At 34.9% G+C, this 144,179-nt stretch overlaps 3 protein-coding genes across 3 annotated transcripts in view; 2 read left to right on the top strand and 1 right to left on the bottom strand.

The window, feature by feature from the left end:
- The window catches only part of LOC132549212 (transcription factor 15-like), a 16,097-nt gene extending 11,407 nt beyond the window's left edge, over positions 1-4,690 (bottom strand). Inside the window, exon 1 of the mRNA XM_060213128.1 lies at positions 4,163-4,690. Within this exon, the coding sequence (XP_060069111.1) occupies positions 4,163-4,690 (528 nt within the window). The remainder of the gene's footprint in view (positions 1-4,162) is intronic.
- A 25,181-nt stretch (positions 4,691-29,871) lies between these two features.
- On the top strand, positions 29,872-46,036 carry LOC132549204 (ATP-dependent translocase ABCB1-like). The gene is made up of 24 exons (XM_060213121.1): positions 29,872-30,120; positions 30,620-30,768; positions 31,596-31,892; positions 32,298-32,469; positions 32,903-33,027; positions 33,410-33,587; positions 33,725-33,949; positions 34,134-34,259; positions 34,543-34,746; positions 35,765-36,097; positions 36,384-36,411; positions 37,245-37,405; positions 38,235-38,405; positions 39,060-39,164; positions 39,435-39,512; positions 39,778-39,861; positions 40,471-40,674; positions 42,041-42,141; positions 42,563-42,703; positions 43,125-43,281; positions 43,831-44,028; positions 44,359-44,565; positions 45,566-45,712; positions 45,830-46,036. The coding sequence occupies exons 1-24, from the start codon at positions 29,872-29,874 to the stop codon at positions 46,034-46,036; spliced, it is 4,047 nt and encodes a 1,348-aa protein (XP_060069104.1).
- A 33,127-nt stretch (positions 46,037-79,163) lies between these two features.
- On the top strand, positions 79,164-136,981 carry LOC132549203 (parathyroid hormone 2 receptor-like). Its single transcript, XM_060213120.1, has 14 exons — positions 79,164-79,190; positions 80,292-81,323; positions 125,640-125,739; positions 126,247-126,357; positions 127,555-127,673; positions 127,807-127,901; positions 128,392-128,560; positions 128,961-129,117; positions 129,968-130,028; positions 131,089-131,158; positions 132,400-132,491; positions 135,602-135,740; positions 136,283-136,324; positions 136,619-136,981. The coding sequence occupies exons 1-14, from the start codon at positions 79,164-79,166 to the stop codon at positions 136,979-136,981; spliced, it is 2,577 nt and encodes an 858-aa protein (XP_060069103.1).
- Positions 136,982-144,179: the final 7,198 nt, after the last annotated feature.

Raw genomic sequence — 144,179 nt, 5'->3', positions numbered from 1 at the left:
GGTTCAGCCGTCATATTCATCAACTTTAGCCCTCGTCCGGAACTAAATAAACACCACAGTTGATGTCCAGTTTCTCTTAATGACCATTGATGTATTTAGGGTCATGACCCCTTGATGGTCAGTGAAAATGACCTTAGAGTTTTTTTTTCTTTCTGACTAGATGACCCAGCAACAAAGTTGTGATTATTAACTGTGGCGAAAGGTTATTGTTGAGACACGTGACGTCGTACATTTTTTTTAAATACTACAGTGTATTCTGTGTATTTATAGCTATTTTATACGAATATTGTCTTGAACAAAAAAGCCCGCGAGACCATGCAAAATAATTAATTCTTTATCAATATTGGAATTATTTTGGAGAAAAAACCCCGGATCTATGTTGGACAGCACTAATATAACAAAGGCTGTTTATTCATATAATTTAGTACACACATGGTGCAGTGATTGAGCAGAGTGTAGGAACTGCATTTGTTGCCGTGTAATCAATGTTTGGTAAATAAACAACAGACTCCCGAGATGGATTTAAAGACAAAGAGCCAGTTGAACAAAATGTTACATTTGTACATGATTACCAAATTATTTCGAAACCACTTAAAATAGTGAAACTACATTGCAGAAGCGATTTTTCATAGGTAAACATTTAGTTGATCCAAGTTTTTATATATATATATATATATATATATATATATATATATACAGGTGTATAAGCTGTCTTATAAATGTTTCCTTTTAACATAATCCTTCAATATTCTACTGAAATTAAAAAAAATAATCGGACAAATTTTCACTTTTGTAATTACTGTTATAAATGGTAATTAACACAGAATAGGATGTTATAATATACATATATGTACAGTTGTGTAAACGACATGTACTGTACACCGAACAAAGTGTGTTGTTTTGATATAATTAGCGTTCCCGTTTAACAGAAAACTATCGTCGTCTTGGATAAATATTTAACAAGAGATTCCCTGTCCATGACTTAAACATTTATCACAGGCAGACTTACTTAGGTGATTCATATTTTACAATCAAATAAGTCTGATGATTTGGGTTTTTGCATAGTAATGTAACAATTTCTAGAAATTTGTCACTTATGTACACAATGTGGCTGGCGAGCTGGATAATCACACTTATATATATACATGTGTGATTTAAGATATTACTTCAGACATCAACTATTCATCTTTTATTGAATATAGTATTTCAAACATACATTATTCACCTCTGTGGACTACAGTACTTTATCGATATTTTCATCGTTGTTGAATATAGTATTTAAACATTGATTATTCATATTTGTTCGGTATTGTATTTAAACATAGATTTGTTTGGCTATTTTCTTGTACAAGTAATAACATACTATGAAGATTAATTCCTCATTTTTTTAAAATTGATCATTAAATGAAATACGCTCTACATCAGATATTGTAATCTTACGACTAAGTTTATCTATTTATTTATTTATTTCTTTATTTATTTATTTATTTATATATTGGTATTTACCTGGTGGAATTGACGTTAACTATTGCGATCTTTCGGCCCTTCAGCTGACGGTTAAAAATGGTGTAAATTTTGAAAAAAACTGCCTTCAATACAACATCAAATAACAAGGAAACTGATGATTTGTAAACAAGCCAAATGATATTATTAACATGACATTTCTATGTTTTTGTTGTAGTCAGGGGAAACATCTAGTATGTGAATTTGTAAGCCGAGTAACATTTTAAACGGAAATTGATAGTGTGTGTTGTCACAATCTATATCGTCAACAGCTGTGACAATCCTGTTTCAACACTAACACCAATATAGAACGTTATATCTTCCACTGGAGGTGTAAGTTTCTCTATCTGTCTGTCTGCCTGTCTGTCTGTCTCTCTCTCTCTCTGTCTGTCTGTCTGTCTCTCTCTCTCTCTCTCATTTTCATAATTTTTATTTATTTTTGTCTTAGTAGTTTTTTCACAGATATAAGACAAATTTGATTGAAAAGTAGTTGTAAATCTCCCGTATATCGCCATTATTGAATTGTTGCTACCGATTGACTCTGCTGGGTTAATTTATCACTGAAAGATTTTCATATTAAGTAAATAGCTGTATTTTTGTTATATTATTCCTTAACAGATATGACCTAGATATGGTTCAGCTGTGAAGGTCTATATCATCATTAATATCTATATATAAATACCGATATCAGATCAATAATACAATTTAATTATCCACTTTCTTACCTTACACCATTTAATGACCCCCGTCCAATGCTATTTAAACAAATATCCAGCAAATTTATCCCCTGCTTTTCTACTGACCCCTCATCAGACCAGTATAATTAGCAAGTGAGAAATTAAACGAATTCCTGTGGGACATCTCGGATGTTTACGATGTGGGTCAATAAAAAATCCCGAGGGACAGTGAACGGACTTGAAAGTTGCAGCTGCAGACACTGACATTTAGAGAAAATGGATTTTAGACGCTTGGCTGGTTTACGGCCGAAGTAATTATCTACAAATATTCTCATGAAATGAATCTCCCGTATGATCATCAGATGGAACAGAATACTTCACAAGTGCTAGTCACACGTTCAAAACAGCATCCCGTTGTGAAAATAAAACAATTCTATGTGAGATTTAGAGCAAGTGCTTTTAAACGTATAAATAGATTTAATAACGTTATGAAAAATGATTTGGTATTTGTCAAAGACAAACCGATATCTGTGTTACAGTAATTCACAATTTAACGTTGATTATGATATAATAAAAAAAATGTTATCTGATGTACACGGAAGACAACGCATAGCTTTGAAGCGTTTGGAAGATAAAACAAATGCAAATGTTTAATATGATTATCAATCGGGGCACCATTGATTTTTTTTTCTTGATTCTTGTATGAAAGATAAATCGTCTGTTATTATGGAAGTATATGTCCTTAATTCTCTAACTGGAAATGGATTTATATAAGTTGTAAAACTTGTTTTCATTTCCAATTTGAATTACGTGTTTGATGTAACTACTAATGCTATGTAAAAAGAAATAAAATAAAAGTTTATAATAAAGATTAAAACAAATTTGTGTCGATTCTTTTACGTCAGGATCTCCTATCAATACCTAACACGAGAAACGTGGAATTGCGTAGAGACAATAACATATATTTATATAACTATCTAAAATCATTTACTAATCTGGTGTATGGAATTATAATAAACATTCCTAAAGATTCATAACCGATAGATCGAGACACTACCTGACTATTGTTGTACTTTCGAGCAAAATCCAGTGTCTTCACATAAAATGATTTGAAATTATCACAGGTTAGGGGATGGAGCTGTTATTTGCCCTATGGTATCATTAACATTTTTAAATTCAAGTTTTATGTTAAGGATATAAAAGACATTATATATGAAACGAGATGTCTACATTCAGTAAAAATATATTTAAGTTCTTTAAATGTTTATCTTTGAAAGACAATAAAACATATTTCATTGGAAAGGAAAGAATAGCGCCAAGAAGTTAAAGATTGTCATTCCGGCTTATGTAATATTCTGATTCCTTTAGGTTGTTATACGTACACTGTGATTTAAGCAGAACATATCATTGTGGCAATCCGCATCTCAATACACACACAAATCACAAAACTTGATATATTAAGATTGCTAAAAATTTAAAAAAAAATGTTTAAGATATGTGTGTAAATTTTGTAAACCTTCAGAAAATATTGTCTTCATCAAATTAGTGAGTATTTGGTATATACACTGTAATTAATGATTGTTTGAAATATGAATTGATTACTACCCTCCATTTGAAAACACAATGCTTTATATATATATATATTTTTTTTTTTCGAAAATTTACGAAATTGAATACTGCGAATGTTTTAATAGAAAATTGATTAAATGCGTGTGATGTAGAGTATAAAATAGTGTAGGAAGAATAATTGTAATAAACAAGGTATTTCTTACTACGCTGAAAACGTATTCTTCGTTTGCGCAATTAATTTATTTTCCTTTTTCTTATCAACTTCTGAAAGAATGCGTCAGATTGTATAACACCGGTAGATTTCTAATTAAAACAACTTAACTGGTTTCTCAATTCTAAAGTGTTTCCCGGAATTTAATCAGTTTTATATCAAATAATCATTCACATATCAGTGTCCTGTTTAGAAAACTTACCGTTCGGGTCCTGGACGCGCTAAGACAAAAGGTACACACAGGTTTCGGTACATTGTCCAGTCCGCCTCGTAACATCGCCTGGTGTTTTACACAGGGCTGGTCAATACACTCCGACCCCACCATCAATACAGTGTTCAGGTGAGCGATATAACTCGTCGCTAATCGCAAAGTTTCGATTTTAGACAACTTCCGGTCAGCTGGTTCTGTCGGGATCAAAGTCCGAAGCGTCACGAAAGCCGTGTTGACGCTATGGGTTCGATCCCGTTCCCGTGCATTGGCCGCCAGCCTTTGTCTCGGTTGGGATTCGAATAAAAAATCAGGTTGATTTAGATCCACCTCCCCGTCCTCCGGAGTTACGACCCGACACTTTTTATTAGTAGTCTTCTTGTTCCCTTTTCCGGTTGTAATACACTCCTCTGTTGAACCGATACTGTCACTGCCGTCTGAGTAATGAAGGTTGTCTTCGTTTTCACTTTTTTGCTTATTGCTACTACAATACTGACTGGGTACTTTCATAGCCTTTCTCATTTATAAAACTTCTGTTGTGTTCTTTCTCGACACAATATTATGAAATTTACGATTTTCGAATATGGAAAAGAAATTGAGGAAAACTTCTCAAATCAGTGAGCGTCCCTCATAAAGAGTCTTGTGTGAAGACCCCCTAAATCACAATTCCATCTGTCCACCTCTTATGCTTGAGTACAACAGGTTAGTCTTCTGTGTCAGAAGCTGAACCTGGAAACGATTCCCCCTCATCAACCCTCCCACTCAACAACAGTAACGGACGGGGTAATCTACGGCACAATTGCGACTGTATATTTACAATGTGTCCAACAGTCACTCCGGAACAATGCAAAATTACAGCTTGTTACAGTAACTATTTCCTGACAACATCTCCACCGCTTGTACATTTGACATTACATTTTCGTAAAGCCCCTTTGATAATTGTCTGTAATGAAACTGACGGGTCGAACATGCTCTGGTAACTCGGTGATGGAGATTCAGCGATGAAAGGGGGCGTGGCTGCCAGGGTAATTTGTCATTGGGCTGTCAAATTTGTCTGCTTCCTCATGCCCCGGTATGTTTACATCCACCATCAAGCGTCAAAGCGATATGGACAATTTACTGTTTCACTTGTTATCTTACGGAAATAGCTGTCTTGCTTTAGAAAAGACGAATTTTTGTAAATCTGGGTGAAAACTATGGAATACTATAACATTGCACGTGACTTTGAAAATAAGTCTCTTCACGTGGAAATGCTGTTTAAGAATTATGTTTTCAAACTTGTTACTTTCAAGGTATTCTTATTTTCGCTGTTCTTTGGTATGAATAAATTCGAGAAAAATATTAACACTATACAGAGATCTATAGTCCGTTTCGTGATATTCTAGAAAAATAAAATTATTTTTGAATTTTAATAAATCCGCGAAGAATTTAACCATAGACGGAAAAAAATCCCCATGGAAATAAAATGACACAGTGATTAAAATGATCTGGATAAAGTATGGTGTTATGTAACTTTTGTCCTGTACACCGCCACATTTCAAAGGACATGTAATTAACGATGGTATCGTTGTGTACCATGTTCTCTTTTAAGAACATGACATTACTTACTTGGATTGACCAAGATTTCCATGACAGTTGTCGTCGTTGAAGTAAAGGTGTTTTACCTTCCCGGAAAAGCTGTTCGTAATCTCCTTGTACTTTTTCAGGAGGATCCGTGTAAATCTTTCGTTTGTTTAAATCGTATTTTACCATTTTGGCGATGTCGACATACTGTGGTGTTTTATTTATGTTTTCTTTTTGTGTTTTTGTGTTTTTTCTTTTTTGTTTTATCTTTTATGACAAAGGTAAGTATTGGCAAATGCCATTGATTTCTAGCCAATGGAATCATGAAGATCAGGGAATTCGTAAAAATACCAATTGATTTTACATAGACATCAGTGTTACTGTTCTGGGGTATATCAATAGAACTGTTGAATTAAATTTGGCTGTTCTGATATTATGATATAAAGCCGGTTCTTTCAGTTGATTGGTTTCTTATATTGATCCATAATCATTTATGTGTCTATTATCAGCGATATAAGGAATACGTTATATCAATTTTTGTTTATACACATACTCTCTTTTATATCAAATGGTATATTTTCAAGAAAACAAAAATAAAATAGTATTTAAGTATTAATAATGCATATGCTTTCTCCAAAAGGAGTTACTTGTAAATATTTTCAACATGTGATTTTTTTTCCGCCGGGGGAGATACCTCCGATAATCGAAAAGGGGCATTTGATTGACATCGGAAGGTACCTCTCTGTCGTGTCTCGATTTGCATAGAATATTTCAGAAACTTTAATAAGATATCCTATTCAATAAGATCACAGTACTTGATAATAACCAAAATAAATGATGGATACGAAGGGGAGTGGCTATGTTTTAATTCTATTTTAATGGAACGATTCTCAACACTCTGAGGATATCTCCTAGCACGTGCATGAGTGCCATTACGAATTACTAATTTTAAAAATGATTTAAAATGAAATCTTTACCCAAACCGCTATGTTACTTTTTAAAAATTTGAACGTAATTAATTCATAGTACGGAAATCAATATTGCGTACGTAAACTCAAAATATAAATGTAACAAAGAAATGTTAACAGAATTATATTTCAAAAACATATGAAAACTAGGGCAAAATACAAATAACAGAAAGATTTATAAAGAAGACTGCTGAGATAAAGTACAGAGTGAATAAGACCAGCTGTTCCGGAGGAGTAAGCGTCTTCTGCTTCATCAATGACACCCGCCACGTGAATCAAACAAGGTAAGAACAAGGTATACATCGACAGAATCAACGGAAAAACTTGTTAGCATATACACGCCCGCTTAATGCCGCTCAAGGACATATATTTATCGATGAGATCACTTCAACGATACTAAGATTTCCCCATAATTTTCATCAACCTGCAACTCTCAAAACCCCATGTTGTAATTTTAGATATATATATATATATATATATATATATATGGGTGTGCTTTATTTATTTTACAACAATTGCGAAGCAAGTTTTTCCAACTTGTTGGCTCGGATGGAAGCGCGCGAGAGGTCTTATTGTGGGAGAACAACAGAGTACCCCGGGAAAACCTACGTGGTCGAGCAGGTGACCCCTAACCTTTTCGCGTTCGTTCCGGTAATCGAACCCCGGACGCCGAGGTGAAAGACTCTTGTTTATCAAATCAACTGCGACATGTAAACAACATAGATTGGGGATTCAAGGTTATTGCCATTAAGAAATTAAAATCTCACATTAGGGAAACTTGTTGTAGTATGTATGTTGTGTCCTTGATTTCCAATTCTGGTTGGTATATACGATAGACTTGGTAAATTAATTTCTTGTTACTTAAAGACGAGCCGTCATCAATATGTATTAGAGCGAAACTGATGGATTTTGTAAAGCGATTCTGACCTGTTTTGTTAATTTCTTAAAATTCAGCCTTGTATGAAACAAAACACAACTCAGCAAAGAGAAGGCAACAGTTTGTATCAAAGAAATGTCTTACCACACAACTTGACCTTAATATTGTCAACCAGGAGTTTGATAATTTTTATGATTTCATTTTAACTTTGCTATTGGAATTCCTTAGATTTATAAAAGAAATGTTTGAAGAACTGTTTAATGTTTGATAAATTATTCTAATTTGACCCTGTTAGGAAATATCTTATGATGATGGGGTCGCTGTATAAATTTCAAAATGATGACATTGAGGGATAGCGAATACAAATCCTGCTGTTTTCTCATTGTTTAAATATACACACGGTATATCTTCCTTGTCAGAGCAAGTAACCCTGTGGATATCGCAAAAGCTTTAAGAAGTTTACCGTTTGAAAATGGACCAAGCTTAAGACTTCTCTTAGCAAATTACTTATACGCAATGCTAACTCATTATGGGGACAACATGTCAATGATATTTTGAAGCCCGGCAATTGGTGTATTATGAATTTATGTGCATTATATATAAATTACAGATAATGTTGTAAATAAATAATACTTAATTAAGTCCTGAACCTCAGCGGTTTTCATATTTTATGTTTATTGTAAATATTTAAAATCCCAAAACTGAATTTAACACCAGAAACATGAATATAAATTTACATTGAAACTCCATCTAAAATTAATAAAATCTGGCGTATTGTGACTTAATTCGTCTGCCGAAAGACCGAAAAGTCAATAAATATATTTGAATAGTACGGTGACGTACATAAGACATGAATCCTAATGTTTTTCTCTATCAGTTTTCTCGACTTTTGACTTAATTTCTCGAGCGCTAGACCTTCTCATAAAATGTATATAGCTTATCGAACGCTCGACATATAGGTTGTCACCGTCTTCTAAAAATAAACTAGACGAACGCTAAAATTTTACATATAAATAGGCATTAATTCCAGATGTCCATTACTGTTTTCTGTGTCCAGCTTGACCAAGAGAATACTCTCCTAAAATTAGCACAATTGTAATCTTTATTTAAAACAGTGATAATGATTATCCAAAATGATTAATAATGAATTAATCTATATTGTTATATATTCTGTTTCCACCGGTGACGTCATAGGTTTAAATACGCACATGTGATTTGTTGGCAACTGCCATGATATTTATCAATCCCTACAACAAGTCTAAAACAATGCCAGGTTGCTGTAAGCTTTGATCCTTTGTAGTGACACCAGTGACGTCACAACACCGTATTATCACTTACACTGAGGAATCGGGACATTGTATCATCAAAATATCATTTTAAAACTTTATCCAAAAATTGATATTTTGTCAGGTACATAACTTTTTGTAAAATAATGACGTTTTGTCAAGCGTATAACTTTTTTCTAAAAAAATATTTTTTCAAGTATATAACAATTACAAAAAATGATATTTTGAATAAGTTTTTTATGATATTTTTTATATAAAAAACAATGATGTTGTGTCACGTATATAACATTTTCAAAAAAAATATTTTTTCAAGTGTATAACATTTTTTTTTTGCAAATTTTTTTAAATGTTATTTTTCCAATTATATAACTTTTACAAAAATTGATATTTTTTCAAGTATTCAACATTTTCAAAAGCTGATACTTTTTTAAGTATATAACTTTTTATTGTGAAATAGAAAATTGTACAAAAGACACCCAAGCGACTACCACTTTATGCTAGAAATTTACAATGAGATACCGTAAACCCAAGCAATGAATTAAACATGGATCCTACACCTTCTTCATCCTTTTAAGACTCGTTAGTGAAATTGTTGAAACTTAGCAAGAGACTGAGGAAAACCTTACTTCATTAAACAGTTTTAAAAGAAAAACAAATGGAGACGTGCAGTCCGCAATATTAAATGATATCAAAATAACGACTAAAAGACTTATATATCTATGTCTTCTGTTTTTCTATGTTTGTGCAAAACGGGTGTAAGTATAGTGAGATTTACTTAAGAAAATCACACAATATTGTATGTCGGGAGACAGAAATCCTTGTTTCAAAAAACATATGTAGTTCTTCTGCACGTCTGCTATATTGATGCCAAGTATTTGTAACCGTATTGTACATTATAAAACAGATCTCACTATCAACGATTATCGCAAAAGACCAAAGACTTCCAATAACGAATTTTCGACTTTGACATTTTCGTTATATTATCCTGGTGGAACAGTTGATTAATCGCGTGAAACATTACATCAGAATATATGTGAGGTTCCCGACGTAAGTGATGACGTTGGACGCCAGGAAAATTTGAAGTTCATAAAGTTTTGCGACAGCCTTTTCTGTAGTAAAACACGAAGTCCAAATGTATCATTAAGCTTTCATAGATTCCTGTCGTATGTCCCTAATGATAAATGTAACGCTTCGGGCATGGTTTCTAGACAAAGTTTCTGCATTTTATAACTTCAATTAAAGTTGTGAATTGATTCCCGACCTAACGATTGGTCGTTCCATATCGTTACGTTGACAACTGTTTATAAATTGATAGTCATTGTATGCATCAAGAACAACATTTACAGAATCGAAACGTATTGTCTTGTTTTAACAGATTTATCAGATGTTTTCCTTAAGTGCATGAAATCACATTATTTCGCTTTAGAAATAAAAAAAAAATATGCATTTCATTGCTTTTAGCATACATACATGCGTTGAAACTTAAATTAATTTTGTCCCAGTTGATAGACAGTACTTAAAGCCTCTTTTGGATAGAATGCATACTACTTTAGATACTGTACTGTGGATTTCATCAATCTCAGCTACATGTATAATCATTAGTGGTATTTACAGCTACCTATCAAAAAAATAGAAATTTTGCACTGTATCGGGACAAACAGCCATGATGATAACCTGAATCAGTTTGTGAGGTCCTGTCCCCAGGGGCCGGGTTCAGGGGAGGCCGAATCTTCGGTACGATGAAACGAAGACTTCCTACACAAATAGAAAATTGCATATACAGATGCTTCCATACAGCGTTAAATCGCTTTGCCAAGTCTCAGAAAAGCTGCCTCACACAGCCCAATTCAGGCCAGCACAGTCAACTTAGTCTGAAAATAACTATACTAAATCATTATCTATTACTGTTTCAGAAATATCTAATTTCATAAATATGAAAAATATTCCGAGTCTGATAACGTAGCAAAATTATCAATAATTCACGATAGTGCTATTTATAGAATCCAAAAGCATACTTATGCTTACGTGAACAAGCGCACGATACTCATTCTAAGAAGACGATAATGCAATTTTTTTCTTTGGCTACAAACTTGCTGTTTTTACTAATTAGTTCCAGTACTGCAATGTATCAACCTTTTTGGGAGCTCATAATCTTTCCCAGTTTTTTCGCATATTATCAAGTTTCCAAAATATTCATAATCTCAGATATGCTTTTTCGTTCGTTTTGGATGTGGTAAAAGTCGAGCTGGCTGGCCTCAGACAGAGATGAAAGTCAGGAAATAAGAGTCATTTACGGCGCTTTTAACGAATAACATTTTTACTGATTCTCGTAGGATATTTTCTTTGATTTCCATGTAAACATTTTTTTTTTTTGGCCATACGTTATTCTGATCAATTTAAAGAGTTTGTGTTTGAATCAAGGTTCTGTTGACATTTCGGCATTTCTCTTTCTAAAGAGTTTTTTAAGAAATGATCACTCATAGCTCTCACATTGTTTGTTGTTGCCGAAGAGTTGTGTCAACAAGTGATCATCCGGATAGTCATAATTCCCTTCTCAGGTCAATCTATATATAACATATCTATAAAGAATGAATAGTCAGTGACTTAAAATAGGAGTTGTATTATGGAGAGAGTGAAGAAGACAGATGTAACGAGGAATCGGCGAGCTACTTTTGTCTTTCTGTCCCCAGTCAAAAGGCAGCTTATACGTGTATCTTAAAACACTAATCTTGTGTTCTGTTTATCCCGCAACGTTGAGAGTAAATTCAGAATTTTGAAATTTCAACACCGTGTTCAAATTTTGTCTACTAGATAATGGCGTTAGGCTGATTTATGCCTTATAACTTAAGCAAAATATTGCACATGCTCAGAGCGGGCGTAAACAATATTGTTCCAAACTTCAAAGTACCAAAAATAATTTTATCAATTTTTACAGGCAAATCTGTTTGTGATAACAAATAAAAACAACTATTGATACTTTTAAATGTTATATTGTGTTTTTTCTGTAGAATTAATGGTTTCCGTTAATGCCGAATACAGGAAAAAACATGGTAAATGTGTTCCGAAAATCTCAATCTTCTGTATTTTACCATCAACCTGTAGTAAATTTCACAGTAGATTTTGTAATTGTTTTTTTTTATTCAAGTTTGTCTACATAATCACATACAACTATACAATCTCACCTCACAATGATCCAAATTTGTGTACACACATAAATTTTAATAGCATACTGCACTGTACAACTTACACTTAATGATATAAATCTGTATACACACATACTTTGTAATAGTATACTGTACTATACAACTTACACACAGTGATACAAATTTTTATACACATATACTTTGTAATAGTATACTGTACTATACAACTTACACACAATGATATAAATTTGTATACACGCATACTTTTAAATAGTATACTGTACTATACAACTTACACATAATGATATAAATTTGTATATAGAGGTACGTTAGAGGTACACATATGTATATTGAACTTACATCTTACACATAATGATATAAATTTGTATACACATGTACTTAATAATACACTATATTTTCACAAGTTGGTAACTTAAAGTATAGTTGTATAATTTTTATTTTAATCAGCAGATTATCTTAACTTAATAACTGATTGATAAAAATCCATTTGTTTTTTATCTTTTCTTGTTTTTTTATATGTATATGCATATATTCCCATATTTTCTATTTCATTATAATAGTTAATGTATTTTTTCCCTTCAGAAATTGTAGGTACTGTATTTTTCAACATACAATAGTAAATAAAGTATCTCATGAGAATTAGTAAAAAATTAATTTCATATCGGTGATTCTGTAATTGTTATCACACACAGCTCGACGTCATCAGGACCGTTTTACTGATAAGTGATAGTATGAATGGTATGATATTCTATGAATCATAACTTTCTATAAATGTGAATAAAGGGTAAAAAATAATGACGAAAATATGAAACGCTAACTTGTTTTCAAATCCATACTAAGTTTTTGCTGTACTCATAAAAAAACAAGAGAATACCAACATGTCAATATAACCATTATCCACACTCAGATTCAGTAAAACTAGGGCAAACTATGGACGAAATAACGATATAAATGGACAATCCTGAAAAGTACATGGAGAATATGACCAGCTGTTCAGAAAGAGTAAGCGTCGTCTGCTTCATCGACGACACCCGCCATCAAATAGAAATATTATCTGGAGCTGATTTATGATTGAATACATGAGCTATATATCTCTAGGTAAAATTTGATTTCTTTCATGTCTCACAAATTTATGTTAACAAATTTCATATTAATGCGACGGTTGGTTACGTAAGTAGAAAGACTAATGTGTATTTTACCATCAAAACTCAACATGATTAAGTTTTTGAAGAAACTTTGTGTAAAATTTTACATTCATGAAATAATAGTTATTGCTAACGTATACATGTTAGCTATTTCAATCAGTTTTCAGTTTTGATATCCACAATGTACATTTCTGTATAACAGTATCTGATGTAAGACTAGGCCTGAATTTACAACATGCCTTTATCATCTATATTTTGTTTTCATTCCAATAATAGTTCACAGATGACAACGTGAGCACATGCGTGAACGGAACAGCTGAGTGAATGTTTCCTTCTGTATGAACCAAACCAATTATTCATTGCCCTCTGATCTTGGTTTGTAGAATGTCACGCAAAATTTCACTCATCAAAATATTTCATATTGGTATAATCAGTTGGTCTTAGCCGTCGAAATATTCCTTGAGCACATGCATCATACAAAACACTTGATATATAGGTAATAGATCAAAATAATTTGTTAAAGTCCAAAATACAGCATAAATATACACGAGGACGACATGTCAAGATGATCCGTTCAGATGTGTCTTATTGGCGGTTTTGTAACCTCCACTTAGACAGATTCCGAGCATAACGCATAGCAGAAACTCATGGGTTTGTAAGATCGAAACTCCTGTACATTTTTCTCTGTAGTAATATTACTTTTGTTTACGAGTCATAAATTTATTTTACAAAAGAAATTAAACGGTCACCATTAAGGTGATCGTTTCCATTTATAATTGTGGTTTGAGTCACCTTGCTCTGATATTCTGAGTATATATGCATAGACATATTGATGTTTCAAAGCCAACGTTGGCGTAATTTGATGTATTATTCTACTTGCATGTAAAATCGTTGTCATTTTCCATATATCATACACATAAAATCTGACAGAGGTTTCGAGTAGACATTTGTCATGTTTTACCGGATTAAATCTGTACAGCCGAGTATCCTTATAGACAATCAACTGTATAATATAGATAATGGGTAATGTGGTGCTTTTATTTGAAATCATGTTTTCTAACGAATGGGTGTATAGATAAGCTATTTCCGAAATCAACGTCACTAAATTGTACGATATACCATTCCAGTGTTTGTGTAACTAATCATTATCTCCCTGTCATCGTTATAAAAAGGAAAATCTTACATACATGTAAAGCAGTTATCTATGTACACACTAGTAATGTGATATGAATAACTATAAAGATAAACAACACAATTATTTACTTTACTGGTACAACACAATTAATAATTACACTGGTACAACACAATCAATAATTACACTGGTACAACACAATCAATAATTACACTGGTACAACACAATCAATAATTACACTGGTACAACACAATCAATAATTACACTGGTACAACACAATCAATAATTACACTGGTACAACACCATCAATAATTACACTGGTACAACACAATTAATAATTACACTGGTACAACACAATTAATAATTACACTGGTACAACACAATCAATAATTACACTGGTACAACACAATTAATAATTACACTGGTACAACACAATTAATAATTACACTGGTACAACACAATTAATAATTACACTGGTACAACACAATTAATAATTACATTGGTACAACAAAATAAATATCGACAAGTTTACAATAAAATGATCAGACAGCGCTAAGTCTTCTGGGTCTGTACACGTTGTCATAAGCAGTTCGTTATACAAAGGAACTGCACATACAGATATATTTACAACAGGAAACTTAATATGATCGTTGTACTCTGAAGTTGTCTCTTGTTTTGTATACAAGTGACTGTTTACAAGCTGCAGTTTAATAATTATCCTTTATAATTACGTGCATGGTGAATCTGGTACAACACAATCAATAATTACACTGTATAACAAAGTAATATCTTAATCTTCAGTAGTAATAGTTAAAGAAACAAAAGGAGTGTCGGTATTTAAACAATTTGTAAGATTAGTAACAGACAGATCGTATTATTTTCCATCAACACCAAGGATATTGAATCTCCGACCTGCTGATATATCAAGCATTACCTTACAACAATATAAGGATATACTCCTTTGATGGTTTCATCAGATGTAAGACAGTTCGATATATAAAGAATGCCAACATAATATATTGGACTTTTGTTTATTTATATCTATAGTTGTACTTATAAGTTATGAAGAAATTTCGCTCATGAATTACACATTTTGACGGCATAGTTGACGGCGTGATTCGGTTAATAACGTTTTAATCATATAAAGTATTATCTAAAAGTTATTTCTAAAAATGTTGCTGCAAAAATAACACAGAATGTCTGTTACTCAGAAAAATAAGAACAATTTGTGAAAATGATTTATTTCCCGTTATACATATACTGATGTCTGTATCGGAAAAAATACTGCAGAAACGTATTAAATTTTGACTTTGAATCTACTTTCTAAAATCACACCTTTCGAAAAAATCATCAGCAAAAAATGTTTAATACTGGAATGTTTTTCTAAAATGAACACAATACTGACAGAAATAATTAAATCAACTGTAAATGATCTGACAGACATCAGCAATACACTTAAGTATAAAGGATCAAGAAAATATGATATGTTACACAGCTAGTTTAGAAGTAATGCTAGTAACTTAAATTCTGATCTATCTACCAATTCTGACTGGACATGGATAACATTATGTACTATCTGCTATTTTATAGTTATATGTATGTATCATTATCGTGTTATAACTTATGTTTAGAGGACAACACTCCAATGTAGATCAAAATGATACATCTCCAAAAACTAAATCATATTCTACCATATTGGGAAATACAAATTTGTTGACAAATTATCCAGTTGGTGAAAGGTCGAGGTGTGTAAATACCGGGATATTAAGACCTGTATCCAAAGATTTATGTATGATGAATTATCAATAAATTCGTATCATTTGCATAATTATAATAGAATGTTTAAAGCATACTTCAACTATATCAATTTGCTAAGTACTTTAAATTCCGCACCAAGTTTGAGTTACCTCCCCTTACTTACTATAACTGTTGGATCAACATAATGTACTGCAGAATTTGTATTAATGTACTGAATTACTGAAGTACATACATAAGCATTGCTTCTTGTCAGATACTATTAATATATGAAACGTGTTTAAAATTTGTTGAAATTGACAAGTTGTTATTTTTGTAATCGGGAAGTGCGTTTCACAGCTCTATGGAAGGGATAGGTAGGGATCTATATACAGATTAGTTCGTTGGCTTATTTGACAGAAATTGCTGGCTGTTCTGGTGGTAGGATGCCGAGCAGGCAGTAAGTTATTTAAGTAAGAAGTATACTGTCCATGAACAATATATAATTCCATATGTTTTCCTTCGGACACAAAGGGGCCCCCAACCTGATTCAAAGTATAATCTGTCGTAAGTGGGGAGTTTAGTTGCCCCAATGATAATTCTGGCTGCTTCGAGCTCTGAAATAAAGATACATTTATATGTTGTCCCTTACAATATCACCGAATTCTAACAGGGGACTTATAAATGTAAAATATATTGTCAGATGGGACTGTCAGTAATGCATTTAACAGTACAAAGAGTCTACGTTGTTAGGATGCTTTCCTTATGATATATTGGCGTTGGTCAGTCCAACTTTCTTTAGCTGAGAAATTTATACCGAGGAGCTTATGTTTTCCATTATCGAAATGTTGTTCGTGGACAAAGATGGGGGATTGCTTTGTCGATTTTTATTTTTACGGTGATTGTTACAGTTCTGTTAGTGTTAAATTTAACATGTTTTAACAATCGTGAGGTTTTGTTAGATTATCTACAACAGGATGGCGCTTAATCCGGCGGTTCCACTACGGCGTATAGAGATGTGTCAGCAACAAGTAATGTTATATTACAATTGATGTCTTCAAAAAAAGTAATTATATAAAAGATTAGAAGAAATTTGATCAGTGGAATACTCCTGTTGTGATATAGGCTAAATAAGATTGTTAACGATTAGTTACAACACGTTCAGATCGAATATGCAAGCGGTCCAAGAACAAGATAAAAACATTTCTTTCCTGTAATACTACAATATCTTATTTTAGAAAGAAGGTCTCCATGTCCAACTCCGTCAAGCGCTTTGCTGATGTCACAGAAATAGATGTGACTTAAAATGGAAACAGCGGATCTGAAACCTGACGGAAAAAAGGTTAGTAGAAATGTATATTTATTGGAAAAATTGGATAATTGTAAACATATTTATACATGTACACACAGCTTTCAGTCATTTCTCCTATAGAGATATAGGACGATGGTTACATGATAAGGATGAATCTTCCTTTTTTTAAAGGTTTGGATGACATTAGCACTCTTCCAAGATGAACAAGATGACGGAAAAGTAAGTATAGTAAGCGACATATTAAAAAGGATTTGTAGTGGATAGCTTAAATATCGGTAGTTGTATTAATTAATCGAGAACTTATCAGATTAGGACCTGCGACTTTCCTTGGTGTCGAGGGAACGTACTGCGTCGAAAACGTGTTATTGCGATATAACGAAATCAGAAAAGATATGAGCTTGTGACTTTTTCATTTCTGTGTTATTGTCATCAATAGGAGACTGTGAGAAGAAAAAAAGTGTTGAAGACATTGCCTTTATGGACAATGGCATGTAAAATTTCGTTCTTGACCTAAATAGGAGGAATGCCTCTTTTTCTTGTTGAGTTTGAAATAAAACTGTTTATAATTTCCCATAATTCCTTAGCACTTTTATTACAAATTTAGTTAAGTGTTTCACGGGGTTTGTTTAAATTCGTTTGCATTCACGAATAGCGTTGTCGGATGTACTTCTGTATCTATTTATCTGTATCGTCTTTTTACCGCATTGCTAAGCTTAATTATTTTAATATTGCATCTTATGTATCATCGAGACTGTCCTGAAGAATGTCACATTTTTGTAGAGTTTGACATAAAGATGTTTATGATTTTCAACCAATCCTTAGCACTCTTATGATTACTATACTTAAGTGTCGCACAAAGTTTATCTAAATAATCCCGTTTGGATTACGAATAGTGTTTATATATGCATTTCTGTATTTTTCTTTTCGTTACATTGCTGTACAACCACGGAGGAGAGTGATTACTGCAGTGTTACAAAATAAACATTCTCAGACAGCCTTAACTATGATGTAAGTAACTAGGTCGTGTTTTTGTCTATGTCATTACTGTCTAAAGTGCAATCCCATTTGATTTTAGAATGTCTGTCTCTGTTATTGTCATAGTAACCAAGGTCTTAAGTTTGAAACATGATTAAATAGGTTTTGCTATGTTACGACTATCCTACACAGGACGTTCATATATAAAAGGCTAATCTAGAAAGCTTTCTCCGATATGACATGTGTCAGTTAAGGATGGATCACGTACACAAACGATGTCAGGATGGGAGGAAGAGGATTCAGTATAGAAAGTAGGTGTGGCGACGTTCTATACTTAATACGTTACCAATGTGAAGACCATGGTTATTATTATCTAATAGGTTTCCATTGTAATCACCAGGTATAATTATATTAGGTATCCGAGTGTAAAAGTATGTTCGACTGAATGAGGTATGTGATCCCAAGAAGAAACAGATTCATTAGGGGGCCTATAGAACGTCCCATGTAAAATCATTTTTCCAGATATGTTGAGTTAGAATCATGCGCATTCAACTAAGGGCAGTTCTAGATCTAATCAATGTTTGGTTGTTAGAGTATTACTCACATATACAAATACACCTCCTTCTTGTCTATCTGGTCTACAATAATAGTAAGGGGAGAGAATCCCCGGAAGGTCAGAATCTGAATTTATATCCTCAGGCTAGGACAGATTTAGGAAAAAAGTTAGGATATTAAGCTAGAATGTTTTTGTTTTATGCTTTGTAAGTTAAAGTGAACAAATATTTCGAACACGAGGAAGTTGTTGCTAAATCCTCTCCTGCTAATCTCAACTAATCTCCTGCTAATCTCAACTCATCTCCCGCTATGCTAAGTTCATCTGTTGATCGCAACTGATCTCCTACTTTACACACTCATGCTTATCTCAACTCCTCTCCAGTTAACCTCAATTTATCTGCTTATCTCAGTCATCTGCTAATTGCAACTCATCTGATGCTAATTTCAACACATCCGCTTATTTCAACTCATTTGTTGCTAATCTCAGTTCATCTCCTGCTAATCGCAGTTAATCAGCTAACCTCAACACCCTCTAATCTCAACTCATCTGCTGCTACACCTAACTAATTTCTTTCTAATATCAACTCATTTCATGCTAACCTCATCTTATCTTATACAACCGACTCTTGCCAATCTCAACTTATCTCCTGCTAATTTCAACATAATCTTCTAATTATCTGTTCTATTCTCCTACAATATCTCTAGGTTGCATTCTCAAGGTGACAATTCAGGTTTTTTCATTAAACTAAAATATAGACCATAAGCAAAAGAATCTAGAAAATGGGATTACATGTAGATCGGTAGGAAATATTTAAAATGGATTTTTAGGAGAAAATGCATGTAGATATAGCATACTAATTTGTATATATGGCGCCATATTAGAAATAATACTATACAGTACCGGCGCAATGCTGTGCAATAGGTTCTCACATTTTGTGCAGTTTGGTGAAAAATGGTTACGGATTGGAAATTAATTTTAAAAAATCACATGTAGTTATTACTAAATAGTGATCACAATAAAATTGATCGGTGATGATAAGCGTCATTTCCAGTTTTCGAAATAACACTGGACCTTACATTATTTTGTCTTATCGAATATCGTGTGAGAGAGATACTCGTTTTGATATTACCTGTTTCTCAGTGTGAGAGAGATACTCGTTTTGATATTACCTGTTTCTCAGTGTGAGAGAGATACTCGTTTTGATATTAGCTGTGTCTCTGTGTGAGAGAGATACTCGTTTTGATATTACCTGTGTCTCTATGTGAGAGGGGTTCTCGTTTTGATATTAGCTGTGTCTCTGTGTGAGAGAGATACTCGTTTTGATATTAGCTGTGTCTCTGTGTGAGAGAGATACTAGGATATTACGTGTCTTGATATAGATCTGTTTCTCATATTACCTGTGTGAGAGAGATACCTTTTGATATTACCTGTGTCTCTGTGTGAGAGAGATACTCGTTTTGATATTACCTGTGTCTCTGTGTGAGAGAGATACTCGTTTTGATATTTGCTGTGTCTCTGTGTGAGAGAGATACTCGTTTTGATATTAGCTGTGTCTCTGTGTGAGAGAGATACTCGTTTTGATATTAGCTGTGTCTCTGTGTGAGAGAGATACTAGTTTTGATATTACATGTGTCTCTGTTTGATGTGGTTTGATTGTTGTGAAGTAAATGTACAGTACATTAATGAATACACTTTTAGAACTGAAATACATGGATGTATTATCAATATGTTGTTTCCAGTGTCATTTCACAACAACAAAAGTCTAAATATCACTCCGATTACCCTTACAATTATCTATCATTGATGAGGTATATTTCCCTGTTGACGAGTAATCTCCTAGTTATTTACAATCGTAGTAGGCCTACTGATTGTGAATTATATTATTACACTACAGTACTTGCTATTATTCAGCCGGACTTAGTAATGAAATAGATATTTTTATTGATACACAGCTGCCTATCCCACAAAAGTGTGCCGGTCCCAGGTATCAAAATCCAGACCGTTCCAGCGGGTCAGCTGAGAAGCCTTGTGACGTACTCATTTTGATATTACCTGTGTCTCTGTGTGAGAGGGTTACCCTTTTTGATATTACCTGTGTCTCTGTGTGAGAGGGGTACCCTTTTTGATATTACCTGTGACTCTGTGTGAGAGGGGTTCTAGTTTTTCTATAACCTGTGTCTCTGTGTGAGAGGGATACTCGTTCTGATATTAACTGTGTCTCTGTGTGAGAGGGATACTCGTTTTGATATTACCTGTGTCTCTGTGTGAGAGAGATACTCGTTTTGATATTAGCTGTGTCTCTGTGTGAGAGAGATACTCGTTTTGATATTACCTGTGTCCCTATGTGAGAGAGATACTCGTTTTGATATTAACTGTGTCTCTGTGTGAGAGAGATACTCGTTTTGATATTAGCTGTGTCTCTGTGTGAGAGAGATACTCGTTTTGATATTAGCTGTGTCTCTGTGTGAGAGAGATACTAGTTTTGATATTAGCTGTGTCTCTGTGTGAGAGAGATACTCGTTTTGATATTTGCTGTGTCTCTGTGTGAGAGAGATACTAGTTTTGATATTACCTGTGTCTCTATGTGAGAGAGATACTAGTTTTGATATTACCTGTGTCCCTATGTGAGAGAGATACTCGTTTTGATATTAGCTGTGTCTCTGTGTGAGAGAGATACTCGTTTTGATATTACCTGTGTCTCTGTGTGAGAGAGATACTCGTTTTGATATTTGCTGTGTCTCTGTGTGAGAGAGATACTCGTTTTGATATTAGCTGTGTCTCTGTGTGAGAGAGATACTCGTTTTGATATTAGCTGTGTCTCTGTGTGAGAGAGATACTAGTTTTGATATTACGTGTATCTCTGTTTGATGTGGTTTGATTGTTGTGAAGTAAATGTACAATACAGATATGAATACACTTTTAGAACTGAAATACATGGACGTATTATCAATATGTTGTTTCCAGTGTCATTTCACAACAACAAAAGTCTAAATATCACTCCGATTACCCTTACAATTATCTATCATTGATGAGGTATATTTCCCTGTTGACGAGTAATCTCCTAGTTATTTACAACCGTAGTACTGATTGTGAATTATATTATTACACTACAGTACTTGCTATTATTCAGCCGGACTTAGTAATGAAATAGATATTTTTTATTGATACACAGCTGCCTATCCCACAAAAGTGTGCCGGTCCCAGGTATCAAAATCCAGACCGTTCCAGCGGGTCAGCTGAGAAGCCATGTGACGTACTCATTTTGATATTACCTGTGTCTCTGTGTGAGAGGGGTACCCTTTTTTTATATTACCTGTGTCTCTGTGTGAGAGGGGTACCCTTTTTGATATTACCTGTGACTCTGTGTGAGAGGGGTTCTAGTTTTTCTATAACCTGTGTCTCTGTGTGAGAGGGATACTCGTTCTGATATTAACTGTGTCTCTGTGTGAGAGGGATACTCGTTCTGATATTAACTGTGACTCTGTGTGAGAGTTGTACCCGTTTTGATATTAGCTGTGTCTCTGTGTGATAGGGGTACCCGTTTTGATATTACCTGTTTCTCAGTGTGAGAGAGGGACTCGTTTTGATATTGCCTGTGTCTCTGTGTTAGAGGGAGTCTCGTTTTGATATTACCTGTATCTATGTGTTAGAGGGATACTCGTTTTGATATTACCTGTGTCTCTGTGTGAGAGGGGTTCTCGTTTTTCTATAACCTGTGTATCTGTGTGAGAGGGATACTCGTTTTGATATTAACTGTGTCTGTGTGTGAGAGGGGTACACGTTTTGATATAATCTGTGTCTCTGTGTGATAGGGGTACCCGTTTTGATATTACCTGTTTCTCAGTGTGAGAGAGACTCCTTTTGATATTACCTGTGTCTCTGTGTGAGAGGGAGTCTCGTTTTGATATTACCTGTATCTCTGTGTTAGAGGAATACTCGTTTTGATATTACCTGTGTCTGTGTGTGTGAGGAATACTCATTCTGATATTACCTGTGTCTCTGTGCGAGAGGGGTACCCGTTTTGATATTATCTGTGTCTCTGTATGAGAGAAGTACCCGTTTTGATATTACGTGTGTCTCTGTTTGATGTGGTTTGATTGTTGTGAAGTAAATGTACAGTACATTAACGAATACACTTTTAGAACTGAAATACATGGACGTATTATCAATATGTTGTTTCCCGTGTCATTTCACAACAACAGAAGTCTAAATATCACTCTGATTACCCTTACAATTATCTCTCATTGATGAGGTATATTTCCCTGTTGACGAGTTATCTCCTAGTTTGTTTACAACCGTAGTACTGATTGTGAATTATATTACTACACTACAGTACTTGCTATAACTTAAGCCGGGCTTAGTAATGAAATAGATATTCTTATCTGCCTATCCTTGAAAGTGTGCCAGTTCCAGATATCAAAATCCAGACCGTTCCAGCGGGTCAGCTGAGAAGCCTTGTGACGTTTTGTTCTTTATTGTTTTTTTATCCCTGTACGTGACTGTATTTTCATATTGTGTCGTGTTACTTATGGTAAGTTTTTGTTGTATGAGCGTGAGTCATTCAACCGTATTTAAATATTTACGTAAATAAAGTTGATCGCTCCACCAAATCTGTTGCAATATCAAACATGTTCTGTAACAAATGTAAATTACATATATAGTAAAATGTTGTAAATAGTTGTACTAATATATCACGTTGTTTACCTTGTAATCCATACTTTATATAAGTAACAACAGGGCTTTATTATACATATTCTATTTATTCTCCATACTTTTTTTATTGTGAATAAATTCTGAAATTCCAGATGTTCGCCCCAAAACATATCGATTTTGACTAGCCTACAAGCTCGTTACTGTTCGGCACTTCACGGTGGTTACTCGACAATTTCCGCCATCAAACAATAGCACACGGGGGCATAGTTTCATTGTCCTATTTTTAGAAGGTCAATATATGGGACAATGACTTGCAATCCGACAAACGAAGAATAACGTTGTTCTACTGAATTGATGTTGTTATAATTTTGATAGCGTTAAAATTGAATATGACAGTTGTGGCACATTGAGATGAAACAAATCTAGGCCACCACCGGTTTAGTTGATTTATGGGCCTAACCCAGTGGCCAGATTTAATATTGACAAGGACTTGACACACAGATTACGTATAAAACGATACCTCTTTGCTGAACATGAAAAGGAAATGAAAAGGATAAATTAATTAATAGTTAAAAAAGATGAAACAAAAAGTATCTCAAGGTACATATAGAAAGAACAAAGCGGCGAGCAGTTACAATATAACTATATTTTATTATATAACTATCATTTTCATGTTTATTCAACCAGCCATTAGTCTATAACTTGTTTCACGAATTCATCTCCTGTTATTAGCATTGTGATGAAGATATTAGTGATATTAAACGGGCGTGAGTCGATGGTTTTTGCCTGTATTCATCCCCTATACTACAGACAGATTTGACGTTAGTTAAATTTCTACATTTTGTAAAGATAGCAAATCACAGTTATGGGATCGCACAAAGTTGTAACGATGTGAATATAAATGTTGTATTTGTTACTCGGGAAGCCAAGCCGGTGCGGACCTGGACCTGTAACGTAACACTCCATAAAGTTATTTTTGTTGCCAGGGAGACACTATCCGCCAATCTCTGAGGTGTGAAATTATACATAAGGGACTAATTAACATAAGGACCGGTTAGATTTCGATAAATGTCAAATTAACAATGACTTTTCTATTCACCGATCAACATTTTAGGCACACATGGTCGCTATTTAGTCCTCACAGACTGAGTTTTCCATTTCCGATTTATTTTCAATCCGTAATTTTAATAATCTATTTTTACGAAATCGCACAAAATATGTGATACTATAGCACAGTGTGTGTACAGACGACATATACATGCTGTGTGTACAGAATGTTTGTGACTGCGATATCACAGCGGTATAATATTGGTCTCTTGAGTTGTACCCTGCATATCCGTTGACACAACGTTCTAGATACTGACATATGAATTCCTCAAAAGCTAAATACTCATTATGATAAGAGCTGCTGCATCAATGTATCACTTACCCAGTTTATGAACTTACACTACACGTGTGTATATTAGCCGAATTTCTTATCTCGGTGTACCGAGTTTTTAACCTGTCCTTTAAATAACTAAATATATTGCTGTGACCTAGTTCTTTACAAACGTTTCACTACGGGTACACTGGTATATAATTTATACAACACTGTAGGTTAACTTACTTTACTGTTTCTCGTCATATGGGATACAACCTGCCAAATGGTAAGAGTTACTGCGAATAGCGAGTCACTAGCCACAACGAGTTACATGTTTGACCAATAAGCGATACCGGTGAGCTACGTGAACTGATGAGTTTATGAAGAGTTATCGATCTTTTGTAAGTTGTAAATATTCATAGGTAACTGGATTTTATCAGTAGGTTTTCACCCGAGTGTTACCTGCCCTGAAATGCACCTGGCACTATAGTGTTTTGTTATGGTGATGCATTACTGACAGAGATAACATTTCTATGACATCCGGTAGGACGACAGCAAAATCGCAAACGAAGAAGGACTGGTTATAGCAGAGTATCTAATTTTGGCAAGTAATCAGCCTCACAGATTTACTTGTCTTGTGCAAAATCTGGTTGAGATGCCGGGACTATTGAGTTATTTATCCGAATGAGTTAATGGTCGTGGCGAGCTATAGTCTCGGATGAGTTACCAGTTCTGGTGAGTAATATACCCGTATAAGTTACCATCTTTAGTGAGTTTTATACTCAGATGAGTTACCGATCCAGGTTTTTTTTTCATATACCCAAATGAGTTACTGGTCTTGGTGAGTTACATATATACCAGAAGGGTTTCTGGTTCTGATTAAATACTAAATCTGACAACAGAAGTATCTTAATAGCTTACAGTCCTCAATGAGTCTGACGTGCAAAATCGTGTCTGCAGAAATAATTTTACTTGCTTCTGTCGGCAAACCAGGAGAAATCGTTTGAAATGTTAAAAACGGATGTGATGAATGTGATGTATACCTACACAGTCAGGAAAATGGTATATGGTGGTTTTTTTTATGTAATCAAACAGCACTAATACTATTTAATATTTCCCCACATCAGTTTTACCAGATAGCTTGGCCATGTTGTGGCACGTGTTCCAGGACAACCTAGATCATGACCTTTAACCTTTTTTTTACGGTTTTACATGCACATAATGAATTAGATATCTTAAGTAAGTACATTTAAAAGGAAAACCTTGCGTGTCGTACTACTTCGGTATGTTGCAGCATCTGCTCGACACCCGGTCTGGCTGCTGCAAAAACGTTTAACCATGTAAAACAATCAAATTGAATACTTTTAAAAACGCCCATATGTATAAATTTATATTTCATTCATTTTTCATTTCTTCATTTTATATAACTAAAATAATATAAGCTACTGGGTAACTGATACATTGGTGCAGCAGTTCTTATCAGTTTTAATGTGAATCTAGCATTCGTGGAATTCACATGTCATTATCTAGAAGTTTGTCGCTGTCAACGGATATGCGGGGTACATTTAATATGATATGTATTTTATAATTAGAGTGCTATATTGAAGAAATATATTATCGATACTTTCTTAACAAAAACGTAGCTGTCTGTCAAATATATACTTCATTATTCTTATATACCCAAATTCGACGCGACAATCTCTTCTATATCAGCCGTTTATCTCGATCTTTTCCCATAAAAACTATTAAAACTAAAATTATAAAACTACAAAGACAGTTTTCTACCAAATTGTATAATATATGTGATTTTTTCAGTTTCCTATAACAAACGTTCCACTTCTGGAAAGCAACATCCTATACTTCTGGCATTTGTGTATGTCGCTGTTCAATATCAAAGGACTTGTTTCCAGTATCACGGTTACTGAAACAGACAAACTCACAACACATGGCTATGAGATATGTAGATTACTGAAGATAACGAGGAAGTTTTATGGTTGCCATATTGATTTTATCGAGATATATTCTGTTTACGAATATACAACATGATGATGGACGTGTAGGATGCTTTTTAGCATACCTGTTGGTTACGTTGTTGTATACGTTTTACTCATTTGAGAACGTGACATTACTAAATGATTTGACCAAGGTTTATATGGCGGATGTGGTCGATGAAGCAAAAGACGCTTACTCTTCCAGAACACATGGTCTTATTCTCCTTGTCCTTTTTTTCGGGCGTCTTCGAGTAAATCTTTCTTCTGTTCATATTTTGCAATAGTTAAAACGAGCTTGTATTTGAAGTATCATTTTGTTAACATTTCAGTATTTTCAGTACTGAGATGTTTACGTACTTCATAACCAATACAGTAGTGTTCTGAGCTGATTACGTACTTCATTACCAATATAGTGGTACTGAGCTGATTACGTACTTCATTAACAATATAGTGGTACTGAGCTGATTACGTACTTCATTACCAATATAGTGGTACTGAGCTGATTACGTACTTCATTACCAATATAGTGGTACTGAGCTGTTTACGTGCTTCATTACCAATATAGTGGTACTGAGCTGTTTACGTACTTCATTACCAATATAGTGGTACTGAGCTGATTACGTACTTCATTACCAATATAGTGGTACTGAGCTGATTACGTACTTCATTAACAATATAGTGGTACTGAGCTGATTACGTACTTCATTACCAATATAGTGGTACTGAGCTGATTACGTACTTCATTACCAATATAGTGGTACTGAGCTGATTACGTACTTCATTACCAATATAGTGGTACTGAGCTGATTACGTGCTTCATTACCAATATAGTGGTACTGAGCTGATTACGTGCTTCATTAACAATATAGTGGTACTGAGCTGATTACGTGCTTCATTACCAATATAGTGGTACTGAGCTGATTACGTACTTCATTAACAATATAGTGGTACTGAGCTGATTACGTACTTCATTACCAATATAGTGGTACTCAGCTGAGTACGTACTTCATTACCAATATAGTGGTACTCAGCTGAGTACGTACTTCATTACAAATATAGTGCACTGAGCTGATTACGTGCTTCATTACCAATGTAGTGGTACTCAGCTGAGTACGTATTTCATTAACAATATAGTGGTACTGAGCTGATTACGTTTTTCATTTCATAAAGCAGTCTTTGTCTGATCACTTACTTCATCACTGGTAAAGCACTTATTCTGCAGTAAACTTTTCATTACTTTCCATCCTGATATTTCGCGTGTGTGCTTACAATGTATATATTATTATCACACATTTCGCCCTATCTTTTAACCCGCAGTTTAAAATGTTTCCGGGTGACTAACCACGCGCATCATTGTTGGGCGCTTACTTCATTCTCGGCCAGGGTTTTATCTAGGCTGTAAACTAGGAAACAGGTGCATTATTCTAACTGTCTTGGTATTTAACTGTACGTGTGTCTCAGAGTAAGGTTTACAGTACGCCTTTCACCAACAACTGAACATTTCGTAAACAAATCAGGGAGCGATGGAACACAGGTATGTGTGTCTTCAATATGCTGTACATCAGTATACCAGACTTTATAATGCATTTAAGTACAATAAGGTTACCTTTTAGCGACTGACGTGTGTAAATATCGCTCTATCGTTGCATAATATATGTAAATGTTTGTGTTCAGTTGCGATACGTTCGAACCAGATAGATTAGTATTCTATATTAACTTGCTGACTTCTGCATGTTTTATATTACTGCGAAACTTACATACTTTGTGTTGATTGTAAGTAGATTCTCTAGTCAAATAAATGCAGTGAAATTTCTCCAGTTGTTTTACGCGTAGCTTATTGTAGATTTGTGTCTTTAATATTTAGGTAATAAATACATCGATAAGATCACATATTAAACTTAAGGTGCCTAGAACAGATGAAAATGCCATTTCACTAGTGTAGTCTGACAAAATGTCTGCGTAAATATTTCCTTTGTAAAATGTTGCCTTTGTGTCATCGATTGTCATCATTGATTAAGATTCTGTCCACTTGTCAGTATCAACACTGTAGATCTTATTCTCGTGTACTTGATTAATAAAGAACCTAAAGAATTTTTCTTTTGTTCATAATATGTCATTGTTTCACCTGATCGTAAATTTTATCCACTTCCAGTTGATATATAGATATTTTACATAGCGGAGAAATCTTAATTGGTCTTAAAGAAATTGTAGCATATTCTGACAGATAATTCAAGAATATTAAATCACTATTTTTCAAGCATTTTACAACATAATGGTGTGACAGAATGTAAGTCTGTAGCTAGGTGGATCAATCTCCATTTTGCCTTTACAAATAGCAGTAAAATTTGTTTTGAGGATAAAACGTAGATGGGACGTCCTCAATAGAGAAATATAAGATAGGACATTCTAAATAAAAAATATAGAATAGGACATTCTCAATAGAGGAATATTAGATAGGACATTCTCAATAGAGGAATATAAGAAAGGACATTCTCAATAGAGGAATATTAGATAGGACATTCTCAATAGAGGAATGATAGAGGAATTTCTAATCAACAGGGTTATTTGGGATTTATGACTCCAGTGAAATTCAGATACGCTTTCGAAGATTGTATAAACCATTAAAAAGTATCGTGTCATGATGTCATTCCTGACGCAAGCTTGAATGACATATCGGGTTCATACTGGTTGACTGACGTCATTTACAAGACATATAAAAATCGGGCTATATCAATCAAATGCTTTTTTTGTCATCTGAAATAATGGACAAAGTATCAACGTCTCATACATATAGTTAATGAGGTTGTGAAATAAAATTCGTGAAATGTCATCATCTTTGTTTTTCTTTCAGTGTAACAACGCCTACATGAATGGGGGAGTACGTTTTTCAAATGTGAATGGTTTTACGAGAATAGATAAGGAATATTTCTAGTTGCGTTCCTATACAAACTGCCACCTTAGACACTTATCTACACAAAAATAAAGTCATGACGAGGAACCGATCAACATTCAGTGTGAACGGGGTCAAAGGAGAAGGAAATGTTGCTCTCAATGGTGATTCACACGGAAAATACATTGTAAATGGACATGACGAGACAGAAAATGCTGACCATGAGAAAAAACATCCTACTACAGATCACATTTCCGATGTTCCTGATGTAAAGTTTAAGAATGAAGAGAAAAGCAAAAACGAAACAGATACAAGCGATGAAAAGAAGATCGGCATTTTTGGGCTGGTAAATTAGACTATAAGTTCAATAACAGACATAAAGATTTTATGACCAAAAACTCCATATTTTCTCCCATATATTTCTACAGTTCTAAATGATATCACTCATATAGATATGATTTGTCGAGGCATTTGTAATGCATACATATGTAACATATTCTGAGTTCTAGAAAAGGTGGGAGACACGATTTCTGAAATTACAAGTGTATATCTTGATCCATTAATTTTGGCAATTAAAAAAATATTAATGCATGTTCATACCTCCATAATGAGTTTCACTAAGAATGGATAAATTTTGACATTTAATATTTCTCTTACTCTGGACAGGTAAATCCACGTTTTTATCGATGTGGAATTTCCTTGCCTAACGCTAGGATTAAGCAAAGCTCATGTTTGCTAACTAAATAAGCTTTCCTCTCGGATTGAAAAAAAAAACTATCCCACCTCCAAGAGGGTCAACAATTCTTTCTATTATTTTTTTTATGGATTTCTAAAATCTTCTTCAGTTTCGATACTCATCATGTATGGACAAGGTGCTGTTATGTATCGGAGCAGTATGTGCTGCACTGGCAGGATGTTGCTTTCCCTTAAACATGTTCATATATGGAAGAGTGGCCAACGCATTGATCTTAAACGAAGTATTCAAATCTGTGGTGTAAGTATTGTTCTAATCTTTGTTGCACATCTAGGTTTTTACCTTTGTCGGTAGTAACGAGAAGAAGTGATATCGAGATAACATAAGGTGATAGACACTGCCAGTGGACTTCTTGTCCCCGAGGTTTGCCATAACCTACATGCAACGCCTTTTGATTGACTTGAATAGTGGCTCTGTTCAGAAAATACACATATACCTGACTATTTTCTGATTTATACAAATTACGAAATTTATTGAATTATGGGAACCTCCTAATCTATATTTTCTTTCCATCAATTTTGTTTGTCCTTGGTTACTTGCTGGCTTTCAAATGGTGCCCTTAATATCACTGACGAGGCCTTGAATGAATGATACGGTTAAATTAATCTTTATTCACTTATTTTCATTTAATTATTTAGTTCATGCACTACTGTATCTTGTTCTAGATTTTTATTAAAAAATACTATTTATTTGTGACTCTCAACGAGAAAACGTAACTCGTAATAACGAGATAACGTAACTCGTGATAACGAGATAATGTAACTCGTGTAACTCGTGATAACGAGATAGTGTAACTCGTGATAACGAGATAATGTAAATCGTAGTAACGAGATAACGTAACTCGTGATAACGAGATAATGTAACTCGTCATAACGATATCACGAGATAATGTAACTCGTAATAACGAGATAAAGATATATAGTCTGAGTGAGTGGTACTGATATGTTTTCCTTTAATTAGAGAGCCTACTATATATGAAATGCATACACAAGTAATTAATGACATATTTGAAAACTTATGTCCAGTAATTACATCACAATATCACTTCTGTATCAAATTCTCTGTAGGTCAAATATGAACGGGACATTCCCGCCTGACAACTTTACCACGACAAATGGGATGTCATTCAGTGAACTGAAAAAGTACGAGCATATTTTTCAAATGATGAAGGATGAAATCATCTGGTTCTGTGTGCTTGCCGTGGTAGTTTTCGTCTGTATCTTCTTGGCAGTAGCGTGCTTCAGTATTTCTGCAGAACATCAGATCCATAGAATTCGACAAAAGTTCTTCCAGTCCATTCTCAGACAAGAAATCAGCTGGTTTGACACTCATGAAGGCGGGGAATTGAATTCGAGGATCGCAGAGTAGGTATAAAGTGTTCATGGGAAGAGCACTTGATATTTCATTGTGTTACGATTAACACTTTCGAATTTCATCATCGTTGAATAGTTTTAGAGGGTCCAGACAGAGGTACGGTGTAATTTATTTAAGTATTCGGCTATATGGTATATAGGTATATATGGACGAGATGAGCAAATATTTGCCTGATAATTTGTTTATTGCGCCACGCACAAGTTTCGTCATTTGGTACAAAAATAAGAATGCCTTATTCAATTATCAAAAGGAGAAATTAAGAATAATACCATTACTTTTTTTGAAGCTAAAATTCGCCAGTTCGATATTCGCTGTGCATTCTCAGACAAAGCGAAAATCAGTCACCACATGAAGAACAGGTCCGGTATTTTATGTTTTTATATTGCCTGTTCTAGGGACGTACATTTGATAGCAGACGGAATCGGAGATAAGTTTGCCACAATGCTACAATGGTTCAGTACATTTATTGCTGCATATGTAATTGCCTTTGTGATCGGTTGGAAACTAACTCTTTCAGTGGTTGGGTTCTGTCCGGTCATAATTCTGGTTGGAGCGACCTTAGTAAGGGTAAGTTTTGTTATTGTATGGAGACACATCTGGCAGAGATGTGTATGTGATGAGAGTACTTTGATTATGTGCATAAAGTTGTTTATATTTATCTTCATTGATACCCAAGATGCGAAATAATTAACTAATATTTTGCACCTATATTTCCAAATAGGCATTTGCCGAGTGCAAACTAAGATTCCTATGCATTCCTCCTTTTTTCTTTAATGAGTTGTGTTCATCTTCTTTCATTTATTAATAAACATTAAATCTACTTCCATCAATGTATGTGATTGTCAAAGCGGATACATATGTTATTTGACATCAGTTTCAATGACGTAATTAGCAAAGATTTTCCTTTATTGACTACATTTTTTCATGGTGACTCATATCAGAACAGCAATACATGATAACGGAGGGGTAATTGGTATAAATGCGATTATCTGTTTAACAGTTTATGCGAAACTTAGCAAAGGAAGAATCTCAAGCGTATTCAAAGGCAGGTTCAATTGCTGAAGAAGCCCTTGGTGCTATTAGAACAGTTATGGCCTTCAACGGACAAAACAAAGAGTGTGCTAGGTAAGAAACGGACACCATTACAATATCCGTGAAAAGTATTTGCGAGTGTACGAAACACTTATCATTACAATATCCGAGACAATTATAAACGAGTGTACGAAACGGTCATCATTACAATATTCGAGTCAATTATATACGAATTTAAGACTGCATTATGTGAGTGATGCAATGCTTGGACTGTTTGGTACATCTTTCTTAGAATACTGTTTGAAAGCAATCAACTCGATATTTATGTTATATTCGTTTAGCAATCAACTGGTCATGAGGATTATTCGTATTAATGGTAAATTTTCACATATGATGTCTCTTTCCTGCGTATATCTGAATTATTCATTACACCACATATCTCCCTCATATTCAATTACCGTCCTTGAATGCACAGGTATAACAGTCACTTACATCATGCCAAGTCTAACTCAGTGAAGAAGGGTATCCTAGTGGGACTTAGCAACAGTGTGGTCTGGTTATTGCTGTATGGAGCATTTGCTGTCGCCTTTTGGTACGGTGTTAAACTTATACAAGATCAGGAAGAAGGGTTTGATCCAGGAAGCACACTCACGGTAAAGTCAGAGTATATTTATATAGATGCATTTGGTCTTCTTATTTATCTTAAATTTATTTCTGATTTTATTGCTTTTTGATATAAGGATATTTGTTTGAAACAAATTTTATGTAGAATTTAATGTTCTTTTTGTAGGTGTTCATTGGAGTGATGGTCGGATCAATGTCGTTGGGAAATGCACTACCCACTGTGGAGATTCTTGGGAACGCTCGAGGAGCTGCACAAAAAGTCTTTGAGATCATTGAACTCACCTCGAAGATCGACCCAAGTTCTACAGAAGGCAAGATGCCTGATAAGTTTGAGGGAAACATTGAGTTCAAGGATGTCGAATTTGAGTACCCTGCTCGCCCCGATGCAATGGTGAGATAAATCTCGTTTTATGCAAAGTTGTTTAATATCTTTTATATAAAATTTGTTGGAAAATGGCCTCTGCTAATTAGGTCAGGTCCATCATTCATCTTCCATAATGGTGGGTAATATATCAATATTACAATTAGTCAATAATTGCTGAAAATACTTTTGGTACAATATGTAAATATTACAGGTGCTGCGGGGAATGAGTTTAAAGGTCCGTGTTGGTCAAACAGTGGCACTAGTTGGATCCAGTGGATGCGGGAAAAGTACGGTGGTACAGTTACTACAGAGATTCTACGACCCCCCGGCCGGTCAGGTAAGTAACATAATTAGCGAAAATATTGTTATTATTCGCTCGTTAAATCTTCGTACTATGTTGTGGTATCGTCAGTCCAGACCACGACCTAAAGAACATTTCTTCTCATCTTGGTATGGCAAATAATACTTCCTCTCATTCGTTAGAAATTAACCTATTTCTTTTAAAACATGAAGTTATCGATTATTTCAGATTATAATAATGATATCTTTGGATGGTTTTGTATTTTAGTTTCTCCTTTGGTGGTAATTTATACACTTTGTCTTTAATGATGTAACTACAGGTGTTGTTGGATGGTTGTGAAATCAGCACGATAAACGTGAACTGGTTACGGAGACAAATAGGTGTGGTCAGTCAGGAGCCGGTGTTATTCGCCACCACAGTTGCTGAAAATATCCGATACGGACGTCTCGATGTTACAATGGACGAGATCATAGCAGCCGCTCGGGAAGCTAATGCACACGATTTTATATCCCAGTTTCCAGACGTAAGACCGAAGTCACAAACAAGGCATTTTATTGGAATTAATGAATAAACTGTGTTGATTATGATTATGAGATAAGTGATCTGGCATATGAAGGTCGGAAACTTGAATGCATTTCACCTCTCATCAATAATGAGACGGACGTACACAATACATCAGTGATAGTACAAAAGACACATAAGTGAATAGAACCTTTCAATACAAATTTAGAATTAGATATGGCAGAGTCAAACAATGAAAGCAACTGCAACATATAGCTGTTTCGTCCATCTAGGACTCATCAGTGATGTTAAGGGCCTAAATTTTGAAACCTAAAATGCTACTTTGGTAAATAATTAACGAACGAATATTGTACAGTGATTCTTAATTAGACAAACATGGTTTTTATAATGCCTCATGCGATATTGCAGATGGTAGACACTGCTGGTAGACTGTAAGTCTCCGAGGGTTGCCGTTAACTGTTTGCTTGTTTGCTTGTTTGCTTGGAAAATATAAAACACACGAAAATTATGGAATTTACTGAATTATGGGATTAATGCACCTTTCCATCTAGATTTTAACATTTCTTTTGATCAGTTTGGATTTTCGACAGTCGCCTCCTAGGCTTCAAAATGTTTTGCCCTGGAATCACAGACGATTACCAAATGGACAAAACTGATGTTTGATGCAGTTTTATTCATTGCGTTGCGCTACTCTAACTCTGAATTTGAAGTTATATATTTGAATCACAATATGCTATTCACTTGTGTGTTTTCTGTACAATCAGTTGATATGGGTTAAGGACAATTGCTTTGCTATCATCGATGAAACAATGTCGTAAATCAGGTACAATGTCCACATTTGGTCTTTGTTTTCATTGAAGTTTCACTTACATGAAATGTGAACTACCTGTATATAAAGTAGTAATCACAAGTTACAATATTTATATATCGTTCTGTTGGCTGTTTCTGGTAAATAACATTTCATGAAAAAGATAATGGTATTTAAATCTGATAATGCAATTGTGTTACCATTACATCAGGGATACGATACATTAGTGGGAGAAAGAGGTGCCCAGATGAGTGGAGGACAGAAACAAAGGATAGCCATTGCCCGGGCTCTGGTCAGGAATCCTAAGATTCTATTGCTGGACGAGGCTACATCGGCTCTGGATAACGAAAGCGAGTCCGTTGTACAGGCAGCCCTGGAAAAGGCTCAGGAGGGAAGGACGACAATTGTAATAGCTCATCGTCTGTCCACCATCCGTAATGCAGATATCATTTATGGCATTCAGGGGGGACAAGTGGTGGAACAGGGCACACACTCTGAGTTGATGCAAGAGGATGGGCTTTATAGTCAACTTGTATATCAGCAGGTATGAGAGAAGGAGTAAAACATATTACTCTTTGTTTATACTAGAGTAACACCAGATCTTGTTTCTAACTAAAGACAGCTTGATATATAATTAAAAAAGAGCCCACAAGATGAACTCAATTGTAAGATACATTTTTTCTTCTATAATGTGCAACAAAATGTACCGAAATGTTTAAGTAAATATAATTTTGATATGTTCAAAGATTTCATTATATCCGAGAAAACTATTGAAAATTACGTCCTCTACACAAACAAACTGTGCAGCACTTCTATTCTATTCGTTTCAGAGTCATCAAATGGATACAAATGAAGAAGGTAATTTCATATATATCCGTTGATTGATTACATATAGTTTAAGCTCACTGTTACAATGAGTTGTGTACTAACTTGCTCTTTATTGTCTGTGTATTGGAAGATATTCAGTATACTTTACAAATCAAAAGCCATGTTAACGGCTTCACATTGGTACCTTTCTTGTTACCCTTGTTGCGATCATTCATATTTCTATGGTAGATGTAATGTATACAAACGCTTAGTATGCCGAAACACCTGGACTTAAAGTGCTTGCCCTATTTCAGGATTTGCATTGTAACTCTTTTTTAATGTGTTGTTCTAATTTCTTTTAACATTGAAGTATTTTTTTTTCACTTGGTGATGTTTTCTTTGTTTTATTTCCTTGATATCCAAAGTAAGTCGATGTGCTACAGGTTTACTAGCGGCAACATAGAACGAGAGATCTTAGTCTCACCGGAAGTGTGAACATTGCTGTCTAATGTGGTAGAAACACAAGTGAATAATACATTTTGATACAAATTTAGATTTGAATATAGTATAACCAAACAATGAATTAAATTCAATCATACAACTATTTTGTCCTTTTAGGACTCGTCACTTATGCTAAGGGTCTAAAGGATAAACTAAGGTTGCGACTGAAGAAACTCCAAAGTGATCGAGAAAAAAGTCAAACTGTAGATAGGGACTTTCACTTGTCCCATTACATAATAAATTTCATCATTTTCATGTATCTGGTTATTGTTATTTTAACCTTGTTTGTTACTAGATTTTTTTTTGTACACAAAACTTTTTAATCATGACTATATAAACTGATTGATTTGTGTTGACTAACGGACGAATTTCTCTAACTTCAGTGGCTGATGAACTTGAACATGAATTGTTCGATGGAGATGATGAAGTAAAATTGCCTTCCATCAACAACATTAAGCCACATTACAACACCATACAGTCCAGTAATGACGAAAGGCCAACATCGACTATAAGTAAAAGGAAAGATGAGGAAAAGGTACACAATGTCAATACTTATGCTTTAATATCATTAAGAAATGCATGTGTTAGTGATACAGTACTATGGCGACGGAATCCTTCATATATTCGATAAATATTATTGATACAACTGTATCATAATCCGCTTGAAATATTTAATTTCTTATATAGAAATTATCAACTCTCCAAATTTGACCAAATAAGCGAAGTTATCTGCTACTCTGCCAATTTTGATTAGAATAATGCCTTACCGGTTTCATACTAAGGTCCTCATCATTACGTACTGTTCTTAGCCTTTTTAAAACGACAACTATATATGAAATACGTTAGTAAACAAACAATAAGAGACACATTTGTAGTCATGACAGATGTCATGTGGTGAATCCATTGGTTGATATTTTCGCATTTAAATGAAAACAAAATGTTTCGTAACGAGATACATATTTGCAACCTATTGTTAAAATTTATGGTGTTCATTAAATATTGAATAATATGTCATAAATTAGCGTCATTGTTTATATTTCTACTTTTTTTTTTCAAAGAATATCCATAGGTTATTTATCAAACTTCGTAATTCGGCAATTCATAAAATCTACAGGCTAATCGGACACATTGTAAATGCCAAATACATTGGTTAATTTAGGTGCAACTGTATTCTAATATTCGATATTCTAATAATCCCCTGTACATTCAGATGGCCACATCATGACATATCCAAACAAATACTTGAAAATTACTTTCAAAATTCAATCAAAGACGTGGAATCAGGTACTTATCTATTGAAAAACGTAAATTCACGATTAATAAGCTAAACCGTTTATAGGTTGATGCGTTTAAAGATATATCTATGTATTCAGAATGAAGATGAAGGGGAGAATGAAGACGATAATGTTACAGATGTGTCCGTGATAAAAGTACTGCGAATGAACTCTCCAGAATGGTACTACATTCTAGGTGCTTGTATGTGTTCTGTACTTGCCGGAAGTACACAGCCTGTTTTTGCCATTATATTTGCAGAATTTCTCAAAGTAAGTACAAACTGTTTCTTTAATTTCCGTACGTCAACTCCTAGATTTCAGCAATCTATATCATTAACATCACTGGCTAGCCCCAGAGGAACGAAACATCTGAAGGATGCAGTTTAGTTTCATTATTTATCTATAGCATATCTAATTCTCAATTTGTATCGGGAAGAAATATGAACTTCTTTGTCTTTAGTACAACTTAAATGTTCTCAATTCGAACACTCAGGCATGGTCATGGCTTTGTTAAAACAAACTCTCCTAATATTTTTCCACGTTCGATTCATTTATATAATGCCCCGGTTCAGAATATGTAAGTTATCAGACATATAACAAATGCTATTTTAATCTAATTATGGGTCTTGTTCACCTCCCCATTCATATATTGACATTTTTCGATCACTTTGGGTGTTCCTCAATCTCCTGATTATATAGTCTTTTAACATCACTGACGTCTCCAAGAAGGACGAAACAGCTGTATGGTACAGTTTAATTCATTATTCGACTTTACTGTATCTTACTCTCAATTTGTATAAAAAGTTGCTATTCACTTGTGTGCCTTTCGTACAATATTGCCATTGCCCTGTTCAATTTTCTCTTTAGATTCTGTCGTACGTACATTGCAGTTTTAGACTATATTTCTATTACACTTAATTTCAGGTGTTTACAATGGCTGACAAGGAGGAACAGACAAACAAGGCAAACTTTCTGGTTGGCATGGTAGTTTGCGTTGCAGTCGGCAACGGTGTTATTCGCCTGTTGATGGTAAGAAAACAATATAATTTTCATACAACAAAGCAAACTACCCTCGAGGCCAGATGTCGGATATGATATAGTGAATTTTTTATAACAAGCAATAACTGCTTTTTATTGATCAAATTACAAAAACATTCGCAAGAGCATAATATTTCGCCAGAGACTTTTTGTTTGTTGAATTTCATCAATGAAAGTATTTTTATGACAACACTTAGTTGTAACCATGGATGTCATATTTATTCTGTGTGTCATTGTCATGCGGTTTCTGTCTCTCTACAGAGTATATGTTACTCAACAGCTGGTGCGAAGTTAACTGCACGTTTCAGGAGGCTTGCTTTTAGATCATTGATATGGCAGGTAAGCGATTTTTGAAATGGGTTGATATACTTGTTTGCACCATAATGTACCAGATAGATACTTATGACTTTGTAATATTATTTATGTAAATTTTATCATCAATTATTCACTCCATTAATTGCTGGCGAAATTATTGCCTAAATTTGCGAACAGCTGCAAAATAATAGTTGTATCTATACCCTGTTTATGCCGTGCTATTAACATATTTTAATGGTTTCTTTGCTATTATTTCTATACATATAGGGTAATAATTGTATTTTGATAGGATATCCCATTCTTTGACGACCCTAAAAACCGAGTTGGAGTTCTAACGACAAGGCTGGCGCTTGATAGCAGCTTAGTACAAGGGGTATGTGTTTATTCAAATAAAGATTATTAGTGCGTGGTTTATGTACCTCGTGACGGCTTAGAGATGGAAATTAATGTTAAGTATTTGATTCATTATCGAATTGCTCAGCAAAATATAAAAGTCATACATGGTGAACATTGTTCATATAATGAATTTCCTATATAACTTGTTCATCAATTGCATATAGCTATCATTGAAATAAAAAGAAAACAAACAGATTGTACGAACGGCACACAAGTAAATAACACACTTAAGCACAAATAAAGTTAGGTGCAGTAGAGCTAAAGAACAGCATTATACAGCTCTTTCGTCCTTCTTGAACTCGTCAAGAATACTAAAGGCCTCAATTTGGAACCTGAAACTAGCATATTCAAACTCTTCTGGATCAGTGATGCTAGAGGTCGAAATTTAGAACCTAGGAATAAAATTTTCAAAACAATTCGAAAATTTAAAGTGATCGAAAGAAGAGCTAAAATTTATCCAAATAGTGAAATCAATTTTGTAATTTGCATATATATTAAAATTTCAGTAGAATGACTAGATTGTTCGTATATGCTGAACCATGCAACTGTTCAGAAATTACAAATTCTTTGCCATATCTATCCACAGGCAGCCGGTAACAAGGTGGGAGCAGTTCTAGAGTCTCTATCAACTGTTTCTGTCGCTGTCATCATTGCTTTCATACACAGCTGGAAGTTGACTCTTGTTATCTTTGCTTTCATGCCCTTGATGGTGGTAGCTGGTGTTATACATAGTAAAAAGCTGACTGGCTTCTCTAAGGGAGATAAATCTGTCACTGAAGAAGCAGGAAAGGTAAGTAGGTTATATCACTCAAATGCATTTTGAAGGCAATGACCTGTTTTAACAATATTTAAGGCTTTGCATAATTCAACAATCTTCATTTCAAATAAAGCACTCGGTTTTCCATAAATTTCACATTTACTAGCGTATGTACCTAGTAAATAAAGCGGGCGTCAGATCAATGTTAAAATATATAGACTGTACCTTTTAGACATATTTTCCGATTTCCTAACTTCAAGGCATAATCTCAAGGATATATACTTCCCAGCAGCTCATTCCCAGATTACAATCCTGCGCTTAGAGTAAAACCTAGCGTTTGCATTGGAAATATGTCACTGCTCTTGGGTAAATTGCAGAGAGTCTACGGATAGCATAGGGTTAGAAGAGAGAGTTTGCCACGACGAAATAAAATTGATTTATAAAATACTGCAGTTATTTTGGTTTTGGAGGGGAAAACTATCACGTGTGACCTTCAATGATCCTGGCAACGAACCAAAATGTTTGAATGACTTAAAATTGTAAAATTACTAGCACAACGCAATTTGTTCAATTTATAAATTTTCATCCTCATTTCCATTGAATGTTTTGTTTGATGTCTGATGCAGTTGGTTGACAATGGTCACGGGTAACAAATTGATACCTCATTGGAAATATCCTACTTGCTATAATTACGCAGTCTACTAGAATTCTTAGCTGCTGGTTAAGTCCTATGCGTTGATACCTCTTTACATATATCTTAACACTTCATGTTTGCCTACTCACTTCTCACATTATGCATCTCATTATTCTCTCGCGACATTATATTGAAGAACTACCAAAATTATTGCAAATTTATTGCCAAAGTGGCATTACAGTGGTGAAGACAATTGGATTACATACTTTCATCTTACACAGAATAAAGGGAGATACTTAAAGCTGAAACAGAAAGAAAATGAATTTTTACTCTTTTTACCTGTTTTTTAGTCTACAAAACCGAGAAAGAAATACTCGATTTAATTAATCATTATTATCATTCAATGAAAACAAGTTGTCTGATGCGGATTTGAACATTTTGAACATATGATTACATGAAACCTAGTACCGTATATTTATATATAACAGTGTATTTTGAAATGACCCCTGTCTCTGTTGCTGTCCCTGTAGACTATATCAGAAATAATTGTATTTTGAGTAAGATATGGTCGCCCAAGCAAAGATTTTCGGCAACTGAATCGCCTTTGAGAGTGTATCGCATGAAAACATTTCGTCTTCTGTGTTATCTGCCTGTCTGTAAAACATGATTTCAAGTGATGTTCAACTCGAAATTATTCTTATTGCTCCTCAAACACACTGGTAGGTTTTACTATTCATTTATCAATACCACGGATTTGTTTTACAGTTGACTAGCGAGGTCATCAATAATATACGCACAGTCGCTTCCCTTACCAGAGAGCAGTCTTTTATTGAAAAGTACACTGGGTTTCTGGATGTCCTTTACACGTATGTATGCTGCCTGTATCGAAATAACACTTGCCATCAAACGAGATCTATTTCTTAGCGAACGGAAAATGGATTCACTCTCTGACGGGAAGTTTCATTACGTTTGACTTTATAGTTCCTGACGATGAAGAGAAATTTTGGAAGGCCTAGAGAAGAAAATTACCCCGTTTAATCAATTCAATATAAAAAGAGCTTTAGTCCGGGCTCTTTTACAGAGACTTTCGTTATTACAAATTACGCATTGCGCATATGATTTTTTAATTTTGTCTTATCTTTCTTATCTTTTTTTTTCTTATTTTTCAGGAGTCTCCGTGTAAATCGTTCTTTTGTTCGTATTTTGTTCCAGATTCATTGAATTCGAGTTCGATTTTAGATATTGTTGACTTATTGGTATTTTCCTATTGTTTTAATTATATTTCAGAAATGGTAAGAGGCGTAGTTTCCTAAATGGTGTAATGTCTGGGTTATCTCTAGCCTTCATGTTCTTTGCCTATGCTGCCGCCTTCGCCTACGGTGGTTATCTTGTACAGTACGAAGATCTGCCATTTCAAAATGTGTTTAAGTAAGTGCGGCTGTAAAACAATTATCGGATGATAGATGAAAGCAAATCTTATAATTTCAATTAGACTAACTTGGCATTTGCGTATTTCATTCTAAATGTCTAAACTGTTAATTGGATATTATTGACACTTGTCACAATGAATTTTCCAATCAGTTATGTCTTTTAGAACTGCATTTCTATAAAAGGAAGACACGATGTTCTACAGCATTACCATCAGTTCTAGTAGGTTCACCATTAACACACTATGCATCTTACAGTTGCTTCCCTTCATTTCAAACTATCAATAGACATGGTTTAACGATAAGCTTGAGGGTCGATGATGGTCGGGAACGATATTTTAAAACTTACGGCTGAAGATCTATTTGTCGTATGCTGTTGATTTCATTTTAATATTCACAGCGTTGGATATGTGTTTGAACAGGGTTTTTATAGCAATCGTGTTCGGTGGAATGTCCGTTGGAAGACAAAGTTCCTATACACCTGATTACAATAAGGGAAAGATAGCTGCCGGTCGCCTGTTCAACATGATAGAAATGAAGCCTTCGATTGATGCAGCTAGTGATGAGGGTGAAGTCATGGTCAGTGGCAGGCTTGAAGCTAAATCATATAAAAAGTCTTATATTTTTTGTAGAGAGTTACATAAGTACAAACTTTTACAACACGCATTTAACTTGCCTTAGGTTATCGTATTTGTGTACGTCTAAATGTCAGTGACCCCTTAAGTCCCTTTCTTTTTAGATGGAAAATAAGAAAAATAAATGGTGATTTTGGAATAGCTAATGAAAAGGGGACCGATATATTACACGAAAGAATAATTCACTCATTAAACACAAGTGATCGCTATCTGCATTATTCGCATATACTGACTTGACTGGAAATTAAGCAGAGTTTTATTATGATGGATGTTTTATTTTCAATTCAATCAATTTAAACAAAAAGTCGAGATGAAATACTTACCGTTAACGTGATATATTTGTTGCTTGATAAAAACTTTTACTCTGAAGATGTTGTAGCATTTCTAACATCGTAAATAAATTCATTATTGTTACTCTATGTAATCTTACTCCATTGTCAATGTTATAAGTTTATCTGTGTATTTTCACATAACACCTTCTATTGATATTTAGGAGGAATTTTCAGGAAGTTTACTACTAGACGATGTTCACTTCCGCTATTCTTCGAGACCGGAAATTGAAGTGCTCCGTGGTTTGTCCCTGACTATTCAGACAGGGGAGACGGTGGCCATGGTGGGAACTAGTGGCTGTGGTAAATCTACCACGGTACAGCTGTTGGAGAGGTTTTACGACACGGAGAGCGGGCAGATTGTAAGATGTTTGTTGTCTCTATTGTGATATGTTGAATAAAGATAGCGATATTATAACTGACAATTGGCTTTTATTCATACCTGCATTTATCGGTGTCATACATTACGCATTCGTTGATAAGATTTACATTTTCAAATTTATAGTTTCTTTTAAATGATTTTCTATCACAAATACACAAAGAACAATGACAAATAGATGTTAGATGTTATGAAAATGAGTGCATACGTCGTTAGATTTACTTCCAGAGTGGGTTCAATTCTTTTGGTCTATCATTCTTAAAATGATAAGCAGCTTGAAATCTGTGATTTAATTTATTTTCCTTATTCACAGCTTGCAGACGGTAAGAATATTAAATCCCTAGATCTAAAATGGTTCCGCAAACAAATAGGAATTGTTTCCCAGGAACCATGTCTGTTTGACTGCAGCATCGCAGAAAACATAGCCTACGGAGACAACAGTAGAGATGTAGCCATGGACGAAATCATCACAGCAGCGCGCAAGGCTAACATTCACAATTTCATTGATAGTCTGCCACTAGTAAGTATTTTGTCTTTAAAGTGTAAGTTGAAATTCTTTGTACAATTTACGTGCTATACACTGTTATAAGGTCACGCTTATACGCTTTGACGTTTTTCGATAACCATCGCAATGTTAATAACATAGAGACATCAGATAATAGAAAATAGTGTGTTGCCCCTTTAACACATTCTTTGTCGAAATTCTACACATATTTCGCAAAATAATATCAGTAAAAATCGCTCAGAGCATCAGAGCCAACAAGAGGAATTGAAATAAGTTGCCAGTTTGTTTAATAATAATGAAAGAGTTAAAATAACCAGTTTATAGTTTTTAAGACATATCTATCATATAATGGATATAATAAATTTATAAATTTATTTGTTACAAAACAATCAGCATGGTGATATAACTTGAGAGCCATGTTACAGCAACGTAATTCTAGAAAATATTAAAGTACATGCCATATCACAATATCTAAACTCCAATAAAGCTATAATTATTGTGTTTGCATTGCGATGTTATGAATTATTTCCCAGGAAGAAAACTGCACATACATTGATCGGGATCTTAACATTACTAATATGAAACATACTGCTGCAAAACTAAAAATTTAAAACGTAAAAATATATAAAGAATCGCAGTGACTTAACAATTATATACTATCGCAGCGTCCTGGCACCATACTCGATGATAACTACTCCAATATAAGAGAACACGCCGCAAGATAGATAACTCTCAATATTTACTGAACTGTCACCGTTATTTTGCTTGTACTTTACTACTCCTCTAAGGGCGTGGGCAACTTAACAATTTGCTATTGTCAAACGAGTTTCTCTGTCCATATGTCATACGAATTGTGGTATTATCCATCTCTTAAGATACTTTTTTACCTACGATTACGTGAAAGGTGTATGTCGTTCATGTTAACGAGTTTCCAATTGTGTCTTAATAGTGCTGAATATATAATAATGATAAATCTTATAGTCATGTCCCGCATTTATGTTTTTCTACAATCTAGGGCTATGATACAAATGTTGGAGACAAGGGGACACAACTCAGTGGAGGACAAAAACAAAGGGTTGCCATAGCCAGAGCTTTGATACGTAACCCAAAAATCTTGCTTCTAGACGAAGCTACTTCAGCCTTGGATGCAGAAAGTGAAAGGGTAAAAAAAAGTTTTGTTATATTCTAATTATCACTTTAGTTGATTAATTTATTAATTTCAGCAAAACTATATTGTATCCTAATTGTCGTGTTATTCCCTTTGTTGTGTTTTACATAGGTCGTACAGGAGGCACTTGACAAAGCACGTGCTGGTCGGACATGTCTGGTTATTGCTCATCGTCTTTCCACTATTCAGAACTCGGACCGCATCGCTATTCTACATAAGGGTGAAGTAGTAGAACTTGGCAGTCATTCCGAACTCCTTGCGAAGAAAGGAATTTATTACAATCTCAGTCAACACAATAGCAAAAAGACTGATCTATAAAGGGTGTAATATATGTTGAATTCGCATAAAACGGAAGCCTGACATCATCTGGGCTAAGGTGCTTGATGTTTCTACGCAGATGTACATAATGATTAATTTGATCCTCTGTGGCGGTACTTGGCGGCATATCTCTGTCCACATGGCGTCGTGTTTTTAAATACCAAGAAATTTAGTTTTTACGTCCATATTACAAAGACTCATGGAGACGAAAATCTCTTCAATATCAAATGCATTCCTACATAATTTCCTACAATGATACTAAAGTGGACAGCTTTCCACTAAACTATATGATGAGCGTGAGAATATTAATTTCCTTATTTTTACATTTCCATTTCTGAATAGCAACATTCCTGAATCACTAATCTGTTTTGTTTGTAGTTGATTCAATGTCCAATGAACTGTTCGGATTATCAGATTTTCGTGCAAGAAGTCATCAGCTGACACACTGGCTCGTTTCAAAAGAAGAAGGTTGATGAAAGTTAAGTTTTACGGTCGTCACAGTGGTGTCATTAAGCGATATGAATGTTGGCATTTTTTATGGTCGTTTGTTTGTCTGTTGGTTTCGTTGTTCTTTACTTGGTTCTCATTTGAGAGCATGACATTAATGACTTCGATTGACCAAGGTTTACATGACAGGTGCCGTCAATGAAACAGAAGTTGATATGTTAGCATTATCCTCTTTGTTTTTGATGCATATTTGTGATAGAAAGTGGGTTCTATCAAAGGAAATATGAATAGTTCTTTGCGGTACCCAATATCGTGATAAGTAAAACATCAACTTGACCATGTTTTCAATGTTGTTCATATCTATTGATGTTCAGAGGTTTTATTATCACGTTGATATTTTGGTGATGATTTGACGACTAGGGAACATTCTCGCCAGAGTCATTATTAACAGAGTAAAATAGGAGGGTTAACATTGGATAGAGTATTTTTGTCCTTACAATAACTTATGGTATCTAACATTAAGTTTGGGTTTTACTATAAACTACGTAATATTTAGACAATTAAAAGTTCGGTACCTTACTATCTTATATTGTTATGAACAGATGATTATGATGTTTACATTTTTATGCTGATCCCAATATTAATCTCTTTTTGTTATTGACATATACATGTGTCTGTGTGTGTGTGTGTGTGTGTGTGTGTGTGTGTGTGTGTGTGTGTGTGTGTGTGTGTGTGTGTGTGTGTGTGTGTGTGTGTGTGTGTGTGTGTGTGTGTGTGTGTGTGTGTGCGTGAGGGTGTGGGGGGGGAGGGGGGGAGGGTGTGTGTTTGTGTCCGTGTCCTGTTACACGAAATGTCCTTTGGTTATTTTAATCAGGTACCCGATCTTTTTTAATTTATTTTCTTCAATTCAAATTTGACAGATTATATAAAAATTCATATTTTTTAGAAAGCTTGAACCAATATCTAAGAGTGCTTAAAACAATCTGCATAATATCTCTTAACTTTGTAGATAGCAAATATTATCAACATATATTAAAACGAGAGCCAATGTAGTGACAGTGTGAATCTTGTAAAAAAAAAATCTGCTCGATGAGGCTGAAATCAAATGCATTTCATATGCTTAAATGGCTTAGCCAAAGTTGTGTTTGCTCAAAGTAATTCAGTTAGAGTAACGTGTCAATAATCACCGAACATTGATTTTCATTCGTAACCAAATTAGAGCATTTATTTATATATATATTCTTGCCATGATCGTTCAAATTTAAAAATGATTGCTTGACCCATGTTGTAACAAATAGTTTGACTAACTTTTACAGTATATGGTGAGCTAAAGTCATGTTCATATTTCCAAGTGAAATGGTGCATTCGAAATGATAAGATTACCTATAAACAAACTATTAAATATATGTTTGCTTCAGTTTGGATGCGTTATAAATATAATTAGTAAACTTACATCTGATCTACACAAATTGAAAACGCTTGGGCAAAAGCTTGCGATTATAAAAGTGATTTTCAGTATTTTAAAGATATATTCAACTTTATTAAAATTAAACGTTTAAGTTGACAAGACAATAAGTAGACTTATTCGAGATTATTTCTCCTGAACAAATTCCACTGTATTATGTTTGGCATCTTTAGCTAAATATCCTAATGTCTTGCCTTTGAAATATCAAATAACACTGATAATTTTATCTACATTATTTAAACTATGATATTTAATCATTCATCTTGCCTTAAACGTGAGTTTATTTTTGTTTTTATTTAAAATTATCGATATGTTGTTATTTGTTATATATGTCATACGTACAATTCTGAAATGTTCGGGTAATTTGTATGTACCAATTATATGCTAACTTCTCATATCAGTGTCAGGTCTATACACAGTTTCGAACTTTGGCATTATTTAAATCTTTTCAAAAATTTTCGTGTAATATACATGTAAGAAGATCTCGATATTTCCGAGTATTCCATCAAATGGATACGTACCTTACGTAATCATTGTCAGGGTATAAGATGTTTGGGTTTCAGAAGTGTGGTCGAATTTCACCGGAATCAAGGGGTATGAGGTCGTATCAGGACGATCAAATTTTGCTTTACACTTTAAAATTGTTATTTCAAAAATTGTTTTATCCACAGAAATGTATTGATATAACATCATCACTTATTTCATATTTGACGTATTTGAACAAATCTTTGCACATCAGCCCCCACTTTGGAATCTCTTGGTTAATAAAGCATTCGAGTTTTCTCATGGAATGAGTAACCAATCTGGTATATTTTTTCGTGTTTTTACATTTGTTGTATATTTAGATATCATTTCTTGATAGATATACATCAATTAATACGATGACAAGTTTAAGAGTTATTCATAATTTATTATTTAATACTATAACACGTGTTAAAATTGTTATAGGCATATTACATACGACATGGAGGATTTTTTTTCTTAAATGTTGATGCAATAAATTTTAATGGAAATCAATGGTGAGATCTATATAGATTAAGAGTCACACACCGGTCACGTGACGAATGTGAGTGATAAGTGAGTGTTATGACTTTAATGTAATCAGATTGTGTGATAAGATATAAAATAGTTATTATATTTTCTCAGTACGTTAAGATCTGATATAAATGTTGATAAATTCCATAAAGCTTCTTGCTTTATTGTTTAGTGATAATTGATAAATCACTTTTGTTTATATCTTGCCTTAGTCTTATTGAATTCGAGTTTGTAATATAATGTTAATATTTTCTTAATTTTTTTAAAATGTTTCATTACAAACTGACTACCAGTCACCAAGTTTTTTTAAGGAATTGCTCATCTGAATATCACAATAGATTATCTCCCTTTAATTTGGAAACTAGGATATGAATTATCCAAGTGATCAAAAAGATAATTTTTTTATTATGGTTTTAACGTCATAGAGATTGGTCTGTTTAGGTCTATTACCATATATATGGATTCGAAATAGTTTGTTTCTTTAATGGAGCAATATGAATTATTACTATGTGTTTGATAACCTATTACCCTACCAGAGTTCAATGTAACTGAATAAAATGTTATAATTCTTATTATGAAAGCTTAATACTACATTATATATTTAGTTACCATGGGTTTTATAATTACTTACTACTAGTGTTGTATACTTAAAAGAGACGCAAAAAGAAAACGGAGAGCATATTACAACAAAACTTTTAAGAAATCAACACGTTTATACGCAGCAAAACATGTACACGGCATGTATATACGTTACTATATCCAGAGTTGGTTTTTATTTTGGTTGTCTAGCTCGACGCACAATTATTCATGTTATCTAACACGTCAATAATTTTGAAAAATCCGTGTCTCTTATGATATCATCACAATAACATATAGTATTTTTTTTCTTTTTCTTTTCATTTTTTTCAAATTTGAATACATACCGTAGAAATAATCTCGAGTGTGTTGCTTTGAGAATACATTCATTTAGTTGAGTTTGGTTTGAAAAAGGTCAAGAATAGTAAAATACAGATCATTCAAAACTAGAATATATTCCTTACAGAGAGCACGTAGCTCATAAAGAGGTGGTAATTCGTACTTGAAGTCATTACTATAATTATCGACATTAAAGTCAAAAGAACAAAATTGTCTTTTAAAAAAGTGCATCATGGATCTTAATATTTTTTCATGAATAAATGTGTGTTGAGGATGGAAATCTGTATATTGAACAGCTAAGCGAGGTGCATGCATATACATCATGCCAGATCTCATTTGACAGACAATAATCATAATCAGTAGGTGGTGTTTATTTTTACACCAGGAAAGACTGTTAAATGTAAAAACAGCGGGTCAGTCATAGCCCGTATTCAAATGATACTTTATCTAAAATTCCTATATGTTTATGACAATTGTTCATATCAGGAAATTTAATGATGCACGGGTGATTTATTTGAATATTAAATATCGGACAATGAAAACAAATTGTTCAATCAAAACACGCTTTTTTTCTATGTTTTCAAGTAACATTTGAAATCATCGCTTTATCCCTGCTTTCTGTGGCATTTTGCGAGGAAACTCAAACATTCCAAAACAGAAATCCAAACAGACATATATACAGTTATGATATACTAAACACACAGGTATACATTATTAATATACCAAATACACAAAAATACGGAAATTATATACCAAACAGACAAAAATACATTTTCAATATATCAAACAGACGAAAATACGGGAACAATATACTAAATAGAAAAACATACGTTTACAATATAATAAAACGGACAGAAATACAGTTACAATATACCACAGAGACAGATATACAGTTACAATATACCACAGAGACAGATATACAGTTATAATATACCACAGAGACAGATATACAGTTACAATATACCACAGAGACAGATATACAGTTACAATATACCACAGAGACAGAAATACAGTTACAATATACCACAGAGACAGATGTACAGTTACAATATACCACAGAGACAGAAATACAGTTACAATATACCACAGAGACAGATGTACAGTTACAATATACCACAGAGACAGAAATACTCTTAAATGAAAAATCCAGTTCAAAATCGCATAAGCCAAAACAAGCGGTTTGAAAGAATGAGTATCTCTCTCTCTCAATATCAAATATGTGTCACTATGAATTGTCTCAATCACCTTATATTAAGGTTTTTTTTTTTTTTTTTTGGGGGGGGGGGGGGGGGGGGGGGGGCCTGTAATGACTGTTGTGATTATTTGTGTCCAGTTCTTCTATTAATAAATATTTGCATTAAAATATGTCGAAATCAACCCGATTTGTTTACACCGTCTGTTCGAAACTCGATCTATACTGACTCGCTTCCTCATTTTGTTGTTAGGCAGGAACAAATACTGTTGTGATCACCAATTTCTCGAGGTCATATCAAATATGTCTATATAAACCAATGTTAGTGACATAACCCTGACATTCATACTTAATTTCCCTTGATTATACAACATATCCACTGGATGCAATTGACACTAATTAATTAAACGTTCAGTAAACGGATTGTATCATATGGTACATCAGGAGAATAATTTAGTTGTTTGAAAAATTATTTATCTAATAGACAACAAAAAGTATTAATTTCAAACTCATTTTCTGATACTGGTGTTATAATACCGGTGTTCCACAAGGGTCTGTTCTTGGACCGCTACTTTTTCTTAATGTTAATTAAGGATGTTTCTGATATTTAAAATTCCGCTTCTCTTCTATTTGAAGACGATACTTCATCATCTTATCAAGAGATCGAAATTTCATTGAACCGAGACCTTGAATCTTTAAAGAAGTGGATATAGGAAGCTACATACAATTCATTCTAAATAAAGTAGAAATGTAGTTATTTGAACGGAAATAGATTGGTAAATGCCATAGAATAAAGATACGGTTAACTTGGGAATACTATTTCTTTATACATATTAAAACAACAACTCATAGTTTCATTAGGAAAGGCGGCCATTGGTTTCAACGCTTAGTTAACCAAGTTAGGTATCTCTACAAAAGAGAATTATGTTACTATTGAATTTCAATTGACCAAAATGTTTAAATCGAAAATAACCACGCGTTAAGATTGTTACAGGAACAGCAATCCACATTGTATATAGCACGTCCGCCTGAACACTGACGTTCGTCGGTGAGGCGATACCCGGACACGGACACGGAGTCAGAGACGGAAAACCTCTCATTTAACCAGACAATAATCCACATCACAGAATGTGATCTTATTTCGCGGCTATGTTTTATCTCTAGAAAAGATACCCATTGTTCATCCGACGCTGAACACTTGTCTGCACAAACACATTCCATCTTACCGCCACTCCCAATAGGGCTGTGAAAACGTTTAACCGCGTATCAGAAGCTCATGAATTAACTTAATATCCTGACGTTGGATATTGAAAATAGAGACTATTTGGTCGTTGATTGCATTTGTTAAACATAAAGATTGTTACGAATACATTTGTCACATGTTAGTTATATAACAGGAAATATTCAGTTTTATCCTGCTACTGGCGCTGTCATTGTCGGAATACGCCTACCACATATATTTTGTTGTATTCGGCAGTAACGGAAAACAGCTATAATTTAGCACGTGCGGTAATTCGATAGAACTACTCTCTAAATTTAATTTGAAACGTTTAGAAATATAAATAGTTGTTGCAATAAGCGAGTTTACATGTTGCAATGAACAAGTCGATTTATGAAAACTCATATAATCGCTGTTACATCCGATGGAGCTGCGAAATATGTTTCCGTGCGGAGCACTTATTTTGACGTCCGCCATCAGGCAAAATTCAATGTCAGATAAACACAGATTGAGCAACAAAAGTGTTTAGGTTTCAATAGTCTGATTTTCAATCAATGTTGCAGGATAAATAGAAAACATTGTCAGCGTCTTAAAAATCATTAAAAAGCTGCATTTTGGCTAGGAACAGAAAGACAAATGTGGCTTGCTAGAGGCTAGCGACTGTTGTCTTTCTTCACCAGCGCCAAATGACAGCTTATATTTTAAGACACTGGCCATGTATTCTCTATATATACAATATACAGACAGGTATACAGTATATTCAGAGGTACACAATATATGCAAAGGTTCAATGTATACCATATAGAAAGAAACTATTCAGATGTATACACTTTACTCGTCAGTATTGCTATGTTCGTATATTTTGGAGCCGAGGATACGACAGTGGAAAATCCAAAGTGATCGAAAGAAAGTGAAAATGGCGAGGTTCTAAAATCCCATAACTAAGTAAGTTTCGTATCTTTTTATATCTGATACTTTTGGAACAATGTAAAGCACATATGTGTTCTGAATCGTGCATAAATTAGAATTAAAACGTCTTATGCAGATTACGGTAAAACGTGGAGATAAGACGTCCACCAGCAGTGTTTATCATTTGTAATCTCGGAGTTTGTACAAAAGGCACACAAGTGAATAGCACCTTTAATGCAAATTTAAATTAAGATGCAGTAGAACCAAACAATGGATAATGTTAATGATAAACATGCATATTTGTGATTACCTTAAAAATACTTTGCTTTTTTATTGTTAAGGAAATATGGTTTGTACAATCCATTTATTGTTTTCTTTAAAAGCTTTTGTACAGTACATGACTTACAACTGTATACATCTTTACATTACAGTGGTAGGATTTGACGGGAGATAGCCTTCATCTTCTTTACTAGTCATTAATTTACTGCAGTGTTGAAACAGCTACTTGCAAACCCCTGTCAAGCACAAAGAATATTATAGGATTTTTGTAAACATAACCATCAATGTGTATTATGTTTGTAACACCATTGGTAAGCGTTTCCTCCTACAACGAGAAAATCAACAAAATCAACACAGTGCCGTCGTATAGTATCTATATTAATAACGTGTCGCTCATAAGAACCCTTTTATCACAGCTAAATATGGATTCTCTCGATGTATTCCTAACTGATAGATATAAGTGCAGAACAAACATTTGATCCCTGTGTCCTCTGTGTCAACACTGGTTTAATTACACTGAAAGATTCACAGTGTAACAGAAAAAGGGAGAAAGCGAAATACACTTAATACTCAAAATAAAAGCTATTGACGACGATCAATGAATCGTGGAGTATGCCAGCCATAGAGCGTTATAATTATTAATAAGTTAGCATTAGACCATCGCACATCACTTATAACTGGCATGAAATTCCTAATTTCAGACCAAATCTGTTTAAAAAAAGGAAACAAAAAGAAATCAAACCTCTTATCTAAGAAGTTTCAGCAATATCAATATAAAAAAACAAAGCAAAAAAAAAAAAAAAAAAAAAAAAATAGAAAGTTCACAGATATGATTACCATTAAGGATATTTTTTCGGACATAGATACCAATTATCTCACTTAATCCTTTATTCTACAAAAAAATATTTCCATCAAAACTCAAATATCAGTACTCCAATTATCACCTCTACCTATACTTTCAAGCTCTGCCTTAATATTATTTAAAAATCGAAGAAGCACAAGACGCTTGCTCTTGCGGAACACCGGGTATTATTCTCTTTGTACCTTTTTCTAGAGGTTCCAAGTAAAGTTCTCATATGTTAATATTTTACTCTAGTTTTAGCGAATATTGGTATTCTCTCTTTTTCGCTTTCACTTAACAAAACAAATTTCAATATATTTTCTGTGCATGCTTTCAATATTTAAAAGCGGAATGTTTTTCAGGTGTCTTTGTGTCAGTCGCTCCGTTTAGCTAGAAAGGATATGTACGTCTGATTTATAATATTTTAGCTGCCGTTAATCTAGCTCTAGTTCAAATTCCGTTGATCATTCAATGCTGGAACATTTGGTAGTGTTGTATGACAGACTCGATTACATTCAGCTTCGATACAATTATAAAGGATGATTATATATTAAGTATAACCATTCATATAATGAACGATTTTTGTTGAATTATCTCTTTTTCTACAGAGTTTGATGATCTCTCAAAGGTCGGAAACTCCGTTATTTTACCGTAGACAGGTAACTCCCATATCAGGAAAAGTAATTATCTTATCTAGGACAGGTAACGATTTTTACCGGTGGGAATATTTTTTTCTATCCCATCTGTCAGAAATATCCACACTCCCGTTGAGGGTAAGATATCTCTATTTTGCAGAGGAAAGACAGTCTTTAAGCACAGAACATAAACACGTGCTAAACCGGAAGTTGTTAATTTGAGACGTGAGAGTCGTGACTGATGGATATTGACAATTTAGGCTAAGTTTCATATTATTGTAGGACAGTATTTGATCATCTTTGTTGATACAAATCAATTTTAAATGCATCAATGCAATGATACGATTGTCTTTGCACAAAGTATAATGTAGATTACAAATTGGTCAAAATCAAAACAAAAGTCGCTATCTGGTTCATTGTTGTTTCCACATTACAGGATATAGTTATCTCGTTATTAAGTTACTAGCATGTTCGGAGATAAGTGGCAAAATGATAAGAGCTTAGGGATAGGACACACAAAAATCTCTACTCGACATTCACGACTGTCAGACCCGAGGTAAAAGCCTCGTGAATCTCCTCCTCGGGTAGAGATTTTTTCTCGCTGTTTCCCGATGTGATATTTCCTAGCTACAAATGCTGTTTACACGTTCGAAAAACAATTTAAGTGATGTTGCTGAATTAGAACTACTTTTATGACGTCACACACATACCCTAGTTGTCTGCTTTCGAAATCTTTTTGTTATACTCAAAACTGAAAATCATATATTATCATCAAGATTGACACTCAGCTTTACCCACAGCTTATTATAAGATAAATATATATAAACGATCAGAAGTATAAATGTATTTGACGTTTTAATGGCATGTTCACTAGCATTATATTATATGTAAGATGAAATCACAATGCGTGAACAGTCTGAGGAGCGGGAAAAAAGTCACTGTTCATACGCAGTCCACATGTTGATGTTAACACACGATACTCGGTAAGCCTCGTGTTTGACAACTTAATAATCTTTCCCCTCGGGTTGAGATCCAAGAGGGTGAACGATTCTATCAATCAATCACGCTGCATAATCGAAGCTTCATTTCTTACTTAGTTTAATTCTTTATTTGGCTTTACATTATTTGATCCTATATTCTTTTAAAAAGCGTTTTCACTTTTAAGTCTTTTGTTCAATTTTATTAAGCACTGGGTGTAGGTCATATGGATTATCTACATATCTGGGAAACGATTCTGACTTTAAAACTGCATCATCGCCTTAATACACACCGATTATTATAATGTTAAATCACACAAATATTTTTTTGGTATTTTTTAATTTTCAAAATAACTCATCAAAGCTCCTATTGATAAATGATATTAATTATCAATCTACTCCATGTGTTAGTTCAAAACGTTGGAGTGTCCATTAAACAAATATCTACAACAATGCAGTGTCTATATGAGGAACGTGGTAATCTAGCTTTGTGTTTCACCCTAGTCACTACCGCTTTCTATTGTATACCAAGTCTCTATGCAGTGCATATGTAATAGATCGTGAATATTGGACCTGCTAACTTGCGAAACGGGTTATTATATCGTTACTCCGCTTGTAATATCTAATATAACATGCTTTCTTCTCCCTGGGGGCAATATGGAAATTTTAGAGTGGTCCACTTTATTTGTTATTGAGGAAACCTATGGAAATTTATTACATAGTTCTAAAACGTCATCACAATAGAGCATTCTTAATGTGAAATAAATTTACTAGACATAAACGAGACAGAAATTATCAATAAGTAACGTGGGTTAGTGTTCTGAATCTCGGAAAGCAAATCTATTGAATCTATAATGGTGATGGTTCATTGAAATTATAGAAACACGGTGATTAAAACTAAAATACATATATATTTTTTAATATGAATTGCTAAATATTTTTACTTTACCACAGTAGCGAGATAAACTTTAAACTTAGATTAATCATTTTTGTTTACCAGGATGGAAGAACGTGAGGGGCCTTAATGTATTTCTCCCCTCGTGCTTTCGATCGTACATAAGTGCGTTTAAAGATAACATTATTTATATCACAACAATTGTGGACCAGGATTTTTTCAGCTTATATTAATCTTTCTTGCTGGCCTGAATTCTAACGCTCGAGGGGTCTTACTGTGCGAGGAAGATTTGCCTACCTATGGAAAACTTACATGGTCGAGCAAGTAACCGTATCCCTTTCCGCGTCCGTTTCATGAATCGAACCCAGGACGCCTACTTGAAAGGTGAGTACGTTATCATTGTATAGTTATTGTCATTCGACAGTCGCACAGAAACTCCGTTATATCGCCACAGTTAGAAGTTAGCATTACCAAAATGGGAAGGTGAGGGAAAGTCGAAATCATACCATTGCCGATAGATCTCTTAAAGAGCAATACAATGTTTAAATCAGATAACTGCACGACTTATAACTGAATCAACATAACGGGTTTGTTCCCTATGTCTATTCACCGATTTTAAAGCATGATTGTGAAACTATGCTATGTGTCGATTAAAAGGAGTAATCTAAATTAACTATGGTATACTATTTCTAAATTATTAAATAAAAATTGACTTTTGAAAGTGTATATATGTACAACTCTCACAGATGTATACATTGATTCAGTGTATGGCTATTTTTATTGTAAGCAACTGGAAATTGATTTCAGTGAACGCTTCGTATATTTTGTTTTTGTTTTGTTTTTGTTTTTGTTTTTTTTTCTGAATATACTTAAACAGATCATGGTGACAAGCACATGACCTGGATGTAGCTTTAGAGTCACTTTGAAAGTTTAATCAATCGACACACGCGATAAGAAGATCTTAACAAAATGGTGGGTGAGCGAGAAGGGAAAGTTATCCATACCCCACTTCTGCAAACTAGTACAATAAACAATCCGCTTTACTCGCTATTGGTGGATAAATATTCTATTTCTTGCTTGATGTTTGTATCTATGATTGATGAGTCCATTTTTGTTTACCTTGCTCTCATTTAGGAACGTGACATTACTGATACTTCCTTTTTTAGGAACACTTCGTCTATTTTTATTTGTACTTTCGCAACAGCGTTAGTCGAGATTTGTGTTGGCATATCTAAACTGATGAATGCCATTATCAATATGATATCTTTCAATACGAACAGTCATATATAGCATTTCGAACAAACTTTGTAGGATCTTGAAGTTTATTACTGACTAGTTAATTTTATATTTTAGCGACAGAGATTTGCGATATAAAATTTCGCGAAAGTCGAGCCAGCGTTTATTTACACATTACTTTAATGATTCAAAATTGAAGACTATAAAGCACACTATTAGACGAAAGAAAGATAACTCTGGATGGCATAAAACATAAAAAAGCGATTACAACCGATAAAAAGACACTATATATATGATCACAGCTGGTGATGAATGAATTGCGAAAATGAATTACGAAATGTTAACATTTCAATTACAAATGTATGACCTGAATATTTGGAGAAAGGTAAAGATGGATTTGTTAATTGAATTATGCACGTCGGTTTCTTTCTGATATATAGCGTTATCAATTTATTTTAGATATTTGAAAATTTTGTAGTTTTTGTCAGATTCAATAAGCACGCGAATATTACTTATATAATTATCAGAGATTTTGAAATATTTGCGACATCCGGAAGTTTTCTATCAATGTCTTTGGTTATCCAGACGGGAAGTTATAAAGAATATAATTTATAAACTTTGTAGACAAACTGTGCATATAGATCGTAAATATTATATACTGTAAAATCAGACATATCATGATTCCAAAAAATAAATAAATAAATATAAAGATAAATAAATAAATAATGTTGTTTCTCGCTAAAGTTCATTAAATCTACTAATACTTATACGTACAAATCGTGGGCATATAAATTCGCGGAATAAGAGTACCCACGTAACAAAACAAAAATAAAAGCCCGGCGAAAATTGACGATTTTACAGTATAAAAACTGACTGACATACTGACCGGATTCTGAACTAGCGATGTACTCATGAAGTACATTAAGCATTTCTTCTATCTTGAGAATGAATTTATATGTTTACTTTAAAATGTTGATAAACGATAAACAGAAGCCTTGTAGAATTCTCATGTGGCACACCTGACGATGATCTCTTTCGGCTTTGTACAGACATACCATAGTCAAGTGATGGCAGGCACATCTCTTTACATATTCTGTAATATTTTGGTTAGTACATGTAGCTACAGAGCAGGCAGTAGATTATTTCAGATACAAAGACACAATCGAATAGATGGTATAGCTAAAAATACCAAAATAATGTGACATTTTGGTCAGATCGAATGGAGCATAAAAGTTGAAGTGATGACATACAATCAGACATTCAATACGGATGCTAAACATCACTTCTATCAACCAAAACAGTTACTCTCACTTCAGCTTGAGGTCAGGACGAAATTCATTTCTTCCGCTATACCATGATATAATGTAGCGATATCATTAGTATATATTGTTGCAATGACTCCACGGTATCTATATTTTTACGGATTTACCAAAATATGTGACAACGTGCAATATCCACTGTTCAGGGGAGATAATTCATAATTAAGAAAAAAATTACCGAAAGTATAACATTGTAAATACTGACTGGATCTGTAACTGATTCTCTTTGAAACTGGTACACACCATACTAATCCTTTTAATGAGTATCAGGATCTTCTGCGTCTCTCGCCTTCGTATTGCGACAGGGAAAATAAGAACGTACCTAATTCTAACGATACGTTTGAAGCATTTTCACTTGTATTTACGTTGTATGGCTGAAATGTTTAAAATGGCGTTTTACAGTTTTATATGTTTGTTTTTATGTGGTTTTTAAATCCGGTTTACTTGCATAACAGAATCATCCAAGGACGCTGCTACAGTGCCATCATATCCAAGTGTCATAACCTGGACGTAAAAACAAATGTTAAACATATACTTTGGTCGTTTGGAGTTTTCAAGTCCGTGCTAAAAAAAGAACAATATTCATGATTGATTTTTTTATTTTGACCTGGCGAGCAAAAAATCAAATAAAGAGGACAGTAACCTTAAAGCCCTATTCACAGTAAAGGCTTTAAACTCAAAGTCAATAGAAAATGACAAAGGAACTAAATGTCAATGCGGCGAAGAAGCTATGTTGTTGTGTATCAGGTATAGAATACAAATCTAACATTATGAATACAATATTTGAGTATGACGTTTCGATGACTACACGGTCACCTTCATCAGACAAATGACCAGTGCGAAGTGAACTAGCAATGACGTGTGTAGTGTATGATGTGGTAAGGAATCAACAAACATTTTTGGTCGCACTATAATCCTATTTACACTAAGGTCAAAATAGAGTGACAAGATACTAAAAAATTATAGAAAGCAATACACACGATAATTACATCATAATGTAATCGATCCGGCTACGATTTGTTTAACACTTGGTCACAGGTGTGTGGAGTCGGTGGCCCCCTCGTCCCCGTTTGTACTGGCCCGCTGCGGCGTACCCATTTCCTTCTTTGACCAGCCGCCTGAAAATGTTGTTTTCCCTGTCCACTATTTTGGAATTTTCCCAGTCAATGATATGATTTGACTGCTAGAATGGTCTATAAGTGGAGATTTATACATTTGAGACTGGGAATGTTTTCGCGCTGGTCTGGTAATTATTTTGCCGTTTTTGAGTTCCATGTCTTTCCGAAGTTTATTAAGTCTCATCTGATATTGTAATCGCATTTTGCTATTTTCTGTCTGTGCATCTTATCCTTAAGATAGACTAGAATATTTCGGAGAATCTGGTGAGGTTTACGACTGTTCCAATGCGATGACCACGGTGAATCCTCTGAAAGGCTTTTGATGTAAATTACCTCCAGTCTTGTTTTTATCTTCCCCGGTGTTTCGTCTCTCAGTCTTTTTTTCAAATTTGTGGTTAACTTTCTTGGTTTCTCAATCAGAATATCCACACCTTTTCATGGCACTATGAATATGATTTTGTTCTTGCTTTTCGTCTTGTTCTTACGTGACAATCGTTTCACAGAAGCTGAACATATTTCTGACATTCTGATGTTCTCCATGTTCGTCTTTTTTCCTGTGGACCAAAACTAGGTAGTACCACCACCTTTCATTTCTGGAAGGATGTCAAAGAATGGCATAGTGACATTTATATCTTCTTAGCAGGTAAAGTTGATGCTGATAGTTGAATCTACAGTATTGATATGCAATGTCGATTCCTTCTGTGACCATTTTGTTTCTTTTTTGTTTTACTATTTCCAGTATGCCATCAACATATCGCTTCCAATGAATAAGCTTGCATTCTACAGGGACCATGGCTAAAGTCCTTTTCTCCAAGTGGTCCATGAATAAGTTGGCCACAATCGGAGATACCGTTGCTGATATATGGTGTCTCGGAAGGTTAAGCATGTAATTGTTAACATAAACTCTGGTAGATCCATATCCAGGACGAGGATAGTGTTCTTTTGTCATGACCACTTTTGCCCTAGGCTGCCATGAAAGATACCAAAGCTTTGTCAATGGGTGTGTTTGCGAACAACTTAAGAAAATAATTTCTAATTGTTTGTTATAAGTATCGCGAATTTCTTACTGCAATGCCTTTCGAGTAATGATGTTCTGATTTCTCCGCCAAGGGTCCTAGAAGGTCTGTTAGTCACCTAGATACATTGAACCCGATGGGACAAGTGAAGTTCACTATGGCCGATTGAATACCTTTCTTTGTGGACTTGTGTGTGCGGTACATCCTGGGAATATTCCATGCAGTGGGATACAGGTGTTTATATTGTGATTCATTGATTGTATTGTCTTGCTTGAGTTTTATTGAGATAGCTACCAGACTTTTGAACTTTTAGGCACGGTTGTTCATGAGTTTTTTATTTTCATATTTTTTTGTCTTCGAAAATCATGCTAAAGTTTTGTTTGAGTGCAACGTTCTTCCTTTGATATGTTGTCCTCATTAAATCTTTCTACAGTTCATCGGTCAGCACTAAAAATGGAGAGGAGGGAAGGATGACACAGGCTCTCGCATATCTATGACTAAGTATTCGTTGAAGCGACTACAGTGCCTTTATACCATCTCGTACATTTTTTCCATAATCTGTTTACCATCTCGTAACTCTTTCGACATAAGTGTAACAGTATTATGGTACAACCGACAAAAACAAGCAGTTTTTAAATTATCGGCAGTTTGGCAGATTATAAAGGTGTAATGACGGATATCGACAGAAGTCTGAACCTATGATTATCTGGGAAGCAGTCTGCAGTTGTGTATTATGAAGCAGTCTGCAGTTGTGTATTAGGAAGCAGCCTGTAGGTGTGTATTAGGAAGCAGCCTGCAGTTGTTTACTAGAAAGCAGCATGTATTTATGTACTGGAAAGCAACCTGCAGTTATGCACCAGGAAGAAGTCTTAAGTTGTGTATTATGAAGCAGCATGCATTTGTCTACTAAGTGGCAGCCTGCAGATGTGTATTAGGAAGGAGCACGTGTTTATCTACTAGGTAGCAGCCTGCTGTTGTGTATTAGGAAGCAACACGTGTTTATCTACTAGGTAGCAGCCTGCTCTTGTGTATTAGGAAGCAGCACGTGTTTATCTACTAGGTAGCAGCCTGCCGTTTTATATTAGGAAGCAGCATGTGTTAATCTACTAGGTAGCAGCCCGCAGATGTGTATTAGGAAGCAGCATGCATTTATCTACTAGGTATTAGTCTGCAGTTATAATGTAGGAAGCAGCATTCATTTATCTGCTAGGTAGCAGCCTGCAGTTGTGTATTTGGAAGCAGCATGTGTTTATCTTCTAGTTAGCAGCCTGCAGATGTGTATTAGGAAGCAGCATGCATCTATCTATTAGGAATCAACGTGTAATTATGAATTAGGAAGCAGAATGCATTTATCTACTAGGTAGCAGCCTGCAGTTATGTATGAGCAAGCAGCGTGTATTTCTTTACTAGGTAGCAGCCTGCAGTTGTGTATTAGTAAGCAGCATGTATTTATTTACTAGGTAGCAGCCTGCAATTGTGTATTAGGAAGCAGCATGTGTTTACTAGATAGCAGTCTGCAGTTGTGTATTAGGAAGCATGATGTGTTTATCTACTAGATAGCAGTTTGCAGTTGTGTATAAGGAAGCATCGTGCATTTATCTACTAGGTAGCAGCCTGCAGTTGTATCCTAGGAAGCAGCATGTGTTTATCTATTAGGAATCAACCTGTAATTATGTGTCAAGAAGCAGCCAACAAATTCATACCAGTCGAAGTTAAACATAGAAATAAATAATTTGGTGCTGTGTTTACCGTATAATCGAATCCACTCAGAACAATGGAAGGATAGTTTTATCGTGTTGCTGTCAAACCCACTAGACATATAAATTGGCTTAAGATAGCCTCTCGACAGTACAACTTAATTATGTAGTTTGACTGGGCACATTTTATGAGCTGTCATATTTCACTTGGTACAATAAAGTGTCTCCCATTGGGAGAAATAAAAATCCAAGTAGGGTTTATAGATGGTTTGTCAATCACGACTTGGGTTTTCTTCATGGCTTGTCTGTGTAGTTAAGGTATGCAATGAACTCACTAGATATTGGAGTATTACGTCAGAATTCCGTTCTTTTTTCTTGTTACACACCATTATAAATTCAACAGTCAGTCATATACAAGGAAAATTCTTTTTTAGAAATTTAGAAATTTACATTGAGCTTTGTATAACGACTGTTTTACATATATACGAATCATGAATAATGCAAAACAAAAAGCCACCAAACCAATAACGATATATCATCGATTTTGTGTCTATAACGACGTCCGTCTTGATAGCCGGACATCTGAAATTCTAAAAAAAAATCACAGAAATAGTAACATGTATTGCCTGAACGAATCTCTGCTAGAGATTAATCAATTTAGAGTTTTACACGTAAGATAATAAAATTATCTATTATCGGTCTCTGTCTGAATGTTATAAGATCAGTAAGTAGGGAATGATTTTTTCTTCTCTTTTTCCAGCCAAAGTTTGCTTGATTTTTGTTCCGTAGTACCGCTTATATATTGGGGAATGGTTTGTTACCATGTGCCAGGTATGTATAAAGGTCGCATGTGTGTATTATGATATGTTTAACATGCCTTACTTTGAAACTCATTTGACAAGTGCTTGAAGACAAAATACATTTTTTGCTCTTTTAATCTGCAAAGTTGTCAATGACTTCTATTAGTGTTGTGTAATCTTATTATAACTTTTCCAACCCTATTAAAGTCACACGTAGTTGCTGGTACGTTCCCCAACGACTGTTACAGATGTATGTGCAACGGTGGATATCGCCAGATATAGGAACGCATGGCCGAAAACCTTATTAAAATATATCTTTTTTACAATGCTGCTGTGATGTCATTTTATACAATTCCACGTGATCCTCCCCTACAGAAAATCCACAATACACTTATTTCTAGGTTGAATATATTTTTATTTCTTATTTTGGTTATATTAGAATAGGAACAAAACTGAAGGATGAAACTTTTCAGGAACCAATGTTTTTTTTCTAACAGTTGTCGCCTGCAGCTGAATCAGCTGCGCAGTCGTCGGTTTGAATTTGGATGACCATGTCCTTTTGAAAGATTTTTTCTTATTAGAGGTACCCACATCTCATTGTTATCATGCATCATGAGTGACAAATCGGTAACAGTTTTCGAGCGCTGTTTCCGTTCGAGTTAATAAACAAATGCACACATTTAATATTGGTCTCTGAATATTTCCCAGAATTTCAGCATTAAGTATTTAAGAATTTACAAAGAATCTTTCCAGAAAGGTGACGAGAGATATTTAACATTGATCTGTATAGATCCATGTCAAGCTTTTAAATGAGTTTACCTCAAGTTACTAGTACTTCTGACGATCGTCAGCAAATAAAACAATATTAAAATCACCATGTACTTTCTTATTCTTCCAAAAAGTTGATAAAGAAAAGTCGGTAGCAAATTAGGCAGCTAAAGTCGAGAAAGCTGGAAAACGGATAGTTTTTAACCTACAGAACAAAATCTTTAGCTTGGATACGCCCAACGTGGCCACGTCATGGTCACCTAGAGTATGCCAATGCCTGAAGAGATCATGATTACATACTAATTGTATGTAAAGAACGAATTCCCAGTAGAGGCTTTGTCGTTCTTCACATGGCTTCTCTGTACGATTTGGCCTGTGGACCAGACGTTCCAAACCAAATATGTCTCTAATAATTAGCGACATTGTCAATTATCTCCGTGTCGTATTAAGAAAACCATCTTCAGAGGCGGTGTATGTCTTTAAACATCTGGGTAATTATCTTAGGTTACCGTTGATAATTTGTCAACCCCGTGAGAACATCGACCTGTAAACAAATTCGTAAATCAAGCTCAGAATCAATAAACCAGATAAGATATTGCCAAGGGATATCATACCACTGTTGCAAAAAAAGTACTAGGATAACATTTTTGTGTACTGGGTGCGTTTTCGCCTTTGGTGAAAAATTTACCGTCACAATAGTGATGAGTAACATTGTGTATGATCGTGTGCATTACGTGGTAAAGAAGTTGTGGGCAATAGTGTCATAAGAAGCTACAGGAATCCCCCGAGCACAAACAAGTTTAGTTTAACTTGGAATGTGTCACGATAATGGAACAACAGCAGAAACACTAGAGACAGGAAGTTTGTTCTTTTACTATTTGATGACGTAGAGAAACAATGATGTCTGATGAGTTCAATCGTGATGACATGTCGGAGGGGGATGGGAGGTGAGTAGGTGGTGCGGAATTGAAGGCGTTCCTGTGCCATGATGTCTTTAGGGGATGATGATAAACGTTGTAGGAAGAGGACTCTCACCAACTAGATCCGATGACGAGCTACTGAAATTGTCGTTCGAACGTGACCCGACTTAAAACAGTTCTCACTATCTCTTGCGAATCTATGCATTCTCAACTGCCCCATGTGGCTTACACATAGTCTGTTTGACATATTTCATAATTTTTAGGCTGATTGAGGAAAACAGGTCGACAACTAAACCTGAATGTTGATAACAACAGTTTGTTTATTGCAAGTATTTAAAGATGTGAAAAATGTAATTTTCAAATTTCTGCAGTAGAATCACCATTATTCTTAGTTTTGATGTTTTGAATTTGTGACTAATAGAAAAAATGGCCACCATGGGACATTAATCAATAAAAAAAAACTGACAGTTTCGGAAATGCATGTTCATTTTATCAATTAAATTAATTCATTAACGTGTTTATCATCTTCAAAGCAATATACAATGTATTTCTGGAAATTCATTTCAAAATTGAAATTTTACGATCTCAAATTACGCTCTGCGCGTTTTTAATTTCGTTAGATATTTATATTAACGAGCGTCAAACACGTCCAGTTTCATTTCGCTGAAACGAAATATGATATGATATATAATTATGATAACCAATAATATTCAGAAACCTGCATATTTCTAAAATATGCGTTGTTAGTTTGTCAGATGCTGACATCTTGTACAAGAATCCTGATATCGGGAACGAACTGGCCCTAGAATGTCGAATCAACGATGTAGGCTGATGATACGCGAGAATGGAAATTCACAAAAAAGAAATTGAAAACGTCACTCCTATAAACCAACTTAGTAGAAAGCTGTTGGTTTGGTTTTGGAAAGGATCGAAGGAAGCGGCTGATGTAGAGGAGTTTGTTGTGTCATTGATTATTTAGGTTATTTAAATTTCCCTATTGTGAATTGTCAAATTCTGGAAACCAACATCCCTTCATCCCCAACCTATGATGCTAAGATGTCGCATTTGATTTGATTTTCATGAGTCTGTATCACAAAGAAGTCACTAACTTGCTGACAAAATCGTAACACAGAGGTCCAAAGATGCAAGTTTATAAAAACATGGAAAAGTTTTAAGGTCGTCTTAGTTGTTTATATTCTATTCCTGTGTGCGATGTGAAGCTGTTTGATGGTCGTTAGTAAGCCATTTGGTTCCATTGTTATATACCTCATTTGAGAACGTGATCTTACGTACTTGGTTTGACGAAGATTCATAAGGCGGGTATCCTCGATGAAGCAAAAGACGGTTACTCATTTGAAACTCCTGGTCTTATTCTCCAGGTTCTTTTCATGGATATCCGTGCAATTCGTCATATTAAGATCTGAAGTTATTGAATCTGATTTGGATTATGTTTTTGTTGACATGTTGGTATTTTTTGGGTTTTTTTCACTAAGGATAAATTTTAGTTAAAACGAGATAAATCCAAATAAGTAATGTCACGTGCCCGAACAAGGTTATAAATGACAAATCCACCACGCAAATGCGTATCTAAAGTTGAACAAAACACATTTAAGTGAATGATATCTTTTTGATAAAATTTAGAGCTAGATATATGACAGACACCAAAGTCTAACAAAAATAGAACAAAAAGAAAAGAAACAAAACATTGTCAACTGATGAGTATCAGTTTTACTCTTGTCTAGTCTCCGGCTTGTTACATGTTAAGATACTATATATTTGTGTGTTAAATAATCTACATATCAAACTAAGTCTAGTTGACAGCCCATTTCAACACATCATCTGATACACAGATAAATAAAGAAATCGTTACAGTGCCCAATAGTGGACATGTATGACGTCACTTGAGCATGTTTTCAGTAAAGGATGTTAAGCAAGCTAACAAATAGTTTTAATAATGGACCAATCGTATGGAACTGTGAAAAGACAAAATAAGGAATTGTTATCGATAAAAAATAACATATTAACGCAAATGCCGGAAATGATGAAGTATATTTCCTAACAAACGCCATTGAACTAATTGGTCGTGAACTTGTATCAGCATATTTTGATTATATACTTATATCAAATACTAAATATATTCACAAATTAATGGAGGAAAAGGTTACAAATAAGATAATTGTTTCGATTGGATAACAAATTAATCAATTTCTTATGGAGAAAATACCGACGTATAAAAATACATAAAACGAGATGAGATGTTCTACCAAAGTATCCAAACAAGGCTCGCTGTAAAATTTCCTGCTTTGTTACGTTATCATTACTCCCATAGATGGAAGCCATTATCACAACTAAAGTGTCACAACAACTTGTCATTGATTTCAAGTGGAACATTAATAGCTATTCTGTCCAACACAAAAGTAATTGTTGACAGATGAAATGTTCTGCGTTATATCTGCGACGTTAAGAATAATGTCTTCTGTTATCTGGGTATCATTAGAAAACAAACAAACAAAAAAAGAAAATACCAACATGTCAACATAATCATAATCCAAACTCAAATTCCATAAAACTAGGGCAAGATATAAACAAAAGAAAGTTTTACTCGGAGATTCCAGAAAAAGTGCAAGGATAATAAGACCAGGTGTTCAGGAAGAGTATGCGTCTTCTGCTTCATCGTCGACACCCGTGATGTAAACCTTTGCCAATCCAAGTAATGTCACGTTCTCACATGAGAACAAGGTATACAACAACGGAACCAACACGTAACCTACCGATCATCAAGTACGTCCAGTTCCATATCACAAAAAATAACAGTTTCTCAATGAGATCACTTTGGCGACCATAAAACTGCCTAATATTATATATCACAAATGTAACAAACTGCACGTTTTGACCCCTTGTGTTACGCGTTTGTCCGTCAGTTGACATTCTTTATCAAACGTGTTCCTTATTTTCAAGATATTTCTTATCATTTGACAATATTACAGCAGGAACATAAATCATAGCTTATTTCACAGTGATGAAATCGCAGTTGTAAACGAAAAAGGAAATTACGAGAGCTGATTGATAAGTTGTGAGCCTTGTATTGAAGAAGTTAAGCAAGGATATCCTTTTTCAACTTTGCACTTCCCTGAGTATTTAAGGCTGCGTACCCGAAGACTGGTGTTATTTGATCAGTTTATGTCGAAGGGGTAAAGTAAACAAGGCAAGTGACTTGTCATAATGGACAACATCGCTGAAAGAACACTGATTCAACATTTGTATAAGAAATGTCTAGGATATCTATACTAATAAGGTAGCAACACTAGGCAATGATGTTCCTTCATATAATACAGTGAAGAGGTGGGTGGCGGAATTTGAGCGTGGCGGGCAGCCCCTTGGGGATGACGCCCGTTCTGGAAGGCCTGCCACTGTTACAAACCAAGAAATTGTCAATAAAGTCTATGATATCGTTATGGATGACTGTTGTATAGTGATATATAATACAGTTGGGATTCCACAGGAAAGAGTACATTCCATTCTTATGAAAGGTCTTGTAATGAGAAAGCTCTCGTCCCGTTGGGTGACTTCTGACAGTTTACCATAGTGTATCATTATTTTCAATTTGTGTGCTTTTCCATTCATTTATCGACATCAGATTGCATCTGTCACTTAACTTGTATTGGAAGATTCCTATTTCAGTTTGGCCTACTTTATTCATAATGTAAAACCTGGAAGCCTACATTTAAACGACTGTTGCAAAAATCTCTATTATTCACATATCTTCAGTACTGCAGAAACACATGAGTATTGCTTCAAAGCAAATTCAGATTAGATTTTTAGTTGACAATTCTACAAACCATTATAGAAATTGTCAACTAACAATCCTGACTTATAGGTCTCATATCCGATGTGTTTACCGATATACCCCTTTACTTGGAGCGGTTTCAGGTCAAATTTTATGTTCTCCTTGCACACCTTTTCTTTCGTCGCGTTTGTAAACATCCGTGGGAATGAGCCAGATGGAGCCATCGGTGAAACAGAAAACCTCAGTCGGTCCATATAGCTTCTCAGTTATTTGGAGAGCTATCGTGACCACGTACTAGACTACCAAACAAATACATTCCATTATCATCTATAGTATACATGGGACCCTACCATGGCCGAATGTTAACATGATCTAGGAAATAAGCCCCGCGTGTTGTCTCCACAATTATAAAATGCTGGTCGTCTAATGTTGCATTTAAGTTTCAGCTACAGCTTCAGATATGAAATCAGCGCTGGTTTATGAACACAACCAGAATCAATCACGTACTTAAAGTGCCGTTCCTGTCGCACCATTCAATATCATTGTCTCACATTATATTTGCGTAGAAGATACTCTGAGGGAATTACAAAAAACATACAATGTCACGAATTATGGGAAAGGTTACAGTTCGCGGGGATAAATTCAATTTTCTAGTCATTATCTGCTTGTTGAAAACGTGTTACACTTGTTACAGAGCACGATTAAAGGTTTGCAATTTTAATTCCAGTTTTAATTACAGTATAAAATTCATACTGGTATCAAAAGTGACACTGCCCAGCTATCACATGTACTACCACACTGTAATTATAAGTGACACTTCCCATCAATCACGTGTACTATCCCACTGTTATTATAAGTGACACTGCCCAGCAATCACATGTACTATCCCACTGTTATTATAAGTGACACTGCCCAGCAATCACGTGTACTATCCCACTGTAATTATAAGTGACACTTCCCAGCAATCACGTGTACTATCCCACTGTAATTATAAGTGACACTGCCCAGCAATCACATGTACTATCCCACTGTTTTTATTAGTGACACTGCCCAGCAATCACGTGTACTATCCCACTGTTATTATAAGTGACACTTCCCATCAATCACGTGTACTATCCCACTGTTATTATAAGTGACACTGCCCAGCAATCACGTGTACTATCCCACTGTTATTATAAGTGACATTGCCCTGTTATCACGTGTACTTTTATTATAAGTGGCATTGCCCTGTAACCACGTGTACTATGTACACCTTGTATTATACAAAAAGAATAACAACGTTGATATAGTAGAGCCGAACAATAAATTAAACTGCATCATGTAGTCCTTTCGTCCTTTTATGACTCGTTGGTGATGCTAAGGGTCTATATTTTGAAAACTAGGAGGCGACAGAGATAACTCCAATGTGGTCGTATAGTAATGTCAGAATCTTTTGGAGATAGACACTAGTACATAATTCAGTAAAAATATTTTTTTTAATATATCTGATCATCTTGCAAGAACGTTGAGTACATGTATATGTTCTGGCACGTGCTATTATTCGAATGAGTTAAAACGCGGCATGCACGATGACCAAAGGTCATTCCCATGACAGGACGCCCCACCCAACATCGACCATAACCACTCAGATAAGTTGAAACGAGTCAGTAAAGATTTTTTTTATTAAATTTTTCTAAATTTTTCTTGCAGTATCTTCTGTATTAAGTACCAATATACATAACGAAATACCAGGAGTGTGTACCTATATATAGATTGTACATGAAACTGCCAATATCACGGTCATAAGAAATCTCCGATTCATGTAAAGTTATTTCTGTCAGTACGTATGGACGAGTTCTAGTGCTACTTAACTGTATGATATCGACATTTATAATTCTTGATATCGTTTGCTGGTGGAAGTGGTTTTATCTTTATGGTTGTTATAAAACGACTACTTTAGTGTAACTTTTTATGATCTCAATAACGACAGAATATTGATCACATCTGTCATGGCTGCTGCTCCATGGCGTCGTTACAACAAGAGCATATGCCACTGGCTAGAAACATCACTTAGTTATTGTCCACAAATACAGGGGAAAAACCATAGAAATATCTACATGCCACTGATGAACATTATCGAAATTCAAACGCAAAAACAAATATGGCAAAATATGCACAAAAGATGTACAAGGCGACACATACAAAAAGTACAAAGATAACAAGACCAGACGTCCAGGAAGTAAAAAAACGTCTTCTTTTCGGAGTATTCCATCCTGAAAATATGAGTAAAATGTTATCAGAGTAACATTCGTCTAATGGTCTGAATGTCGTTTGTATTGGAATTCGCGTTCTAGCAGCAGTCATGGTCATTTAAAGACGGTGATCACGGATTCTAGATAATATCATCATGTACTCTTTAAATCGACGTAACTGAAGACAGAACTTTCGTAAAAAGTGAGAAGTAAGTATTGTTCTATTTAGTTTCTCTTGCTTGCAAGGGACCAGGTTGACAAATATGCCCAGATGGCAGCTTCACCAGATATATCCAGCTCTTGGTGTTGATACATGGTCTGTGTAAGATTTTCCCCAAAAGACATAATAGCCCATTCCATGCGCGTGTCAGTTTGCGACGGCTGACTCAACGAGAGGCGCTCCAGAGAAACATGAAGATCTTGTCCTTGCCCAATGACATATCTACGGCAGTCCATGATTTCGGCTTTATGGAAAATAGAAAAAGCCTGGTGGCCGGATTGCGCAGTGTTAAGGTACTCGTCTTTCATCTCGCGATTCCCGGAAAGGCCGTGAAAAGACAGGGGGTCACCTGTCCTTCCATTTCAGTTTCCCTTGTTTCATCCCGCAGTAAGAGCCCCTCACGCGCTTACATCCGGGCATCCAGAGTGATTAGTATAAGCTGCTATCACAATTGTAAAAGGCATCAAATCTATATAATATTATAAAAACAGCTAATGGTAAAGATAAACGTATTGTTAATTTCAATACAAAATCAGTTAAAGATACATTGACTACACTGGTCGGATCTTCACTTGAGGTTTATTAGCAAAACGTCCACATGCATAAACCAAATAAGGCGAAAGAATGACACTTGCTGCCTGTTAACAATCGGCTTTCATTTTACATCTCTTTCTTTCCTAAAATCCCCTTTATTCTTGATGTGTCTCGTCACAATATATTTTTGAGGTAATTAGAGCTCCCTAAAAAGAAAAGAAGGATTTGGATTTTGTCCCCAAGCCTTAACATTATTCAATTAAATTTATATGCCCCTGCATTGACAATTAAAACGACAAGGTAATCGTTAGTAAAATGTGACAGGACAAAATATATTATGCTAGCGTGCTATCAAGCTTCCCTATCCTGGGACATTTCAGTTTGACAGAACTATAAAAACAGTCTGTAACCCAATCATACACGGATACCGTTTCAATTTGGCCTCAGCTGTTGCGAAAGCAAAAAAATATAACATTTATTTCTTTTTAATTAGGAAAACAGAATCATCATCATGTTTCTATACTGAGTTCCGTGTTCGATATGTATGTTCACCGGGTACCTGACTCCAGTAATTTCTCGATCAAATTACGGTACCCTTTGCTAATTATTCAAAAACCCTCATTGGAATAGAAAGATTTAAAGATTAATCGAGAATCTAACATTCAGTGCACAAAAAATTTAACCCTTACCATAGTGACACTGCACATAACAACCTGTCGCACGATTAACATTTAACAGTAATGCAAAACTACAAGTAAACACAATGATTAGGATAAGTGTTCTTGTATGTGGATTGTGGAAAAAATTAGGATTTCAAATACATGTCATTCAAACATTTTCAAAGAATTTAAAGAAAAAAAATTAAAAAATACCAACATATCAACATAATCAATATCCAAACTTAAATTCCATAAAACTAGGACAAAAGAGGAACAAAATAAAGATTTACTCGGAGACTCCTGACAAAATACAGGGAGAATAATATCATGTGTTCCGGAAGAGTAAGCGTCTTCTGTTTCATCGACGACACCCTCCACTTAGGCCTTGATCGAACTAAAAACAATCATGTTCTCAAATGAGAATAGAAATGAGAACGTTTGAAAATAAAACTGAGTTTTCATCGTTAGTAATACATAATACCATTTACATTTCTCCCTAAAATCCCCTCTATTCTGGATATGTCTCTTCATAATATATTTTTTAGTCAATGAACAACGCAATAAGGAGCCACGGATTCTGTCCCAAAGCCTTAACACAACATCATTCATTTTAATTTATGTGCCCCTGCATTAATACATAATTATATTAAATAATTGGTTATGGTACTTTTTTCTGAATACTATCCAGGAAATTTAAAGACTTTTTAATCATCTTAACGGACACCTCGACCTGACAGGATGATATCGCACGTAACATAAACATGTTTTTGAAAGAAAACGTGAAACCGATAATGATTTAACATACCGTTTGTTAAATCATATTACATCAAACAGGGTATATATGCATTAATATATAGGTGTTTATTAAACTGCAGAAATTACAACACTCTGGGTGGGTAAATATTTCAAAATACAGGAATATAGACCATAATTCACCGTCATATATATATATTTCAATACCCATAATCGTACTTGGTTTGATAAAGTTTGTGTCCATTGATATAACTCAATTTAAAATACAAATTCCATTTAATACCCTTACGTGTTCTTTGTAACCTTTACAAGCCATCGTCCTAAACTGTTCTCAACAACACAATACACGAATAAAACTATTGATAAATTTTGTTACTGACGTCAATGACATCAACCGTGAAACAAGTTCATTCATTATATCAACATTAGAGTGGCAAACAGGAAAACATACACAAAAGTGGTTTCCAATTTTGGTGCGAGTAAAATAAAAGTGTCCAAAAACGGGACCATATTAATTTCGAATATATGACGTGAAAGTTTGATTGTTTTTTGTTTTTATCAATTTTTTTGTTTAAGATATCTACGTTAAGTACCAGTAAACTTTACAACAATTGTGAAACAAGCTTTGAGCTTAAATCGATCACTCTTGTTGGCCCGGATTGAAGCGCGCGAGAGGTCTTACATTGGCAGAAAACAGGAGTACCCGGGAAAACCCACGTGGTAGGGCTGTTAAGTACTACGTACCGTAAACTAAAATATAAAACATGGTCAATATTTTCTTTTTATATCTGGGATTAGAATACTACAGTATGAAATAGCGTTTGGGTTGTTTGTAATCATCACCTTCTATTTTTTCCACAGCATCATACTTACCTATTTGACAAGCTCTTACGGTGCAATATTATTTCAAATATATCACAAGACTCATTTCAACTGAGTATTAAGGTTTTCTAGTTAGCTGGACTGTTTTTTTTTTTTTTTTTTTTTGGAACTTGAATGATCATGTCTTTATTTTAAATGATCCTACAAAACAAACAAATTTTTTTGTTTTTTTTTAGATTTTTTTCTACTTTATATATACATATAAATATATATATTTATATATTCTGTCGAGAAATGTTTTAACACAAACGTGATTACACCACTAACATTGCCATGTTTTACGAAAAGTAATGGGGAAAGATTGATTTCTGCTCTGAAAAGACGGAAAAGAGCAAATGCTATCAAGAATTCCGGATTCAAGCATATGTTTGTTATCAAAATCAGCAAGGAAAATACCGACGTGCCAATAGAATGTTAATTAAAACGCAAAGTTGATGAAAAACAGGACAAAATAACAACAAAGGAAAGCTTAACATTGAGACGACGTAGACTCGGCTACACCCGCCTTGGCAATCCTGGTCAATCAAAGAAAGGTATTTCTAGTTCACGAACGACATCAAAGCAAAAATAAGAGAAACATAATTAATTCTCAGGTTCTCGCACTAGACGTTTGAAGGTCAATTTGAAAACGACATTTCGGTTTTCAAAGAGTGAATTTTGTGAATGTTTCAATAAATACATTTCTTTTTTTTTTTTTTTTCCACCCTCGCTGTTTTTGTTTTTGTTTTTTGTTGTTGTTTTTTTTTCATATTATTGCCATGAATTTATGATAAGAATAATTTCGTTTATACCAAAAGTTTTTTTACCGGAATGTTTTGTGTACAGGCATCTATCTCTCGCCGCCGGACACACGTGGTATAGACAAATATGATTAGTCATTACAGTCACGTAGACACATCAACTCAAAAGAAAACACTAGAACAGAGTAACACTATTCCTGTGCGTGTGTATTGCAAATAGAGCGCACGGATGATGGACGAAATCCACCTTTACAATATAAACAGCTCTTTACATAAGCCAACATTTTGATAACTGTTGCTGGTCTCCAAAACCAACTATAAATAAGTGTTTCTATTTATACTAGTAATTTGCCATTCCACCGAAAAACAAAACTGCTACTTTAACAAATTATGACAAGAATTGTTTAGACGGGCAAATCCATCAGGAGTAACAGGTTTGCTAATTGAACAATTGTTCTTATAAGCACGTTGTCTGTGGCCGATTACTCTTGGACTAGTGTTGATAGCACCAGACCTCTTGTGAATGATAAGAGTGCTTACTTCTACTTAAGACGTGTCCGTGCTGTTGTCTGAGATATTGTTAATATAACACGCAGTCAAATGTAAACACATTTCTGACACAAGTTCATCAATCTGCCGTGTATTTAAAGTACATGTATGTAGAGGTATTATAAAGAACAGAAGTTCCTTGCCTATAGCCAGTTGAATTTTCATAGTTTGGGCTTATCATGGGTATAACATCAGTATATTCACGTATTCTATGTGTAATGTATTAATGACATAACGCCCATACCCGCCCCACCCAGCCCCAGCCATAAGTACAAAGGAAACAAGACGTGTTTATGAAACACTATGCCCCCGGTTGCAATACAATTCTGAAGTGGGATATTAAAACTGTACTGTGTAAGGCATCTGCTAAGTTCATACACATTTGCGGAACAGTTTTATCTTCATTGTATCAATAATTATTATTAATTCCTAATGTTAAGGTGACATAGTGAAAACTTTCGGTACCATTAGAGAGCACTTAACACCAGGAACACACATAACAAATATGAAATCTCTTTTACTGTGCAATAGTTATGGGTAAGGTTAAGAGGTGCAATTGTTATGAGCCAGATTAAAGTTAACAACAGACAAATAGACAGCACAAAAACAATCTTCCCCCAATGGCTCGATGCGAGGACATCAAAAGCCGACAAAAAATATGTTTAACAAAACACCAAAACTATATACCATTGTTGTAATTCTGTTACCAAATAAATTCGCCGAATTCATATTTTCGTGTAACAATTAATTGTAATATCATTATATGAACAATTGCATTACGTCATCAATTCAAAATGGTGCAACAAAATGGCTGACTCTTGTTATATTATCCTCTGTAGTCTCAATTCAAAACCTGTCAAAATATAACTTTTCTGAACTAATTGATAAAAAATATTGACAACTTTTTTTTCGTTTCTAAAGATTATACGAAATATATCTAGACGCTTTAATTCTGTTTCGGCAAGGCTAGCAAATATTTAAAAATCAAACACACTTCTAGGATCCGTTTTAAAAAAATCATATAAAATCAAATTCATTACAGAAACCATTATAAAAACAAATTATTGTTATGTAGTATCTATGTGAAACAAGGAAGATTTTAATCCTCAATTAGAGTGTATATTTTTGTTATCAACTTTGATCTCTTTCTATTCCCTATTTCCCATAATTAAACTATCCCGTGTGATTTGCAGACAGGAATGTTTAACGCTGTAATAGGTAACGGTACCGATTGGACCAGCGTGTCATCTACTATGTAACAAAGGCGATCCTCAACGTAAGTAAACACTTGACAATCATTAACAAAATGGAATATCTATATCTGTATTTTTCTTTTGTTCAAATGACCTTAACTTGTCGAATTTAAACGACATTAACATTGTTACGCTAGTTATAAGTGTTGTGTACTCGGCCTGATTTGATCGTGTTTGAGAAAATCAATTTTAAGCTATAGAATATTTTGACATTATTAAATATGATCGTTCGCTTAAAACTATTAATTTTCAAGATTAAATTGCTTGGTTTAAATTTTTTCAACTTTTCGTTACCTGTGTTCGAATTAGATATAAGAATATTAAAATTATACACGTTATAACAATTTGTTTTTGATAACAAACTTGCTAAATATCGATTCATCACCTGTGTTACAGGTTGATTAAGCTGTTACAGTCAAGACTGGTAGCTTATCCGCAAGCATTGTCTGGAATTAGCTACTTTTAAGCTGTGTTGATCTGGTTTGCTATTTAGAGCTGTGTAAATATTTTAATATCAATAAAGCCTGCTTTGAACTTCTCCAAATGTTGAATTCACACACCAATAAAAACGAAATTAATCGATTTTTTTTTCTAAATATTGTCCAAACGTCAGGGCCTTCCAAAAGTCAAGCACTTGGTTTCTGGAAGGCACCAGCTTTGTAATTAGATAGGCAGGTACGGATTGAAACCTATCCAAGTCAGTCAGTACACTCTCAGCATAATACAGAGGAAATCTAGCGATGATTTGTAATTATAACATGGTCATATAATTGGCTAAATTGTTATTTTTTAACGTTTTTCAGACCACATTCGTCAAATGTATTGAAAACAAAGTGACTTTGAAATTGTTTTCGTTAACGTGGGCCTACTTCATCGACAAGGTCCGAACACTGGGCCAGTAAAACATAATGGTCCTATATATAGCTTCTGTTTAAGATTGAGTTAAGTGCGTTCGTATTTTAAGTTCCCGGCTTGTTTCTCATCTGGCCGGACGGACGAACGGTTGTAATGTCGGATACATCGAGACAGACACATACGATTATCAACAGACGGTACTTATGCACAAATCTACAGATACACGCCCTGTTTATTTACATTGTTGTCGTAGAACATACCTGGATATATCGGGGAGAGAAATCAGTGGTGATGTGTAACTTTTTATCTATAAATAAACATATTATAGTGCTTGATTGACATTTTCAATTTAATTTCTGCCAACCGTTCCGTGCGATGGCCAAGTAGATGTCAGACTGCGGGGCACTACCTCAAACTTTGATTGAAACATGACCTAAGTCTGGGGATAGGAAGAGAATAGCTTATGTTCCGTTATTCTGCATTCTACAAACCCTTATCACGTTTTCTATCCTCTTACAGTGGACACATGTCTCATGTTAGTTTGTTGATAAGTGCTAGAACGTGTAATTTGTCGATTTCATAAACCTCAAATAAAATATCAGTTGTCTAGGACCAGGGCCGTTACAAGACCAATAGCCGTCGTATAATGTAAAAAAAACATACGCGCGTGCTGGTGTGTGTTGTGTTATTATCACTGCAGCAGAATACTTGCTTGAACGCCAGCATCGCTCTCAAAAACCGCAATCCGTTTCATTGTTTATAAGTTTCTCGTCCTCGTTTTACATCGAAGCAATCAACTTTAAAGAAAACTTGCAAACGAGGAAGTAATTTTTAAGATCCGTGTCTGATCTTATTTTCAGGGAACTTATTTTTTCTGCTTTAAGATTTATTATAGTGGCTGTCTATGGCATTCCATAAAGGCTCAAATATCAGTTTTCAGATTGATTAATTAGTAGACCTTGCGATGTTGTAATTGCGATTATGAGTCAGCGACGTAAACAGAATCAGGTGAAAGCAATGTTTAGTATAATTATTGATGGTAATAATTAGTTGTTGTATACTATATAGGTACCCTCTCAACGTTATTAAAGTATAATTCTAATGTGTTTTAGCCATGCTTGTATAATATAAGTGATACAAATTTCTACTGATGAAATGTTCCATATATTTCAGCGTGATAGTTTTCATTGTTTGCTAACGATAGTGGTACTGGTATCTATAGGTGACAGATAAAACTTCTGCAACGTCCCGCAGCTAAACCTACGTTTATGTCGTAACAACTATCCACTGCTAACCTTACTGTTAAATTGTATGTGGTGTAGACGTCGCCCTTCTAAATCTACAGTTATGTGGTATAGACGTCGCCCTGCTAACTCTACAATTATGTGATGTATACGTCCCTGCTAACTCTACAGTTATGTAGAATAGACGTCGCCCTGCTAACTCTACAGTTATGTGGTATAGACGTCGCCCTGCTAACTCTACAATTATGTGATGTAGACGTCCCTGGTAACTCTACAGTTATGTAGAATAGACGTCGCCCTGCTAACTCTACAGTTATGTTGTGTAGACGTCGCCCTGCTTACTCTACAGTTATGTTGTGTAGACGTCGCCCTGCTAACTCTACAGTTATGTGGTGTAGACGTCCCCCTGATAACTCTACAGTTATGTGGAATAGACATCGCCCTGCTAACTCTACAGTTATGTTGTGTAGACGTCCCCCTGCTAACTCTACAGTTATGTTGTGTAGACATCGCCCTGCTAACTCTACAGTTATGTGGTGTAGACGTCGCTCTGCTTACTCTACAGTTATGTTGTGTAGACGTCGCCCTGCTAACTCTACAGTTATGTGGAATAGACATCGCCCTGCTAACTCTACAGTTATGTTGTGTAGACGTCGCCCTGCTAACTCTACAGTTATGTGGTGTAGACGTCGCCCTGCTAACTCTACAGTTATGTGGTGTAGACGTCGCCCTGCTAACTCTACAGTTATGTTGTATAGACGTCGCCCTGCTAATTCTACAGTTATGTTGTGTAGACGTCCCCCTGCTAACTCTACAGTTATGTTGTGTAGACGTCCCCTGCTAACTCTACAATTATGTGATGTAGACGTCCCTGGTAACTCTACAGTTATGTGGAATAGACGTCGCCCTGCTAACTCTACAGTTATGTTGTGTAGACGTCGCCCTGCTTACTCTACAGTTATGTGGTGTAGACGTCGCCCTGCTAACTCTACAGTTATGTGGTGTAGACGTCGCTCTGCTAACTCTACAGTTATGTGGTGTAGACGTCGCCCTGCTTACTCTACAGTTATGTTGTGTAGACGTCGCCCTGCTAACTCTACAGTTATGTGATGTAGACGTCGCCCTGCTAACTCTACAGTTATGTGGTGTAGACGTCGCCCTGCTAACTCTACAGTTATGTGGTGTAGACGTCGCCCTGGTAACTCTACAGTTATGTGGTATAGACGTCGCCCTGCTAATTCTACAGTTATGTGGTGTAGACGTCCCCCTGATAACTCTACAGTTATGTGGAATAGACATCGCCCTGCTAACTCTACAGTTATGTTGTGTAGACGTCGCCCTGCTAACTTTACAGTTATGTTGTGTAGACGTCCCCCTGCTAACTCTACAGTTATGTGGTGTAGACGTCGCTCTGCTTACTCTACAGTTATGTTGTGTAGACGTCGCCCTGCTAACTCTACAGTTATGTGATGTAGACGTCGTCCTGCTAATTCTACAGTTATGTGGTGTAGACGTCGCCCTGCTAACTCTACAGTTATGTGGTGTAGACGTCGCCCTGCTAACTCTACAGTTATGTGGTATAGACGTCGCCCTGCTAATTCTACAGTTATGTGGTGTAGACGTCGCCCTGCTAACTCTACAGTTATGTGGTGTAGACGTCCCCCTGATAACTCTACAGTTATGTGGAATAGACATCGCCCTGCTAACTCTACAGTTATGTTGTGTAGACGTCCCCCTGCTAACTCTACAGTTATGTTGTGTAGACATCGCCCTGCTAACTCTACAGTTATGTGGTGAAGACGTCGTTCCGCTAACTCTACAGTTATGTATCATAGACCTCCTACGTGCTAGTCCCACTGTATCAAGATCACAGATTGCTAGGCTGAGCTATCCAACTGTATGCCTGTAGTGAGTTGTCCAGCTGCAATATCGTAAGTGTTCACACGGCTCTAGAAGTCAGACTTTGTTTAGAGGAGATCCAAAAGATGCACAAATAATTACTGTTACACGGCATATTTCGATAAATATTTATAGTCAGTTCGAAATACTGGACACATAACCTACTTTCGATAACGATGAAGAAAGAGTTTCGACATTTGGTTAAAAGTATTGTTATCTGATATAAAAATATCAAAAATCTCCAACGTACATCGACCAATAAGATACCATATGTGTTATATATGTGAATGTGCACATGTGAATAGCACATTTAGAAATACAAACAGTAGAGTCAAACAATAAAGAGAACAGTATCATGCAGATGTTTCGTCCTTCTAGGACTCGTCAGTGATCTTAAGGGTGTTAAGTTTGAAACCTAGGAGGCGGCAAAGAGTCTGACCGCAAGAAATATCAAAATCTAGATGGGAGATACACTAGCATTTAAATAAAGCCAAAAAGTTAGTTTCATATACCTGATAATTTTAAGATATTGCATATGACAATCAACATACATCTATTTCATCCACTTTTCTATGTATAAATCAATGCAAGCCAATATCTTTTTTTACTCACTCAGCCTTAGATTAGTGTCGTTATTGTGTTAGTCTATACATCTAAGCTATACTTGAATCAAACGTTTTATGTTTGAAATAGGTTCACTGAGAGCAGTTTCATAACAACTTGCCGAACGTTACAAATACACTAAGTGTCCTTTTCTGTAAATTCATACCAAGATAATTATTTCCATTGTGTAGACAATCGTTGTTTCGGGCTCAGTGATCGACAAAGGACAGAAACTGACTAAAGAAGTCCGATTGTTCACTGTTCGCTAAATGTTTGGACAGCAAACATGGCGATATCTGTCAATTACAACTACAAACACTTACTTTTGAAATACCATAAGTTCTCATTTCTTATCTTTGTAAGAATAAGTGTTAAGAATGGACTTAATGCAGACATTTTTCCTCTATATATTTGCCTAGTACAACATTTTTACAAGCCGACGGTACTCGTGTGAAATGGTGTGTTATTAAGGATTTTGTAGCCTACAGTTCATGTACACAAATATTTGATACAAAATATTTTTAACTTTGAGCACCAATCCTCGGGACTTTATAGACTAAGGTATATACACAGAGAATAGCCTTACATTTACGTCAGCCAACTCAAGATTAATGAAAGTAAGAAATATATCATTTCTGTTGTTACTGTTGATTTTTATAGACACTATAGGAAAAGTGTCTAGTCCCGCCAGGAACATACAGTGGAGATCCAGCTAAAAGATCGACTTGCGTGATGTTGGATCGTTTTGCTGAAACAATTTTGTCTGACTAGCAAACATTCATAGAAACTGGATCTCTCGGACCAGTTGATGCCACCAAATACATAAGTAATACTATCCGATTGAATTTAAGTAGCATTACACATCTTCACTGTTGGTAACGTAGGATAAACCAGCTATCTGTAACATTATATACAAATTTTGCCGGTACCGCAGCCGACTTCCTCTTAAACACCAAAACTGCTGGCGTCAATAGCTATTCTGAGGAAACGTTTGCTTCATCAATTGTCAATACTTTATACGATTTGTGACGTGTCTTCCATCTGTTGATTAAGAAATCTTTCGACCTAGAAGAGGATAAATAGGATAATTTGGAGCTAAATAAAGATATTTTCAGGTAAGTGCAATGCTTATAAAATCAAATGTAATATATATAGTATAACGAACACTGTATTAAGTATTTACCAAATCTGATCTTGTTGAAGAACACAGCGGGTATGGTAAGGTTAAAATCACAAACTATGTAGGTATTTCTTGTATGTTCATGAATAACTAAGTGATGGACAGAAAAAATGAATTTGTTGTTAGTAACAAGGATTTTGTAGTTTTGTTTAGATACCCTACACGTAATCATGTTGAAATAGCATATATACACGACATTAATAGCTGTCAAATAATCCACTTTGGTCTGTTATAGCATGTGCGACAATGATGTAAATAGTATATTTCAATAATCTCCTGATTATAACAATGTTACTTACTAAAAATATCACACACACACTTTGTATTTGGGAAACATTAAAGCTCTATATCCGACAAATGTATTTTCTCCCAAAACAATATATCAGTGACCTATGTGATATGTTTATTGATAGGATTTTCCTGTGTACAGCTATATAAAAATCGCTTCATATCGATATTTTTTGTAAAGATTTGAAGACATTCCGTTATCTTCCCCGTATACAAATAAGAACCTTTTTTTATATATATATTTCATAATATGGCACCATCCGAGGTGTTCTAAGGTTAATACATACTATTAGAATAGTGATGACACCAGGTAAGAACTTCAATTGTATGCGAAGGTCACCGCGGCTTTATAAACACAATGGTTGTAGGTTTGGTTCGGATGCAACCCATTACAGCAAACTGTTCCAGTTATAACAGCAAACACAATAACATTATGTAAATTTCGAAGGGCATGTGTTCTGTAACTCCATCTTTTAATTTATGCGAATCAAGACATGGTTCAGATTACACACATGTACTTGACGTTTTTTTTAATTCATCTGAAAAAAAGATATATTACATATTGATATAAAATGTACGACCATTACCGAATTATGGAGCTTGTGCACCTCCCCATCGAGCTTCTTACATTTCATTCGATCATTCCGGATTTTCCTAAGCCGCCTCCATAGGTTGACAATTGAGGCCCTTCGCATCACTAACGAGTCCTTGAAGGACGAAACAGCTGTATGATGCAGTTTAATTCATCATTTGACTTTAATGTACCTTATTCAAACTTATATCAAACGTTTGTATTCGATGATTCGGAAGATGCTTACTCTACAAGAACTCCTTGTCTCAATCTCCTTGTTTTTTATGAGTCGCTTGGTATTTTTTATCTTTTAGTATCTCTATTGTAATAGTTTCAACGAATTTATGTTTGACTAACGATTCTGTAATTTATTATTTACATTACCATGTAGAGTGTCAAAATAATAGGTTATTGTCTAAATGCATTTAAATGGCCAATTTAAGATCGGCAGTCGACCTTAATTATTATAGATTCCATACACAGGTATTATTAGTCAATTGAAATACAATGTAAATGTGTTTGATTAAAAATAAACATCTATAAATCCCGCATTTACATATGAAAGCCGAATGCTTGCTACCATGACCTACCATGACATTCATAAAAATGACGTTACAAGCATAATCATGACCCTCAAATCAAAACGTCCCTCCCTTTAAAGATGGACATCATTCACCATATAAAATGCAGGCATTTTTTTCTGTTCGTTCCGTTGTTGTATACCTTATACTTATCTGAAATTGTGACATTACTCATTTGGATTGATCAAGATTGGCATGCCGGATGTCGTCGGAGAAGCGAGAGATGCTTACTCTTTGGAAACATGTGGTCTTATTCTCCCTTTACTTTTCAATAGTCTTCCTGTAATTTGAATTATGATTAGGTTGACATGTTGGTATTTTCGTGTAATTTGGTTTTCATCTGTCTTTTCCTGTATTCACGAACGGTTTGGACGATCGGGCGTTTACCAAGACCGTTCAGTGACAGCGATTTCATAAAACTACGGTAGATTATCATCTGCATATTGTTCACATTTATATATTCGTTTGTAAATTCAGTATTTTCTATAATATTGGTAATATAGCGATATCTTTCACTGACTGCGAGTATTGATATGTTTGCTTGATTGAAAAACAAAAACAAAAGTGAAAATACCAACATATCTACAGAATAATAATCCAACCTCAAATCCAATAAAACTAGGGGAAAATATGAAAAATAATCAGGTGTTCCGGAGGAGTACGCGTCTTCTTCCTCATCAAAGATACCAGCCATATGAATCTTGATCAATCCTATATATAGATATTGTAAATTCAGGATGTGTATTCGGTATATGCTAGGGTGGTTCATATCTCCTATTTCTACCGTATGGAGGAAGTTTTCTACACTCCACTGAGAGTACATCGTTCTATTTTTGGCATGAACTAAACACTATCTGCATGCAGATCTACACTATTCGTGTATTTATAACCTGTCACATTTCTCACGCTGTTTCCCTATTCTTTACCTGGCTATAGAGTAAGTTATATTACAAATGGGTCACCAAACGCAATGGAATCTCAAATTTTAGATCTGTACTCTGCCCTAACGAAAACAATATACTGTCCAACATCGCTGTGCACAGAAGTACACCGTAGGCTGGAAAAACCATCCGAGTCTAGACAAAGTCTATATATATAGGATTACAAAAGATCTCAAAGCAAATCCGTTGTGAATCCCAGTCATTACAGGGCTGTAAATTACATCTGGATCATTGTTCGAGACACGATTTCTGACTAAGGTAAAGTATGCGATTTCCAACCCTATATTTTATTAAGTGCAATGTTTGTTGTTACTAGGCTAACACACAATAACACGATACTGTGCAGGACCAAATAATCCTTCATCCTGTGTGATATTAACTGATTATATAATTCATTGACTTAATCTATTCCAGTTATAAAGAATTACCTGACTTTATAATATATTGATAGGTCCCTGACGTATGTATACTGTTTGTGTTCAGCTATAGTTATTTAAGGTCAATGTCCAAGGGAACATAGGTGAGATTAAAAACTCCTTCCGGTTAGGATGTAAGAGGTCATATAAGACTATTTACTTTTTAACACACGGGGAAATTTAAAACAAGATTTAGTATAATATGAAACATCGTGACATGCAGTATTTGTCACTACCCGTGTACTGTTGTATATGATGCAAGTGTTGACGGCATTATACTGAATAGCAGAAGACAGACAAGTCCTGAAAAGACTGATTGGAAATCGTATTTCTTTTGAAACCCGCACAAGGTAGGATGAATGCTTTCATTTAAGTACTGGGGGGGGGTCTTTTTTTTAACTTTAGCTCAATAGGTACACTGAAGGAATTACTCATTGACGTTTAAAATGATAAGTATATATATATATATATATGTATATATATATATATGTGTGTGTGTGTAATTATTTCTTACCTCGTGTATTTGAAATACAGGTGTGTGTGTTTCTATGAGTAAGAACTATATCTATGTAATACAATGTGTTTTGTATATTGTGATTGTACTGCCTTACTTGTCCTGAACGTATCATTATCGGATATATACTAACACTGTATACCTTTTACCTACTCTGTACTCCAGTGTTATTCTTTATCATATCTCAGTATTTCACATTTCAGCGATAGAGATTATTAACAATTATGATATACATTTATAAAACGATGTTACTGTTAATGATGTTAGGTAGAATTTTTATTTATTTTACAACAATTACGAAACGAGTTATTTCAACTTATACTACACGCTTGTGTTGGCCCGGATAGGGAGGGGGACTTATTGTGGGAGAAAACCGGAATACCCACGTGGTCTGTTTGGGTATTCGAGCTGCCGAGTACGTTACCACTGCGCCATCAAAATATCGTAATGTACATTGTCTTGATGTTGACACAAAAACTTTGTAATAAACATGATCGATCCTAGTGACTTTAAGTTCTGCCATCTTATAATATGACTTCTTAAATCTAAAGTGCAATCACAAGACCGATTGATATATATAGTAATTACAGCTCAGTCTACACAACAAAATGTGTTTTGTTGGTTTTATTTGATGTACGACATCATAAAAGGGCGCCTTGTTGGCAAGGTGTTAACATACTTGTCGATAGTTTTCCTTGATCCTTTATCCTAGTGATTTACAACCATTGTCGAATTACACACATGGCACAGTTTAAAGCAGTAACGAGCTGTGTGAACCTTTCAGTTTAGATGCAAGCATGCCCAGATGCTTTATTCACATCATTCTACTGACAATAAATAATATTTATTATTTCATGACAGTATCGTTTGTTTGAAATACCAAATAATTAATGATCAGTACTGTTCACGAATTACGTTTTAGATATATGATATTGATTGTTGTAAATATTGATGTTTAATGAGAGAGAAATGTGGCAGGATATGAGAGACAGGCATGGTTTGAATTATATAACACATAAGTATCGTAATTAATTATGCTACGTGAAACATCTTGAAAAGCATATTACGGTAACAAAGTTATAATGAACTTGTCACGTTACTGTTCCTGCTTACCATTTTATCTTTACAAACAATAAAATTTACAATACCATCATTCTGCATTGCGGATATGCATGCTGAGTGATAAAATGTGTATTTAACGCTGATGTAGGAAAAAAGATTACTTTCACTGATTTTTCAAAGGTTTTACTAGTCAATTAAAAAATATATATTATTTTCACTGAATAATCATGGGTTTTACTGGTCACTTAAGAAAAAAAGTGATTAAGAGGCAGGTTTTTCTCTCCCGCGTTAATCTAGTATTATAGACATGTCTGTCACAATGACACACACACCTTAACTTTTAATCATGATCTCGTGTTCGAGTTTAAAAAAAAGTCTTGTTGTTGATACACTATGGTTTCATGAAGTTTATTAGAGCAGATAAGTTGGATATACAAACACACTATTCAATGCTAATACTGTAAAGTCTTATGCAATTAGTGGTGTCCTTGTACATAAAAAACGTAACTATTAAAAGTTAGAATTGAAAATAAAGCGAGGATATAAATCACAGCCAGGTAATATGTAGAAATATATGAGAAAAAGTAATCAGAAAGCTCTCTACGGAAGGTTTAGAAACGTAAATTGTAATGGAATATATAATCTTATTGAATGGACTTTTTCATTATTTTAATGAGTTATCCTCAACAGAACCAGAAGAGATGGAAACTGAGTTTTAAAATAATTTTGATGTTGGTGTATCAAGTTATCTTTTCCAATGGACTTTTTTCATTAATTTAATGAGTTATCCTCAACAGAACCAGAAGAGATGGAAACTGAGTTTTAAAATAATTATGATGTTGGTGTATCAAGTTATCTTTTCCAAGAATTAGATGAACATATATAGAAAGCGTGTGGACAGGATATGTTCATAAATGAGTATTTAAGAGAAAAGACAGGCTTGCACACTGACTTGAAGTATTGTTTTATAACGTTGTTAATTCCGACTATTCTCATGCGTCGTAGTCTGAAGGAAATATGGTTCCAGTTTTTTAAGAAAGGTGATAGAAACGACACCAACAATTACAGAGTAGAACTTTTAAGTCAGCTGTGTAAGGGAAAATTACACTTATATGTTCAATGAGCGACTCTGCTTACCCTAAAATAACAGATGCTCAATTTGGACTTAAGAAGAAAGTGTCAACCATATATGTTATATTTGTATTACATATATCAATTAGTAAAACATTAAAAAAGGAAAGAATTTATACTGCTGCCTTATTGATTACAAAAAAGACATTTGATATCATCAACAGACATAATGTCTGGTACAAACTGATAAAGGAAGGCATTGTGGGTAAGATGCTTAATATAATACGTACTTTATATAATAATGTTAAATGTTGTGTAAAGTATAATAGTATTTTTTCTGATTTCTTATCTTGTGATGATGGATTAAACCAAGGAGAGATATTATCTCCTCAATTGTTTTCTTTATATATAAATGATTGTGAAATCCATTTCTCAACAGATGTGTGTCCATCTATTGAACTGCACACTATAAATTTATTCTTATTGATATACGTAGACGACATGGTACATCTGGCAGATATTGCTGAGGGATGACACAAAATTCTAGATTCGTTATTATTGTATACATATGAATTGAATCTTAAGGTAAATGTGGAAATATGTCGAAACAAATATGATGATATTTCAAAATGGTGATAGGTTACGAGAGGAAGATAACTACATGTAATATGTTAATGGCTGTGTTATAGAAAATGTAGACGAATTTATTTACCTCTGAGTATCACTTCATTTTAACGATAATTTTAATAGCACACAACAAAAAATAACAATGCTTGGTAGAAAAGCATTGTTATCTGTATATTATGTCTGTAATGCTATGTTTTTGACACGACACATAGGTTTGTAATATATCTAATAATGGGGCTGAAATTTCGGGTTTTCATAAAACACCACATATTGAGAAACTACATTTAAGTTATTGTAAAAGATTATTAGGGGTAAGGAAGCTACTGCACATGGTATGATCTACCAAGAACTAGAGTTCCTCCGGAAATACTCGGAAAATTCGTATTTTTAAGTATTGGATGAATATAAAGCATTCTGACAAATGTATTTCACAAGACTGTTACGAAGATGTTTTCTTTGTTTTTCCTGGCTTGGTGGCTTTGTGCAAATGAACAGTAACTAAATTAGATATGTGATGTCTTTCGGTTTTACCCAGAGAAATAGATCATATAGGTTTTTGTGTACACAATAGTAAATTAATCATTTTTGGAAATTTAATAATATATCGTTCTAAATCAGCGAATGCATTATTTTTACTTATTTAAAAAACACATCATTGACAGTCTTACCATAGAAATAGTTTAAGAAGGAATCTACCTTTTTAACAACTAATTTTTAAATCTTCAGTGATATTTATCCGTGTATTCTTGTAATTTGACATGTAGTGATGTAATTAAGTTACATTTTACGTGTCATTAACAAAATAATCGTTTACCTGTGATTATTCAGTTATCATTTACATCTAATTAATTGAATTCATCTTTAATTACGCATTACATAAAATTGATAACGAAATACAAAAAAAAGGGGGGGGGGGGGGGGAAACTAATTACATTTTTAGTTAAACCATGCCTGATTAATAGAGAGATTGTACCGAATTATAAAAAAACAGAAATATCCCAAAAACAAACGACAAAAGAGTAGCGCATTTGAATATTGATCAGATAAGACCCGCATCATTTTTCAACTTCTTTCTTGAATTGTTCAGATGCTGCGGAGTTGCTTATCAATAAATTTATTCGATTGAAAATTACATCATACCAATCGTTGATTTAGCAAATTGCAATCAAAGTAAGATGATAACAGCCTTTTCATTAGACTTGCCTAACAGGAACCGGATTTATGAAGTAAGGCAAAGCTGCTGGTGTGGATTCCCTCCGTAATTCGTTGTTCACGGTACAAACGAAGACAAAATATTGCATAATGAGCCCTGCAGGCGACGCCTCATGGGAAATCATAGTTATACGTGAATTTGTGTCTATTTTTGTGATTAAGACATCAAAAGAAAATGTGATGCATATATCTCTTTCTTTTTTTTTCTTCACTCTTGTGTAAAAGAAATGCCAGTCATAGATTAAAGGGCAAAAGACAAAAATGACAGCAGATAAATTTGATCTCCCCAATTCCAGATTACAAATATAGAAAAAAACACAGAAGAATGCATGTACTTATTAAATCAGAGGCGGGGCGGGGGGGCTGAATTAGTCGCTTTGTTCGAAACAATTGGTATATTGCTGATCTTTCCTGAACGATGTATAAATGGGGGGGGGGATGTCAGAATAATTCAGAAACTGAGAATGACACGTAACACATCTGTGTGGTATCTGTCAGGTATGATGTGCTTGTCGAAACATCTCGTTCATCTGGGCTGTGTGTTTCATTATCGACACAAAATTTATGTAAATTTTGGTTTGAATTTATTACAGTTATCTTAAAGCGAGTCTCAGAATAGTACTGAAACTCCATTTGAATGTTTACCATAAAACACGCGCATATGACACGTGACTTCCGTTCGTATAAATGGCGGCGTTGTGTAGAGGTAGGTCATCTATCTTCATGTACGCTGATTATGTTTATGTAGACAGCAAAAGTTTTGCTAAATATTTTAAAACGAATATTTCGTTATTATATTTGAATATCCGCAGACGCATTTTTTTTTTTTTTTTTTTTCGTTTTTTTTAATCATTATGGTATAAAACAGGCTACACATTTTGCTTGGCTCAAATTTTTAGGCTTTGCACGTTATCTGTTACATTTAATGAAGTAGGATATCGTTATTAATTTTAGTTTGTGTAAATCCACGCGTCGAATCGAATAGAGATCTCCGCACCATCAATAGCCCGATAGGAATGTGTACAGTACAATATAATCATCGTTTGACGATCCGAGATTTCTCTGTATGTACCGGGTCTCCTACACCTGCTAGGAACTTGGCTTCGAGGAAGGAAGCTTGAAATTAACAGCCTTTTTGTCCTAGAGATATATTCGTTATCTTCTATCTTCCCGTATCACACTAAACCATACAAGCAAGAGTAAAAAAGAAGAAAAAAAATAATGAATTGCCGTGAGTAAGAAAACAACGTTGATTACTTTTGATTGTTTTTGTACATGTAGCGTCTTCAATTCGTCTTTGAAATTAAATGCATTGATTTTAAAATAATAACAAGCAATTTTTTTAGAATGTTAGTGTTACCTTGACATATTCTAATGAACCATTTGCCGAGGAAAATGTGAATTGTCAAGGCAAAGACCTCTAAAGGAGACACCTGTGTTTAACGCTATTTACATAGTTTTCAGAAATATGATCAGTTTATTTGTGAAAGAAATACAACGATTTACAAAAAAAAAATGTTTAGCTTGACTAATTACTTAACGTTGAGTAGAAGCCATTAGACATAACAGTATCGAGATGTTGGCGAGCGAATCACCTGCAGGATAAGCTGAATTTGGTACAGAACACGTCTTGGCATCGCGTACTGTTTGTGTATGTCTCCCTTGCTTAAACCTGACGGAAAGCGTCAGACCGCTGTCCTACGTATATCAAAATGGTGATTTGATACCATGTTTTACGGTTGCCAGACTTGTGTAAACTGTCATTGCCAAGAATGGTATTGTGTGAAAGTTATCGCTTTATGCTAGAGGCACTGACTCTCCTAAATAGCATTGTTTTTATGTTTATATTTCATCCTAGTGTAGGTTCAGGGTTGTTAACACTTCGGTGCTCTCCAACAGCTGTCAACAGGACATTTATCAATAAAACCTAAACCAATATTGTCTCACGACAAGATCCTAGATAAATCAATTTCATATTCAATTTTAACGGAAGAGGTGCGTATTATTTGCACGGCAGTAAAACCTAAAGTTTTACTTACATACGAGGTTTGACTTTCAGTCTTGGCTGTAACATAACATGTTGTTATGGATCAGGACTTCCGGTTTTCTACCCCACCTGACAGAAATGTACACACTTCCGGTGTGGGCAAACCAGTTTGCATGCACAAGAAGTGACATTTCGGTTTCGTCTAATTTGTTAGGACGTCATTTTTCTGACGTGTCGGGGCCAGTTGGGGTCGTAGACGGCATTAACAATTATCATCCGGGCCTCAAATTTATTTAAAAACTGCGGTAGAAAAATTATCATTCCCTACCAGGAGGGAAGGACAGAGCGGAGGATTAGACTGTTTGAAATCTCCTCCGAGGATAGAGATTTTCTGTCCTACCCTCAAGCTAGGGAACGATCCTATTAATCTACCTAAACTGTACCCTCGGTCAACACTATTGTCATAAACAAAGTATTGAAAAGCGCGAAGTTAGAAAGGAAATTTCATTAAGGAATAAAACACCAATTTTAGTCACCTCATGAGATGAGTACATTTGTACAGTTCTTACATCCTGCCTTAATGCAGGTGTTTGTTATTACTTGACCTTATCAAACCAACGATATATGCTATTGAGAGGATTGAGAGGAAGAAAGAAAATTATGACGTACTATTTGCTGCAAAGATTTCAAATGTCCACAGAACTTAAATCCTCTAAGAACCCACATCTATTTGAATGTTTTATCACACCATTTACTAATTACTATACAAAAGATAGGCGTGAAGGCGTGCTCGTTTGCCCTAATTTGGTGAGACAAATAGCCTTGCGTACATATTGATTTGAATGCTATGTATTACTGGTTATCTTATGATTGTACAAGAGATATAAAGATGATGACCAGGTCCGGTTACGTCGAAATGGTACAAGAGAAACGAAGGTGAACAAAAGTTCCGGTTATGTCGAGATTGTACAAGAGAAACGAAGGTGAACAATAGTTCCGGTTATGTCGAGATTGTAAAAAGACACGAAAGTGAACACTGAAACTGGCAACGTCATTATTGTACAAGAAACACGAAGGTGAACACCAGTACCTGTTACGTCACGATTGTACAAGAGACACGAAGGTGAACACCAGTACCTGTTACGTCACAATTGTACAAGAGACACGAAGGTGAACACCAGTACTTGTAACGTTACGATTTTGCAAGAGACACGAAGGTGAACACCAGTACTTGTTACGTCAAGATTGTACAAGAGACACGAAGGTGAACACCAGTACTTGTTACGTTACGATTTTGCAAGAGACACGAAGGTGAACACCAGTACTTGTTAGGTCAAGACTTTACAGGTGAACACTAAAACTGGTTACGTCAAAACTGATTGACCACTAGTTCTGGTTAAGTCAGATTGTACAAGACGCGAAGGTGAACACCAGTACTTGTTACGTTACGATTTTGCAAGAGACACGAAGGTGAACACCAGTACTTGTTACGTCAAGACTGTACAAGAGACGAGAAGGTGAACACCAGTACTTGTTACGTCACGATTGTACAAGAGACGCGAAGATGAACACCAGTATTTGTTACGTCACGATTGTACAAGAGACACGAAGTTGAACACCTGTACTTGTTACGTCACGATTATGCAAGAGATACGAAGGTGAACACCAGTGCTTGTTACGTCACGATTGTGCAAGAGACACGAAGATTAACACCAGTATTTGTTACCTCACGATTTTACAAGAAAGATACACGAAGGTGAACACCAGTACTTGTTACGTCACGATTGTACAAGAGACACGAAGTTGAACTCCAGTACCTGTTACGTCACGATTGTACAAGAGACACGAAGGTGAACACCAGTACCTGTTACGTCAAGATTGTACAAGAGACACGAAGGTGAACACCAGTACTTGTTACGTCACGATTGTGCAAGAGACACGAAGGTGAACACCTGTACTTGTTACGTCAGGATTGTGCAAGAGACACGAAGGTGACCACCTGTACTTGTTAGGTCAAGACTTTACAGGAGACGAGAAGGTGAACACTAAAACTGGCTACGTCAAGACTGATCAAGAGACACGAAGGTGACCACTAGTTCTGGTTAAGTCACGATTGTACAAGAGACGCGAAGGTGAACACCAGTACTTGTTACGTCACGATTTTGCAAGAGACACGAAGGTGAACACCAGTACTTGTTACGTCACGATTTTGCAAGAGACACGAAGGTGAACACCAGTACTTGTTACGTCAAGACTGTACAAGAGACGAGAAGGTGAACACTAAAACTGGTTATGTCAAGACTGATCAAGAGACACGAAGGTGAACACCAGTACTTGTTACGTCACGATTGTACAAGAGACGAGAAGGTGAACACCAGTACTTGTTACGTCACGATTGTACAAGAGACGCGAAGGTGAACACCAGTACTTGTTACGTCACGATTGTACAAGAGACGCGAAGGTGAACACCATTACTTGTTACGCCACGATTGTACAAGCGACACGAAGGTGAACACCAGTACTTGTTACGCCACGATTGTACAAGAGACACGAAGGTGAACACCATTACTTGTTACGTCACGATTGTACAAGAGACACGAAGGTGAACACCAGTACCTGTTACGTCAAGATTGTACAAGAGACACGAAGGTGAACACCAGTACTTGTTACGTCACGATTGTGCAAGAGACACGAAGGTGAACACCTGTACTTGTTACGTTACGATTTTGCAAGAGACACGAAGGTGAACACCAGTACTTGTTAGGTCAAGACTTTACAGGAGACGAGAAGGTGAACACCAGTACTTGTTACGTCACGATTGTACAAGAGACGCGAAGGTGAACACCAGTACTTGTTACGTCACGATTGCACAAGAGACGCGAAGGTGAACACCATTACTTGTTACGCCACGATTGTACAAGAGACACGAAGGTGAACACCAGTACTTGTTACGCCACGATTGTACAAGAGACACGAAGGTGAACACCATTACTTGTTACGTCACGATTTTGAAAGAGACACGAAGGTGAACACTAAAACTAGTTATGTCAAGACTGATCAAGAGACACGAAGGTGAACACCAGTACTTGTTACGTCACGATTGTACAAGAGACGAGAAGGTGAACACCAGTGCTTGTTACGTCAAGACTGTACAAGAGACGAGAAGGTGAACACCAGTACTTGTTACGTCAAGATTGTACAAGAGACACGAAGATGAACACCAGTATTTGTTACGTCACGATTGTACAAGAGACACGAAGTTGAACACCTGTACTTGTTACGTCACGATTATGCAAGAGATACGAAGGTGAACACCAGTGCTTGTTACGTCACGATTGTGCAAGAGACACGAAGATTAACACCAGTATTTGTTACCTCACGATTTTACAAGAAAGATACACGAAGGTGAACACCAGTACTTGTTACGTCACGATTGTACAAGAGACACGAAGTTGAACTCCAGTACCTGTTACGTCACGATTGTACAAGAGACACGAAGGTGAACACCAGTACCTGTTACGTCAAGATTGTACAAGAGACACGAAGGTGAACACCAGTACTTCTTACGTCACGATTGTGCAAGAGACACGAAGGTGAACACCTGTACTTGTTACGTCAGGATTGTGCAAGAGACACGAAGGTGACCACCTGTACTTGTTAGGTCAAGACTTTACAGGAGACGAGAAGGTGAACACTAAAACTGGTTACGTCAAGACTGATCAAGAGACACGAAGGTGACCACTAGTTCTGGTTAAGTCACGATTGTACAAGAGACGCGAAGGTGAACACCAGTACTTGTTACGTCACGATTTTGCAAGAGACACGAAGGTGAACACCAGTACTTGTTACGTCACGATTTTGCAAGAGACACGAAGGTGAACACCAGTACTTGTTACGTCAAGACTGTACAAGAGACGAGAAGGTGAACACTAAAACTGGTTACGTCAAGACTGACCAAGAGACACGAAGGTGAACACCAGTACTTGTTACGTCACGATTGTACAAGAGACGAGAAGGTGAACACCAGTACTTGTTACGTCAAGACTGTACAAGAGACGAGAAGGTGAACACCAGTACTTGTTACGTCACGATTGTACAAGAGACGCGAAGGTGAACACCAGTACTTGTTACGTCACGATTGTACAAGAGACGAGAAGGTGAACACCATTACTTGTTACGCCACGATTGTACAAGAGACACGAAGGTGAACACCAGTACTTGTTACGTCACGATTGTACAAGAGACACGAAGGTGAACACCAGTACTTGTTATGTCACGATTGTACAAGAGACACGAAGTTGAACATCAGTACCTTTTACGTCACGATTGTACAAGAGATAAGAAGGTGAACACCAGTACCTGTTACGTCAAGATTGTACAAGAGACACGAAGATGAACACCAGTATTTGTTACGTCACGATTGTACAAGAGACACGAAGTTGAACACCTGTACTTGTTACGTCACCATTATGCAAGAGATACGAAGGTGAACACCAGTGCTTGTTTCGTCACGATTGTGCAAGAGACACGAAGATTAACACCAGTATTTGTTACCTCACGATTTTACAAGAAAGATACACGAAGGTGAACACCAGTACTTGTTACGTCACGATTGTACAAGAGACACGAAGTTGAACTCCAGTACCTGTTACGTCACGATTGTACAAGAGACACGAAGGTGAACACCAGTACCTGTTACGTCAAGATTGTACAAGAGACACGAAGGTGAACACCAGTACTTCTTACGTCACGATTGTGCAAGAGACACGAAGGTAACCACTAGTTCTGGTTAAGTCACGATTGTACAAGAGACGCGAAGGTGAACACCAGTACTTGTTACGTCACTATTTTGCAAGAGACACGAAGGTGAACACCAGTACTTGTTACGTCAAGACTGTACAAGAGACGAGAAGGTGAACACTAAAACTGGTTACGTCAAGACTGATCAAGAGACACGAAGGTGAACACCAGTACTTGTTACGTCACGATTGTACAAGAGACGAGAAGGTGAACACCAGTACTTGTTACGTCAAGACTGTACAAGAGACGAGAAGGTGAACACCAGTACTTGTTACGTCACGATTGTACAAGAGACACGAAGGTGAACACCAGTACTTGTTACGTCACGATTGTACAAGAGACGCGAAGGTGAACACCATTACTTGTTACGTCACGATTGTACAAGAGACACGAAGGTGAACACCAGTACTTGTTACGTCACGATTGTACAAGAGACACGAAGGTGAACACCAGTACTTGTTATGTCACGATTGTACAAGAGACACGAAGTTGAACATCAGTACCTTTTACGTCACGATTGTACAAGAGATACGAAGGTGAACACCAGTACCTGTTACGTCAAGATTGTACAAGAGACACGAAGATGAACACCAGTATTTGTTACGTCACGATTGTACAAGAGACACGAAGTTGAACACCTGTACTTGTTACGTCACGATTGTGCAAGAGATACGAAGGTGAACACCAGTGCTTGTTTCGTCACGATTGTGCAAGAGACACGAAGATTAACACCAGTATTTGTTACCTCACGATTTTACAAGAAAGATACACGAAGGTGAACACCAGTACTTGTTACGTCACGATTGTACAAGAGACACGAAGTTGAACTCCAGTACCTGTTACGTCACGATTGTACAAGAGACACGAAGGTGAACACCAGTACCTGTTACGTCAAGATTGTACAAGAGACACGAAGGTGAACACCAGTACTTGTTACGTCACGATTGTGCAAGAGACACGAAGGTGAACACCTGTACTTGTTACGTCAAGATTGTACAAGAGACACGAAGTTGAACACCAGCACTTGTTACGTCACGATTGTACAAGACACACGAAGGTGAACACCAGTACTTGTTACGTCACGATTGTACAAGAGACGAGAAGGTGAACACCAATACTTGCTGCGTCACAATTGTACAAGAGACACGAAGAGGAACACCAGTACTTGTTACGTCACGATTGTACAAGAGACACGAAGGTGAACACCAGTACTTGTTACGTCAAAATTGTACAAAAGACACGAAGAGGAACACCAGTACTTGTTACGTCACGATTGTACAAGAGACCCGAAGACGGATTCCATGGATCTTAGTAAGATTGGCGCCAATCAATGAATTCCATCTTACATCTGATTCCTTACACTAGGGTTAATGATGTCAAGTTCCTAAATTATTGAAACCTAGGAGAAGATTAAAAATATGCGATTCAGTTATAACTTAGCCTGCCAATAATGGCAGGAAATGAAAAAAAAACGAAAAACACACAAAAAAAACAAACTCCCTTCAGTAAGAGGATCTGTCATTTAACCTATCACTTGTGCATTGGAAACTGTATGAGGTTATAATTAATTTGAATCAATAAATCATTTAAACTATATACTGCTCTACTGTAGATCGAAATTACGCAGAAATAGTCATTCAAATATCAAATCATTATTTATACATTAAGGCGATAGTATTGCTTTCAATAGATCATATGCCTTTCAAAGATTCATTGTTGATTCTATGGGGACGAACTCTTTGCCGGACTTAAATAACTAACTGGAACTGTTGACGAGGTCTTTCTATGTAAATTCAATACGAAAATGACGGGAGATGATTATCATCCTGTCACATGTACATGATTTGCTTACAATGTTATGTACATGCAATTTGCATATTTCAGTAGCTATTTATAATGAAAAAATGCGTGCCGCTATTCACCGGTACTTGTGTTTATTCTTCCCTGTTGTAAGTGATATCACCGTTTCTAAAAATACCATGTATGTAGGACTTTGTACGAGATCTCGTCGGTGTCACCTTTATTTCTGATGTCAAGATCAAACACGATCATGAGGGGAAAAATATTACATAGCTCACAACAAAAGAATAGCGTGTTAGAGAACGGCCAACACGGAAGACAGCCGGCTAATTGTCAAAAAAAAGTGTTTCATGTAAAGCGTAATTACAAATTCTTTGTTAGATTCCAAGGTCTGAGAATAGCATTTTCCCGGTAACTGCATGGCTATCGTTATGTATGTTTAACAGCGCCACCATAAAGATGAAAAAGTGACACCACATTAAATCTTCTGAAATATGTTTAACAAAAAATTCTGCGGATCGAAAGTTAATAAGAACTCTTTTTTAATGTGCATTTAATCTACAAGAAAAGTTGTACGGTTTTACTAAAACTGTTTTATGCAACTCGTAATAAAACATACCGTTCGCAACCGATTTCAAAGGAACTATAATTTCATCGAGTGATTTATTAGCTAAATTAATCTTTTGCTGGGTTGTACGAATCGACGTGTCGTGTTGAATACTCCCAACTCACTGAGATTTTAAGTGTGTAAAGAGTGTTGTGTTGATAATATAAGATATATCTTGTTTTGTTCAACACGAAAGGTAAAACATTCGATATGCAGTTACTGCCGTCAGCCTATTAATTTGGACAAATCACACCACCAAATCAATTTTCCTTCATCAATTGAATAATTGTTTCTGCCTAATATATCCCGTTCTAAATAATGAAGTGTCGTTGATAAAGCAGAAGGCGCTTACTCTCCAGAAACTCCGGGTCTTACTTTCCTTGTAGTCTCCGTGTAACCCTTTCCTGTTGTCATATTTTGCACTATTGCACCGTGAGAGGTAGGGCTTTCATGTTTGACAAGTGACAAGACCGTTCCACTGGTACCAACATATTTGGTAATGTGACCCTGGCCGTGACCCATGACCTACATTTGAAAAAAAAGTTAGTCATTGGCCATAACTTTAACAAAAGGAAGATATCAGTTTTTCACAAAATGTGCATGCAATTATTACATGCCTTTACACAGTACTGTTGTAATATCCGACTTCAGAATTTTGTTGCAAACGGAGGCTTTGTGTTTTATAAATACATCTCGTGTCAGGACCTATTATTCCATTTGCCCAAAGGAGGAGAAATATCATTATTCACATCAGACAGATAACATAAAATTCCAGACGGACTGACACACATACTATATTCAACTTAGTAACAATCTGATCTAGAACCTTAAGGGCTAAAGGAATTACCTCATCCATCATATACCGTGTACACCAAAGCCTTTGAGAACGAACACCATCCTGTCTGTCAAGTATTTTTTTTTATTTCATAGAAAATAGGTAAAAAGGCAAAACAATAAAGACAGATATCCAATTGACTTCATATTAAAGCAAAATGTTTTTTCTACTGCGATTACTTTTACAAAACAGTTTAAAATGATAATCTACCTTCCTTTATTTCTGGGTTATGCGTCCTGCAACGACCATATGGAGGCGGTGGCCAATAATTTTTGAATCACTAAAGCGCACGGTCGTAGTGTAATCATACTGAAATGTCGGTATGTCCCACATGTCACGTTAAAAAGTGTTTAGAACCTAGCATATTCCAAAATATGGCATATCTATACACAAACGAAAACATTTGGGATGACAGCCTGCCGTGAAACCCATCAGTCAAGTCATGATTTTTTTTTATTAAATAAAATCTTTGGTTACGACAATCCACTATTGTATTCTTCATTTTTATAGATAGTGTTTTACAATCTAAAAACAAATTGTACATCCATGCCAAATATTTATGGATGACAGCTTGAATACATTGTCTGATTCGTTTTTTTAATACAATTCCTGAATAGTATCTAAATGAGTAGTGTGTTTATGACTGACACTGCTGAAATATGAAGTTACTATTATCATTGAATTAAGCATTATCTTCTACAGTTGTCATAATGATTATCAATGTGGTGACATCAACCGAAAATTTGTAATTTTGAGAGGCATTTTTGAAAGGTTTTCACAAATATATACAGTTTGAATAAATCAAATGTTCAAATTAGGTTTGTTTTCATTATAGTAATTTAACACTTTATATCGCTGTCGCTTTAGACGGCTACAATAAGTAGTATAACACTAATGATGTGTGGTACGTTCCCCCTATGTATGTGAGGAGATGAGGCGCCGGAGACTGTTGTAAAACAAAGTATGTAAAGATCATTATATATTATGATTTGCAGTTTGAACATTAACTACTGTATTTTTGCTTGGTGATACGTATCATAATGTAATGTCTTGTATACGTGACTCAGCTTTCCTTTTTCTATAAATTAGAGATTTGTTTCTCGTTTTCGAAGTGAGAATATGGCTATAACTAGACTAGACTTCCGTCTTGTGTTGATCTACTTCCGTCCTGTGTTGACCTACTTTCGTCTAATGAATACTAACTTCCATCTTTTGCTAATCAACTTCCATCTTGTGTTGACCTACATCCGTCTGTGTTGGCCCACTTCCGCCTTGTGTTGACCTACCTCCGTCTGTGTTGATCTACTTCCGCCTTGTGTTGACCTACCTCCGTCTGTCGTTATCTACATCTGTCTGTGTTGACCACTTCCGTCTTGAGTTGACCCGATTCCGTCTTATATTAACCTAATTCCGTCTTAGGTTGACGCACTTCCGTCTTGTGTTAACCTACTTTCGTCTGTGTTGACCTACTTCCACGAGGTTTTGTAATGAGGTTATTTGTGCCTCGGAAACTCATTATCTCGAGATATATATATGTAACACTATCTATTCCATCTCATGACAAATAAATGAAATGGTCACTATTTCATTTTAAATACCAGGTCATTTTGTATTCTACGTGCAATGCGGAGATTCCTATGAGTCAATATGGGATTTTTCTAGGCGGTTAGATAGACCCGAGATAACCGTAACCCCATTATATTTGCTAAAGAAGACCTTGTATGTGAAACAGATGTACACTTTTGTGAAACTAATATAGATACGTCTTTACGTTTATTTACAAACAATGGATATGAATTGATATCATTATGTGCTGTTAGTATCAATATACTTAATTATGATAGGATGGTCCGACCAATAAGTGTTAGATTAGTTTCGCGCAGCTAGCTTCCGTGATGTCAAGCACGATTAGATGGCCTTCGGTGCGTTACAAATTAATTCCTATAATAGGTAAAAACCTATATGTACCTACGAAATGATAAAAGCATTGTTTGCTTATTCATAACTCTTACCAAAAACAATAGAATAAAAAGAATATTTAATTATTCCTTTGTTATTTTATCTATCTACTCATTCATTTATTTATATAATCCGTTTACATGATTATAATCTTATATAAAAATGAAGATGTTTCATACGAAATAGGGATGTCGTATACAACATAGAGATGTTCTATAGAATGTAGAGATGTTGATGATTTATAGAATTCATAGAAATGATCGTGTCTTTGGTTACTACAAATTTCATTATGTGCACAAATAGTAATCTATATTTCTATATTCTTTAGTGGTAAAATCTGCCTGTAAATAACGGCATTTCTAATTATCACTTTTTGTATAATTTTCTCAGCTTTTGTTTCTTGGTGATAAATTCACACCCTATTTTTACATATAAATACGCTCCGGTGATTTACGAGACTTCAAAATCCTTGTCATTACAGAAGCGGGGAAAATGTTGGTCGAATGACGTTGCTTAACACGAATGGCAATTTTATTATCTATCTTATATTTATCAAACATATCCTTGCATTAGTGGCACTGTAATGGGTCCATTGCATGCTGTTTACGTTTTAATTTTAATTATTTTAAAGTGAATTCAAATACGGAAACAGATATATAAATGTCTCCGGATATTATCCGAAACATGATCACATGGAACTTTAGAATCAATCCTGACTTTTAGACACATGTGTATAATAAGGATCTGATTACTTATCTGAAATCATTTCGAAATACTTGTGTGATTCCGAACACTCTTCTCAGAAAATATGTAAAGGATTCGTTGAGGGTTTCCCATCAATTATCATACTAGCATATCTTTCAAGAACATAAGTATCAGTATTTGTCACGATTGTGAAAAACTCACAATTTAATACAAGAATGCACAATGAACCGTTTACATTACTGGCTGCAAATACCATGTTAGAGAAACGTTGAAATGTGCACATAAAGATTTGTTGACAATGTTCGTTCTAACAGGAATATCTACGAAATTTGACGAAGTGATTTTCAAGTTTTTGATTGGCCAAAAATACAAAAGTTATATCATAATTAGGAGATTTCTGATATCAACAATTCAATGACTATATAAACGTTTATAAAATTAATAGATTCAATCTAGATAAATATTTTCAAAGACAAGTGACTTAAAAAAACTAAATTATGTTCGACGAAATGTCTACAACAACCGCTTATCTTTTCCAACATTGAACCCAACAAAGACAGCTTTCCATCAAGCTATATGATAAGAGTGATGATTTCAATTACCCTATTAATTAATTTTCTATTTCTTGAAAGCAACTTCCCTGCATCCTCAAATTATGACGTTTACATGTCACAATTGATTCGATATTCTAGGCCTGTTCAAATTATCACGATTTCGTGCAAGTTATCGTCAGGTGACCGACAAACTTACAACACAGGATTTCAAAAGACGTAGGTTGATGAAAATTATAATTTTACTGTCAACATAGTGATATTAACGATGTGGATGTGTTTAATGCTTGTTAGTTTGCCTGTACGTTTTGTCGTTGTATACATTGTTTTCATTTTGAGAACGTGACATTACTTACTTGGATTGGCCCAGATTTGTCGTCAATGAAGCAAAAGACGCTTAGTTTTCGGGAACATGTTATTATTCTGCTTGTACTTTGTATCCGTGTATATCTTTCTTTTGTTCATATTTGCCCTAATTTTATTGAAATTGAATTTTGATTTTAATTATTTTTCTGTCGCTTCGTGATATTTTCTTGCTGTTTACAGAAAATAAAGAAGAAAGTAAATATGATAACACGATTGCTTTAACTAGCTGCATTTACGAGGCGAGTATCAGGTCATGAAATCGCACCTGTTGAAACGCATTCTTGGAACATTAAATGTGCCGCTTGCATTCTATGTATAGACCCACGCGCTACCAACTAGCCAAAACTTGAAACGAGACTGGAAGTAATCTCACTGCGCCAAATTAAAAATTCGTTATTCAAAATCTCGGACAGTATTACCGAACATTTTCACCCTTCTTTTTTGTAATGTTCTCACTCTCGTAGTAGTTTATATGGGTGTCTAATTCGAGTGTATCTCACTGTCGAAACTAAGAAACATTGTAGTACTTTTTTTGTTCGTACATCCTCCTTCTATTTTTTTTTTTTTTTAAATCAAAAGCAAGTTTTAGGGAGCTTAAGTTAGCAACGAATTTATTATTGGAAATTGGAGAGTCGAATAACGAAACCGCTGTCAGTTGCGTATTTGGGATTCAATTTTTTTAATTTGATTTAATTTTATCTCATTTTTATTTTTTACGTAGTTTGACTCATGATTTAATGGACATCTCGATCAAGCCAGTGTAAACCTTTCTCTCTCTTATTTCAAGTTAAAATTGATTTTCGACAGATTGCATGTTGACACTAATGGTAGATTTCAGATCCAGAGATTTGTCATAAACTGCTTGCCACGACTTGATTCATACTTAAGTAGTTCGTTTGATGACTTCAATATAGAAATTATTAAATTAATTTAAATCTGGGATGAATGACCTTATCATCTAGTTATTGATATTCAGTATGACAGTCCTGGATTTTCCTTAGACGCCTGATGGTCTTCAACAATTTGGGCTCTTAGCATCACTGGCGCGTCCTTGAGAGACAGAGCGATTGTACGACGCAGTTTAAACCATTATTTAAAAATGATTCTGTTTTACTGAAAGGTGTTATTCACATGCGAGTCTTTTGTACAATCTTATGATCACGAAATTGTAATAAGCAATGACATAATCCAGTATAGTACCATAGATCACAAGCTGCTACGAAGGTTTATTACTCAACAAGGCTTTCGTTTGTTCACGTTTTTTTTACTTCGTCAGACCTTGCAGGATTTTTTCTTGTCAGATGTCAATATGCCTTTGTTCACTCAAGGATCGTTTCTTATTGACTATAATGAGGACTCTGTATTTAAAAGTAGTACTATATGATGTAAGCAAAATATTAAAACAAAACAAAATAAAATGCATAATTTCTAGATATTATCATTGAACACTTGAACTGGTTGACATTGTAAAAGAAATTATATATATTGTGATGAGACAAGTGTTAACTTTTTTCAAACCTTTTATGATTTCTGATGAATATTTTTTTTTTAAAAAAAGCAGAGGTATGAAAGATTTTTCTGGGTTTTTAATCCATATTTCTCTAGACAAAATTTTACTGTTGATGTCAAACCAGGGTATTGGCAAAAGTTGGTGGTTTTAGTGTAAAAAATAAATAAATTTCTATATTTAACAAAATCATTCAAACTCGCATTAAAACCAATTTTGAAAAAGATACAATTATTGCTAATTTCATTATTTCCCTGTTACATCAAAGTGGAGTTTTAACTTAGAATCATGATCAAGTAAACACTGTACGTAATTTAGAATGACATCCTCCCTGTTAAAACATCTCTCCAGAATTTATTTGAATCGTTAAACCAACTTACATAAGTAGAAACATTCCCACTGTTTGCAACCTTTCCAGGTGTATCATTGAATTTGCTGTAATTTGTGTATATTGTTTTGTGACTGATTGGCCAGAAGGCCTAAGGTAATAAAAGAATTGATATGAATTGAATTTTAAAAAATTACAAATTCTGATGGCTTAAATATGTATCCATTCTACAAAATTCTATGAAAGCTTTGATATCAGACATTTTATAACCCCCATCTAAATGATCTAGAATAACACCTATTCTATTCCACGGAGCCAATCTTACCAAAGAAATTCAAATGTCATCGAATTCATAAAATCAAATTGAACAAAATGTGTCTGAAGGTGGGTTGGCAGCGAAACAAAACAGATATATATCTGGGAGATCAACAAGGAATTTATAACACTTGATATTCAGCTATAGGAGATAAATTTTACCTTTTCAAAGTATTAATAAGGTGGAAAAGAGGATTTCTTATTTTCGCTGGATGTACAAGTCGGCATGTATATTGGTCGTGGTGCCATTATTGGTTCTTATGTCTACTGAATATTTGTCGGGTGTATTGTCGTGGTGACCTACTGAACTAATCCTGTGGTAAATCAGATACAGACCTGGTGTTGTGGTAGATCAGATACAGACCTGGTGTTCTTGTAGATCAGATACAGATCTGGTGTTGTGGTAGATCAGATACAGACCTGGTGTTCTTGTAGATCAGATACAGACCTGGTGTTGTGGTAGATCAATTACAGACCTGGTGTTGTGGTAGATCAGGTACAGACCTGGTGTTGTGGTAGATCAGTTACAGACCTGGTGTTGTGGTAGATCAGATACAGACCTGGTGTTGTGGTAGATCAGATACAGACCTGGTGTTGTGGTAGATCAATTACAGACCTGGTGTTGTGGTAGATCAGATATAGACCTGGTGTTGTGGTAGATCAGATACAGACCTGGTGTTGTGGTAGATCAGATACAGACCTGGTGTTGTGGTTGATCAGATACAGACTTGGTGTGTGGTAGATCAGATACAGACCTGGTGTTGTGGTAGATCAGTTACAGACTTGGTGTGTGGTAGATCAGATACAGACCTGATCTTGTGGTAGATTAGATACAGACTTGGTGTTGTGGTAGATCAGATATAGACCTGGTGTTGTGGTAAATCAGATACAGACCTGGTGTTGTGGTAGATCAGATACAGACCTGGTGTTGTGGTAGATCAGATACAGACCTGGTGTTGTGGTAGATCAGATACAGACCTGGTGTTGTGGTAGATCAGATACAGACTTGGTGTTGTGGTAAATCAGATATAGACCTGGTGTTGTGGTAAATCAGATATAGACCTTGTGATATGGTAAATTAGTTACAGACCTTGCGATATGATAAATTATTAACAGACCTTGTGATATGTTAAATGAATTACAGACCTTGTGATATGATGTGCTATTGTTCAACATTGCAGACAAATCGTTCAGTAAGGAATTATCCTTTAATGGTTTACTTTTACAAATATCCTATGAATCCCAGACATTTGATTGGTTTGGCAAAGCCATTTGACAATGTATTGTATCCAATGCTGAGGTGTTATATTTAAATTTCAGTCAAGGTAGATAATTTTACTTGTACATGTGATTGAAACATTTGCACCATTATAAGTCAGATGCTGTGTTGACAACAAAATCAATGTCTATTTTTCTAAGAAAAGAATGTCGAGGGAACATTAATAAAATTGCTCATTTGTGATTTTCACGAGAGTACACTTGTCTGATTGGATGGACAATAACCAGGTTATTTCCATTCACCACTAAAAGTAAGACCAAAAAGTTAATTAATTGATTAGTTAATTAGCTAATTAATATTATATCCTGTGTTATGGTTTAATATATCATATTTTCATACTTGCCGATCGGAATCCCAATACAACAGTACTACAAATGTATTGGTGAAACTAGTCTTACAACTGATCCAGCAGAAGTGTGACGTCACAATGATTTCCCCAGACATTCGATATTCGCGTTGTTCCCAATATTTTACTTGTTCTTTTTTTTCGGGAGTTTCGGTGTACGTCTTTCTTTCATTCGTATTTTGCCCTAGTTTTATCGAATTTCAGGTTGGGTTTTTTTTTTTTTTTTTTATTTTGTAATTTACATGAAATCGATAAAATTGCAAGACGTTCTATTGGCAAGTCTTTTGTCACTTATATCGACCATAAATTACATTTAAAAAAATCATTTGATTAAATGAATTAAACTGACGAAGGAGGAGTTACCTCGGTGATGCTTGGAGTAAAGGGAAGTGTGTCCGGTATTTATCAATTAAGTCTTACAGGCTGTGTTAGGTTAGAAAGGGAAGGAGATATGTAAACAGTGTCGTTTCGTATGGCATAGTATTGTAGTTTAAATAGAAACCGGAAGCTTTAAAAGGGTCGATATTTTTATTAGGGTTGTCTTTAATATTGAGTTCTCTGAGTAATTTATTGGTTTATTATCTTTGAAAATAGGACCGCATTTAAAGGGACAATTTAGTCAACCAACGTTTTGGGAATTCATGTTAAATCGAAAAATCGGGTATTGATGTTATTTGTTATGAAACCATGGTCCGGTGTGGTCATTTGAATTTTGGGAAAACCCGTGCTAAATATAGTAAAAATCGTCATATAACGCGAAATGCCGCGCCATCTGGCGAGAAAAAGTTGCGTGTAAACAAATCCACGCGATGGAGGAACAGGGGGCTATGATTTACCTAACTACATTGTTTGATTTTTTCGCGTTGATATACTTTGTCTCTGTTTGATGCGAGGCCCTAAAACTAGTTTTACTCGCTCCCGTTTCGGGTTGAAAGCAATTTTTGTTGACATTTCCGAGACGGGTTTGCGCATGCCCGTTAGGTCAAATTGCACTTGTATATTTGCAAGTAAAAAGTAGGTTGTGCGTTTAAGAATTCCGTATAATTAATCAAATAAGTATGGAAAGCGTTATATTTTGCCAATATAAGGACATGTATAATTCATAGTTAGTTCTGAGCTACAATTCAATGAAAGATGTTTTAACACAACAAAATATTTCTAAAACTTGTAAAACTAACGCTGAATTGTCCCTTTCATTTCATCAGATTTCCTTAACCTCGCTTAGAATGTAATCCTTATTCATCAATATTACATGTGACCAAGAAGTTTGAATATTTGTTTGTCCAATCCATCTTACTTAAGATAGGCACACAATACACAGTAAAATAGGTAGGATTCAAAGATGTTGCCTAGTATTATGTCATGGACAATCACATCGTGTTTCAAGCAACGGTAATAATCAAGCTGGAGTAAATATTTTTAGACACAGATTGTTATAACTTTGGATCAATCTTTTCTCTTGATTTCTACATTTCTGACGTCATAGTTTCGCCATCTATCAGTCCTATTATCGATTATCGACCTTGTAGTATACATACCGGTTCTTTTGTTGTTTACCGTATACCGTATTGGCTTCGTGCAATATCTGTCTTTTGATTGACCAAGAATTACATAGCGGGTGTCGTCGATGAAGCAGACGACGCTTACTTTTCCGGAACACCTGGACTTACGTCCCGTGTACTTTTTCGTTGTAGTTTGTTGATATTCTGTCCCAATTCTATTGAATTTGAGTTTGAATCATGATATTGGAAACATGTTTCTATTTTCTTTGTTGGATTTGTTAAGGAAGACACTGAACATCCAGTCTCATAGTTTGATTCCATGTTAGCCTTTGATAGTTTAACTCAATGTAAGTCTGTGTGCACTGTGAGAACATTTCTTTGTTCCCTGAGCTCTGATTTAGTTGAAAATACCTTCTATCAATACACAGTGAAATGTTTTCGTATGTTCTTATATCGGTCATGATCTGGTCAATATTTGCTTTCATTATGTTATGAAAAGTTTTGAAACATTAACGACACTACAAATATTTACCCTGATTTGGTTATAAAACAGTAAAACGGTCTGGTGAAAATATTATCTTCTTTAGTGCCACTCCTTCATGAGTTCAGCTTCCAAACAGCATTGTAAACGAACCGTTGAGTCCCTTTGATGACGGAAGTCGACGGTACAATTTCTATTCCGAAAGTGTTTGTCTGGTTTACCTACACAAAAGAGTTGTACTCGGTAGGCGTTTTGATTAATATCGGAGTGACTCGAAAGAAATAGTCCTTTTATATCGCGCAATGCCGAATAACGATTCCAGTACTTTCCCCCATAGCTCTTATGGTCGTTTACGTCATAAGTATAGTGATATTTTCATACCTTGACTTATATTTGATTGTGTTAGGAGTAACAATGGATTTTCGTTTGTTTTGAAATCATTGAAATGTCGTTTTAATCTACCGATGTTTATGGAGATTATAAAGACGCACCAGATTGTTTGCAATATTGGTATTTTAAATTCATTTCTGAATATTTTAATGGCTGGTTCGTTGAATATTAACGTATTTCACATCGACAAAGTATACAGATGGTGAGTGACGCATTTGCATTGTTCTTTTTTTTTTTTTTTTTTTTGAAAATGGTTACAAAACATTAATTAAGGAATTGTTATCATGATCTCAATCTATACATAATATGAATATAATTTTCCTCAGAGTAAATAGGAGTACATACGTGTATCATTTCACTTTATTCGTGATCTTTAGAGAGAGATCCCATCCTTACTTGGTGACTACACTGAATTAAAATGCTAGTCAAATTCCTACGGCCATGTTTTATACATTCCGCACATAGCTCATAATTGTATTTGATGCTCCTTACATGAAATTAACATTACATTGTCAATCAATAAATAGCCGCGTCAAATTTGTATTTGAACAGTCCATAATTCAGGCATGTAATCAAACGCCAATTTTAACACAATCAATAACATATATTGCAAAGCAAACCTTTTTTATATAAAATTTTGTGTTTTGAAATGATTACTGCTCCACCGACAATAACTGCAAGATAAACCTGTTTATTGTTTTTAGTTAGAAAATAAAAAGTGGTATGGTAACTATGAAATATTCGGGTATTCTAACAGGCATCGAGACGTTTGAATTCTATCGGATGAGGAATTAGAAATACCTCGACGTACCTGCTGCATAAAGGTCCTGTAGCTAGGACATAAAAATATTTATTTTATAAAAATCTTTTAAATCTTTCCCTCAAAAATACATATACCTAACCTATTATCTAAAGAATCTCAAATGCTCAAATGAAAGAAGCTTCCTTCTTTGCAGTAAATTATTTTGTTTTACTTAAACTGAAGTACGAAATGAAATATATTACTTTTCAGTTTAAGGAGTGCATTAATATATTGATTATTCAATATTAGAATACGTTATTGTAGCTAATAGTAACTTTATGTTCGTGTTCTATGGTCGACATAATGATCTCATTGAAAATATTCTATTGCTTTGTGTGATCAGAATCTGGACAGTTTTGATGGTCGTTAGTTTGCGTGTTTGGTCATTTTTTGTATACTTTGTTCTCATTTGCGAACGTGACATTACTTACTTGAATTGACCATGATTTACACGGCGGGTGTCGTCTATGAAGCAGAAGACGCTTACTCTTCAGGAACACCTTGTCTTATTCTCCTTTAACCTTTTATAGGAGTCTCCGGTATATTCCTGACTGTAAAGAATTTTGTTCCACCATGTTTTTCCCCAGACTGCTATTGTATGAATATTGAAGTACTAAAACTGAAATCAAATAGAGCCTGACGCGTGGTCTTGTTTTACGGGGTATATATTGACGTGGTGAAGTCGTTAGGAGATGTTCGTGAGATTATCAATAATTACATGTAATACAGGTTATAGTCTCTAGTGTATCTCACGTTTCTGGGGTATTATCAGGTGTCTAACAAAGATAGCTTGGTCCCTATATCATTGCTAAAATCACATTCTTTGTTAGAGAAACACGGTGACACACATTACGTGCTATCAAGTCCAGAGCACGCCTATGTCAAAATAAATATTGACCCTGAGACATGTTAAGTATCGCTCAGTGTAATTGGAATTATCGTTCTAGCAATGAATATCTATTTGATACAAAGCAATGCCATTGTAAAGACCTCTCAGTGAAGTATTGAACTGACTGTTTTTCATTTTGTATAGATATCGTACACAGGAGGTATTTGTCATGTAGACATTACAGTCGATGAAAAATATCTCGTTTGTGTGACAGACTTGTTCAACTCAACTTCACATTGTCCCTAAGTACGTCAGCTTGTAGTATTCTGTCTTCCTTTGAAACCAATATATTTTTGTGTACATTTGCGCTATGTATATGACACTTCAAGAGTTGAAGTGTAAACTTCAGTGAAGAGAGGCAGAAGATAAACTCTATCGAGAAATGCGATAGCGTTCTTGTTTTGAACTATTTCATACTTACAGCGGCAGTAGCGATTGACATAATGCAGGGAGGAAATTTTCATGACTCAGTGACTTGTGGTATATGTACTTAACCGTACCTTATTTTCGTGACTCAGTGACTTGTGGTATACGGACTTAGCCAGGGGCTCGTTCATTGCAATCAATGACAACTTTCCTTGCTACTGTTTAATGGTTATTCAGTAGGTTGAAACGATATTCTTTTTTTGGTTATTAAAGTAGTATTTATGTGTGGAAGGTTTCGAACAAGAGCATGCAATTCATAAGACCTGGGTTGCACACACGTACAACGGATTGGTACGTCAGCGATTCAACAAGTATTATATTGGTGTCCTAGGAAAAATATACGTACAGGTATGTCATTTTGATAACACTTATTAATTTTGTTTTAAAAAATTACATTTAATTAACACCAGTTTAATACATGTAACTTGATTTTGTTATAATTTTTGATTCACTAAGCTATATTGATTTCAATTTCGCTTAAGTATATCATATTGATTTAAATATGGTTAGAATATGTTATATGTCAATTTAACACAATGCGTGATTTTAATTTTAGCTTCCTACAGCTCATTTCCATTTCAAAACAGGTTGAATATATTAAAATCAATTCAATATGGGTACGTTGTATTGAGATAAGTTCAATACCTGTCGGTTTTATTGACTTAGAATTAAATACCATAGAATGTATTACGATCACTTTAACACAGGAATATTAAAGCGATATTAGTTTATCCATGAGTCTCCGTGCAAATATTCCTTTGTTCATATTTTGACTTAGCTTCATTGAATTTTTGTTTGAATTATGATTTTTTCATCTTGTTGGTATTTTCTTTAATACATGTAGATTATATTTTTACACCAGATATAAATTTTACACCAGTAGATTACACTTTTACCAGTTTAATACAGGTAGATTATACTGATATCATTTTAATACAGGTAGATTATACTGATACTAGTTTAATACAGGTAGATTATACTGATATTTGTTTAATACAGGTAGGTTATACTGATATCATTTTAATACAGGTAGATTACACTTTTATCAGTTTAATACAGGTAGATTATACTGATATCAGTTTAATACAGGTAGATTATACTGATATTAGGTTAATACAGGTAGATTATACTGATATCATTTTAATACAGGTAGATTACACTTTTATCAGTTTAATACAGGTAGGTTATACTGATATTAGGTTAATACAGGTAGATTATACTGATACTAGTTTAATACAGGTAGATTATACTGATATCAGTTTAATACATGTAAATTATACAGTTTAATACAGGTAGGTTATACTGATTTTGTTTAATACAGGTAGGTTATACTATTTGTTTAATACAGGTAAATATACTGATATTAGTTTAATACAGGCAGGTTATACTGATACCAATATAATACAGGTAGATTATACTTTATAAGACCTATAAAGGAGTTGAACGTTTAGTGTTAATTGCTGGTAATCTTTCTTTATAGGCATATACAATGAATATATTATTTATATTACGGTATAAATGGCAGTACCAGCTTCATTTTAATTCATTTTACTGTATAGTTTGGGTTTAGTTCCCACACGTGGCTTTTTGATACTTTTGATACAAGTTTAATACTGGTGAGATATGTTATTTAAAATAGGAAAGTTAGACTGGCATATCTTTTAAATTGTACAGTAGGTTATATATGTAAAAAAAATAATTGAATCTTGAATAAATGGATTTTATAAGCAAAAGAACGATTTACTCGAAGGCCTAAAATTAAAACCAGGTGCTTCAGAGAGTAAGCGTCTTCTGCTTCATCGACGACATCCGTCATGCAAATTATGGTCAATCATAGTTATTTTAAATTCCCAAATGAGAACAAGGTTTTCAACATCTGAACCAGCGTTACAAACGAGCATCAAACATATCAAACTTCACATTACTTTGCATAAGGTAATAGAACGCACTCATTATGAGATCATTATGATAACCATTAAACTTCACCATACTCTTCATCAACCTGCCACCTCTTGAAAAACTGTAGTTTATCTGTCAGATATCGACATCTTAAAAGAACGTCGAGATAATAGGGAAAAACCCTTGAATATCGAATCAGCTGCGACATAGCAACACCATAAATTGGGGAGGCAGGAGTGTTGCAAAATAAAACTGAAAACTCACTATTAGGGTAATTTAAGCTATCACGCTTATTGTACAGCTGTCCCTGTTGGGTTTCCTTTTAGGAAATGGAACATTTTGTTTTGTTGGTCATATAGTTTTGTAGTTAATCCATCTCGTTTGTAGCTATGCGAGGTCAAGAAAAGGTTGGGTTATACTGGTATAGTGTGTGTTTTTGCGGTTACATTATTTTGGAACCGTTCATATAAGCATGTTCTTTGATATCATATGAATGTTGTTAGGAAATGCTGAAATCAGATTTATAGAGTTTGCATTTGTCACAATATATTTCATACAGGTAAGTTATATCATAATGTTAGAAAATATAGATATTATACGTGTATTAAAATTAGTGTAAAGTTTTTTCGAGGTTGCACGTTGTAGACACTGCTGGCGGATCTTTAGTCACCAAGGTTTACCGTAACATGAATGCTTTCTTTCATTCGAATAGTGGCACGGTTCAGAACGTACACATGTACGTAATGGATGGTGTTCTAAACTAAGCTGATATATGGACATTTATTGGATGAAGAGGCTGCTGCACTTTCTCATCTAGATTTTGATATTTTTTCAATCACTGTGAATTTTCTCCCATCGCCTCCTGAGCTTCACAATGTAGGTCCTTATCGCCGCTAACGATACCAAGAAGGCCGAAACAGCTGTATGATACATTTTAATTAACTCTTTGGCTTTACTGTATGTACCTGTAAATTTTGTATCAAAATGCTTTTCATTCGTGTGTATCTTGTACAATCTTTGATATAGACAGGTTTTATTTATATCACGTGGTAATGAAAATTATATCCTAATCATCCCTTTGCCGACTTTAAGACCAAGAAATGTTCCCCTATAAATTTACCTAGGCAGTTCCATGTGGATCAGATTATCATTTCGTATTCAAAGCTATTGGGCTCTAACTATTGTAAGTTGTAGTTGTAAAGCTGTGTGTATCATATGTTATCTCCGGGATAAAAATACTTTTCTATGATAACATAGTGATGACAGTCTTTAGCCTACAATGCTCTGTTACATAGGCAGTAAACATTGTGTTTTCATTGATTCACAAGCCCTGTTCTCAGTCGTCAGCTAGATATACGCCAGTGTTTAGTAGTATCTGCTTGATAAAAGGCGTTTATCTCTGTGTGATATTTTTAGGACTGACAAACTATTTCTAAGTGATTACCTACACGAAACACACCTGGTATTCCATAAATCATTCTGTTCACTTGTAATCCATGGATTAATCAAAATGAATGGACCGGAACAGACAGTAAGTTTTTTTTTTATTTAAATTTTTTTACTATCTATAGGTATGATTGAACAGATGACTTTTGGGTGTTCTCGCTAACTTGATATATAACTTTGCCTTCATTTCACCGAGTTTGAGTTTGAGTCAGAATTTTGTTGGATAGAACTCATTACACTAAAAATTTAACTTCGTTAATCATCAAACGTATGTCATAAGAGGTAAATATATACAACACCATACAAAGTGGATTTAAGCCAAATATTCAAACAAAAACAAGTCATCAAAACGTATATCTCGGTATATCAGTACTAGATATTACTCACATTCGATACCCGTGTTATTTCGACTGAATTCTAAATTGTTTAAATACTTCTGTAAAAGAAATGAATTTGTATGCGAACATAAATGGAACGTTTCTTATTGATGTCACAATTGTATGGAACATAATGACTCCGTACTAAAAGTTCGTTATCTACCGTGAATCACTTTGTATTAGTGAGTATTTAATTTTGCAAAAGGTAACAGACTGTCATATTCGCGAAAACATTATTTGGCGGGTACCACACTAAAACACTCATTTAATTAATCAGCAAAAATATAAACGCGAGAAAATTTTAAATCACCGATGAAGCTGCTCGCGAATAAATACAGAATATAACCCCTCGTGAAACGGTGTCTCGTCATCGTGGCTCATACATGCTAACAAACCAGGATATGTTGTACGTCTATTTATATGCAAGACTCGTCCTTTTATCTGTATATATCACCTGTTGATTGTTTTTCACATTAGTCTATACTATCCAGCTGAATACTGTGTGGTATGTAGTTAATCCAATAGTGTGTGCGGTATGTAGTTAATCCAATAGTAGTGTGTGTGGTATGTAGTTAATCCAATAGTGTATGGTATGTAGTTAATCCAATAAAAGTGTGTGGTATGTAGTTAATCCAATAGAGTGTGTTGTATGTAGTTAATCCAATACTGTATGGTATGTAGTTAATCCAATAGAGTGTGGTATGTAGTTAATCCAATAGTGTGTGGTATGTAGTTAATCCAATAATAGTGTGTGGTATGTAGTTAATCCAATAGTGTGTGGTATGTAGTTAATCCGATAGAGTGTGTTGTATGTAGTCAATCCAATAGTGTGTGGTATGTAGTTAATCCAATAGTGTGTGGTATGTAGTTAATCAAATAGGAGTGTGTGGTATGTAGTTAATCCAATAATAGTGTGTGGTATGTAGTTAATCCGATAGAGTGTGTTGTATGTAGTTAATCCAATAGTGTGTGGTATGTAGTTAATCCAATAGTGTGTGGTATGTAGTTAATCCAATAATAGTGTGTGGTATGTAGTTAATCCAATAGAGTGTGGTATGTAGTTAATCAAATAGGAGTGTGTTGTATGTAGTTAATCCAATAGTGTGTGGTATGTAGTTAATCCAATAGAGTGTGGTATGTAGTTAATCCGATAGTGTGTGGTGTGTAGTTAATCCAATAGTAGTGTGTGGTATGTAGTTAATCCAATAGTAGTGTGTGGTATGTAGTTAATCAAATAGTATGTGTGGTATGTAGTTAATGCAATAGTTAGAGTGTATGGTATGTAGTTAATCCGATAGTGTGTGGTATGTAGTTAATCCAATAGTAGTGTGTGGTATGTAGTTAAACCAATAGTGTGTGGTATGTAGTTAATCCAATAGTGTATGGTATGTAGTTAATCCAATACTGTGTGGTATGTAGTTAATCCAATAGTGTGTGGTGTGTAGTTAATCAAATAGTGTGTGGTATGTAGTTAATCCAATAGTGTGTGTGGTATGTAGTTAATCCGATAGAGTGTGTTGTATGTAGTTAATCCAATTGTGTGTGGTATGTAGTTAATCCAATAGTGTGTGTGGTATGTAATTAATCCAATAGTGTGTGTGGTATGTAGTTAATCCAATATTGTGTGTGGTATGTAGTTAATCCACTTTAGTGTGTGGTATGTTTGTGTGGAATAGTTGTTGATAGGACGATAAAGATATAAACGGGGTCAAAGGTTACCTTTTCATTGCATTCATACCGATGGAAACAGATAACTATCTTGCGGTATAATAGTAAATTTCGATGTTTATAATTCTCTACATTCACAGCATTTTTTAAAATCCTTTCTGAAGATCATTCTAATCCCTTTTATTACGTGAAAGATATCAAATCACAACGTAAAGATAGCTGAAAATCGGAAATACAAACTTATTTCAGATATATTGCTTTTAATTTCCGATGTATAGATTTTATCATTACGTTTGTTTTTACATCTCAGCGTTAAATGGCCAAGATCCTGACATGTAATGACACGTATTGGCATTTATGTTTGTAGATAAAATATTGTAACATTTCTTATGTCGAATTATCTTGTTCGAGATCCTGTCGTTTCCATGACAACCGCCTTGTAAATATAAGCACACATCCCAATCACTTAAGGCATCAGACTACAAAATCCATTACTATATGTCATTATTTAGCATTAAGTTAATGACATAGATTACTGAAAGTCAACACAAGTAACAAATGTCTAGATTCATAGAATGTCTACAAAAGACATAATTTAGCAGATTTACCGGCACCCCAAACTGCCATTGTCTTCAGAAGAAGTCAATATCCGGAAAATATTAATGAAACTAACAATAAATTCAGGGAAAGCCTTAGAAAATTTACACCTGTTTAAATTCACCCATATATATAGGGTCTAAATCCATGTGAAGCAACAGGCGATTGGCTGAAACGAGTTCTTGCATATCATGTTAACTTGTGCCATTTTCTTACCAACTGCAGATATGCCTTGCACCTATCTGTCTAGATTTCTTATTTTTCTTTCGATCACTTTGGAGTTTCCTTATCCGCTCCTTGGCTTCAATATGTACGCCCTTAGCATCACTAACAAGTTCTCGAAAGACGAAACAGCTGTACGATGCAGTTTAATTCATTGTTTGGCTCTACTCTATCCAACTCTATGTTTGTATTTAAATGTGCTATTCACTTGAGTATCATTTGTATAATATCAGACCCCCTTCCACACACACACACACACACATGCACACTTATTCACACTTCGTTCGGTTCCCACTCCCCACTTCACTTTCAGTTTCTAAGTTTTACATATGAATATGAATTGATTAGGTAATATCATATACCATATTTATATCTTTCGCTCAATATATTCATATGTACAATCCATTTATACATATATCGAATCCTCACACTCACACATTGTATATATCGAATGTCAAACTGGAAGAACTTTCCTTGCGTTTGAGACCATTATTTCCATAATATATAATGGTTTTTTTTCTGGTTGTCAGGAAACATGTATAAAACCCCAAAAGTTTTTTTTTTATGGCAAATATGTTTCTGTTGTCGTCTTATCACACTAATCCTACCTGTGTTTTGATATTGACCCCTCAGTTGTATATAATCTATATTTAGCAACATCACCCTTTCTCCTTTCAGATCGATCCTTTGAATCCAGGTATGAGTTATGGGGCCTGCTTTATCTTTATGGCGATGCAGTCGATATCACCGTCTGTATACACCTTCTGCTGTCATATATTTCTACTAAATGAAAATTTATTTTGCTTCAACTACTCACATCAATAGCACTATCGTACAAGACTCTTCACAAAAAGTCCTTTTATGGCCCTAACATATGACTGGCCTCAACAAAAATAAGCGAAATGAATTGTTTTGTAAATAAAAAAAAAAAGACAGTGTCTATTGATGTTGTAACGTTGAAAATTCAATATTGAATGTAGATATTTTTAAACCTATTCTGAAACGTACCAAAGTACCCCCAGAAAATATCACTTCAGTGTGGAAGCACAAGATCGTGTTTCTCGTGTACTTTTTCAACGGTTTCTATGTAAATCTTTCCGTTGTTATATCATTATCATGTTGAACATTCAGTTCTCTTGATCATTTCGAAGATCAGTTGACACTTTTAAAAAAAACAAGAGCGATACAATTCTTAAAAGTAAAAACTTTTCGATTAAACATGAGATTGTACAAAAATGAATAGGACCTATATTTATAAATTTAGAGACAGATACAGTGGAGCAAAACACTTAATTTGACTGTATCATACAGCTAATGCGTTCCTCTAGGACTTGCTAGTAATGATAAGGACCTAAATTTTGAAATCTATGAAGCGCCTGAGAAAAATCCAAAGACATTAAAAGAAAAGTTCACACCTAGATGTGAAGGTGTACTTGTCCCGTTTTTCAACAAATTTCGTAATTTTCATATGCGGGGAATTTTGTTTGGAAGGCCGAACACAGCACAGTTTGATGTATCTCCCGTATGGTGGCAAACTTGAAACAGCAATTTACATTGACAATATCATGGAGTAGCGGTAAACACATGAAAAGCCAAGAAATTTGAACTGTTGGTATTCACTCTTCAGTATATGGTGTTCTTTAGTGTTGTCTATACAAATGTTTGTTGCTATATATATATATATATATGAGCATATTAATCAGAAACACGATGTGCATTTAAGTGTAAAGCATGAGCGCTTTCATGTATTTGTCTTCAATCTGAAGATTAATACATGAAAGCGCTCATGCTTTACACTTAAATGCAATCTCATATATTGAACTGGACACTGAGCTGTTGATATTTTCATTATATATATATATATATAGCAACATTCTCTATCTGTGAACAATAGTATCATACCAGCTTTGTACCTAATCACCATGAATCATATCATTTCCTCCTCGATCGTATGAACTCATGGCACATAATCGACCCTACACCGGGAGATTTGTGCTATATTTAGATACCTGGTAGTAGGTATTATATCACAATATGTCTATAAACACAATCGTGATGTATTGTAAAGTGTTATTTATAGATCAGTAAGATAACAAACAAAGTTATTGATAAAGGCGATCGAGTAAATGGCGATGTGTGATGTGTTTACATACCATGATATTGTTAATGTTTGCATTCTTTAGTATTTCCTTGCGATATATTTGAACAAATCATAGAACAAATATAGAACTACTGTGGGAGGTGAGCGTTCCCACGGAATGTGGTCCTTTCATTCTAAAGAGTAATATCCCTGTATTTATACAATAGAGCAAGTGACCAACAACCCTATATAACTACGAGATTTGTTGAAATACCATATAATTTAATTTCGAAGGCTATTTTAACTCACACAGTCACAATTTTTAGGGTGATATTATTTACGCTGTATATAAAACAATATTGTGAAAAGTGGCAAATTTTGATGATCCCAGTAATATTTTTTTCCTTCACAAGTCCTATAATTTCACTTTTAGATATATTAAGGATTCATCTCACAAAAAGAAATTTTAATGATTAAAACTTGTACATAATATATTAGGAAATGTTGGACGGGACGCGTCAATCGCTAACTGGAAGCCACCAGAGACAACTTTTGTAGACATTTCTTGTTTGCAAGACAGACGATAAAACAGAAGACGCTTACTCTTCCACAACACCTGGTCTTATTCTCCTTTTACTTTTTTCACGGGTCTCCTTGTAGATCTTTCTTTTGTTCATATTCTGAATTTGAGTTTGAATTATGATTTTGTTCACATGCTGTTATTTTCATGCTGTTTTTTTTTTTTTTTTTTTTTTAGTTTATTATTATTATTATTATTGTGATCTGTAACATGACACTTATTATAGTATATCCTTGGTTTGATGTTTTTTCTTTATATATACATATATCATTATCGCTGTTTACAAGTCGTATTATCTTCGATATTCTAAAATTCACAGGAAAATGAGAGATGTGGGTTGATATTGTTAACGAGGCCGTTTTACGGCTGTCATAATGAAGTCATGGGGAGATTTTATAATCTTGTTTTATTACTTTGTGTTTGATATTAGTATGTCAGGTGATTCTGTTGTTCGACTTTTTTCATTACGGTGTGTGATATTACTTATAAATATCTTGACCAAGACTTACAAGACAACGAAACAGAAGATGCCTAACCTTATTCTCCTTGTATCGCGTCAAGACTCTCTGTGTATTTTTGATATCATGTCATCGTCTCCTCAGCCTTATAATGTCATGTTGACCTGTCTGTATGTTTTTTTGTTTTACGCCACATAAGGATTTCTAAAACCATTAATTTTGAAGGAACTTTATACAAATTGTAGTACTACTGGTCGCACTCAGGTTTTCAAAAAACATATCATCTGACGCTGTTCCAACCTTCTATGTGACATTAAGTGTACGAGATATTTAAAATCTTTCAACATGACCAAAGTGTTCCAAGCTTGGCCAGTGATCTTAAAGTAAGCCTTCCTTCCCACCTCATGTCTCATCGCAGTGACGTTGAGAACCAAGTCATGTACAGTAAACAACTAACAGGAGCAGGACAGAATATAGTCATTAATAACTGGACTTCGTCCCATGTGTCTCGTGCGTACTGGCAGTTAAGTACCCTGATCGATTCATTTTTGCGGTTTATATGGTTGTAAAGAGATTAAATGTGAATTAACAATGTTCGATTTTACCATCATAATTGCAGTGATATCCATCGACCTAGGCGCATTCTATTTGCGATTTTCCTTTCAGCATAAGGCCAACTTACATTGTCATGAACACCGTTTCCCATGCTTGGAATACAGGGAGCATTGGTGGTGTGTTACTTATTGTATATCACTTATTTTTGACGAGTGATTATATTTCGCATTTATTCGCGAGCAGTATCACTATTCATTTCCGTCGCGAATATACTTTTGCTGATGGTGTCTTTAAGCAAATAAGTTTTGTAGCATGGTACCCGCAAAATCCTGTATTCGCAAATAAGAGAGTCACTTACATTTCGTGAAATTAAATACTCGCTAAAATAATTTGCAGAGTCCCGGGACTATACTTTTTATCGTATAATATAACTGGCTGAATGAAAAACGGGCCATCTTATCATGTATGATGTATATCATGTTTACAAGCCTTTCAGAAAAATACCAAATATAGCATTGCTCTCTGTTGGTTTAAAATCAAGTTTGATATACGCGGATATCAATAGCCTTTTAGTAAAAGTAAATTTGACATTTCAATCTATTGGTTTCAGAGCAAATACGATAAAGCGCAAATTAATTATGTAAACAGACACCATGATGGTTGTATAAGGGTTCTCAAAAATAAGCTGCAAACGAATACGGATAGGTTCATTGAAATGTATATGTAAGGGAGCATTTCTTATTGTTTAAAAGTTTCATCAATTTACAATTAAGACTAAAGGAACATGCGTGTAATTGTTATTCCGAGTCGAGGAGCGACAGAACGACGATACTAAGAAAGTTAAAGTATGCTGAGTCGCCAAACAGCATTTTATCTTTTAAGTATTCGTTGAATCGCAATGAAAGAGTGATGTGAAGCGTGTGTAACGAATCGGCTTGTATCAGCCATTATACTTTTGATTTAAAGTAAAGCCACGCCAACCACGGTATTGTCACCGTGCATTAAAGCGATGCTTAAAGTTTTGTAGTACGTATCCCGTTTGTGATACAACTGTTTTGATGTTTCTAGAGTTTCTGATCTTGCTTTAACGGTATACAGTTTCAGGAAATAACCAAACATCCCTGTATAATAGGACGTCAATTCTTAATCACGTATACGATTCTATATGCATGCACGTATTTTTGATATCTCCATGTGTGTTATTTAGATAATTGTTATTATATGTTTGTAAACAAAACAGTCTAATAACAGAAACAATAAGAAGAATAGCCAATTCTTCACGGTGTCCCGACACAGATATTCAATGTCCAACCTAAGTTTATTTTGCTCTTGTATTTGATTAGGTTACCCTGAAAAAATGATAGTACTTGTAACAAATACTGTAAATCTAGGCACTAGTTTAGCAAATGTAACATCCTAGCAGGATGTATAACACATATATGTCGTTTCTACTGTCATATTTCGTTTTTTTTTGTTATGATGTGATCTGACATTTCAATAAAGAAAAATGTTTTAGCTCTCTACTGACACATGAATACTTTATTCTGAAAGTTTGTTATAATAAGTGAACAATATCATTATTATTTAAATCAAATTTAACATCAACAACCAACTTTTGACACGTTATTAAATCTACACTGTAACCAATCAGAGAACATATACAAACCTTGAGCTGAGGCTCCTAACGTGGTCTGTACTATACACTGATGTTAGAGTTTTTGGTTCGTGTTGTTGATGTTACATAAAATGGTACAACTGTTCATTTCAAGTTCTCTATGACGTAAACAATTCATGGGATGCTAAACGTGTCCTGTGTAAATATTTAAAAACAAAAACGACATGTGCGTTCCGTATCTTTTGGACTTACATAATGTTTAACTGCCCGTAGATTCTTGTTTACAGAGAGACTTTTGATGTTGTAGCTTAATTCGAATATGGCACAAGTGGACAAGTGTTCTGGCTTAAAATTTAGATACTATAGTAACGTGATGTCTCATCATGTTTAAGGTAGCATAATATAAATAAATCGAATAAATTTAATGGTATTACATGGTTGCATTGGCCAGTAAAGTATCAATCTTTGTTTCTTTGGGGTTTTTTTCACTGTCGATTTATGTCTTTGTCAGTAATTAAAAGGCGCGCTTGTAACGAAACTCTACCATTTTGGCCCAGAAATACCTTTTCTGTTCAATTCCTATGGCTTTGATGTTCCTCTACAAACTCTCGATTCGTAATATATTGAAGAACCCAATGAATATTCTTTATATTTTTCTATGAACTTTATGAACTGTCTTCAAGTCATTAATTGTCCTTTTTAATTTCTCTTGGTTAACTAGCTGACAAGTACACTTTTAAATAACTGGCATGCAAATGAATAAATTAGTCTAGTCAGTTCCCGTTCAATCACCTGTCTATTAGTGCTCGTTTCGTTTACGTTGTTTATTTGTTGTGATGTTTGACGCCAAAGGTAAAATAATCACTTGAGTAGACCAGCTCGTTTGGTAATTCAAAGGAGGGCGTGTCACAAAGTTGACACTATTGCGTTTCTTTCCGGAGAAGCTTCTGCCAAACTTACGAAACAAACGTATGAAATAAATATATCGCAAAGCCTTTCAAAAGTTAAACACCATACCATATGGCAGAAAAGATAAACACATGTCTGCCCTGTCCAAATGTGAAATACATCAGGTTAATGAAACTTAGACGTAGATAATTAACAATAAATGCGAAATGAAACGAATCTGATTTCAGCCATTTTGATATCTCTAAAAAGGCATCAAATAATTCGGTATTTCAAACATTTATTGAAACTTGACAGCTATGTTATGTTTGTTGTAGATGTAGATGACAGCTGTGGCACGTGCTGTTACTGATATACACAAATGGATGTGGGATGTCCAATTATGAAATACATTAGGTTATTGAAACGAACAACGTAAATATTCAACAATAAATGCGAAGTGAAAAACTCTAATTTCAGTCATTTTGATACTGAAAAGCTACATGCATTGGGAATTATCTCTAAATAGTAATAAATAATTCGGAATTTCAAACATTTGTTGAAACTTGACCGCTCTATTTTGTTTGTTGTAGATGTAAATGATAGCTATGGCACGTGCTGTCACTGATATACATAAATGGATGTGGTATATGGTCTGGTGCGTCTCATATTTCATGATTGGTGCTGGAGGGGTACGTATTACGAAACTCAACCATAACGCTATTTTCTTTGCATTTTTCATTGTTTTCTTTTCACGTCTTTGTATATTGCTTTAGATGACAAATGACGGTTTCAAGATACTACTACTTACAAATCTTAAGTTATTTTTCATAAAATGTTGGTGCATTTATAAATAGCTTCCTGTGACAACAAAAATATTGAATATTAACACCAATCAGTCACAGATGTTGTACATGATATCCTCCATCATTAGAAACTTGATTTAATATGTATTGATATAAAAGCTCATCAACATATATTATTTTACCAGGAGGTAGTTACCATCTCCCTGGAAGAGCAGAATCGTCTATTACTACAGGCTGAAATAGCATGTCTCAACACTAGCCTGATAACGGCCAAACCAGGAAATGGTAAGCACTTCCAATGGCCACGTGTCTCAGACGTATGTTTCACGTAGAAGATAAGTTGTCAAAATTACTTGACATATAATGCTAAATTCACACTTTTTGCTGCCTCACTAACATGGTTCTAGATTATTATGTTACCAATGGTCCTGTTTTAGTGTTTTTACACATCTTATATCATAAACTTTTTAATTTTTTTTTTTCGTACAGTCCTTCCTTTTTTTCATAAGACTAAATCTAAAGTCATCGCAAGTCCAAATTACCAAAGGATATATTCGAGTTTGACAGACAAACAGTAGCAATACTTATTGATAAATAAACGGGAAATTGAATTTATAAAGACAAGTTTAAATAGCATTTGTTTGCAATGTCAAAAAAATAATAACACACACAAATATACAAAATCAGAACTTCAAATTTAACGGACTTAACGAATTTAACAAATACAGATAGCATTACTTATACAATGAATAAAAAGTCTACAACGTCATGTAATGTCTTCCTGATCCTTAGGGACCTACTGCAGCCCCGCCTGGGACACGATTTCCTGCTGGCCGTACACGAGAGCTGGGAACACGGTGCATCAACCCTGCCCGAGTTATGTCAATATGTTTGACAGCGCCGGTACGTATTTGATATACAAAGTAAGTCTGGAATATATATATAGTATGTAATTACTGATTATCCTCATCTATATTTCAATTGATGTTGTATGCAATGTTCCTAATTTGCCTTCAACATTTCCACTTTGTAGCCTTCTCACATTACGGTAGAGTCCTATAAGGACGAAACAGAGCTACTTAACGCAATTTATTTCATTTTATGGAGTGCAATTCTACCTATAAATTGGTATCGAGATGTCATTATCACTTGAATGTCATCCCTACGTTAGTTCAGCTTTAAATAGCTCTCATCAATCTGTCTCTCGTTGCACTAGTGATCCCTATTAATCCCTTCTAATCAAGAGCTGTTCCTTAAAATTTCGTAATAACCACCGGAGCACGGCATTGATGCAATAGTGCAAAAATGGTCAAACCCTCATTGCTCTATCAATAATACGAATGATTCATGATAAACTATAGTAAAGTTGTGTGTAAAATAAGTATTTTGTTGTTTGATCTTATATCACATGTGGCAGTTCTCAGTCGACCGGGAAAATATCTTTAGCAAAGGGTGAGCACGATCGGAGCACGTAACTGTATAGATTTGGGAAAAGACGAAAACCAACGAAAACTTAATTGACACACATATGTGTCCTTTGATATTGTACAAAAAACACACAAGCCAGTGATACCTTTACATACATTCTAGAGTAAGATACAGTAGACACAATAAATGAATAAAACTTCACCAAACAGCTGTTTCGTCCTCAGTGGCTCGTCAGTGATGGTCAGGAACCAAATTTTGAAGCCTAGGAGACGAATAACGAAAATGCAAAGCCATCGAAAGAAAAGTCAAACAGCTGTTTCGTCCTCAGTGGCTCGTCAGTGATGGTCAGGAACCAAATTTTGAAGCCTAGGAGACGAATAACGAAAATGCAAAGCCATCGAAAGAAAAGCTAAAATCAGATAGGGAGGTCACTAACCCCATGACTCATGAGTTTCATAATTTCCGTGTATCTAATTTTCAAACGAAGTCGAGTACATGTGTTTGTATTCTGAACCGTGCCACTATTGGACTGAATTAACAATGGAGCATGCAGGTTACGACAAACTTTAGGAACTGATTTACATAAACTGTGTGACGTTAAATAAATGTTTCTACAATGCATCTTCTCAGTCATCATAAAAACACTTTTATATATCATCAAATCTGTTACAGCCTTCGCCTCTCGGACCTGTACGGAGTCCGGCACCTGGTATATACATCCGGTACACAACACCACGTGGTCTGACTACTCTAAGTGTATTCACAAGGACGAAGGCCATCCCCTCATTGCTGTGAGTACGTCCAATCATACAATGGTTATCGAGATGACAAGTATTCTCAATAATATAGATAGTTAAATGTTTAGCAGTTTTCTAATTAAGTTATGAAATAATGTTGATATATCTTTTTTTCTCTAAATTCTAGGAGCACATGCACCGAATTACAATGATGTACACAATAGGGTACGGAGCCTCCCTAGTGTCCCTTGTGATGGCTGTGTTTATCATGCTTTACTTCCGGTACGTAACAGATATGTGTTTACAGCTTGAATGTCTATATATCACGACATAACTCTGGTAAAAATGTCTACTTCTGATCAGACATTTAACAGATGCATATATCTACAATGCTGTATTTACATATACGCGATATCAGACATACTAAATCAAGAGAAATTTCTGGGCCGTCAGAAACCCTCCTATATACAATTTCTGCGGTTACAGGTTTCCTGTAAGTAAACAAATCTTGTCATAATTCAAAGCATTATCAGTGCTATACAACACCAAAATGCTTACTTTTAATTTGACATCAACACAACTTGACTTCATGCACATTAACTGAATCCATCAGGACAACAATAATATATATTTATACATAGGCATTAATTATTATCTTATATACTGATTATATGGGGACAGGTACATTGTTCATATACAACTGTAGTAACGTTTTTATGGAAATGTTCATTTAATAAACAATTATTAAGTATTTGATAATAATCTTATGCAGAAAGCTGCGGTGTCCGAGGAATACAATTCACGTCAACATGTTCGTGTCTTTCATGCTGAGGGCGGCCATATCATTTATGAAGGAGAACATGTTGGTGGAAGGTGTAGGATTCCAAGCTGACGTTACAACCTCGCCTACTGGAGCAATCCAGTTCATACCTGAAGGAACAGTAAGACTGACCACTAATACAATACGCATTGGTCATAACTCATATTTGAATCACTATAAAGTCTTTTAAATTAAATTTTCTTAGTTTTTCACCAGTTTTATCCCAATTCAAATAAAACATATTTTCATTCAAGTGATCATGTCAACATAATCATGAGTAAAGTCTAATAAACTAGGGCAAAATATAAACAAACAAAATTATGAAGGCATCCGAACACGAACATGGAGAGTAATACCAGACCATGTGTTCCGGAAGAGCAAGCGCAAAACTGACATTCGGTAAGGTTACATCGCAGCAATGCATAGAATGATAAATATTTATAACTGTGCTGTTCCAACGCACCGCTCCGACGCACTTCGCAATATTGCCTTGTCTTTATAATCCTGTTTTTGTTTTGCAGCACTGGCAATGTAAGCTGTTTTTCACAGTGTTCCACTACCTACTGGGTACCAACTACATGTGGATCTTCGTAGAAGGCATGTATCTTCACACGCTCATATCCGTCAACGTCTTCTCGGAGCAAAGCAGCATCATTTGGTTCGTCGTGTTTGGCTGGTGTGAGTACCACACATCTTTTGGTGTCCTGTACTTCCTTGGTTTAAATGGCGACGATATTTTAGTGCATGAATATGTTTGATGATCTTAACAAACTCGAAATAAGCTTATTTTACATACTCGTCTTATTCAAGTGAATTAAATTTACATCTCTACAAGTGATTTAGATACACAACTTATTTACATCTAAATGTATACTGATTTCACATATATGAAATTTTATCGTATCGTGTTTGGAAATTACAAGTGGTTGAAGGAACCACACAACCATCAAGCTGCATACACTATTAGATGGTGGCCGAAACTCTGTTTCAGCACGGAATGCGAACTTTCGACCCGTTGAACAAAAATCCTTTTGACGGAGATATTATCTTTTCAAGCTTTCATTCTGCGAGTTTTAGATCATTGCAATAAATTCTACACACATACAATATGTGGTTTAACTGGTTTCCGGTCGCGGGGACATTCGTCGCTTTCCGTACATGAGAAATACGTCATCTCTTACACGGAAGCTAACGAAATGTGCCAATGTGATATAAAACTTGCAGCTGCATCATTTGGATGTATATGGGATATAATCGTTCAACACATTCCATGCATGTATGGTTATTTGTTTATAATTATATTTGAATGTTTATGAAATGTTTGAAATAATGCGTAAATAGCTGGAATAAAGCCATAAACAGGTAGGTATACACTTTCTATACAGTATACATGTATATATTTATAAGCATGCATCTTTTGGATCAAATTTTGCTCGCTTTCAGATAGTTCCTTTCCCTTACATATATACGTATTATACTTTATATACAAGAAAGAAATGATAGAGTAGATGTTTGTTACTGTTTTCAGTGTCACCTCTCCTGTTCGTCATACCATGGGTCATCGTGCGAGCCACCTTAGAGGATGTGTTGTAAGTATGATATGTGTCTGTCATTATTGATTGTATAATGTTTATGTAGAACATGAACTTGCAGGAAATCCAAGCAAAACTTCATCACCGATGTAGTTATTAATTTTATATGGATACCAAAATTCATGATTAATTCTGAGATTTCTCCTCACAGTTTTAGAGCTTCGAAGCAAGGGCGACAACTCAAGTGACCAACTCGAATCATTTTGCTTTACATTTGTTTGTTGTCCAGTATTTTTTTCTTTACTTTTGTTTTTGAGACATGTTTCTAAACAGCCAGTAAATACCAACATGTCAACAGATGCATAATTCAAACTCAAATTCAATAAAACTAGGCCAAGATATGAACAAAAAAATGTACACAAGTACCCCTGAAAGAAAATAAGACCATATGTTCCGGAAGGGTGAGCGTCATATGCGTCATCGACGACATCCGCCATGTAAATTTTGGTCAGAAGGCGGTACACACAATGGCAGTAGAAAAACGGGCAAACAAACTAATGAGCATCAAACTCGTCCAGCTTCATATCGCACAAAGAAATTAAATATCTCTAATAGGATCATTAAGACGACCGTTAAATTCCCCATAATCTCATCAATCTGCAGCTTTTGTAACCCTGTGTTATGAGTTTATCTGTCATTTGACGACTTCTTGCACGAAAATCCGCGCTCTCAGGGTCGATTTAATTGGAAAACGCTATGAAATACTGATTTCTTTCATCAAAAATTAAAATCATCATAAATCTAACAAAAAACATGGAGCTGTAACAGTCTCTTAAGGGAAACAAATCCTGCAATTTATCGCAATTAAATTATAACGAAATTTCAAGGACAAAATTTTGATCTCACCTTTCCGCCTTATAACGATAGAAAAAATTTAAAGGAATTGTGCCTGGTTGTATCTAACAGATTTTCCTAAGAGTATCTCCACTCCGAATTTCATAGATTTTTTTATTCGCCGTGTGTTATATCTCAAGACGTTTTGAGATTGACAATAAGAGTTATACAATGTCAATGCCCTATTAATGATAAATATATGTTTTTCATTTTTTGATAACAGATGCTGGAACACCAATCCTACAGCTGGATATTTCTGGATTATGAGGGGTCCAATCGTGGCTTCCGTTGTTGTAAGTACCAAAATACTTTGTATAAATACGTTTTCTGTTACCGGTTAAGAGGTCCAACCGTGACTTCAGACATACAGGTACGGTTGTCTGTTACCGGTTATCTAAGCGTTTTTAACAAGTCCCACTTGGTTTGTTGACAATAATACAATCATCGATTTACATAAAACTGTTTTCCTATAATGATGAATATTCTCGAAAGCGGAAAAGAAAATTTACGTTATGATTATTTGGGAATGATTCTCCAAACGGTGCTTAGTAACCATTTCAAGAATAATTCAGATGCGGTAGTATTGAGCGGCGTATTAATAAGAAAAAAACAAGGTCATATTCATGTAATTGAATTAACAGCCAAATAAAATCACGATATCCATCCAAACAGTAGATAAAACATATATATACTTACTTGTACATATAGTTCATAGTAACGTATTCACAAAATGTATTTATTCATATATATATAACACAAGTTTCACTCTCAAAGCTTGAGTCATTACTGCTATCGTTTACGTAGAAACGACGCTGGATGACTTTCCAGTAAACATGATTCAATTTCGGTATTCTCATTGGCTTCCAACAAGATACGTAATTGCGGTTGAATCGGTGACATGTTTATCTTGTCTATGTCACAGAAATGTTGATACAATACAAACCTGCTAAATTAAAGTACCATAACACTAAGCATATCCTGTATCAGGGTTGTGTTTTCTTACGTGTGTCAATTAGAACTAGGGAGACTGGCAGTTTCTCGCCAGCATAGGATGACTTCCTTATAATGTTTAACCACACTGACCAGCCCTATGTAAAAAAGTCACTAATAATTTATCTGTGTGTATGTCTGATACGAGGGCTGGTCCATAAAATATGAGCTTCATATTTAAGGGTGTGACTTTTGGCGGACATATTACATTATTTGGGTACAAAGCTTTAAATAGTCAGGGCATACCAGAGCTGATAAAAGACATCCCTGCTTGACTTTTTCAACACAAGGCTCACTTATCAATTAGCCCTAATATGGATAATATTTATATGAATTCATATTATGAGGGGTTTTTTTTAATTCACAGAACCTAGTAATATCATTGTACATAATATGATATATGTATTTTTTTAAATATGTAAAATAGCACTAGTTTCTATTGGTTACTTTTCAGGTGTACTTAAACAGTTAAACAATATTGATATATCGTATGTCTACTTTCTATCTCCATAACATATCATGGTTTGGTTATATCTTATTTCAGATAAATTTCGTCATATTTCTCAATACCATAAGAATACTTTTCACCAAACTTAAAGCTTTCAACACATTTGAGGCAAGACAATTCAGGTACAGGTGAGTATCTTAATAAAGCAGGTAGGCGTAAGGTTATAATTATGTAAGGTAAATAATTACTGTTATATTTACCTGTGGCTCATTTGTCCGAAATTTGATACCGTGCTGTTATTTTTTATAGTTGTTTAGTGTTCAAAGAAGTTAAAATGATAAACCTATTTAGAAAAGAATATTTTTTATAGTCTAATTAGACTTTAAGTAGTTTATCATAATTGCTAGGCTAGCCCGGCGTATTTAACAATTCAGCAAAGTTCACAACGAAATATGACCCAATTAGGGCTTATTTCACGTGTGAAATTTGAATTGTAAGTAAAGCATTTGTATGAATCAGAGTTTTTTATTGTGTATGCATGTTAGTATCCTACCGAATGTGAAATAATACAACTGTAGATCCTCTTAACAGCAATGAAGACATTTATACCAGATTTACCTGTATTCGACTTATATCTGGTTAATTCACACTTCTAAGTCATCTCCACCAGCGAACAAAGTGACTTTAACAAAACATTGATAATGCTTACCGGACTAATATTTTAACGTCCTCCGAGACAAGACCATAATATTGATAAATATTGAGATTACAGAGAAATCTTGAAAGAAAAAAAAACTGTATTCCGGACGACCATTTAGTGAACATTAACAGTTTCCTTTGTATAAATGCCCTACTTCTCACTACCGCCCTTTACTTTCTCATCTCTCGCAAGCCTATCAAACTTTGGGTAATATTCCAAGCATATCAGGAAACCAATTACGAGGATTGATGTTTTGACGGTTGTAATCACTAAAAAATAGAAATTCATATATCTAAGCCTGTGATTTCTGATTTATTAAAAATGACATTTCAGTGTTTCTAGAAGTGTTAAATTTATACTCCCTGTAACCCTTAACACGTTCAGCAGAAATGACCAGAAACAACTATTGATATAATTCAGAAATAACTCAGAATACTTACAGAAATAACCTTGGAAATAACCTTGAATAACTACAGAAATAACCTTGAATAACTACAGAAATAACCTTGAATAACTACAGAAATAACCTTGAATAACTACTGAAATAACCTTGAATAACTACAGAAATAACCTTGAATAACTACAGAAATAACCTTGAATAACCTTGAATAACTACAGTCAAGCGTCCTCTACGTCATCAATAGCACGCGCCATGTAAATAAATAGTCGTCAAACAAAGTAAGTGATGTAATATTCCCAAACGAGAGCAAGGACGAAATAACCTGGCACACTAACGAGCTCTGAACATATTTAAATAGTTACAGCATGTAAAGTTTATTTAGGAAATACTTCGACGACTATAAAATGTCCCCATACATTAGGGATAATTTTACTGCCGGCTTACCTACATCATACTTCTATGAGATTTTCAAACACCTTCACTGTACAGGTAGGTTTTGTGACGTCGACGATATTAGGCATGACCCGGAAGTACTAATATACTATGTGATTGAATTGCAGGTGACTCACTCACAAAGATCTCGACCTCTAAGTATTACGTAGTTTTCACTATGCACCTTTAGTTTGAATTTGTTTTGTCACACATTTCAATTACTTACCACGTGTTTCTACTAATTTTAAGCGCTGCCTCTTTTTTTTTATTTAATACACTAATATATTTTGCATAAAAGACCAGTATCTTTGTAGAGTTTTGCTATTTTATATGTATATGTAGATATGTATGTATAATGAAGTTTGATTTATCATGGGATAAGCATGTGCTTTTTCCTGTTTCCGCCAAAAATCTATGTTGTCAAAGGGAAGCATTTGAAGATATCGCCTTATATTTTTTTTTATTTTTGTTTATTGATGATGTAGTTGTTATTGAAAGTGGAATATTCCGATGCTTTGTTTCTACATTCTTCATTATAAGTTTAATGCACCGGATTTCGCAATTAGTAAAATCTAATGCTTTATAGTTTTTTTTTAAATATGTACACCTAATGCTTATCTGGATGAAGTACGAACCTACTGCACATTCTGAAATCTCTCTCCTTCGTATAAGATTGAACTGAAGCCGGCCGCAGAGGTTCGGAATACTTACTATCAAAGGGACTAAATGGTTAGACTTGGTTGTTTTTCCCATGCTTTCGATTTCGGGCAAGCATCGTAATACTTAAAATCAGACTCTGCACAAAATTACAACACTCTCTGACGGAAATTGATATAGATTATCAGCCTCAAACTAACGCTAGTCGACACTCGCTGTTGTGTCTATCACCCATCGCTGTTTAGATCAGAGATGGCCGAGTTCATGACGTGACCTTTCGGAGCCTCGTTTTCACCTGCCGTTTTGATATGATTTCTGACTATGTGTAATTATGTAATTAGCCAAAACTTAATTTACAAGCCATGTTTCAATTCTTACTTCGTAAGATGGCATCTTGTTTCACCCGAAACGCGTGACAGAGCGAAATAGATGAATTTGAATTAATCTGAGTCTAACATTGCACGCGCAAAGACATTTTTTAAACTCTCCGAACGATAATGATATGAATTAGTGTTGGGTCTCTCCTATTTTTTATTTTAATTATTTGACGTTGTTAATAGAATGCTTATGCAAACTTTAAGATATCGCAAATATCAGAAAGTATACAATTTTTGACAGATATTTAGATGTTATAATGCATTTTATCAGTTATGAAATGACTATCTAACCATTTAGTCCCTATAAACTTGGTTTTACTCGAATCACGAACTTAATCAGAGAAAAATAGTTCTCTTTATGCAGTATAACATGTAAAGATTCCTTCCTGGTTTCATTTAAAAATTTTTTAAAAAAAGTTCACACCACAAAAAAAACATTTGTTATAAATCTATTTTATTGTTTGTTTGTAGCTACAAAAATGTCAATTTTTTACACGAAAATCATTACATGTTATACATGGAAGTCTATATATATAGGAGTGGTCTCCCTTCGACTAATGACTATTTTTGTCTGACTATGTATAGATTGTATTATAAGTTAATTTGCCAATGATTCTAGGTCTACGGAAATATAGGGAATCAGTCAGATTGGTAGGGGACAAGGAGCCAAAAATACCTTATTAATCTAGTAATATATTACATTGTCGTTTTAACCCTATCTAACTTTGACAGGAAACTGGCTAAGTCAACCTTGGTACTTATCCCCCTGTTCGGCGTCCATTACGTTATATTCGTGGGCCTACCTGAGGACGTCAGTGAGATGGCAGAACTTGTCAAACTCTATTTTGAGATGTTCTTTAATTCATTTCAGGCAAGTTTTAATTTCAATACTTTTAAAGTTAAGCATCACGATAACAATTGATAAATTAATCCACATCATTTGAAGCAGAACTTGTAAACGATTGTGTTTGATATATATATATATGTATATATATTTTTTTTTAAGTAGAAATAATTAGAGGACAAAAATAAAGAAAAATAATGCAATATCGCAATATTGTTTAACCAGAGCGACAATATCATGTCCCGGAACCAAAAAACACCAGACTTAGCGACTTACAGAAAAGCAGAGGCGACAAATGATATTCTAGGAAACGTTGCTTCTCTTTTTATTGGCATTAACAGTGCAATTTCGGCTCATAACTATCATACTAGAGCTTTCTATTAAGACTGAGATCGCTAGGTATATCCAAAATACACCAATAGTGGCTACAGATTACTGTGTGTTTTCTATACGGTAAGAAAACATTTCATATGAGTCAGCGGGTCGGAGAAATTCAAGATAAGTTTGCATTCAGATAAAAATAATTGGAATGAATGTGCACATAAGTAATATAATTTTCTATTTTACAGGGTTTATTCGTGACACTGTTGTTTTGCTTCTTTAACGGAGAGGTAACATATGATATTTTAAACATTTTTTCCCGATCTCCTATTAATGTTTAATGTTAATTTGTCTTTCGAATATGTTATGTTGTGTACCTTCTGAAAACGTATTTCTCATACAATTAATTTTTTTTATCAAACGGATTCCTTGTGTTTTGTTCTGTATTTATAAACACTCGTACATCCACGAAGCCGGGTAGCACTTTTTCATTTCATCCAATATCGTTCACATTTAGCATCAGATCTCTCCCTTTTCATATATACCAACAGAGTCTTATATTTCAATTTCTGTGTCTTACTCAGGTTCAGTCTGAAATTAGGAAGAAGTGGAGAAGATATCGGTTATCTCATACGGGTGGTGAGAGTATAAACCGGAAGTCCAACACGATGACATCATTTATGTCACGTACACGACGAGAGTCAGCGGTATCGAACTCCAATTCTGGTGAATCAAAAGACTACCACCAACATCTTAACGGCCATAGTCACAAAGATAAAAACAGCAATCAGAAAGTTTGTAATAAATCCCCGAAATATATCCTTACAAATGGTTACCATGGGGATACAAGCAAAATTTCACATTCCGATTGTGATGACGAAGAACAAATGGTTACATTTATTTCAAATAGCGATCCTCTTCCACGTCAGGAGCAAGACATCATGTGAAGTTGCGAGTATTGTCAAAGTTTGCAACAAAGACACATGTCAAGCTGTGATTATTCTCAACGTCAACAACAAAGACACATGTCAAGTTGTGATTATTGTTAACGTCCGCAACAAAGACACTTGTCAAGTTGTTATTATTCTCAACGTCAACAACAAAGACACATGTCAAGTTGTGATAATTCTCAAAGTCCGCAACAAAGACACATGTAAAGTTGTGATCATTCTCAACGTCAACAACAAAGACACACGTCAAGTTGTGATAATTCTCAACGTCCACAAAAAAGACACATGTCAAGTTGTGATCATTCTCAAAGTCCACATCAAAGACACACGTCAAGTTGTGATAATTCTCAACGTCCACAACAAAAACACGTGTCAAGTTGTGATAATTATCAGCATCCACAACAAAGACATATGTGAAGTTGTGATAATTCTCAACGTCAACAACAAAGACACATGTCAAGTTGTGAGTATTCTCAACGTCCACAACAAAGACACATGTCAAGTTGTGATTATTCTCAACGTCAACAACAAAGACACATGTCAAGTTGTGATCATTCTCAAAGTCCACAACAAAAACACGTGTGAAGTTGTGATAATTCTCAACGTCAGCAAGAAAGACACATGTGAAGTTGTGATAATTCTCAACGTCAACAGCAAAGACACATGACAAGTTGTGAGTATTCTCAACGTCCACAACAAAGACACATGTCAAGTTGTGATTATTATCAACGTCCACAACAAAGACATATGACAAGTTGTGATTATTCCCAACGTCCACAACAAAAAAACATGTCAAGTTGTGATAATTCTCAACATCCACAACAAAGACATATGTGAAGTTGTGATAATTCTCAACGTCAACAACTAAAGACACATGTCAAGTTGTGATCATACAAAGTCCACAATAAAGACACTAGTCAAGTTGTGATAATTCTCAACGTCAGCTAGAAAGACACATGTCAAGTTGTGATTATTCTCAACGTCAACAACAAAGACACATGTCAAGTTTTGATTGTTCTCAACGTCCACAAAAAAAGACACATGTCAAGTTGTGATCATTCTCAACGTCAGCAAGAAAGACATCACGTGACATTGTGATTATAATCAGTCCGTAACGAAGACAATTTGTGAAGTATGAATTATTGTCATATTGTCAACGTCCAATACAAACACGTCACGTGAAGTGGTGATTATTGTCCGTAACGAAGACACCATGTCATCGTCAGTCAGTTACAATACATGTAAAGTTCTGACAGTGCCTCTTAGGATAAACTTTGTATATTTAGAAAAAAGAGGTTAATATACGTTAAATGAAAAGGGGGTGGACATCTTTTTCTCTGATTTAATTATGTGTTCAGTGTACTTTATGTTCATTCATCCTGTCAGGGTTTTGTCATTATCACCATTGTCAGTTTACCAGTTAAGTATTCAGAACAATTGATTTTGCGAAATTTCCAATACTTCGTTGAAGTTCTCGACATTTACAAATATTCAGCTATGGATGTTGAATCACAATGGCGGACGGCGTTGATACTTCACTACCGAATACAGAGGAATAGACGGTGATTCCAGGCAGTGATACTATTAGCATAAGCGATAAGCACTCTTCCATGCGAATATGGTACAAATATAGAATTATATCCACTAGAACAAACTAATTCATTGAACTGTATCATACAATCATTTCGTCCTCCTTAGTTATGCTAATGCAGAAAATCAAAAATGGTCGAAAAAAACGTCTGAATCAAGACAAATGACATATATGAATACATAAACTGCTCAATTCTATTAATTTAATATATTCTGTATCTTGTCACTATTCATATGAATTAAAATGTGGCATGCAGGTTAAGGCAAAACCGCGGGGACCTAAGTCCAAGAGCAATGTGTACATTCTGCAATCGCCAAGAATGATGTAAAAGGTACAAAGAGAATGGCACCTCTCTATATTTATTTATATTAGGATATGTTGTAGCAAAAGAGATAAATTCAGCTTGGTAAAAATGTTAAAACATCTCGGGCGGAAGTGCAACAAGGTTGTTTCCATGGTAATACTGATGAATGATTAGAAATTTAGAAATCATGTTTTTGCTATTCGGTTTAAATTTTGCTCTAAAATCCTCATACAGCTAAGCTATCTACTATACAACAGGCGTGAAGTAAACATATAACTAATATTAGTCACTCAACACTACTGCGGGCAGAGACTGAAACAGAACTGACTGTTTGTGAAAACGGATATACCTCGGAAAACACTCATGTGGGCGAGCTGGTGATCTCATACTTTTTTACCCGATCCGGGATTGGAGTCCTGCTTTTCTGGGTAAAAAGTGAACCCATTATCATCGCGCCACTAGACCACATTGTACATAAATGTCGTCATCAGATCACTTGACCGATATTGTGACGTCACAAAGTCCATGCTAATGTCATACTCACTACCGTCACTGGAATCTGAACAACCATAAATGCAAAAGTTAACAAATTGCATATCTATAGCACATACATCATAAATTACGTAAATAAACGTAGTTTTTATTAACATTCTCTTGTGAGTGGCTTTCAGACTGTGATATGAATGAATGAGTTACAGTTACAACGAGGTCGTCACTCGTTTTACGATGAGAGTTTTCATCGGTTTTAACTTTTTCTCTGTTTACATGTAATATGTTTATTGGCTCATTAACAGTATCTGATTAAACATGGCTAAATGTCCAAAGTAAATGACAATCATTTTTGTGTTTACTGTTGTTATGTTGTATGTAGCCGTCCATGATGCAGGATGTACATAATTATTTTGAATTTTGATTTTTAAATTGTATAAATTGTATGCATTTTATTTATTTCAACCACAGTGTGTTTGTTAATTGTAACATTTGTCCTAATAAATTTTTTATTTAGTGTTTACAATTACGTTTATATAATATTTCTGCTTTTTGCGGAACACTTTCTTCCAGTTGTTTATGTCAAAAAATAAAAGTTCTTATAACACAACCGATTTTGACTGATGAAAGAGTAGTCATCGAAACGTCACAATCTAATCTTCTCCCGGTTGTGCTATAAGACATTATATTCTATTAATATTTTTGTTTATTCATATAAAAAATGAGGAAACGTGTGTGAAAAGTCGCGGTGTTTATTCTTGCAATAAGTGGCATCAGATAGGAATCTTATGGCGGAAGTTCTGACACAAAATTGCTGAAGACAGTTGCCATAGGCTGAGCAGAGATTTCAGCTTGGACGTAAAAACGGTGTCATGAATATGTGTCCAGGTGTGCGAGAAATGTGAGGTAAGGAGAGAAGTATCTGTTAACTTAGATAGGAGTGGACAACACACAGAGGTGTGTCGGCAGGATAAACTGTCGGTCGAGATAGGAGTGGATTTTTAAGTGTTTTATCAAATCTGATAAGGTGTGAATAAGGACTAGACATTCATAGTTCAATTACACACAAACATATTATCTTGACCATTTGAAATGTATAAATGACTGTCGTTGTGTTACCATTGCGTGTTGTATCATATTATGTATTTATATAGACGGTGATATTTGTAACATGTAAAACCTTGTTTATGACATTTAAATAATATGATATCCAAGTCAATACTAGTGTTACTGAAATGAAATGACGCGGGTTGCTTGAACAGGTAAATACAGGTTTTGTCGGAGTCCTGTCGCATTTAGTTCATAAACAGGTAATTACGTGTATTTGTTGAATAATGTTGCGATTGATTTGTTGTTTAAATCCATCATAACAATGACACTTTAAGAATATTGAATTGAGCTGTGCCTTTAACGTAGGCTAATAGTAGATTGACGGAAATATAATACACTGATTTTTTGTGTGTATGCAATTAGAAGAAAAACGCCGGATTCTGTACAAGGTAAAATGAATAGATATTCCCTTATTAGATAAAATTAGAAATTGATATTTCTGATTTTGTTGTTGATGTGCTCATATTCTTCTCGTCTTATGAATAACTGGCCGTGATGCTAGATTTAAATGACATCATTTACAAAAAGGTAACAAGGTAAATATGTATGACAGGTTTGGTCTACTACTGTGGGAGTTGTAGAGTGGTAAAAACCAATACAAATTAATGTTTCCGGTAGTTCATAAGTGCATGAACATTAAAATTATGTTTTTTATGTCATTTTTGAAATAGTATTTGTGTAAGTGAAATTCTCTCCACATAAATTGTGCATGACGTAATTGACAGCAAAAGGTGAGGTTTTTTTACCTGTCACACGATTAGTCATACTTTTAGTCATGGTCTGGTGACTTGCGTACAAATATATTTTATAAATTTGAAGCCCATTTTACTGTAGTTACATCCCCACCTACGACGACAATGTAATATTGCTGTTGATACATGGCAGACAAACATTTCCTACACTATCGTTATTTATAACTAGACTATGAGTAGATACTGTCTGACCCTTGGCTGTCGACTCCATAGTAAGTTTTGAATACAGTGTAATTAATTAAAGTATGGCGCGAAGTGAAAATCATCTTTGCACTTTTCAAATTAGGTAGATAAATAATTCTTGACTTTGAGTCCGCAATAGGTAAGAAAAAATAGGCATACATTTAGGTACATGTATGAGTGGTTGGAAATATGACTGAAAAACATTAAGAAAATACCAACATGGCAAAATAATCATAATTCAAACTCAAATTCCATAAAACTATAGTAAGAAAGTATGAAAGAAAGATTCACATGGAGACTCTTTGAAAAGTACGAGCAGAATAAGACCGGGTGTTCCGGAAGAGTAAGCATCTTCTGCTGTAAAACTTGGTAAATCCAATTCAGTAATGTCATGTTCTGAAATGATAACAAGGTTTACAACAACGGAATCAGCAGGCAAACTAACGAGCATGAAACTCGTCGAGCTTCAAATCGCACAACGAAGTAGAATGTAGTGTATTTCTCAAGAGATCACAAGACGACCACAAAACTTCCCCATAATTTTCACCAAGCTGCATCTTTTGAGCCCTTGCGTTACGAATTAGTCCGTCAGTTGACGACTTCTTGCATGCAAATCGTGAAAATGTGAACAGGCCCTTAAATATCTAATCAACTCGGACATGGAAATACCATAGGTTGGAGATACAGGGATATTGCTATCCAGAAATGGAAAATTCAAGGTAGGGAAAGTGAAATCATTGCTTTTATCATACAGCTTGGTGTAAAGCTGTCCTTGTTGGTTTTGTTGTAGGAAATGATCGAGATAAGCAGCTGAAGTAAACGTCAATTAATGAAGTTTTCCCACTGAATATTTTCCGTAGTTGGTTAAGAAGTTTACGATTAATAAGAATTAGGAAACATACCCCAGTATGTATCAATATGTAGGCTTATCTAGTGTTAGATATTTCATCCCTATAGCGTTAACGGACAGTCAGCAGAATACCTGTGACGTAGAATTTGTACCTCACCCGACACGAAATCTATAAAAATGCAAATAGCATTGTAATTCAAGATCCCGACAACAACTAAAATACCTGTGTTGTGATTATCGCGGGCGGAACATGTCTTCAAGGTGGCAAGCATTTCGAGTTATTAAAATTCAAAACAGGTCTTTGGATTCAATTTATTATGTGACTTCTGAAAGAGGAGACGAACGTGTGTAAAATGTATTTAATGTAAAGAATGATGAATTTTTTATTCAATGTATGTTTCATTAAGAACAATTTTGGTGTAACAATATCGCTATATCTCTTGATACATGCAATTTACACACTTAGCCGTTTTATGCATTACATAATCTCGCTCATATACCTGCTAACAGTACTGTACCGCAAAAATCTCTGAAAGGGTACATACACATCATTGATAAATGTGGATGATTAAGTATATTTTTGATATATCAGATAAGTAACATGGTGACTGGAGGCATCACATTCAAGAATTGAATATAAGTCCGACTGACAGACAAACAGACAGACACAGGCAGACAGCCATGCAGTAGACAACTGTAGAAGTTTTAAGAAATGATACATGACAAAATAGACCAGCTATGATGTCTGTGTTCCCGTTCACGGTATCTTAGCAAAATATTCAGAGTAATTTATATTTAATGAGAGGGAGAATTGGTCTTAAATATTTGAAGGAGGAATACTTGGTGCCTTAGTATTTATACACACACATATATACATATATATTTAATAACAATATATATATATCATCACCTATACTAGCTTGTATAGTATCTACATTCCTTGGACGAAAACCATCCTCGATACTCTAGGGGGTAACGATCACTTTGCATCCCTGGAAATTGAAGGCACGTGGGAAGTAATTTGATAGGTCTAAAGCGGTTTTAAGGAAACATTTACGAATCACAGACCGATATTCTACTTTGAATATGACAAAGGAACGATATTCGATTTTAAAGCAAGTGCAACGTACCGCTAAGAACCCTCGAGATTCATCTGACGTACATTAAAGACTACTGTTTTCTATTTATCTACAAAGTAGAACCTTCAATGCTGCAATGAAATGTTTCAGGGGTGCAGAGAACGAAAGTGATCGTAACGCCTGAAATATCGAGGGTGGTTCCAGGGGTGCAGAGAGCGAAAGTGATCGTAATGCCTGGAGTATCGAGGATGGTTCCAGGGGTACAGAGAGCGAAAATGATCGTAACCCCTGAAGTATCGAGGATGGTTCCAGGGGTGCAGGAAGCGAAAGTGATCGTAACGCCTGAAGTATCGAGGATGTAGTGAGTGTAACCCCAGGAGTAAATTGGATATAGTGATCGTAACACGATGAGTAACGAGGATGTAGTGAGTGTAACTGTGTGTAACCACTGGAGTATCGAGTATGTAGTGAGTGTAATCCCTGCAGTATCGAGGAAGTAGTGAGTGTAACCCCTGGAGTATCGAGGATGTAGTGAGTGTAACCCCTGAAGTATCGAGGATGTAGTGAGTGTAACTATGTGTAACCACTGGAGTATCGAGTATGTAGTGAGTGTAACTCTTGAAGTATAGAGGATGTAGTGAGTGTACCCTTGGAGAATGGAGGATGTAGTGAATGTAACCCCAGAATTATCGAGGATGTAGTGAGTGTAACTGTGTGTAACCACTGGAGTATGGCGGATGTAGTGAGTGTAACTGTGTGTAACCCCTGAAGTATCGAGGATGTAGTGAGTGTAACTGTGTGTAACCCCTGAAGTAGCGAGGATATAGTGATAATTAC

Source organism: Ylistrum balloti, unplaced genomic scaffold (genome assembly GCF_031769215.1).
Source record: "Ylistrum balloti isolate Yb309-2 unplaced genomic scaffold, AGI_CSIRO_Ybal_v1 Utg370048, whole genome shotgun sequence".
Classification (NCBI taxonomy): domain Eukaryota; kingdom Metazoa; phylum Mollusca; class Bivalvia; order Pectinida; family Pectinidae; genus Ylistrum; species Ylistrum balloti.
Note: the sequence above shows the minus strand (reverse complement) of the source record. Positions and strands in the feature narration are given on the sequence as shown.

Coding starts and splice junctions, on each gene's coding strand:
- LOC132549204 (XM_060213121.1), top strand. CDS start 29,872: ATGACGAGGAACCGATCAACATTCAGTGTGAACGGGGTCAAAGGAGAA. Junction 36,412..37,244: donor AATGGATACAAATGAAGAAG/GTAATTTCATAT, acceptor CTCTAACTTCAG/TGGCTGATGAACTTGAACAT. Junction 44,566..45,565: donor TCATTGATAGTCTGCCACTA/GTAAGTATTTTG, acceptor TCTACAATCTAG/GGCTATGATACAAATGTTGG.
- LOC132549203 (XM_060213120.1), top strand. CDS start 79,164: ATGAGTCAGCGACGTAAACAGAATCAG. Junction 81,324..125,639: donor CTAGGCTGAGCTATCCAACT/GTATGCCTGTAG, acceptor TTATTTTACCAG/GAGGTAGTTACCATCTCCCT. Junction 129,118..129,967: donor GTTCGTCGTGTTTGGCTGGT/GTGAGTACCACA, acceptor TACTGTTTTCAG/TGTCACCTCTCCTGTTCGTC.